Below are 139,664 nucleotides of genomic sequence, written 5' to 3' on the forward strand. Positions count from 1 at the left end.
GGTAAAAATGATCAGAGGGCCATGATTTTCTATCTAATTATTTTTTTATTACTTATTTATTATATTTATTTTGATAAGATGAGAGTTATAATTATATTATTTAAATATAATAGAAATGCACGTGAAGTAAGCCGAGCAATAAGAGGTTCGTGGAACAAAACAAACAAATACAATAGGCTTGGATAAACTGAAAACGCTGAATACAGTAAGTGAGTAGAAAATGAGAAATAATAGCTTGTCATGTGCGATAGCCAGAGAAGCAGATAAACTAACTAAAATATAATTTATTTTAAAAAAATTAAAAATTAAATTATAATCAGATAATCTATACAGACCTATTATATTAAACAGATTGGATACAGATATAGATTTTAAACTATTCCAATTCATTTGAATGTTTTAATTATTATATCAAATATGATCTGATTTATTTAATATATTTAAAATTTATTTAACATATTTATGACTTATTTAATATGATCCATTTAGTCTATTTATTTTTTTTAATATGGTTTATAGAACGAGAGAATTTGAATCCAAAATTTTGATACTCTGACCACTTTCTTAACCAATAAGGGTACAATCTCCATGCAATTTAAGTTGGTTGATAATTTTTTTTTTTTTGAAAAGTAACGAAGGAGTGGGCCTCCCACATTGTTATTATTGAAGTTTAGTTATAGATTGTACAGAGGTGCGATTTACAAAGAGTGTTGGAATAATTCAGTTGACTCCTCTGATTCACAGTTGGTCAATCAGATATTTATCGGTTATGGACGATGAACTATCAAAAACTACATCACAGAACAAGTTTCGTCTCAATTACGACAATCATCCAACTTTTAATCGGCCTGATAGGCACAGACCATCGACTATCAATCGGTTAGACCGACCAATAGTCGGCTATTCTCAACCTTCTTGGTAAACATTTCAACTATAACGACTTAACCGACTTCAAACTGATGACCATCGATATATTAGTAAATGACTATCAGCATATCAGAGTTACTGACCGATGGTCATTCGAACTTCTACAATTATTGACATACAGTCGACACATTCAGACTGCTGATATAGAGTCGATTATACCAGAAATCGTCAGCGTAAAAGCGTATAATGCACACATGATCAGTGGTGGATATACGCTCATCCCACGATCACGTAGCACCGAAATAAGTAGGATCCACGTGTTTAACTGCTACAAACGATTACCAACAACTCGTCTATAAAAAGAGATAAATGAACAACATTTGATAAGATATTCTGCGGCTGAGACTTTGCCTCTCTAAAATCTTTTATCTGCTGTTCACTACTTCCTACTAACTTAAAATCGGAGGGTCCTCGTCGGATACAATCCGATCAGTGCGGATTTTTTTTTGTAGATGTTCTTCTCCAACAACGGACGTAATAGGAGATTGACGTAATAAATTGAAGCACCAGGTAGGAGGGAATACAAAAAATCATGGCAAAAAATTAGAGCTCAAAACAAACTACACGGGATCTACAAGATAATCTTCCCATCGGAAAGACCTCCCTCCTCCACCTTTATGGTAGAGCTCAGTTCTTCGGGCCCTGTAATTACTACGGACACACAAATTACTACTTTAATGCAGCAAATGAAAGTATTGATGAAGGCGTATATAGCTTCCAACAACAGTAAACACAGCAGTGCAACAACCACTGGTGGAGGAATCGGTTGCACATTTAGTGCATCCAGACACAGCCGCTGTCTTCCGTGATGATCACTTTCTCCAGAATGACTACTGTCTCGACATTCTCATCGTGTCGAGCCATACTTTCTCGACATTCTTATCATGTCGCTCACCATTCGCGGCGATCTCCTTCTTCTCGTGTACATAGCATTAAGAAGGGGAAGAAGCCACGTGCACTTCTACTTCTCCATCCTCAAGTTCTTCAGGGGACTCTACTCCTAGATTTTTCCAACAATGGTGGCTCAATGACTATGAGCATAAATTCAAGGAGATCGCTGCCAACTCACCCAACTCCAAGTGAAAGGTTGGAAGTCCTCCAACGACCTCGACTTCCACATTGCTCAACCTCTCTCCCAGCGTATCTTGGATGAGCCAATCTGTCCCGATTCAAGATGTCGCAGATGGAACTATATGATGGCTCCACCGATCCGATTAAACTATTTGAAGAGTTACAAGGCTCTCATAATGATCCAGAGGGCAACTGACGTCTTCTTATGCATGGCTCCTGGCTACCATTTAGAAGGCTGCTCTGAGCTTGGTATTCTGGGCTCTAACCAGAGAGTATAAATTTTTTTAAACAGCTTGAACATTCGTTCGTGGCCCATTTCAACACCATCAAAATGTATCGCAAACATCAGACAATCTCTTCTCCATTAAGTAAGGTAAGACAGAGATATTGAGAGACTTCATGGCTCGCTTTAATATGGCCACACTTGAGGTCAGAGACCTCAATGAAGATATGGCCATCTCGGCCATAAAGAGAGATATGAAAGAATCCAGATTCACCTATTCTCTGAATAAAACTCTTGCTCGGATCTATGCTGAACTTTTAGAGTATGCATACAAGTAATATTCGTGCGGATGAAGGCCGCTTCCGATCGATGTCAGATAGAAGGAAAAGGTCAAAAAAGAAACAAAAAAAGATGGAGCTTCAGTCGAATCAAGTTGATCAACAACTAATAAAGGAGCTTCACCCCACCGATAGAGTCCCAGTCGAACAATTATGGTAGCAGGTATGACTCCTATACTCTTCCTTTTGCTCTTCATGTGCAAATCCTGATGGAGATCGAGGGAGAAGAATATCTTCGACATCCCCCATCAATGAAAGCATCACCGAGGAGTCACGACAAGAAGAAGTGCTATCAGTTTCATCCTAATATGGTCACGATACCAAACAATATATTCAGCTCGGGGACGAGATAGAGGTCGACGTGGCTACCTCGAGAGATTTCGATGGGACCGCGTGACGCGTGACTCAACCTCCCACCGACCGACAGTCTCAGCCATAATTTTAGAAAACGATCAACAATCAGCCAATGACGAAAGTGATCAATATGATTTTTGGATGATCGAAGGATTGGGAGGCAACTTACGAAGAAGAGTCGATAAAGAAATGACGACTTGATAATGCAATCTATTTTTTGAAAAATGATGTTCGGAGAATACAGACTCTCCATAATGATGCTGTTGTCGTCTCGACGATGATAGCAAATTATGATGTAAAAAAAAATCCTAGTTGATAATGAAAGTTCCAATGATAATCCTAGTTGATAATGGAAGTTCCAATGATGTTCTTTTTTGCTCAACTTTTTTTTGAATGCGACTACCAACTCACCAATTCAGAAGAGTCTCGATACCATTAGTCAGTTTTATTGGAGATGCAATTCCCATGGAAGAGAAAATTACCTCCCACTAACTACAGAAATAGATCCACTATAAAGTATCATTCTTTTTATATTTACGATCACGTGAGTTCCTTCAGCTTACAATACCATACTTGCATGACCAGGACTCAATGCCTTGAGAGTGGTAGTATCAATATATCATTTATTGATCTAATTTTTTGATAAAAATAGAGTTAGAGAAATGCGCAGAGATCAACAACTTGCCAGATATTGCTTTATGGTCTCTGCGAAGAACAGTCAACCTGAAGATCCTTTGTCGGTTGATAAACTAGACCAGAGAGAATGAAGAAAGAGGTGAACCAGTCGAACAATAAATTTCTATCCCATTAGAGAAGATGATCCTGAAAAGACAGTCCAAATTGAATCGTAATTATCTGATCCGAAATAAAGACAACTGGTGAACCTGCTAAGGGCAAATGCCGATATTTTTGCTTGGTCAGCAACAGATATGTTAGAGATTCCTCTGAAAGTAATAACTTACTGATTGAACATTGATCCCAAGGTTAGACCGGTAAGACAGAAGAAAAGACTTTTTGCTCTTAAAAGATAGAAGGTCATCGATAAAGAAGTTGACAAGCTCCTCGTGACTGGCTTCAATAGAGAAGTTAATTATCCAGATTGGCTCGCTAATGTAGTGATGAAAAAAAAAATCAATGAAAAATAGAGAATCTGCATCGACTACATCAATTTAAATGAAGCTTGTTCGAAGGATAATTTTTTTTTACTAAAGATCGACCAACTAGTTAATGTGACTTTAGGACATCGACTTTTGACTTTATGGATGCCTTCATAGGCTATTACCAAATTCGGATGGCATCCGAAGATGAGGAGCATACTACTTTCATAACCGACAAAGGCATCTACTATTGGTTGGATGTCTGACCAGGACACTACCTCCCAATACCTTTTCGGTACTGTACGATGCAGTAGGAAGAAAGAAGAAATAGAATAGAAAACAATCAAATACGTGGATCAGCCAAAAAAAAAGCTCGCCTCCACGGAGCATGCAAACTTCACTATGAGAAAAAATATTACAAGAGGAGATCTCACTCTCAACCCTCGTACATCCACTTTCTCCCTCACAGAAAGTTTTTCCTCGTAAAAGCTCTCTCTCTAGAAAGACCTCCCTGAACTCCTGAAGTGACTGTTGTTTGCTGTCCAGGAGCCTCCTGCTCCTTCACCTCTCAGTGTCGTATTTCTCTCTTCCTTCACGGGTGTTCTCAGGCTCTCTACGGCAAAAAATTGAGCCACCACCCCTTTTTTCCATGATCAGGGCCTTTTATACGCCTTAAACCTGGGTTAGATTAGGATTAGGAATCCTAATCAGGCTCAAACAATAGCCCAAAAGCCCCTTCAGCCATCGGATCATCACCGCAAGCCTCCCAGAGCCGTCCGATCGTGATTGGTCCACAAAATAGTACCGTGACCATACAAAATATGTGACAAATGACCACGCAGTCCACACACTCGATCGTGGACCATCTGATCCACCATGGATCAGGCAATCGGGCTGCTGACCTCGTCGTGCATGTGCGCATGGGCCGGCCTGCGCCTGCATGCCAGGGCTTGGGCCGCGCTCCCGCACCTAGGCCACACCCCGCACTAGGTCGCGCATTGGCCGTGCCTGGGTCGTGCACCACCATGCACGATCGCGCTGCCGCAGCTTCATCAGCCCACCGGCGGCGGTCCTCTGCCACTCCAGATTCCGTGCCGACTTCAAACGTGCGTATCTCTTCCGTCCGAGCTCCGTTTGGGATGATTTTGGTCTCATTAGACTCCATTTTTCATCACGGACCTCCATGTGGGCTCAATATGGACTGAATCTTAAGGTATCAAATCCTAACAATCTTCATCTCGACTCGATATTCAGTCTCCTCCTAATTCTGAGAGCTTCTGAATCTCCTCACCCCCATATCCTGGGGCAATCGCTTGCTGATCATAGATGGACAAACATGGAAGTCGAGTCAGGCCACTCGATTCCATCTTGTTGCCCAGCTATGCAACCCAAGAGGGAGGGTGAATTGGGTTTCTAAAAATTTTAAGCTTAACTTATGACTTATGAGAAATGTTTGACAAAGCTAAATAAATAGGGAGAGTAGAATTAATTCAAGGCTAATGGCTAAGAGCAAGAATGCAAGAGAATAATGAAGAGTTAAAGAAGAGCAATTAGACACACCACAAACAAAAAGATTTATAGTGGTTCGGTGCCAACCTTGCACCTACATCCACTCTCCAAGCTCCTACTTGAAAATTTCAATCCACTAATCTTGTATTCAATCCGAATACAAACGTCGGAAACTCTGACTCTAGCTATCCCAAGCTAGTCCACTTATTTTTCGGATACAAGCCAACCCTATACACTCCGATTCAAGGTTCGGATCAACCTTCCCTTGTTTTGAAACCCTTCCAAAACACAAACAATAACACAAACAAAGTATAACAATGAATAGCACAAGAAAGCTCCTTTAATGAGCGTATGAGACTTTAAATACTCTTTACTCAAGAAGAAGAAGATCCTTTTTGATTTCCTCAAGGTGGTTGGAGACTAGAATGTGCACTTGAGGAGTTGGTGAGCTTGGATCAAAGACTTCTTGAATGCTTTGAGTGAGCTTTTGCTTAGGGCTGAAAAATTTGCTGGAAATCTCTTTTTCAAAATCTCTCTTCTTGATTCTTGTTTTTTTGATTTCCACCTTTTTATCCCTTTTATAGCTTCAGGAAATAGTGAAAAACATTCTAGGCTGAAATAGAGCCGTTAGACCACAATAAATGAGCATTAAAAGCACTTAAAATGGGTTAAAAACTAGCCGTTGCGAAAAAATTCCGTCACAGAGGTCGACTCATGAGTCGACTCATGCCTGGGGGTCGACTCATGGGTCGACCTCTGTGGAAAATCATCACAGAATCGAACGGGATCCAAGGTTCTGTAAAATTGGCTTAAAACCCGCAGAGGTCGACTCATGAGTCGACTCATGCCTTGGGGGTCGACTCATGGGTCGACTCACAGGTTGTGCCAAGTCTGTGCTGGTCAGGAATTTCAGCGTGCCAGTCATCTCATGTGCCATGAGTCGACTCATGGGTCGACTCATGATTTTCAATCATGCATATCTTTCAAAATACAAATCCAAAATCAATAAAATTTTCACCATTGGATCACAAATCTTTTGTTCTATCATTTGATACTATTAAATTAGGGTTTTGGTAAAATTACAGTTTTGCCCCTGAAGAGCAATAAGTCTTTTTCAAATAAAAATCATTAGTACCCCTTCAATTGCTTTGTAATCATCAAAATCAATCTAAGGAGCAACAATCTCTCCCTTTTTGATGATGACAAAACACTTGAATAAAAGCATTTATATGAATCAATGATCATGAATTTCAAAGAAATGAAATGCATTATAGGTAGTTTGAAGATAAATAGGAATTTTACTACCAACGTATAAGTGCATTTGCTTGAAAAGAAGATTGATTCTTTTGGCATGTGATACATGTGCCCATTTGCATAAATAATTTGCCTATTGCTTAATGATTTAAAAATTTGCTCAATTGATTATGTGATTTTGGTATCAGAGTAGAAAATTTATTTTTGTTATCAGAGCAAGGCAGAATTTACCTTATGATTTCTCATTTGCTCATTTGCTTGTTTTTCAAATTTCTTAAAAATTCGCTCATTCTCATTTGATTATTTAGTTTTAGTATCAGAGCATGTTTAACAATTAAGTATATCAATGCATGTCTAAGAATTAATTTTAAAGCATGTCAAATTTTAAGATGTATCAGAGCATGTCTAATTTTAAAGCATATCAGAGCATGTCAAATTTTAAGATGTATCAAAGCATGTCTAATTTTAAAGCATATCAGAGCATGTCGAAGAAGTAATTTTAAAGGTTGCTCATTTGCTTTGTGCTTAGCAATTCACTCATTTTGTTATCAATCGTATTTTTGATATTTTAATTTCTCCCAATTCACTCATTTTATTTTTAAGTCTTTTATTCATCTCTCTTTTGATACTTTTGCTTAGCAATTCACTCATTGTATTTTTAAGTCATTTAAAAATCTTGCTTTTGATATTTTTCTATCTTGCTTTTGATATTTTTCTTTAATTTCTCCCCTTTTTGACATCATCGAACATTGTTAACTCCCCCTCTTTTTTTTGAATATATTTTCTCTTTAGTATTTCTTCAAACTTCTTATGCTAATCATTAATGTTTACTCCCCCTGAATACGGCAATCATAAAACAAAATATGCCATTGAGTACCATAGATATGAATTAGCAACAAAGAGAAGATATATAATCAAAAGATGATTGATACCATAGTTGTTTCAATACATATTCCATAATATAAAAGTCAACTAGTTAACATCATTACATGGCCCAAAAGACAGATCCTAGAAAGAACAACAGACATGACTAACAACAAGGATCTAGTAGAGCTCATGACTAGATGGATCAGAATCAGATGTATCAGAGATGGGGTGGGGAGATGATAGATCACGACCAAGAGCTCGTCCTCTACCCCGTCTGCCTCTGCCACGAGTGGAGGTGTTGGCACGAGTAGGTGGACGAGATGATCCTGAAGGCTGAGAGGCCATAGACTGGACTGCAAGAGAGAGCCTAATGGAATCAAGAACGTTCAGAGCTCTCGAAACAGACTGAAGCAGTGCAGTGAACTGTGTAGAAGCATGCTCACTAGAGCCTCTGATCTCTCTCCTCAAGAAATCAAATCCACCCTCCAATACACCTCTGAGTCTGCCAGCCTCCGCAGTTAGGTCTGTGACCTCAATAGTGCACTCCTGTGGCTGTGGATGGGCCAGAGCTAATACTTACCCCTGCAAGTCAAATACTCTCCCAGTCAGTCTCAAAATGTAATCCTCGAGCTGCTGAATCCGAACTGACTGATCTGAGATCATCTGAAATACAGTGGAGATATGGGGGATCAAGGTCTGATCAGATGCATCTAATGATGTGGATCCTGGTGCAAACGCAGAAGTGCTCCACTGACGAGAAAGCAAGGAAGCCACACGCTGAGAAATCTGCTCAATCTGATCATCAGCCAATCTGAATTCTGAGGGAGGTGCTCTGCTGTCTGGCTGCTGAACTGGTGTGTGCCTCTTGGTGGACTCTGAAGGGCCAGCCTCTGGATCTAAAATAAACTGGATGTCTGGAGATGCTGCCTGAAGTCATGGAGAGGTGATGAGGGACCTTCTTCCTCAGCTCTGTCCTCAGCTCTCTCTTTTGTACCCTTGATCCAACCACCATCAATCCTAGTGAATCCCATACGGTGCAGAGTGTGTTGGTTGATGGTGTCTGAGTGAGAGAGCCTAGCTGATGCCTCCCCCTCAAAACTGACTCCAAACCTCCTGAATACTAGTGTGAGGGCCATACCAAAATGCAGATGTGCCTTGGATCTATTCAGTGTTTCTCTCATGGCCTCAATCATTAAAGCAGGGAGGTTTAAGGGGGTTTGGGTGATCACATGAAACATTATACATATGTCTCGGCCAGAAAGGAGGTCATGTCTACCACTTCTCGGGAAGAAAAGTTTGTCACTAATTGATGTAGAATTCTCATTTCAATTGACAAGATCTTGTCTTCTAATTTATTTAGACTTCCCGAGTAGGTTCCTCCTAAAATTACATTGATCCGTTCTCCTTCACTGGGAGTTTCATGTTAGAATATCCCTCACAGGGTAAATGTAGAATCTGTCCCAAAATAATAGGATCTAAGCAGATATCAATTCCCTTAACAGTAGAAGTTACTGTTCCATTGCCATAGTGCAGATTCAGATAAAACTCTCTAACCAAGTCTACATATGTAACTTCCTTGAGAGAACAGTAAAATCCCCAACCTTGGTTTTTGATCTTTGACCCAAAGGAGAAACCTTCTTTTTCAAAGAATCTGAAGTCCACATTCTTGCCGATTTCTACCTTTCTGTCAGAGAGAGAGATTTTGCTAGGGCTAAGAGGAGACTGAGAGAGATCTGGTGCAGACGCTGAAGCCAGAATGGGAGCAGAGGAGGTCTGAGAAGCTTGCCTTTTCCTGCGGACGCCTTCTTCCAGCTCACGGACTGATTTCCTTCTTTGAGGGAGTTTCTTTTTGGGGCCATTCTCACCACAAGAGCAAGCAAGGAGACTCGGAAGATCAAATGGGTGAGGAGAAGGAGGGTTATTAGAAGATGAAAGGGATTTTGGCGGAGAGAAATCATAATTTTGAGAAGAACGGTGGAAGCTAGGCACACTCCAACCGCTTCAATCAAGGGAGAAAGATGCGAAAAGCTCCTTTCACAAGGAGTGATTTGAGGTGGAGAGGTGATGGGAGAATGATCTTGGGCTAAATCCTTGGTTTTGGAGAGAACGAAGATGAGGACGATGAGTCTTGGAGGGAGGAAGACGAGGAAGGAGGGGTCGGCTCATGAACGGGCTTTGGTTAAAAAAAAATGAACTCGTGAGATGATGGTCAAAATTTAAGTATGCCATTGGGTCGACCCTAGGGGGTCGACTCATGATTCACAAAATTTAGAAAAAATATGAATAAATTTAAAAAAATTCAAAATTTTGGGAGAAAAATTTTTTCTCAATGACAAGTTGTGAGAATGATAATCTTGAGCTTTTAGGTCCAAGAGAGATGATGAAAATTGAGCTCAAAAAAATTTTGACATCGATTCCTTGGAATTGGAGAAATATTTAGGCAAATGGATCAAGAATTCCTAGATTTCTCCTAATTTCATAGAATCTATCCTCACTAAGGGCCTTTGTAAAGATATCAGCTAATTGATTTTCAGTGCAAACATAGTTAAGAATTATATCTTTGTTTTGAACATGTTCTCTTATAAAATGATGTCTTATTTCAATATGTTTAGACCTTGAATGTTGAATTGGATTTTTAGTAAGGTTTATGGCACTTGTGTTTCACATCTTATGGGTGTTTCATTAAGTTTGATACCAAAGTCTTCGAGTTGTTGCTTAATCCACAAGATTTGAGCACAATAATTCTGGCTGTAATTATTCGGCCTTAGCCGTAGACAGTGCTATCGAATTTTGTTTCTTGCTAAACCAGGAGATTAAGTTAACTCCAAGAAATTGGCAAGTTTCACTAGTGCTTTTTCTGTCTAATCTACATCCAACAAAATCAGCATCTGAATATCCTATTAAGTCAATTAATGAGTCCTTAGAGTACCATAATCCTAGAGTTTGAGTACCATTTAAATATCTAAGGATTCTTTTAACAGCATTCAAGTGAGACTCTTTAGGATTAGATTGAAATCTAGCACACAACAAACACTAAATATGATATCAGGCCTACTTGCAGTTAAATATAATAGAGAGCCAATCATACCTCTATAATATTTTAAGTCTACACATTTACCTTCTTCATCCTTGTCAAGCTTACATGAGGGGCTCATGGGTGTGCCAATTAGTTTGGAGTTCTCCATTCCAAATCTTTTGAGTAATTCCTTGGTGTACTTGCTTTGGGTGATGGAGATTCCTTCCTTTGTTTGTTTGATTCGGAGTCCGAGGAAGAATGTAAGTTCTCCCATCATGCTCATCTCGAACTCTCCCTGCATGAGCTTAGCAAAGTCTTGACAAAGAGATTCATTAGTAGACCCAAAAATAATGTCATCAACATAAATTTGTATAACTAACATATCATTTTGATTTCTTTTAATAAAGAGGGTTGTGTCTACATTACCTCTTGAAAAACTATTATTTAGTAAAAATTTGCTTAGCCTATCATACCAAGCCCTAGGTGCTTGTTTTAATCCATATAGAGCTTTATTTAATTTAAAAACATGATTAGAAAAAGCATGATTTTCAAAACCTGGGAGTTGTTCTACATAGACTTCTTCAGCAATATATCCATTCAAAAATGCACTTTTGACATCCATTTGAAATAATTTAAATTTCATAAAGCAAGCATATGCAAGTAGAAGTCTAATGGCCTCTAATCTAGCAACAGGTGCAAAGGTCTCATCAAAATTAATTTCTTCTTCTTGATTATAACCTTTAGCAACCAATCTTGCTTTATTTCTTATTACATTTTCATGTTCATCTAATTTGTTCCTAAAGACCCATTTTGTGCCAATTATTGAATAATTTTTAGGTCTTGATACTAAAGTCCATACATTATTTCTTTCAAATTGATTAAGTTCTTCTTGCATTGTATTAATCCAATTATAATCATTTTCAGCTTCTTCAATGGTTTTTGGTTCAAGATGAGATACAAAAGCACAATGATTAAATACTTCTCTAAGTGAAGAACGAGTTTTTACCCCATGCATAGGATCACCAATAATTAGCTCCTTAGGGTAATTGTGAACATACCTCCATTCTTGGGTAGGTCATTTGTACCTTGAGGTTGTTCTTGATGTTCTTCACCTCCCTCATCCTGTTTGTCTTCATGTTCCTTATCCTCTTGAATTGTTGAATCTTTCAGAGTGATCTTCTTCATTCCTTCTATAAGAGGATCTGCATCATCAACACCTTCATTCTTCCTTGAAGGAAGATCGCTAGATTCATCAAAGACAACATGTATGGACTCCTCTACTACTAAAGTTCTTTTGTTAAAAACTCTAAAAGCTTTACTAGTGGAGGAGTTACCAAGAAAGATTGCTTCATCTGATTTTGCATCAAATTTTTTAAGTCTTTCTTTACCATTATTTAACATAAAACATCGGCAACCAAAAATATGAAAACAAGCAATATTAGGTTTTCTTTCTTTCCAAAGCTCATAGGGGGTTTTCTTTAAAATTTGTCTAATCAAAGCACGATTTAAAATGTAACATGCTGTGTTGATTGCTTCCGCCCAAAAATATCTTGGAAGGTTGCTTTCACAAAGCATGGTACGGGCCATTTCTTCTAAGGTTCTGTTTTTTCTTTCTACTATCCTATTTTGTTGGGGTGTCCTAGGAGCAGAGAAGTTATGGTCAATTTTTTTTTCATCACAAAAGTTTTTAAAGTCTTGATTTTCAAATTCAGTTCCATGATCGCTTCGAATATTTTGAATTGAAAATCCTTTCTCATTAGTGACTTTTCGATAAAATTTAGTGAAAATATGAAAAGTTCCATCTTTGTGTGCTAAAAAGAAAACCCAAGTAAAACGAGAGTAATCATCTATAATTACAAAACCATATCATTTTCCTCCTAGACTTGTGGTTCTAGTAGGTCCAAATAAGTCCATATGCAAAAGCTCTAAAGGTCTAGAGGTTGAAACAATATTTTTGGATTTAAATGAAACTCTTGTTTGTTTACCTAGTTGGCATGCATCACAAATTCTATCCTTTTCAAAATTCAGTTTTGGCAAACCAAGAACTAATTCTTTCTTAATTAATTTTGAAAGAGAATGCATGCTAATGTGTGCAAGTCTGCGATGCCAAAACCAACTAGTTTCATTAATTTTAGCATTCAAGGATACTAGGCATTGCATGTTTATTTTGGCTAAATCATTTAAATCTACCATATAAACATTACCATGTCTATGTCCAATAAATTTAATGTCATCATTAATAGGACTGGTTACAATGCAAACAGACGATTCAAAAATAACTTTATATCCTTTATCACAAAATTGACTAATGCTTAGTAAATTATGCTTTAAACTATCTACTAACAAAATATTTTCAATATATTTGGAGGGAGTGATACCAATGTTACTATACCGATGATCTTTCCTTTGTCATTGTCTCCAAAGGTGACCATCCCTCCATCCTTAGCATCAAGAGTGATGAATTGAGATTCATCACCGGTCATGTGTCTCGAGCATCCACTGTCAAGATATCATTTCCTGTTTCCTCCTTGGGATGCTAGACACACCTGCAAGCAAAAGTCAAGTTTTTGTTTTAGGTACCCAAGCTTTCTTGGGTCCTTTTTGGTTAGTCATAATGGTTCCTTTTGGAACCCATATTTTCTTTACAGTTGAGTTTGCAGACTTGTTAGAAAAGCAAGTGTATGACTTATGTCCTACTCTACCACATTTGAAGCAAGTAATATTAGAAGACTTGTTACTTAAAGAGTTTACATAAATATTTTTCAGATATTTTTGTTTCTTCAAAGGGTTATAGCCAAGTCCAGCCTTATCATACAACGCTTTTTGATTATCAAGAATCATATTAAGTTTATTTGAACTCAAGGTGAACTTTTCTACTATTGATTTTAGCTTGGCAATTTCATTCTTTAAACTTTGATTTTCTTGAAGCAGGATGGATTTTTCAATTGAAATATTTTCATTTTATTTCAATAAAGATTGATTTTTCAATTTTAGATCTTTGTTCTTCATCCCTAGTTTTTTTAATTCATCAACTAAATCATAGAAAGCTTCATGTAATTCTTCAAATATAAAGTCACTAGGAGTTTCAGAAATTACCTCATTTTCGTGTGCCATAAGGCACAGGTTGGCTTGTTCGGTTGAGTTTTCCTCTTCGGAGCTTGAGTCATCACTCGCATTCCAAGTGGCCATCATGACATTCTTCTTGTACTTCTTGGGACCTTTCTTCAGTTGTGGGCATTCGGATTTGAAGTGTCCCGGCTTCTTGCATTTGTAGCAGATAAGGGGTTGGTCTTTCTCTTTTTTTTTCTCTGTTCTCCTTTTGTGAATGGCCTCTTCCTCATCCCTTGTTTCCTTTTTCTCAAAAATTTCTTGAATCTTCGGATAATGAGTGCCATCTCTTCATCCTGTTCTTCATCTTCAGTGTCATCAGTTTCTTCATCTGGTGGAGCTGTGGATTTGAAGGCAATTGTTCTTTTCTTTTTGACTTCTTCCTCTTGATGTTGCTTCATGCTTAGCTCATGAGTCATCAATGATCCAAGAAGCTCTTCCAAAGGTAGAACGTTCAAGTCCTTAGCTTCTTGGATGGCAGTCACTTTGGCTTCCCAAGTTCTTGGTAAGGACCTGAGAATCTTTCTTACAAGCTCACTGTTAGTATAGGACTTACCAAGACTCTTTAAACCATTAATAATATCAGTAAAGCGAGTAAACATTCCAGTTATAGACTCATCATGCTCCATTTTAAACAATTCATATTTATGCACAAGCATGTTGATTTTAGACTCCTTTACTTGATTGGTTCTCTCATGGGTTACTTCTAACCTATCCCATATTTCTTTAGCAAATGAGCAAGTAGAAATACGATTAAATTCGTTAGCATCAAGAGCATAATAAAGAATATTTATTGCTTTAGCATTTAATTGGGCCATCTTCTTATCAACCTCATCCCATTCTTTCTCGGGTTTGGCTGATTCCTCACCATCTATAATTTTAGTGGGTGTGTGAGGACCGTTCACTATGATACTCCACATATCATAGTCGAGTGCTTGAATGAATATTTTCATCCGAGCTTTCCAATAGGTGTAATTAGACCCATTGAAAAGTGGAGGTCGGTTGGTGGATTGCCCCTCGGTTAGAGAAGTGCCGACATGAGTTGCCATAGATCTTTGGCTCTTTGATTGTTTAGATCAAAGAAGGGTTAGAGCACCGGGCTCTGATACCACTTGTTGCCCAGCTATGCAACCCAAGAGGGGGGGGTAAATTGGGTTTCTAAAAATTTTAAGCTTAACTTATGACTTATGAGAAGTGTTTGATAAAGCTAAATAAATAGGGAGAGTAGAATTAATTCAAGGCTAATAGCAAGAGCAAGAATGCAAGAGAATAATAAAGAGATAAAGAAGAGCAATTAGACACACACCAAACAAAAGGATTTATAGTGGTTCGGTGCCAACCTTGCACCTACATCCACTCCCCAAGCTCCTACTTGGGAATTCCAATCCACTAATCTTGTATTCAACCCGAATACAAATATCGAAAACTCCGACTCTAGCTATCCCAAGCTAGACCACTTATTTTTCGGGTACAAGCCAACCCTATACACTTCGATTCAAGGTTCGGATCAACCTTCCCTTATTTTGGAATCCTTCCAAAACAAAAACAATAACACAAACAAAGTATAACAATGAATAGCACAAGAAAGCTCCTTTAATGAGCGAATATGACTTTAAATACACTTTACTCAAAGAAAAGAAGATCCTTTTTGATTTTCTCAAGGTGGTTGGAGACTAGAATGTGCACTTGAGGAGTTGGTGAGCTTGGATCAAAGGCTTCTTGAATGCTTTGAGTGATCTTCTGCTTAGGGCTGAAAAGTTTGCTTGAAATTCCTTTTTCAAAATCTCTCTTCTTGAATGCTCTCTATTTTCTTCTTGTTGATTTCCACGTTTTTGTCCCTTTTATAGCTTTAAGAAATAGTGGAAAACATTCTAGGCTGAAAAAGAGCCGTTAGACTGCATTAAATGAGCATTAAAAGTATTTAAAACGGGTTAAAAACTAGCCGTTGCGGAAAAATCCCATCACAGGGGTCGACTCATGAGTCGACTCATGCCTGGGGGTCGACTCATGGGTCGACCTCTGTGGAAAAATATCACAGAATCGAACGGGATCCGAGGTTCTGTAAAACTGGCAAAAAGACCCGCAGAGGTCGACTCATGAGTCAACTCATGCCTTGGGGGTCGACTCATGGGTCGACTCATAGGGTGTGCCAAGTCTGTGTCGGCCAGGAATTTCAGCGTGCCAGTCATCTCATGTGCCATGAGTCGACTCATGGGTCGACTCATGATTTTCAATCATGCATATCTTTCAAAATACAAGTCCAAAATCAATAAAATTTTCACCATTGGATCACAAATTTTTTGTTCTATCATTTGATACTATCAAATCAGGGTTTTGATAAAATTATAATTTTGCCCCTAAAGAGCAATAAGACTTTTTCAAGTGAGAAATATTAGTACCCCTTCAACTGCTTTGTAATCATCAAAATCAATCTAAGAAGCAACAATTGGAGACATACCAACAGTTGTTCATAATTAAAATATCCAGTTAATTATTTACTGTTGTACATTACTATTGCCTTAGGAATGGTATACAATATCCACTATCAATGGTGAAGTGAAAAGACATGGGAAGAGAGGAGAGAATATCTATATGAAAAGATAGATATGGTCATGCTATTTTGCTGTCGATGTGACCTCTAATTCTATTTTATATAGATTTTTAAATCCATGACCCGATCCGATCCGAATTAAATCCGAATCGGACCCGCATTTCATAGATTGGGATTGGGTTATATATGGACCCGACCCGAATGATCCAATGGGTCAATAAATTCAGTCATGGACCCGACCCGACCTGACCCAATTTTTTATTGGGATGGGTATGGATCCAATATCAAGACCCGATCAAGAAATCGGATTGGGTCGGGATCACTCAAGATCCGATTCGATCTGACCCATTTGCAGGCTTAGTCGTACCTAATCGATTTTGCCAACTGTATATGAGATCGTGGCCAGCTAGGATTTAGTTGTGGAGGATGATGGCAGTCGATGGCGGGACGACCCTTGCCACTAACTTAGTAGTTTACCTTGGTGAACAATTGGAGTGAAGTAAAGGAGACCAGCAATTCTACCTCGATAAACGACTGAGGTGAAAGAAGGATAGAATAAAATAGGCTACTGTCAGTTGAGATACCAATTGTCTCGATCATGCAAGGCATCATGATTCAAACAGATCAGCAGTGTCCCACAAGAGTACAATAGAGCATAGATGGTTTAATAGAGATCAAGGTTGATCAGATCAGCAGTATCCCATAAGAGTTAAAGTAGAGATCGATACATCGATTGACAAAGTAGTTCGAAAATTTTTTATTAAAATCAAATCAGATTTAAAGCAATACGTCGAGTTTATTGATTTCATAAATCATGTAGAGAGAGAATATCAGAGGCAATTAATAATATAGAATAAGGCTAATCAAGCAATACTGCTTGACAATCCGATGGATCTAATTAAGATAATTTAATCAAATTATGGTTGAAATTATTTATAAATAGTTCAATGAAATTATAGGTGGTCAAATCTAATAGTATCCGGATAAATCTAAGGTGGAAGCTGGCATATTATTTGACAATTGCGAATTAGAATCGTTGAAAGAAATTTTTATTGAATCAATGATACAGATAGAATTATATGAAGAGTAAAAAATAGTCTAGAAAAAAAAGATTTTAGGGAGAGAAAATAGTAAGAGAAAATAAAATTTTTAGAAAAAAATAATGAGAGAAATAATTTCAAAGAGAGAAGAAGGGAGGAGAGAGAAAAAAAAAAGAGAAATTCTCTCCTCCTCCTCCTCCTCCTCCTCCTCCTCCTCTTCTTCTTCTTCTTCTTCTTCTTCTTCTTCTTCTTCTTCTTCTGGCACAGAGGACTTGCGTCCTCTTATTCCTTCTTGTTCTTTAACAGAACACGAGAACTCTTGTTCTCCGTTCCTTCATCGGACTAAGGACATCCCGCCGGCCATGGCTATGGCCGATGGTGGCTGAGGCCATGGCGACACCACCGGAGCCCCTTTCCGGCGAATGGCGACAGCGTATGGCACCGAAAACAGCGGGAAAAAAAATCAGAAAACAGGACATTCAATTTTTCAATCAAACCTGACATTTATTCGACCAAAATTCTTGATTTCAAGACTTAGAAAGATGGGAATAAGGATCAATTAGAGAATCAGTGGGTTCTTAGCTTTATTTCGATGATTGGTGATCCCGATTTCTGGCAACACAATGAACGGAAACGATGGTTTTCTGAGAGGAGAAACATGATGGGATTGATCAACTTTGAGGAACAAAGATCAGAGGTGAAGATAAGAAAATCCCGGATTTGCTTTAAATAAAGGAAGAATCGAAGTCTGAAGAGCTTTCACCGTTTGATTTCTTATGAAAATTGGAGTTGATGTAAGGAATCCAGGAGAGGGAGGGATTCTTCTTCACGGCAATTTTCCAGCTTCCAGCACGTGCTCTGCACATGCCGGCCTTTTTTCTCTTATTTTTTTCCTTTTTTTTAGCTGGTTCCTGCTTTAAGAACAGTGCCATATTTTGGATTGGGATATCATAGTATCATAAAGATACAACTCTCTTGGAGCATTTTGAAACAAATGGGAAAAGGACCTTTTAGGATGCATGACATATCTATGGATGACAGATAATAACTCGTTATGCAAGAGATTTAGTAGTTTTAGCATTGTAGCTTGCTTAGTTGTGATGGAATTTTACCCATGAAGTCATTTTGGATCATCCATTCATCTCTAATCTAATCAATTTTGCAAGATTCAATCTCTAATAGGCCTGGTCTAATATATCAAATTCAATTACTATAATTCTGATGGACGACTTCAACATACTCTAAACAATTAGCACTAAAAAATACCAACTATTCAAAAAAATCATGCCAAAAATTTTGCCTTAATTCAATTTAAATTGTTTTATTTGATCCAAATAGTACCCTATCCTCGTGATTTGAGTCAAGTCAAAGCCTTGATCCGTACACCTGATGCATTTAAAGCTCGGGTTATAGAATTTGCACCCATAGCCAATCCTTACTAGAAAATTTCTGAACCTAAACTCATTTCAAATAGGTCAATTTTTCAGCCCTACATGGTTTATTGATGCTGGCAAATACGCCATTCTAAATTCATATGACATAAGGTAACGGTGTATTTTTTTTCTCAGAGAATTGTTTCCTTGGCAATGATCCATACGGCACCACTCATCATCATATTCAACATTTAGATACATGTATCCAAAACTTGAGATGCCTTCAAAATTTGTTACCTATCCACCTGCTGATTACTAAAGAACGGTTTCTAAATAACATAACAAAAGGTTGCACCAAAATAAAAATAACATAACAAAAAGCACTTTTATGGTTGTATGTTAGATATTCGAATTATGGTGAATTATAAAGATTCATCAGCCTGGATGATTTACCGTCTATTCTCATAGAGGGATTCACTAAACTTGCAGTACCTAGCTAAATATATTAAAACCATCTGTGTATGTGCACACATGCTGCATGTGTGCACTTGTATTACTGTATACTATTTTACAGTCAACAGGTTTGAGGCTTGAATTGTGGATTTTAACCTGACTCCTTCAAAAGTAACTAAATACTTTAAGATGATAATCCACTTCATTGATCATTATCTAAAACACTAAGCTGTTTATAAATTAAAAAAAAAGGTATATTCTGAATGCTTCATAACCATGTTCCAGGTGGACACTATATAGATGCTATAAATAGTATTAACATGGTAAAATGCATGAAAGGGCCATATACACCCACATGCAAAGAAACCATGCTTCAAAAAATCCATGACGCTGGACCGTGCAAAGAAAAGGGTAAGATGCCATATATCGACCGGTGTTGAAAAAACTTTTCATTTTCACATGTAAGACAAAACATAAAATTACATATGGCAAACAGAGATTGAAAACTTACTACATTGAAGAATTTAGCATAGACGGTAAGTACAAAATAACAAGATAAAAGATAAAAAATGAGAACATTATCAGAAAAGCAAGAAATATTCTTAAAATAAATAAACGGAAACATCAATAAATCACTAAAAGATATAAAATAGAAATATCAACAGAAAAGCAAGAAAGATTCATAAATAAATCATAATAGGATGCTGTCATACCACCAAGCACTTTAAAATCATAAGTACAGTAATTATTGCTATACATGTATGGCCATTTAAATTAATAGAATGGTATTGACTTAAATACAATTAATATTGATTTGTTTAAAGTTTGAATTGGTTCGCATTGTAGCAGTTGATTCATCTCATAGAAATTCCAAGTCACCAGCCAAGTCTCGAATCCTAGGCCTCTTCTATGCAGTTATAGATTCTGACTAATTGATATAATGCTAGCTAGCCATAGAAATATAGGTTAATAGCTGAATTGTGTTTCGGTGATTTGATGAAAAAAGCGGACCATCCAAAGCATTGTAATTAAAAAAATATTAATTTAAAAGTTAATTGAGTAAGAGTGAGTCTTGGCATAATGGTAAGGTAGCTATATCGTAATCTAGGTGCGTTATATGTCCAAAATATGGGAAAAGCCGCACTGCATGTAAGAGTAAGATTAAGTATATTTAGCCCTTGCAAACTCCATAATCGTAGGAGTCTTGTACATTGAGTCATCTTTTGCAAATTTAAATAAATATAGAGCATAGATTGATGTGCAGAACTGAAATGTAACATATGTCAAAGACTTTGCACCTTTTGATATTCCATATTTATAATGCTATATGGCACTCTTTTCCTGCATAAGAAACATTTTCTGTTAAGACACTACAAAGTTTTTTCCGATATTCATGGACTAATACTCTTCTTTCCTTCACACGCTATCATGCAAGCAGATGATTGGAACAGTTTTAAAAGTTTAAAACTTTTATCAGATATACTTTCGATTATATTGAGATATATTTTCAACTAATTTAATTTTTGCTGCCATTTCAATGCGTAAAATATGAGTGTAAGAAGAGTATAGTTAACCAATTTCTATTTTTTTGAAACAAGAGGCGTTCCACTTATTGCTGTTTAAGTGTGCCATTCAAACATAAGGGTAGATTTATCCAGCATCTCGGGTTGATAATAACGAACTAGGATCATCTATTGTGCCTCTTTTGCACTATAATGAACGTGCATCTTTGGATAACTACTACAACGTACGTCTATTTCAAAAATGGACGGCTATGGCTCATATTCATGCCCAGCTTATTTGATAATGAATGTTAGCCATGTGTTTCAATGATGGATGACATGGGGGCTGATTCACAACCCTCTTTGGTGTAGAATATGCACAACAGAGAGTCTGGACTTGACAATATTTAGGATAAAGTTTGAGACTTAGATATTTATAAGGGACAATAACGTTGTCGCTTTAATCCCCTATCTATCTCTATCATGGTTTGTTGTATGACGAGTGGCCGAGCTTGGATTCTTTAATTTCTAGGATGCTCATTTTCTTCCCCATGATGTGTATTTTAAAGGTTAAATAACTTCCACCGTTCATTGTAACTTGAGGATGAAATGCTGTCCCTTCTTTTTGACTTTTAATGATGCATCGATTTTTATGAGGTACTCAAATGAGAGAGGGACATGAGTGGGAGAAATTATATTCTACATCATGTGTGCCACGTGGTGCTACAGTACGCCAATCATCGAGGATTTTTATAAGCTGACAACAACCACTAATCGATGAGTTTGAGGTCCAAAGCACTGGTGGAGACTAGGTAGAGAGTTTAAAAAAGAGCATGACATGCGGTCACACATGGAGTTTCCGTAAAAAATTTTTTTTCTTTTTTTTTTCCCTCCTTTTGATACAAGGGGAGGGGTTGACCACCTATCTATTATTAATTAGAAGAAAGCGAACAATACTAACCGCCAACCCCCATTCAGCTTGAAACATTTAAAGCTTCACAAAAATTTCTATCACCCGTCCCTCACGGCACGTAGACATGCAGGGGATTGTGCCACTAGATGGTAGCTATAAAAGGCCTCAAACTCTCTAGGTCTCAACAACCAAAAGAACTTTAAAAAACCTTAGGCCTATCTCAACTTCAGCTATGGAATCTGTGTCACCTCCAAAATTCCTCTCCTCCCTTCTTCTGTTTCTAATCCTTTCTTTTCTTCTTGTCTTGGCATCAGCTTCACTTGCATCCCAAGGAAGGGCCCTCCTCCAGTGGAAAGCCAGCCTCCAAAGCCAAGGATCACTTGAATCTTGGAACCTCGACACCAGTCCATGCAACTGGACTGGAATCACATGCAACATCACACGTCGAGGCCGACGTGTGATCAGGGAGATAAATCTATCCCAAATGGGTCTGGCAGGAACGCTGAATGCTCTCAATCTCTCCTCCCTGTCATCACTCATCAGTCTCAACCTCACATCCAACAAGCTCTATGGAAGCATCCCTCCCACCATAGCTGCTCTTTCCAAGCTCACCTCCCTTGATCTCTGCACTAATAACTTCTCCGGAATAATTCCACTACAGATCGGCTCGCTGACAAAGCTCAACTCCTTGAATCTTAGTGAAAATCAGATAAGTGGTTCCATCCCTCTTTGGCTAAGTAATATGACAAGGCTTAACTTTTTATACCTATACCAAAATAACCTTTCAGGTACCATCCCTGAGGAATTAGGAAGACTGGTGAATTTGTTGGATTTGAGAATCTCATACAATCAGCTGACGGGTTCCATCCCCACCAGTTTAGAAAGTTTAACCAAGCTTGAAATTTTGTACCTTTGTGAAAATCAGATCTCTGGATCAATTCCTCATGAAATACAGAATTTGGTAAGCTTGAGAGATTTGCAAATCTGTACTAACCTTTTAGATGGTTCAATCCCTGCTGGTATAGGAAATTTAACCAAGCTTGAAACCTTGTACCTTTTTAAAAATCAGATCTCTGGACAAATTCCTCATGAAATACAAAATCTGGTAAACTTGAGAGATTTGGAAATCAATACCAACCTTTTAGATGGTTCAATCCCTGCTGGTATAGGAAATTTAACCAAGCTTGAAACTTTGTACCTTTTTAAAAATCAGATCTCTGGACAAATTCCTCATGAAATACAAAATCTGGTAAACTTGAGAGATTTGAAAATCAATACCAACCTTTTAGATGGTTCAATCCCTGCTGGTATAGGAAATTTAACCAAGCTTAATATTATGTTCCTTTGGGATAATCATCTCTCTGGTTCCATTCCTCGTGAAACAAGAAATCTAGTGAGCTTGACAAAATTGGACATGAGCACCAACCATTTAGATGGCTCAATCCCTGCTAGTATAGGAAATTTAACCAAGCTTGAAATCTTATACCTTTTTGAAAATCAGATCTCTGAACCAATTCCTCATGAAATACAAAATCTGGTAAGCTTGAGAGATTTAGAAATCAGTAACAATCTTTTAGATGGTTCAATCCCCGCTGGTATAAAAATTTAACCAAGCTTGAAATCTTGTACCTTTTTAAAAATCAGATCTCTGGACCAATTCCTCATGAAATACAAAATCTGGTAAGCTTGAGAGATTTGGAAATCAATACCAACCTTTTAGATGGTTCAATCCCTACTGGTATAGGAAATTTAACAAAGCTTGAAATCCTGTACCTTTTTGAAAATCAGATCTCTGGACCAATTCCTCATGAAATACAAAATCTGGCAAGCTTGAGAGATTTGGAAATCTACACCAGCCTTTTAGATGGTCCAATCCCTGTTGGTCTAGGAAATTTAACCAAGCTTAACATTATGTTCCTTTGGAATAATCATCTCTCTGGTTCCATTCCTCATGAAACAGGAAATCTAGTGAGCTTGACAAAATTGGACATAAGTGCCAACCATTTCGATGGTTCAATCCCTGCTAGTATAGGAAATTTAACCAAGGTTGAACTTTTACACCTTTTTGAAAATCAGATCTCTGGACTAATTCCTAATGAAATACAAAATATGGTAAGCTTGAAAGATTTGGAAATCTATACCAACCTTTTAAGTGGTTCAATCCCTGCTGGTATAGAAAATTTAACAAAGCTTGAAATCTTGTACCTTTTTGAAAATCAGATCTCTGGATCAATTCCTCATAAAATACAAAATCTAGTAAGGTTGAGAGATTTGGAGATCAATACCAATCTTTTACATGGTCCAATCCCTGCTGGTATAGGAAATTTAACCAAGCTTAAAATCTTGCAGCTTCATGAAAATCATATCTCTGGCTCAATCCCTCCATCTTTTGGAAGCTTAACCAATCTTACTGATCTGCCCTTATTTGACAATCGACTATCTGGCTCTTTGCCTCAGGAATTTAACAATATTACAAATTTGAAACTCCTCGACTTGACAAACAATAATTTTTCTGGCCATTTACCCCATGACATATGCAAAGGAGGAGTTCTAGCTCATCTCACTTTGAACAATAACCATTTTGGAGGTCCAATTCCCAAAAGCTTGAAACACTGTACAAGCCTAAGTAGAGTCCGACTTGAGCATAACCAACTATCCGGGGATATATCTGAAAATCTTGGGTGTATCCACATTTATGGTATATAAATTTAAGCTTCAACAAATTGTTTGGTAAGCTCTCATCAAATTGGGGAGGATGTCATAATTTATCATTTTTAGGAATCTCCAACAACAAAGTTACAGGAAACATACCACCAGAACTTGGAAAGTTAACTCAACTGCAAGTACTTGATCTTCCTCAAACAATCTGTTAGGAGAGATTCCAAAGGATTTGAGCAAGTTGACTCATCTATATAACTTGACTTTGAGCAACAATCAACTTGTTGGAGAGGTATATCCAGAATTTGGAGAACTACTTAGTTTGGAGATTCTTGATCTATCAGCAAATCGACTAAAAGGAAGGGTACCAGAACAATTAGGTAACTGCACGAAACTTCGCGTGCTGAAGCTTGGAAACAATCATTTAAATGGAAGTATTCCCTTTCAAATTGGAAATCTAGTAAGCCTGGATGACTTCCTAGATCTAAGCCACAACTCATTTACTGGAGAGATACCATCACAATTTGGCAAACTAGATAAGCTACAAGATCTGAATCTATCACACAATGAGTTGACTGGTCATGTTCCACCTTCTTTGAGTTATATGATAAGCTTGTTATCTATAGACTTATCATACAATAATTAGAAGGTCCGCTGCCCAACAGCAAAATTTTCCAGAATGCTTCGTTAGAGTGGTTTATCCACAATAAGGGCTTGTGTGGTGTAGTGAAGGGTTTGCCTTCATGTGGCTCATTTACAACAAGCAAAGATGATTCAAATAAGCACCACAAACTTCTCTTGTTGATCATTGTTTCTAGTCTGGGAAGCTTATTTCTCTTATTTCTATTTGTCATATGTGCTTTGCTAATTCTGATAAGGAAGGAACATACAAGACATGCTGCAAGTATTGAAGGTGGTGAATACTCTATTTGGAACTTCAGTGGAGTCGACGCATACAAAAGCATCATCGAAGCAACTGAGGATTTTGATGACAAATACTGCATTGGCACGGGAGCATATTCGGGTGTTTACAAAGCACTGCTGCCAAGCGGTGAGTTTGTAGCTGTGAAAAAATTTCATCCATCAGGAATTGAAAACTCACCAAGCATGCAAACTTTTTGGATTGAAATACAAGCACTAACCCAGATCCGACATCGGAATATTGTGAAGCTTTATGGTTTTGGCTCCAATGCACAGAGTAAGTTTCTTATTTATGAATACATGGAGAGAGGAAGTTTGGCAAATATTCTCCGAAGTGAATGTGCCCTTGAATTGGACTGGCCTAAGAGAGTGGATGTTGTAAAACATATTGCTTATGGTCTGTCATACATGCACCATGATTGCACTCCACCATTAGTACACCGAGACATAACAAGTAATAATATTCTACTTGATTCAGAATACAAGGCTTGTATATCGGACTTTGGTATTGCAAGACTTTTAAAGCCTGATTCATCTAATTGGAGTATGCTTGCAGGCACACGAGGATATTTGGCACCAGGTATGTTGCAATTCTATATTTGTGATGTAAGAACAATGCCTTATAAATTTATTTATATTTTTTATTTTATTGTTCAAGAAATGTTAAGAGCATCTTTAGGTTTATCTCTATATTATGCGCTATGAGATAAACACATAATCTCTTCCTATGTCCATGTATTTCATCTTTCTAAAAAAGATACAAACGTATATAATCCCAGCTCTCCAAAAAAAAATAATAAAAAGGTAACATAGCAATGACCATAGTAGCTCATCAGCCATGCATTAGACACTTCATGCTCATCAAAGAAACACAATTATTTTTCTGAAAAAGATTTTTTTTTTTTTTTGCTTGTTCTTACTGGGATTAGTTAATTACATGTTATTCTCTAGGAGTCACATTCATATGATCAAGTGGATATGAAGATATGGTTATTTAACTTTTAATACTATTAAAATTTCAAAGCTATAATTTCTATTATAGTATGTAACATATGGTAAATTATTGATTATATGCTGACTTGCTTTTGTAAGGGATAGACGCAATTGAAAATGCTCTAAACTTTTTGTATTAACTCAGATATCTTATGTTGCAGTTATAAATAGACTATAGAGCTAATTAAATCGTCGAAACTAGTTCTATTTGAAGTGGTTGATGATAAAAATTTGATTTTAATTTTTTTTATTTGTTACAGAGCTTGCATATACAATGAGGGTTACTGAAAATGCGATGTATATAGTTTTGGAGTCATAACACTAGAGATTGTAATGGGCAAGCATCCGAGCGAAGTCATTTCTACTTTATCTTCTCCAATCGATAAAAACTATTCTTGAAAGATATATTAGACCCACGACTATTACCTCCTACAACTGAAGTTGCAGATGAGTTAGTTGCAGTAATAATGATAGCATTTCAATGTTTGGATAACAATCCGCATTCTCGTCCGACAATGCAAAATATATCTCAATGGCTATCTACTACAGAGGCACGGCCAAACTCCCAACCTTTGGACATGATTAAGTTATGCCACCTAATCCATGTCAAGGTACGGTGAAAATAAATATTTTGCCAAAAGTAGCCATCATTTAATATACAATTTATCTTCATTTTTTGGTTCAAGAGAGTCAGCAAACCTTAATTTCTCTTATTTATGTGTTGTACAGATAAGTGTTTTATGCAATATATTCATATCAACCAACAGATAGATTTCTTCATGCTTTTATTATTAGAAATTGTAAGGTTATCTTGATTGAGATATCGCAGAAATTAATTTGCTTATTGACTCGTCAATCTGGCACAATAAGCACCTGCCCACCACGGAGAGATATATTTGTAAGCAGGCACTCACATCAACCAAGAAAATATGAGAACTGGCATTTTTGTGTCAGGAATTTCGGAAAAAAAAAATACAGAGGACCATTTCATTTAGGTCTCTTGTTGTTTATTTTGGACTTGGGCCGGATTCTTGTTTATTCTGCTTGGATCATAATTTATTCATAGGCCGGCATTGATATGGTATCTTGGGCTTGGACATCCCATCTCCGCTTCGTCTGCGCCTTTTCCTTTCTTTTTTAGCTTTATCTTTTCTTGACCGCGATTTGTACTTCATTTTATTTATCAAGAAAATATTATAATACATTTTATTAATTTGCTTAAAAAATATAATAATATTTATAATGTAGAATTTGAAGTTTGAGATTCAACAATATAGTCACACGTGACAACCATTACTTAGAAGGTAGCATTCCCACTATATTTCTTTAATGAAACATAAAAAGAATGAAAAAAAAGCAACATAGAACGGAAGTTGTATTACTCAAGTAATTATACAAAATTTTTTATAAAAATCATAGTTAATAAAATTATAATGCATCAATATTATTATTATTATTATTTTGATAGAACAATATTAATACTCAAGTTGTATTAAAATTAAAAAGAACACTGGTAAAAACACAATCCAAATATAGGAACTTTAAAGAATTACCCTACGGCTCTACACACCTAACATGGATATAATGTCCCCAACCATAACTTGTATGTCCAAAGTTCATCTAAGCTCCTAATCAAGTGCTTAATCTAATCATATCTTTTAATATCGCCATCACGCAATCGTCAGCTCGAAATTTAAAATCTACTTTAGCTACATGCTACTCTAGCAAGAAAAAGATTTTGAAATTAAACTACCTTGCAAAAGTTCATAAAAACTTCATCAAATCCCATCAATCTTTTCAAATCCATCACCAGCCGCTAACAATCAACTGTAGAATACAAGAAAGGTTTAGAATTGCGATTTCTTTCGGGCAACGACACTAAAAAGAGATTTCTAGGATTTTGCTACAGTATTTTAAAGTTCGTTTTAATCATCCATCTGACAATAAACACGGTACTAATTTATTTATCAGCAATTAATTTTAATTTATTTATTTATTTATTTTGGGTACAATAATGTACCATGTGCTTGACTGATATGGTAAAAAACTCAAATCACAGAGAAAATCTGAAAAGCAAAATAGCTGATGTGGTCTTTTTGAAGTCGTGCCCTCTCCCCGCCTCCCCTCCCCCACTCCTCCTTCCTCCTTCCCAGTCGAGCACCACCCCTTCCCACCAAGAAGTCGGCGTGTGGCAGCAGGACAGACGAGCGGTGGAGAAGAAGGAAGAAGGGGGGAGGCATGTAGCTGCAGGAAGGCAAGCGGCGGAGGAGGAGGAGAAAGGGGGCGGCATGCGATGGCAGGCCCGAGCAGTGGAGAAGTAGGTGGAGGAGGACGAAAGGGGCGGAGGGAAGACGAGCGGTGGAGAGGTGGGCGGAGGAGGAGGAGAAGTGGTGAGCAGAGGAGGAAAAAAGGGGTGGCGGAAAGGCGAGCGACAGAGAAGTGGACGGAGGAAGAGGAGGAAGGGGGGGAGGCGGGAAGGCGAGCGGTAGAGAAGTGGGCAGAGGAAGGGGGCTGGTGCATGGTGGCAGGGAGGCAAGCAGCGGATCCGATCGGTGGAGAGGTGGGCAGAGGAGGAGGACGAGGAAGCGGGGTGGCTGCAGCGGGCCCAAGCAACGGAGAGTAGGGTAGAGGAGGAGGAGGAGGAAGGGGGTGGCGTGCGGCAACGGGGACGCCAGTGGCGAGAAGGCGGACGGTGGGAGAAGCGAAAAAGTAGGGGATAGAGGACGAAAAAAATTAAAATAATAAAATATTACTTTTAAAAAATATTAAAATATACTTTTAAAAAATAATAATATTATAATTATTATAATAAAATATTATAAAAGAGCATCCAGCGATCGCAAAGCTTTGTCTCCTTTCTCGGAGACACCCGGACTAGCCTTGGATGGGCCCACCTACACCTCTCCCTCTCTGTCCCTATTAACCAAATCACAACCATTCAATTGGTCGGTACCTTATCTTTCTCCCTGATCCGATGACGGCACTTCATTTCGTCAGATCTAAAGAACGGTTCAGATTGTTTTGATATCCACGGGTTTCCTGGCTTTCGGTAATTTTGCAGAAGGTTGTCGGGGGCCCACCACGGACTAAGGCTGTTATTTGAAGGATTGAAGAGGGAGAGGAAGAGTTGAAGAGCAGCTGCGTGTTTGGTATCGCTGATTTCTTGCATTCAACCCCGAACAACGTGAGTTCTTTATTACCCAATTATGTCATTCTTCGTTTTATGATTCCTTTTGTAATTCTTTTGACTTTCGATAGAGAAAGTTGCATGTTTTTTCTCCTTTTTATGTTTTGTGTTTCACAAGTATGTTGTTTATCTGGAATAATTGAATAAATATGCTGCTCGTTGAGATTTTTGAATCTATATTTGATGAGAATTGAGGATTCGATTATTTATTATTGGTTTAAGCCTGAAAAGTATGGGCACCGAGGGTGACACATGAGTTCTGCTTGATGTGTTGTTTCTTTGATAAATGAAGTTGCTTGCTTTATTGGTTTTGTTAATGTTTGGTTGGGGTTTTCAAGCATGGTGGTGTTTAAGAATCAGCAAGGTGCTTTCTTGAAAGAATTGAAGATTGTGAAGGACGTTAAAGATGAGCATTGTGATGACAAAGTTTTAGTTTTGCTTGTATGTGATCCTTCATGCATGGAACACCAAATAGAACTTAAAATCATTGTACTGCAATAAAATGCGTTTGTCCAAGGGCAGACTAGCCTCTACTAGACTGTCTTTGCCTGGCACTATCCATCCAAGCCATGTCAAATGCCATGTCAAATCATTTATACATCTTTTAGATATGTTTGAAGCTTTAAAATTTTGAGAAATAATAATCTTTAATATACTGAGCTCATTTTGGCTCAAATTTCATTAACACTCTAGGAAAGAATGAAAATCTTGTTCAGTCTGCATTCTCTCTTACAACTCCCCTTGACGCTTTTGCTTTCTCTCTTGATTATGTGTGTGGAAAGTCCAAGCAACACCTCAGCTTGTAACTTGCACTAAATTAGTCACATACCCAATGCATTGATCTTGAAATTTGTTAAGAATTATTCAATATATATCGTGGACCTAATTTTTATTTTGTCCAAGTTTAAATTGTGGGTGACCCCCTAAGGTAAGGAGGGACCTTAATCAATGACTCTAGTTATCAAAAACAGAGATGGGTGTTTGCTGGAGTCTGAATCAAGAATTTATAATGAAGAAAGGTGGTTTGTGACACTTCTATGAAGACATAACCCAGTGGCCACATATTGTCACTGAATTCCCCTTATTATCCATGTTCTAGTTCTTTCATGACCCCAACCAAAATAGTCTAGATTATCTCAGATGGTTGGAAAAAATTACCAATATTAAATATCATTAATCTTTTGTGTTGTTTGTTTGCAGAATGAGAATGCCTATTGAACCTGCTGAAAATATTCTGGTAGAAAGTGACAACAGTGAGGAAACACAGACTTGGGAGCAATTGATATTTGCAAAACAAGAAAGTGCAATATATTCAGTCAAAAGAAAACAGTCATTGCAAACTCGACACATGTATGGTTTTATATTCTTTCTTACAAATTTATTGGCTGGTTTGTTCATGAATATGGGCACAAATTTCTCCACATTCTTCATTGTAGGTCATTATTCAGTCCATCATGTATGCCTCTTCATATTGAGCATTTGACATATTAAATAAGTTCATGCTTTAGTTAATAGTCTTGATATGCACTTCATAAATAATATGAAAAATTACTCTAAGCTGTGATCTTTATACTCTGGTCTGCTACTTATTGACTAACAGTTCTGAACCTTGCACAAAATGGAATGGATAAATCCTTCACAATTCTTTCTTATCCATGAGCAAATTATAATCTACTCAAAACTTCCATGATATTAAAATTTTCTTCTCTTGAACTATCTTTAATTATCACAACGGTACTTGTTCAATGAATAAATAATTTTGTTTTGAGAGGAAAATGAATAATGCCTGTCTTTACAGATATATCACTGGTATATTAAATACCTTTCTAAGTTTTTTTTTTTTTTTTTTTTTTTTTGTTTTATTTTTTGAGGAAAGAGTATCTTTGTAATTGTAATCAGCTATAATCCATTTCCTTATTTTATTAAAAAAACAGTTACTTCAATTAATCTTGGAAGAATAACATTTTTAATTTTCAGGTTGCTTACATCGGGAAGCAACCAGATATATCTACACTGGTATATTAAATCCCTTTCTTTCTTTCTTTTCAGTTTTTTTTGGGGGGACAAGACTAATCTTTGTAGTTGTAATCTGCTATAATGCATTTCCTTATTTTATTGAAAAACAGTTGTTCCATTAATTTGGGAAGAGTAGCATTTTTAATTTTTAGGCTTCTTATCTCACATTGAGCAGGAGATGTGCCATATGATTTACAAGCTCATTATCATGTAAATCATGTTTTAATGTTTTCATTATCTTTCCAGATATTACGGTATGTGGAATTGATGGTGGTGAGTGTTTGATGCTGCAGGCATGCTTCGTATAAGCTTATGATGCTTCATATCCTTCAATAAATACAATTCAATGAGCTTCCAGTTTTTTTCTTTTTCTAGCTAAAGTCTTGTATATAGCTAGTCATTATCATTATTATCAGAATATTACATAATAATGTCAAATAAAGTCCTTCATGGCTGTAATTCCACACTTACATTTTGTGGAAGAAATCTTTCAGTGGGTGTAAACTTATGAAAAGTTAATTTATTAGGAACCTTGACAAATATTTTCAGATATTTTTCTCTTTTATGTTTGTCACTACATTTAGAGCTGAGAAGCTGCAAGAAGCTCGCAACTCATGGCATTCCAGATGATGGGCTTTAAAGGTTGCTATATATCTATTGTCAGTGATGGCTCCATTCATCATCTCTTCAGGTTTCATCCAATTATATGGTATGCTAAGAAGTCATCAAGCATGAATTTTTTTTTTCCTGAATGTAATTGTATCATCTAATTCAACATGAAACAGTTTATGTGGTTTCTCTAGATCATGGAGGTTTCTTCCCTGTACTTTTTTAGTCTACAAAACTGTAATGTCATTATGCCAATTTCTTCCATTATAAAACAGTATCCTTTTTTTGCATTTACAAATCCTAATGTCAGAAGGATGATAAGTTGTTGATTTTATGCAGAGCTGCTAATATATAAACCTTGAACGGAGATTCCAAATTTTCTGTATGTCCTTCCACTTTTTGACATTAGGAGCTAATTTGCTGAGAATACTGTATATGTACATTAATAATGTGTGTGTGTGTGTGTATGTATGGGTTTTAGTTCTGTCCACCATGAAGCTAGGAAGTAAAGAACCAAAAGAATCTTCCACGGCAAAAAAGGACATGAATTCATGAAATAACAGCTACTTTACCTTTCTCTTTTTGCAGGTGAAGTTGCACACGTAGGTGCAGGGTAATTTTGTAATCCTTCCATGTGCTTCTTATTTATGTAAATTCTAATAATGCCAAATACATTTTCTGCATGCATCCATGCGTAATTTGAATTTGAATTTGCAGTTATAATCTTATTTTATGACCGTTATATTTATATATTTTATCTGTCTTCTTCAAATTTTCACACTTACAGAATTTTCCATTGAAATTGCTAATGTAGAATTTGAATTTTATCAAAAGCAAACATCAAGAAGTGATTAAAGAAAATAGTTTTAATCACACTCAATGATAAGTTGCCACTTTTCCAAAAAAATGTTCTATTACATTTACATGTCTTTTTATGTATATTATTGACAAGTCACTATCTAGGTAATTTAATTTTGTATTTCATCTCCCCCCTCAATGTGAAGATTAACTTATCATTGTCCTTTATTTCCTTTTCTTTTTTCTACCCTGCCAGAATTTGAATATCTTATTTTTCTGTCAACTGCCTCCACCAATTGTTAAGCCCTGAAAATTTGTTGCATAGAACGGGAACAAAAGTGGTGGTGGGTGCAGCAACAGGAAGCATCTTGTTGCAATATGTCAAATGCTTAACCCACATAAGATACATCTGTCCAAGATGCATAAGTTTGCAGACCCATAGACACATGCTAAACAGTATAGTGTAGCTTAGAAAACTGATGATCTGTAGGTAGGTTGTCACGACAATCAATCTGCTATAGGTTTTGTCATGCTTGTAGCTATGTGTGCATTTTTTGTCTTAATAAGATGCTGAATGATATTATTTGTATCTTATTTAGCTTGGGATTAAACTTATGATGCTCTAAAGGATGGCTGGTACATGTCTTGTTAAACATAGGGTTCAATATGAACTGAAGTATGAGTACCAAACCGAGCTGGTCACTTCTGTGGTGGTTGCACTGTATCATACTGGTAAGTACCAGCACCATACACCCAGTGGTACCATACCATAATGCAGGGATGGAACCATGATGTCCCTTTTGTTGTTGGGGGAGGGGGGGGCTGGGGCGGTGAGAAGAGAGGAGGCTTGAGTGGCATTTAATTTTGTTAACCAATCCATAGTTTAGTTAGTAAAGCCCTCTCTCTCTATGAGGCCAGTCCTGTATCCAGATCACTGTGATGCTAGATATCCAATTAATAGGCATGAAACTTCCATCCTTGTTAATGCAAGGTAGTTTATTGGTAGACAATTGCTGACCATCAGATCACAGGTTGGCTGATTAGGGCATGCTGAAGCTTAAGCCACAAGATGGTGCTAGGTGGGAGCTCATTGGCATCTTGGGTAGCTGAAGATGCAAGACACTTTCTGGTTGGTGCCAGGGATAGAGAGGTCAGCAGTGGCGGAATGCAGATGCTTGGAAATGGGTCAAATGGAGTATGTAGGGCACGACCAGCATGAAAAACTCATGGCTTTGATATTACGAAATGTAAAGAGATTTGTTGGATTCTATGAGTTATTTTATTATAGCAGAGTCAAAACGGATATGCACATCATATGTGTTGCCACCAATGAATGACCAAACCACATAAAATTTATTCAACTCTGATATAAGCCAATACATAGAACATGCATATTTCATAGATTCACTATAATGGTTTTACTATTCCTTTCTTTGCTAGGAATCCTGAAGAAGTATTCATTGAAATATGTGTTTAAGCTGGTTAGTTTATAGCCATTATGTTCTCATGAATGAAAATTTACAGGATGTATAATAAATATTTGACCTTGTTTTGTTTTTGATTGTATAGGATCTTTCTTCTTCTCCAGCTCATAAGCATGATTCACTTCCTCTCATGGTGCGATAGTTAATGGATGCAAGATTTGCAGATTTGCAGTCTAAAAAATGGTAAAACATTATCTCCACAATCACAATAATGCATTTGATTTTTCCTCTTCCATCTTTATATTTGTAATTGCTGAGGTTTTGCTTTTTTATTGACAATGACAAAATAAGTATTAACAATGAGTATTGGATTTTTGAGTATTTGCAGTTGACAATAGATGTCCTATATTCTGCTCTAGAACACGAAAAGAACTATTTTTGCTTACCATATGGAAAAAGGGTATTACCAAGATGGCCTATGCATTGCTATCCTTTTTCTCAGATGACATAATCCTGAAACTTACATGTAAACCAGAAAATTTAATATTACAGGGGACAAGCCAATATCTCCTAATACATTTCAAATAGCAGAATTTTAAATAAGAAGAAACAAAGGAGGGATAACAACATCATACACACTTCCTCCAAGAGACATGCTTCATTATCTAACCAATTGACAAAATAGCCTCCTTACATGCCTGGCATTCCAGATCTAATATTGAACAACGATATGACTGTAGAAGGTATTGAAAAATTATAAAGATTGTTTGGGTCCTTATGTATCCCTTTGATAATGAACAATAAATGTGGACGACAATTATCAGTCACAGCATCCAACTGAATGACTTTTGGACAAGCTTGAACCCTAGAATAAAGATTTTCAACTTGGTTTATTTCTACAAAAAGCCTGGAGGCCCTTGACCAGATCACATGCTCTTGCCCTAATTTGTCTCTTCATACATGTGTGGTCTTGAGACCAAACTAAGGCCTAAAACAAATTGCAAATCATTAACCAAACAAAATTGGCATTAATTGCTACAAGATTGGCTGTGCTAGTAATAGAGCTTGTACTGATTGGTCAACGACACAATTTGGTATGCCCTCGTGCCGTTTGGTACCAGGCCTGAACAGATGTAGCAGAGAGGGGGAGATGGAGAAGGAAAGAGAGAGAGAAGGGAGGGAAAGAGAGGGAGAGGGAGAGAGGCCTCTAAGGCCATCGGAGGGCCGTCGAGGCCATCACCACCGCTATCGAGGTGATGATGTCCGGATCAATCGAAACAAGGGCTTCGACCCTTATTTTGTTTTTTATTTTGGTTTTATCAAGTGAAGTCGGCAATATCGTTGCCAACTTCTTTGTTCTTTTTCTTTTTTGCGATTTTCCAATGAAATCGGCAACGGTGTTGCCGACTTCACCTGATAAAATCAAAATAAAAAATGAAATAAGGGTCAAAGCTTCTATTTTGATCAATCCAGACATCCACCACCTCGACAGCAGCGGCAGTGGCCTCCGGCAACCTCTGGAGGCCGTCTCTCCCTCTCTCTCTCCTTCCCTCCCCTCCTCTCTCTCTTTTCTTCTCTTTCCTTCTACCTCCCCTGGTCCTTGCCGATGTTTCATTTCAAAGGCTAGAACCATCCCAGTCTACCACTGGTATGGTTCAGCATGACCCAAACTAGGTGCTTCAGGATGGTTATACTGACTTGCTGGCTTTTCAATTTTTTTGAATATATTGATGAGTATGGTCCTAGACAAGGATTTAAGTACCACATCATACCACTTACAATCCCTGTACTAGTGCCTTGCCAATACACGTAGTTACCTGATCTTTGCCATCCCAGCACATGGATGCATTATCATGACTTTGTATGCTACCACACTGTAGCATACAATCAAGACCATATAAGGTACCTTGAATAAGATATCTATGCTGGTACTGGTAGCTATAAACTTTGGTCCTATATTTAAAGGTACACTCGAAGTTGAGGTTCAATTAGTAGGTTTTGCAGGTATGTACTAAGAAAATCATCTGAGCCCTCTCAAGTATTTATTACCTTGAAGAAGCCATATACTTGCTTCAACACATGAGAATCACACTTGCTTATTGCATTTGGATGCATTTTCTCCAAACACGATATTCATAAACTTGCTTTTTGTAGCTCTTGGATATTCTGCCTTATCCACTAAATAGATGAGACAATCCAACCTGGTCCATTTATCAATAGATGTGGCTTTGGGAACTGTGAGATGATCGGTTGCTTCCTTTAAGATAAAATGGGCAAATCTGATTGTTTATTTACTAGAGAAGCCTTTTGCCAACTAATACGGAAAATGTGTGCTGATCTAACCCATTTATTTATTAGAAAGGTTTTTGCAGCCATTGGGATGGTCAGGTTTGTCTATTATGCAGATGAAACAGACCAATCTGGTCCATCTATGTATTTGAAGGACTTGCAGCAATTGGATGATCAAATCCGTCCATAAAAAGAGAAAGTAGCCTGATTTGGTCCATCTATCTATTACTTAAAGGTGGAAAAGGATAGATTAAACCCATATGTTTATTGGAAACTACTATAAAGCCATACTACCATTACATTTCTGGCTTGTTTATGATTTATATTTATCAAATCACCCCAAATACACATATTACTAAGACTTACGGTTACATTTATGATATTCACACACTACATGAGAGGGTCAGTTATCTGCATTCAGGATTATTGGATCTTTCAGAGAATTATTTCATTCTCTTACAGCTCGACAAGTTTTGCAAATTAAGTTCCATGCTATTGCAGTGTTAGATCATTCTTTCCAAAATCATCACAATAACTTTGGAGATGCTTCTAGATGAGCAACATATCAATGAAAACATAGAGAAGGCAGTAGTGGAAGTGTGGAACATCAAATAATAGTATTATCTGCCTACTCAGCTCTACTGTGGGCACATAGGTCTAGCACTATAGTAACAGAGAATAAAAACTGAGTGACTAATTGGCCCCCCGAAGATAGTGAAGAATGCATAGAATAGAAACATAGTGAGCAGTCAAGGAGCATTAAGACCCAAATATACATCAGTCATCTAGGAATCAATATTTAATAAAGAACCATGATTAAACATTTTCATAAGTTTACACTCATTTATATATATTTATGAAGCCATGCATTATAGTTTCAACCAAGGTTCGCCACCTTGGTATCGGACTCCATATCGGGAAATCCCACTATAATGTTAATACGCGGTATGGTATGGTACACTTGTGTAGATACGTGGTGGTTGGGCATACCGGTATGCGCCCGATACGGTATGGTGTGGAGTGTACCGGATGGTTCGGCCCAGTACAGAATTCTATTTCAACACTTAATTTTAGAAAATTGTTTCTTATGGGTTTCTGTCCTAAAATGGATTACACATCCTGATCCCACTTATTACACTATTGAACATTGTGATAACCCACAATGACTAGACTGATACTACATGAAGTACTATTTCTTGAGTTTAAGCAGCCACATTTAAACTATTGCATGAAAAAGTTGTTGCCTCCCTACCAATTTTACTGCTTGGAATTGAATACTTGGCATTGACTACATAGTGAAGGAGATTCTCTTCTAAGTGAAAAGCCCTTGATGGTTAAACACTCTAATGAGCCTAGGAACTATGCATTGCAAGGATACTTTAAAATACAAAAACTCGGTTGTAACTATAAATAATTCGAGCAAACAAATCCTCCCTAAGGTGTAGCTTGAATCTCATTGTTCATTTTAACCAATAGAAGATGTAGATCCTTTCACAACTCAAGGCCATTTTTCAGTATCTTTTTATAACAACATGAAAGCATATCCATAAAACAAATTTTGAAATGAAATGCTATATTGTGTGTTTTGATGCAAATGGCTTTTAGGCATGGGTTCCAACGTTAACATATAAATTTGATTAAATGGATAAAACTGCATTGGATATTCTCTAATAAATAAAATTGAGGTCAATATAGCCTAGATATTTGTGGTAGAACTTATGACAAATGATATTTTGTGATATTCATGCTATTTAAATCCTAGGATTTTTTTTCCCAAAAAATGGAAATTATTTTGTCATTTCAGAAATTCTTTTGCACATAAAACTGATCTTATGTTATTTAAATTCTATTTCTTGATGCAATATTAATCTTTTTATTACCTTCAGTGGCTTCTTTGGGTTGTTTTTGTCAACCATTTTCTACCTTGGTTCCTTTTGTGGGATCATTCTTATGTAGATTATGTATGCTCTGGACACATCTTGCACTATCAACATATTCTTCATCACATGGACTGCAATCTTGGTTAAAGTAATGATGATCGTATCACTACATTCTAAGGTATGCACCATGGAAAATTTTCAATGGCACTGTTTTCTATATTTCTGTAGACACGATGATGTTTTTTAATCCCTTACTTTCTTCAAGATAGTAGTTTATTTAAGAATGATTGCCATTCTTGATCCAAATTTTGTATTAATTTGAATTTTATCTATTTAATTAATCTCAATCCTGATATGAAATTCTAGGCTTCAAACCTAGGTAAGAATTTCCTCTGATGTCTTAGTAGGGATTTGATCTTGCTAATGACATAAATGCTATACAGCTAGAGAATAGTAAATAAGCACTCACAGAACTTTCCAAGCACTAGTTACATGCTTTTACAAACATTCTCTTTATCACTTCAATTATATCAACTGTGAACTGTAGTAGAGATTTTTCCTTTTACTGTTAACACCCAAAGATCAAATATGCTTTCCATTCACTTATTAGCTATATAAGAATGCTAAGTTATATAATAATTTTTATATCTCCTAAGCCATATCACTGGACTTCAATATAGGAAGGGTATTGAAAGTTGAAACAATCATATTCACATTCTTAATTAAAGGGTGGTGATAATGTCAAAGCTCATTTTGTTGTTTCGAACTACCAACTGATTCTTATGCCTTTTAGTGCAACATTAGCATTTAGTAGTGATGGGCATGAGAGTCAATATGTAGTTTATTTCTCCTAAAATAACAGAACCAGCTGAAGCATATGCAGCCTTAACTAAGTAGCAGTTATGATGCAAACCCACTACACATTTCCACACCATTCTATAGCTTGCATAGAAAGGGGAATAAATCTGTAGTTTATTTATCTAAAAATAACAGAACTAGCTGAAGCATATGCCACCTTAACTAAGTAGTGGTTATGATGCATACCCTACTACTACATATGTCCACACCATTTTATTGCTTTTGCAAAATAAGATAGGAACACTAAAGCACTTATATGCTCATAAATGTGTTAGAATACATGAATTCACACAGAAGAGCTACATAATAATTGGTTAATCAAAATGGTAGGAGTTAATGATTCAAAAATTAAGATGGGCCATCCTATTTGGAGATCACATTGTCTATCATGATCTACACCACCAAAGATGCCTAGAAACCAAAAACTATATGTTTTGGCGGCCACCAACCTATGCATCAAGTAGGTGCAGGAATGGATAAATTTCAGTTGTGCCATTGTCCTAAAATACGTGATGGGACATATAAATTGAAAATCGAAACTGTTTATTATGATCTGTGCATATTAAAACACATATAGATCTAAAGATGTTCCTATGTATATGCATGCATGCATCCATTCTAGTAATCCAATCAATAGATTTTTTGTAGTTGCAGTCAAAATAAACATAATAGAGCTTTCTTGATTTTTCAGTTTTATCCAAAATAAAAATAATAGAGCTTTCTTGAATTTCATGCATCACCTATTCGAATAAAATTTTCATGTACAAATTGAGCATAATTTACTCAATATATTCTAGGCAAAATTAAGAAACCTATCTCACCAAGATACAAGCATGACAGAAGGATACCCTAATTTTGTCTCGAATGCTAGGTTCTGGTTGGTGTAAGCTTGTGAGCATCTAACACACATTGGCATACATTGATATGAGTCAGTGAGTCAAATAAAGCATTTGTTTACCATGGACTGTAGCATGTGCCTAAGCATGTGGATGACACAGGATGACATGGCACATCATGATACTTATCATGTCAACCCATGATTAGCACCAGCATGATATGTAGACTTTAATCCTTGAAATATATTAACCAATCTAGAATTGTATGATACTCACCATTGTAGAACGAGCAAGTGGACAATGCATTGTTATCTATTTTATTTGTGTGGTGCTTGTTCGGTGCACAAAATACGATACGGGTTATGAATGTATTGAGGAGATTTTTCTAAATTCTGCTTAAAATTTACAAAATCAATTTTTTATAATTGAAAATCAGAAAACAAATAATTTAATAAGGGAGAAAATTAGCTTGTTGGAAAAGGAGCAACATGTGTGATCACTTGTCTAAAATCATATTGCCCCTTACATTCAAGGGATGCAGGAGGTCATAATGCGATGGTACAACAAGCCCTCACTGATCTCCTCTGTATGTATGTATACATGATGCAAGAGTGCAAGACAAACTCTTCAATCTATAGATGAAAGTACAATAGAGAAATTTTGGAAATTTTGCTTCCTTTTGTTGACAAAATTTTCACAAAATAAGGGTTCAAGACCTCTATTTTGATCTTTGTTTTCCATTATCTTGTGGATCTTTTATCTCAAGATGAGTGTGAGAGAGCCAAAGGGTGTGAAGACACCCCTCATGGAATCTGAATTGGGTACATGAAAGCAGACATGGCTTCATCTGTATGATGGAAACCGTCTTTTGTGGTGCACTATTTTTAGGACACAAAGAGTAGAAGCAGTTGGTTCAGTCAAACCCCCATGCTTCACTTGTGCAGCAGAATGGCTAGTCCAAGGGTGGGCATCCACCTTTGGGCTTCAGCCCAAGAACCCACACACAAACAACCAATTACAGACACAGATATATCTATATATCTGTAATTTTCTCATATTTTGAGGATTACATCTTTCTTTTGTTATGCAATTTGAAAATATATAAACCCTAGACTAGGAATTCAAGCAATTAGATTAAAAAATTGATGCAAACCTTTTGGAGGTCTCTATCCCATTGATGTGATTTACTATCCTTGCTTTTTCGCTATTTTCTTCTTTTTACTCTTTTTCCGCTGAAAATATCATAGAGAATGGGGTTCGAAGCACAACAGAATTTTTTTTTTATTCCAAAGTAGATGATTTGGAAATTGCACTGACATATAAATGGGCTATAATACTGCTGGTTATGCTTATGGTTGTGGTCATGGTTTCAGCAAAGAATGTATCGAGTTGGGACTTATATTATATGGTTGATACGAAGTAAAAAATAAATATACGATGTTTCAGTACCCCTTCTTTATGTAACAGGTTAATCAGGGCCTTTTATCTTCTGGAATCATGGTTTATACATTGTTTTCCTTTGCTGGTCTGCAATTCAAAGGTATGCTTTCCTTTTATAGACTTGGGTCACTCCCTTAATTTTGTAGTATCTTTTAAATTATTATACTATTTACCTGTCATCATCTCCTAAAGTGTCATTTTAATACTTCAGAAGACTAGAGTTCATAGAGGGTGCCTCTTAACTGTAAAAGATTATCCAAGCAATATACAATGATAAAAGTATAGCAGATGGGGCCTTCGCTGAAAGGTATGCAACATGCCATGATTTGCCATTAAAACCCTTTACTGTTATAGGACATTTTAATTTCTTTAAGATGGCATATTGTCATGTTCTAGAGGTAAATCAAGGATTTTAACTATTCAAGACGAATTTGACATTTATTGTCATTAATAATACAGTATTGATACTTGATGGTTGATGTTAATACTAGATTTTAAACTATGTAGTAACACCTTTCCAAAAGAACTCTAATCCACAAATATGATATATTCCTTCATAGTGGGACACCACCCTCTCAATCCAATGTCTGTGGGTGCTGTAGAGATTCAACGGGTAGAACTGTTGAAGAAACTTCGAACCACATAGAAGCTGTTGTCTTTAATCTAATACTGATATCATCAGAAGCCATATATAATGTATAATATTTTCTGACCTTGTTAGGAGCTTATCAGAAGTCCATACAAATAGCATGAGCTAATGTCATAATGAATTTAACAAACAAAAACAATATTATATTTGGATGGACATTTTCTTGACTGGATAGTTGGATTGAATGAAGAAGATCAATGATGCAATTGCAAAGAATTTTGAAAAGATATCAAGCTATTGGATATTGATGATAGTTTAGACCTCTAATTACATGGGATTTTTACTGAAGTTGGTTATTCTTTCTGTCTTTAACCTATGATGATTATCTAGATGCTAAAACATGTATGAAATGTCAAATACATTCCCATAAGGGGCTCTAATCCCTCATTTATAAGTACAAGCACCTGCATATTTACTCTATGAACTCAGTTATTCTTGTCAACATAAATTTTCTCATTCCATAGCACCATTTTTTATCCATTCCAGATCCTCATGTTTTTCCAAAGGACATAATAAAGGCAAGAAAAATTTTGGTAACATATCCTTCTCCATGGCTTTAATTTTTGTCGTGTACCAAAATAATAAAGGGGAAGACTTAGTTAACTCTCCAAAACTTTGAGTCGTTTCTCATTGGCTCATCCAAGCAAACCACACCAACTATATTTTTCCATTTGTCATCCAGATATAGTAAATTATGTGCTATATGTTACCAGTTACTATGTTCATGTTAGATTATATGTTTCTTATAAACAAGTCTGAGAAGTTATTCATGGAAAAGCTATGCATTTCTAAATGGTGAAAGCTCAATGTGTTGAAATATTGTAAAGTCTTATGAACTTTTTCTTTTTAATCTGAATGTTGTGCTTGTCTAGGATCATCAACACAAGACTTCTAGAATCATGATTAGTTATGTGGCTATCCTAAAAGAACTGGAGCTCTAACCTTCAGCTTGAACTTTGGATGGTTACTGTGCAGTTAGAATTGTTATTTCACTTGTCTACTTATCTATATATATATATATTCATGTGTGTCCTAGTAAGGTGGTAACAATTTGTTTTGTATAATGCAATAAAGTACTTGACAACATGACTTGCACCGTTACAGGAACCTTACACTCAGAAATGCAACATAAAAAAGATGATGGCTGAGGATGGTGACTGGACTACCATTCTGGTAAGAAGGATAGATACTTGAAAATTTATCTTTGCTTTTGTTTGATTGTATAATGAGGCTGTTGATTGCCATGGTATGTCATAGATATTGGATATTTACTCTTTAGAGATCTTGTAAGACCTTTGTTATTGCTTGCTCCCACTGCATCTTGTGATCAACTCATTGTGTAACTCCTAAGGTACATCATTTACCATATTGTCCATCCTTCGTGACGACACTCTCCATGCACTCACTAGCATCATTTTACCTTCCTGATATATAGTAAGTCTCCATCTGTGAATCCTCCTGTGTATGATCCCTGCTCCATTACAACATGCTTCCATATATCAGCTGCCCATTATTAGTATCCTTCAGAAGATAACCTTAATCACATCTTGCTTGTCCCTGTAACTGATTCTGTGGATGTTGATCAGGTTATATTCCTGGATATTTTTAAGCATTGCTAGTTTCTAACGCATCATTATCCTCCCATGGTGATTGTAACTCTTCATTTCTCTGATATACAACTACCTTAAAATAATTCCTAGCATCAGCCACCTATAATTTTTTAGCCACTCAAAACAGAAAGTTGGCATTCAATGAAACCTTAAAACAGTTGTTGCAGCGTCAATGTTCAATTGACAAGGACAGATATGAAGTTTTCTTCACAACTGCTATTTTTGATTTTCAAGAATGTGAGAAAAGAAGGAACTGTTATCTTTTTATCTAAGATTAAAAATTTGAAATCTTTTAGTAAACAAATAAAAGTTACGAGCTCTGGCTAGACTTTGAACTACTTTTGTAGAATTCACTACTCCAAAAGCATCATTGCAAGAATTTGATCCTATGATGAAAGAAGATGGCTTGATGAAGGTCAACACTACTATAGAAGGAATGTCACTTTCTAATTCTGACAGTTATTGCAACAAAATTTGAATGCAAAAATTATATACTGACTTTCAAATTGTATAGGGAATGAAACATTAAATATTCGAGAACATATTAAACAAGAGATTTGATGTATATTCCATTGTACTGGCTGCTATATCAATTTTATCTAAGAAGGAAAAATGGGAAACCAATTAGTACGTCTATAGTTTGTGTATATAAAATTATAAATAGTTAAAGAAACTGTAAAGTAAGGAACTTAGTGAGGTGCATCATTGCAGGATATTGAATCTATTTATGATTCATGCTCAATTGACCTTTCTTTTGAATCTATGCTAGTATATGATTATCTGGACAAATTTCATCATTCAGGATGACAGATGTTGTAGTTAATTAAATGTTTTGTCTTTCAACTGATGACATTCACACCAAGTATAATGCTTTTTCCATGATTCTTATCCTGTAGAGCTTTCTAATCGCTATCTGTGCAATTGTAATTGCAACTTTTTAAACTGGGATTGATCACAATCTTTTCAGGTGAATATCTGTGAAGTAAGTATCTAGACTTTAATTAATTATTTGATGGATTTTGAACAATTCACTATTCAGTTTTGTAAGGATGACATTCAATCAGAAGATGATGTCCCATACAGTTATGAGATATTCCACTTCATATTCTCAATGGGAGCAATGTATTTTGCAATGCTATTCATTAGCTGGGAGTTGGATCAACCAACTAGAAAGTAAGATATCCTCTACCGAGATGTGCTTTCAATGTATCCTATTATGTACGAGGATTGGCTTCACTTCATTTGGATTTTTGGCACCATTATCATTGTATCAGGTGGAGCATCGATGTTGGTTGGCCTAGTACATGGGTGAAAATTATCAACCAATGGTTTGCTGCCAGCATATATTGTAAGTGCTCATATATATTCTTTTATTTTTCACTTGGATTGAGTCTTAACTTGGTAAAATATTTCTTTTTTTTTACTAAATCACACTCCATTATAACACCAGATAAAAACAGTGCTTGTCAAAACTCCTATAGTTTCATCAGTGGGACTCCTATATATATAAAAAAAAAAAAAAATAAGATAAAATAAACCTGTGAGAGATTTATGTACTCAGATAGCAGCTTGTCACCTTGTAAATGGTAATGAAATAAAGAAAAAAGTTCTTGGTGATATTTTGTTAGCAGAATGTTTATTTTGTAAGGAAAACCCACATTTCTGTGAATCCATGCTGCTCCAAAGACATCAAAATTTCAGCATTTTCTTTAACCAACAGACTTTGAATTCTTTTGTTTAAAAGAATAAGAATGGGATAAGTTTTTTGTGATCCTTTAATTTTTAGAAAGACAAAGAACATAGGTCCTCCAACTATATATATGTGTGTTTCTTGGCTGCAAGTAGCAGATAACTCATTATTTTCTCATACATCTTGAATTTTTTCAAATCATATTTGAACTATCTTTAAACCACATTTTCTTACAATCCAAAAAAAAAAAAGAATTGGTATTTCTCAAAAAAATAAACATTTGATAAACCAAAATCTTTATGAAATTTCTAATTGAATCAAATTAAATAAAAGTCAGCATTGGCCTCATTGTTCTGGTACTAAAAATTGATTTCATTCTACTTGAGTGTTTGATCGGACAAATTCAGTATTTGAAGATCCATTTCATAGTGATGTTGTTCAGTGACTAAACTAACACTTCATATCTGTCACCATGCAGTGTGGAAGCTGATCTCCCCTGTTGTAATGGGGGAAAAAGCCATCGATCAGGAACAACATGTGCAGAATGTTCCAGTATCAGTATGATATCAAGATTACTCCAGAACATGTTCTGTTCTAGTGGACTTCAGTCTCAACTCAGCATTGTACATTCATAGCCATGAAATATTCCTTATTTCTCATACATGTAATTACAATTTTTCAAGCCGCATGTATTTGTTTCATATAACTAAGTTAATGTGCATAATTCAATGGTAGAAAACCTTTTTCCATGATGCTGCTATAATTCGTTCACATGCATGTAATCATTTTATGAACATCTTTTTGCCTATTCTTTTATCAAGTGATATAACAATTAGAATGTGGAAGTGAAGTTGAAGCCTTAAGAATGTTGATAGAAACATGCTTATTTCACCCTACAACAGTAGTGAGAAGCAGCAGAATCTGAATCAAGTTCATTGAGTAGGCAAACAGTGGGATTTTTGAATCCCAAGACAAGATTATGCCACAGTTTGTCGACTACTATAGAAAGCTTTGGGTGCATGATAATTAACAAGGATGAATAGGAAGATGTAATCCATGAACCCAACTAAAAGCAGCAGATTCATCTGGCCTCCTTCCACCCAATATTTACCTGTTTGTTGATCTTGGCCTGCCGACCAGATATGATGCTTTTTCTCGAGATTTCTTGGTCTCCCCCCCATGTTGTCTTGGTTCAAGTTTCTTTTCTGTACTGAACTAATCTTCTAATTTCCTTCTATTTGTTGTTTATATAGTTCTATTCTCTCCCAACGCCATCCAAGGTTTTAGAATAACAGCCTTTGTAACATTATAACTAGTATGACTGTTTTATTGCTCAAAAACTTTTATTACTGTTTATTAGTCTCCTAAAACTGTTCTTACATACTATGGTAAAAACAAGTTGCTGAGCAGTTGTTTTGTCGAATTTCATTTGACATTTTTATTTTTGATCCACAGCAGCAAGAAAAGGAACTCTTTATTTGGTGAGAAGTGTATTGATTAAATATTCTCATCATTTTCCTTCGTTACTTCTCCTTAGGTAGTTATAATAGTTGATAGTCTTCCAATCAAACCGATCTAGTGTTGAATTTGAAAAATATTGACATTTTATGTAATGTAAACAATGATTCTCAAGCTTTTTATCCAATTTAGAAATAATAGCAATATTGGCAACTTGCTTATCATACTCTGTGCATCGTCCATTCTTTTATCCAATCTCTATGGATGGAGGAATAGAATGCTGCCTTTACCATCTTCTTTCTTTTCTATCTCCTAGTTTATTCTCTTTGGCGGCAATATCCCATATAAGAGATATTATCGAACATTTTATTTTCTGATTCCCACAAATATATTTATACTCAATGATTTAATTCATCTACTTTACCTAAAGAAATAAAAAAAGAGAGATATCCTCCAAAGCATTAGTTATTGTTCTGATGGAAGTAACAATTGTTATTTTCCTAATTTAGATATTAATTGGTGTTTTCATGCTTTGCATATTGATTGGGCATTGATGGGCTGGTCTTGGGTTTGAACCATCACGGTTATTGGTGACATTCAACCGTCATCTTTTCACAATTGTGATATTTTTTAAGTCAAATGGCTACGGTTGTGGTGGTAGTTCAAAATGTTGCTTCGGCTTATGGAGACATTATGTATCCAGGACCGAGTTCTGTAATCGGTGGACTTATACGTACAAATAGGACTATCCAATAAATAAGCCATCTTGGGTAATAATGCTTGCACGCTATTTATATCTCCTAAAGACTAAATGAGTTGGTGGAACATGGATTTATTAAAAGAAATCAAACATGTAATAATCCAAAATCTCAACCAAAAAAATAGTTGGAAGGTACCATTACATTTTTGACTCAGTATAAATACTCAAGATTTATCTAGGAGACACAATACACATCAGCTGGTTTGATTAATATTCTGCTAGGTTATGGATTAAAATGTTGGCTAAAAATAAATTCATTGACAGTCGTAGGGTTTTCAAATTATTGGATGCAAATGTAATTTTCTTTTAATCTTATGGGATTTTTGTAATTTAATTTAGATATAATATTGAGCTCTTGCATTTGCTTGTCTGAGTTTACATGCTAATCTTGCTTGGGATGGATACACTTCCAATGACCAGCGAAATATGAGCCTCATCAACTTTTGGGATTCTCTTCAAAAGAAAACGAAGAAAACCAGCAGTCAATGCTCCATCACTTTAATTGAGCAGAACGGCTTTAGTGCTTCCTCCACCACCACCAATAAACAAAAGCAAAACAAAACTCATGGATCCATTTGGGTCAGCGATGTAGTAATTGACCCCAATTTTAAAACTTCCGATCCCAATCCAGGACAGATTGGATCAGGTCAATTTAGATTTTGCCGCCCCTAAACGATGATAGTTATCAAAGTCTCTGGCTGATAGAAGCTGGACAAAATGTACACTATTATCTTCCTTGAAATTTACTCTTTCACATTAAGAACATACTCTCCAAGTTGACTACGAGTGGTAGTTTTATCAAAAAAAAAAAAAAAGACTCCGAGTGGTAGCGATTGCTTACGGGTATTAGTTGGTAGACTTAAGGCACGCTGAAGTATATTTTACTTCGTTTGTTCTCCTTGCCAACCAAGGAGAGGAAATATTTTACTAATAAAAATACTTTGATTGTACCAAAAAAATAAAAAATAAAAATACTTTGATTGAAGTAAACAAATCTGGCAACTGTCAGATGTCACCATATTGGGAAATAAATGATTTATTACGATCATTGTTCTCAAGATTGTTCAGCTAATTATTTCAAATGTAAATATTTTTGATATTAATACTGAAAACAAGTTACTTATAAGTCATAATATATCTCCAAGCAAAGATAGTTTAAGAGACATGAGTTGGCAAGAAAAGCTCAACAAATGAATTTTGACGAGGTTGCAAACTTGACTTAAAAATGTCAGCTAAGCAGGCCAAGATTCCTTGTGTTCTGGTAATTATAGCCTAGAAGACTTTGAGTGAGGCTAGTCTCGCAAAAATGTAGTCCCCATTAATCTGTGACTCGGTGCAACTCATGGTGACCATTCTAAAAGAGAAGAAAACCATTGCCGATGTGGTGGTTTAAAGGGCAAGAATCTCTAAATTATTGTTGACTTCTTGGAGGAGATGCTACAACCGCTCCCTTTGATATTAAAGCCTTTAAACACACACGAGTTTCATTGTAATGGTCAAAGAAAGTATGAAAATACATCCTTTCAAATACACAGGCAAAGAGGCTTATTGTCGGGTGCATCAACTGGCTTTTTCATGGGAGCATAGATCCTCCATGGTGTGTAGATTGCATCACGAAGTGTTGTAGCATGCTCAATAGCCAACATCAAAAGATGGACAGCTATCATACAAAATAGTTACATATATCATACATGGTGCATCATTATTGATAGCCATTCCTCTCTTGATGATGGTCATCGAGCGCGATACAAATCTGCACAACAATCCGTACACCATGGAGGTCCTATATCTTTTTACGGAAGTTTGCTGCTAGTGGATGTATGGAATGGTGTTCCAAAGGCTTGCTCGAAGACATGCCAAACTTCACGTGCATGTGTGAGACTAACAATGTAGGGAGGAACAGATCTAGAAAGAGATGTAATAATCCAAGTCAAGTCTTTGAAAGCCCAAGCCTCTATAGTCAAGACTGGATTTGTGCCGACTGGAGGCTTTGCCAAGGACAGTTTAAGGAGGAAAACTCTTGAGTTTGTGAATCTTCAAGATGGGGAGAAATTGAGTTCTCTTGAGGGGATGGTGGTTGTGAGCTTGATGGAGATGAGATGGTAATGTTGCTGATAGGATTAAAAAAATGAGCTGAAGGAGAAGAGGAGAAGGAAGACACAGAAGAAGCAGTGATACATAAGAAAGAGGTGGTGGAGCTAACAGAACCCCTGATCTTGAACCCAATGTTCTAATACCATATAAAATCCAAGAAATTTGTTTGAAATCTCTTGCTTTTTGCTATTGAGCTTGCACAATCTGCTTCAGTTGATGACCAAGTTTAAATGAGAATAGCTACAACAGAAATTATTCCAGGTATAGATTTGGCAACATGTAAGAATATCCCTATATGCTATACACAACACGATAATTAGTTTGCATTTCTTAAATATTTCCTTTTAACGATTCATGCATATATGTATAAATTGTAGAACTCCCAAATAATCCTATACATCTTCATTGATTCCTCTACAAGAAAATTTCTAGAAACTAATAAAAAACATTTCATGAATTTTTTAATCATATAAAGAATATTACTAGGATGGTCAAAAGCCATCCTGGTATATGATTCTAGAGTCTGGCTCACATCCACCGACAAAGAGGAATTTGAAGGCCCCACGGTACCTGCACACAAGTGAAACTTGATGACGAGAACTGACAAAGCATGGTGGTAACCATCTCGCCATCTACTTAAGAGCAAACGAATAAAGCTAACTACCACAATGTGCAAGCACACAATATCATCAAAATGGGATTGGATTGGAACTACAAAAAGCAAGGTTGGACTCGGCGTGAGATCTTACAGACCATTAGAGTTCAGTTTCAAAAAATATCACATATATTCATCAGATAAAAATATTTATTAAAAAAAAAAAAGAGGCTTCAAAGGGGTTGTTATATGCCTCGAAAAGTTCATCGGACCAACAACTACTGGTTTGGCAATTTAAGAGTTAACAAGCCCTGCACGGCAACATATTCCACCAATCTTCTCTTGCCATGTAGCGCGATAACTATTTGCTCAAATTCCCATAACGTTACTTGGATATGAATTTGTATAGTATTTGACGTTAATCTAAGACAAAAATTATTACCCTTATGAGGCAGAAGCGCTATGGGTCAAGTCAGATCAACTAAGGCTGATAACGTCGACAAAGTGGACCCAGGTGGCAATACCTAGATCCTTGGTATTTTGTTGAGTCTCCTTAACCCAAACCTACTCATGGCCCAACTCATTGGACCTGATACGATCTGGGCTAAGCCTTACCCAACGCTACACGACTCAATCTGAACCTTTCTAGCTTGATTCAACCTATTTTTTTGTTAGTATTCTGAGGAAGAACTGGATATCCAATAATACATTCTTAAAAGGTTTCTCAAATGACCCAAATGGCTTTAGTGCACCCCCCACCATCGGGTTCAAGTTGTATTTATCATACAAAAAAATGATTGATCTTTTTTTCCCTGCATCAATATTTTAATCATATTTTATATAATTTTTAAAATGTAACATTTGTTTCATGATTTAAGCTACAATAAAAGAAAAAAAAGTTATTATTTTTTAAAATTATAAAAAGCACAAACTAATGATTAACATTGTAGAAAAAAATTAATCATTATTTCATGCAAAAGCCATCAAAAAAAAAAAAAAAACACATGATCAGGCGAAGTCAAAGCCCAATCTACTTAAAATTCCCTGCGCAGCAAACACAAATTAAGAAATCTCATCCCAAATTTCGAAACCCAGAGCAGATTAGGTGAGGTCCACTTAGTTTTGTCAACCCCAGACAATGCCAGTTGTCAAATCTCTGACACAGATAGTGGATGCTGGACAAGATGCAATCTATCAAATGACTTCTTCGAAGACCTGTCGACGTTAGGCGCCCTGAAAATTCTCTTTGCACGTCACCCCAACGATAAACACGTTCTCTAAGTTGACTCCCGGTGATAGCTACAGCTCATGGGTTTCAGTAGGTGGACTCGAAAGGACTCAAAAAACAAAACAAAAAAAAAAAAACATTTTACTTGCCTGATTTTCCTCACTTACCGAGGAGAAGAAAAATATCAAAAAAAAAATAATCTCAACTATTATGATCTGATGATTTTTCAGCTAGTTATTTTGAATATGGATATTGCTGATATTAATACTGAATATAAGTAATTTTTAAGTTGTCATGGCTAAAGGTGGAGAGAATTTTTAAGAGATAAACGAGTTGGTAAGAATCATGGTGAAGTACGAAAACAAAATTTGATTGGACTGCAAGCTTGAGTTAAAAAATTTCATTAAACTAGATCAAGATTACTTCCAACCTGGCAAATTATAGTGTGAAGATTTTTGTGACCCTAGCCAGTCCTGTAACTTGTTGATGCGGTGGTTCGGCAAACCAAATTTTTAAATGATACAAACTCTTCCTTTGACCTTGAAGCCCTTAAGTTACATGAAAATTTGTTTTGATGATCTAAGACGCAAAGACAATTCCACTGTTAAATCCAACACAACTTCAAAGGAACACGTAACTAGTTTAGGTATTAAAAGAATTAATGAAACTATTTACATATTTTAAGATTGTAGTATGCATGCACGTGCAGATGCATTTTATATGTAGGGAAAAATTGAAATTAATCATGTCAAAAGTTGAAATGGTTCTAGAGAGAGAGAAGATTTGGAATGAAATTAGGTCAACCAGAGATAGACAAAAACAGATTGTTAAGCAATAGTTTTCTTAATAAAATTTTATTTCCAAATAAAACTACTCATATTTGTACATATCATTAAATAGTTTTATAAGAAGTAATTAATATATTATTCAGGCACATATTTGATTGGACCAAAAATGTCCTTGCCACTCAGATATAAATTACATAATAAAATTTAGAATTTTTGATATATTTCTAATTTTTAACATAGTATAAATTATATAAATATCTCTTCTTTTTCAATTTTTTTTAAATTTTATTTTGTTTACCATCTATCTTTACACCTAATGTTTAGATAAATATGTGCTTGACCACTTGTACTATAATAATAACCCCACTCACGACAGGAAGATAATACGCAATACCATAGAATTTGCAACATGTCAAACTTAGAGTGCTTCAACACGGGTTGTGAATTGTGATTACGTGTTCTTGACTTGACGTCACTTTATTTATCTTTTTTTTTTTCCTAAAGTAGTGACGTTACACCTACCTACTAATTTTCCAGCCACTATCCATTTGTCGTGAAAGTGACAAGCAGTATCAAAACTTGGTTAACAAAAGCGTGCCGCGTCGGAGGATCACCGAAAGCATTGTGGGTGGCGAGGTATGATAAAAAACTATTATCTAATTATAATAAACACATTTATCTTAAATTATCAAGCTGCATAGAAGTATTATAGAACCTTAGTTTATGTATATTGGTGCTAATATGTCACTCACTTCCCCACCGTGCAACAAACTAAGACCATGAACCGTACAGCCCTCAGGATGACAATGTACTCTGATACCAAATCCGGCATGATCTTAATAAGATAGGTTTTTTTTTTTTTTTTTTTTTTTTTTTTTGACTCACAGGGAATCCAAGACAGTGCAAATAATGATATGATCCACCTCAAACTCGAATTGTGTGTATCATCCCATGCTAAATTTGTACTGATATAACAGAAAAATAGATAGGAGAAAAAATAGAAGAGAGAAAAAGAAGAAGAGATGATGAAAAAAAGAGAGAGAAAATCAGTGGAGACTGACATAGCATGGTCCGATACAGTAGAGAGGGCAAAGAAAAAAGCATATGGAAGAGAAGATGTGAGAAAGAGAGATAGAAAGGCAAAGGATAGTAGATGAATGATGGAGACCGGTGAAGGGCCATGATGGATAGAGAGGGGCTTCGCTCTTTAATTATTCTATTTTATCTGAAAGAAGAGTTTTAGAAAAAAAAAAAATTATTACGAAAAATTTAAATGAAATTGACAATTTTTTTTGCCAACTTCATATAATTTTTTCAACATTAATTTTTTTTATAAAAATTATATAAAATTGATAAAATAGTTATCAATTTTATTTTAATTTTTTAAAATAAAATAATTTTTTTTTCCACCTCAAGTTTAATTTTGAAATAAAAAAATTAGAGGACAAAACCTCTTCGAGCCTCTTTCGACCGTCCATAGCCTTCTATCAGTCATCTATCATTCTCTTATTTTTTTAATTTTTTTTAATTTTTATATATTGAGATTATCTTAATTCATCATCAGTATGATTTGGTATGTTCTACGTTGAATGATTCCGGTTAATTTTTGCACCGAACCTATCCAAACTGCATCGAAAGAATTTTTTTTTTATTAAAACAAAATGTTATCAGGATTGTATCTTACATAAATTTTAAAATATTTTAATTTTTTTTATTTTATCTAGTCATTGTTGATCTCATAATGACTATTCCGCCGTCGAAACGGCGCACGTCTAAAGGTACAACATAGAACCCAGCATTTGAACTGCTGCCCCGCCCCACCACCCTCGTACTCGTGCGGAAAGGTGACGTCGTGGATGGCACCTAAAGTGGAAGCCGTCGCATCGGACATGTCACCGTATCGAAACGCAGACGTGGATCACACCAAAAGTCTAATCCGCTGTATCGGACATGTCGCCGTAGTCTGTATCCGAACGCGGACCCACCATTCTCCCGGCATTGATTTGCAGGGAAAGAGATTTTTTTTTTTTCCTGATAAAATTTGGAAAGAGGTGGTTTCTGTGGAAGCTTTCCTCAACTTTGCCGTTCTATAGGTTACCATGGCCCAACTTCTGCCATCTTTCATTCGATTGTTGTTTAATCCTTGATATAAAATAACGGTTATCATAATATTACAACCGCGGCATGTGATGTGGACTTAAGTAACAATTATTGTGCTGATTATTATGTCACCAGTGATTTGATTTTTTTCAAGTTTTATTTGATTATAGATTTTCTTGAACCAAAATTTTCATATAAATTCAAAAAAAAAAAAACAAGATTTCATGATATAGGATAAAATAAAGTTATTATGCTATCATTATCATGTTATCACTATTTTTTTTTTTTAATCATGATCATTAGAAAACTATTATCACACTTCGAATCTATCACCTAAATCGATCACACAACATAGCCACATAAATCCTAGAGTATCCTCGTAGAGATCATACAAAATCTATAAAAAATATAAAATCTTCAATAATATTAGAATTTATTTAGAATAATTAATCCAAATAATAACTAAATAGCTTTATTGTAGAGAAATAAATTTACTCAATTACAATTATTCAAATCTCCATCTATATCAAAAATTGAACTAATTAATGAATTAATAATTCTGGTACTCAAACTTCACACCCAATCCGATGAATGTTACACATTTTGTGACTCTAAGAGGAAGAAATAATTAGAGGTATGGGCTTTACAGCCTAGTAAAAATCCCATCATACTTACATAAATATGATAATATAATTCAAAATAATAAGTATGCAATATCAAAAAAAAATTATGTTACAAAATCTTATGTCAAGCATCCAATATAATTCAATAATTATATAAATATATATCCTAAATTATATATTATCACAAATCCAGCATGAATATCACTAGTGTGTTCATATGATTTATCATTCACATTTTGTTAACATATTCTAAACCAATATTTATCTTTCAGTTTTGCATTAATTATAGTCATACTTCGACCTACAACTAGCAAAGCATAAACCATGTTTCGATCCGTGGTGACAAATCATAATATCCATGCTTCAGTGCGTAGTGGTAAACTAAGATATCCATGCTTCGATCTATGATGATAAATCAGAATATCCATAATTCAGTCTGCTATGGTAAATCAGGATATTATGCTTCGGCTCATGACTGACAATCCAAAATGTCACAATTCAGCCCGTGACCAACAATCCACATAATGACTCATCCAAATCCTCTTATACAAATCAATAAACTATTCAATAATTTATTACATTTCTTGTCTAATTTTAAAATATCAAATATAATATTTTCAATAATAAAAAATGTTAACATGTGATATATATATATATATATATATATATATATATATATATATATATATATATATATATATATATATATACCATAAAAAAATTCATATATTCAATGTAAATTTAGAAATCATCATGTATAGTCCAATAATATATGTACAGGTGATCATGTAAAGAGATCTTTATTTCTATCGGTTTCAAACTCAACTATAGCAATCGATCAACTCCTCAGTTTACAAACTCAAAAATAAGGTATTCTGCTCTACACCTTCTTATGTAGACAGTTGCACTTTACATAATCATAGTCAAACATAAAAATCATATACAATAAATGATAGAGAAATTATGGAAAAATATCCGAATATTATGGATCTAGGATCCGTCTTAGAGTCAATCAATTGATCTAGATTTACCTAAATATCTAGATCCTCCACTAATCTATAAGATCTTTAAAGAGAGAAAGAAAAAAATATTAGAGAGAGAAAGAGGCAGAAGAGAGAGGAAAGAGAAAAAGAGAAGAAATTATCTTTTTTCATTTTATTTTTTTTTCTCTTTTTTCTCGTTTTCTTCTCCTTTTTTCATGAAAATAGGGGAAGGAAAACATCTTTAGCCGACCACTTCCCATGACAGTAACCCACGATGGCAACATGCCCCAATGGCTCCAACCCTCAGAAATTTATGCACAGAGGCAACTGACTCGGTGAAAAAATAAAAGAAAGAAATAGAAGAAAATGAAATCTCGGACTGACCACCTTTCATGGTGGTAGCCTACGATGATAGCAGCCCGAATAGCTCCGACCTTCGATGATCTGATCGTGGCCATGTCTCGTTATGGTAGTCATTCCAATAGAAGAGAAATGAAAACAATAATAGGAGAAGGCTTTGTTCATGAAAATTCGATAATATGCCTGTATCAAATAAGATGACGATGATGATATTAGACCCACAAAAAGAAAGGAAAAAAAGATTTAGAACCATACCTCATCTTCGATAAGGTATTTAGTTCTCTTTTTCGATGAAAATGAAAGAGCCTCATCGGAAATACTCGATAGAAAAATCAAAGAAATCCTCCACATTTCATCAGTGATTTGATTAGGGGTTAGGGTCAACACTTAAAGGAAGAAAGGGAGGCCTTTTAGAGTTGAGGTTTAGGGCTCCAGCAAGACCTCAGATTCGATTTCCAATGAAAATCAGGAAAAAAAGATAGATTCCCATCGGGAATCCCCCTCATGTAAAAAAAACTGTGGTTGATGGGCCGGGTCCTTATAGCTATTACGATGGCCAAAATATATATATATATATATATTTTATTGAACAAAAAAATAAAAATTTTGTTTCTATTAAATTGATAAATAAAAATTTTGGACATTAATTGATAGCATGCTTTTTTTTATACCACACATATTACCGAGCAATGAACAGCGTGCAGTGGACTAGGTGGCATCTTGCATCACAGGTCATTCTGGTGGCAAAATTTGGATAGATATTTCAACTTTAGGGCATTTTATTTTGTGATTCTGTTAAATGTATTCATACTAGATTTATGTGAGTTGTCCAGATTATTTTAAAAAAAATGGAGGTGAGTCTATTAGTTAGGCATACCTTAGTCAATGTTGTTGAATCATTGTTTTAATCTTAATTATATCCAATAACTTGTCATCAACCCTTTTAGTAAATGAGATAAGCTTATAAGCATGTATGTCCTACACCGTTAATTTGCAAAACCAAAGCCCGGTCTGTGTGTAAGGAATGAGTATGTTTGTTAGTAGTAATCTATCTCCATCTCATATCAAGATATAACTCATCCAGCGATGATGTAGATTTTAGGTCCCACGCTTTTTGTTGATCGAGCCTTGTCCTGTTAGCTTACAAAATTGCATCATGTACTAGAGGTGTAATGCAACAACTTTGGGCATTGTCCTTTTCTAGTAAGGAGCTTTGAATATTATTCAAGGCGAAATAGCTGAGCTCTACCAACTGTATCGGGAAAAGCACCAGTGGGCCTTAGTCTACAAATCAACAGCCACACAAGATGGCATCCAAATTACAGTTGAATCACTCCTCTCTGTTAGGTATATTAGGAGTTGGATTTTAGAATAGGAATGAAAATGAATGTCTCCAAATCTAACTATTTGATTGGAATTTCATTTTTATTCCAATTCAAAAGAAGAATTAGAATACCCCTGTCCATACTCTTCCTTAGTATTTGAATTTTATTTCAATTTTGATTTTTGATTTCAATCATGAACCAAAAATATCGAAGGGTTTGACCATTTCCATTCACATTCCGATCCACTTTAATTGCAATTCATGTAAATCAAACATATCCTAAGTGTTTTTGGTCAACAATATATGTTAGGTATTAAAAGATATCTGTTATCACAAAAGTATGTGAAGAAAGTAGGACTAGTGGAGGTTTAGTGGATCGGAGGTATCTATAGCTCTATATCATCAAATAAAATATATAAGGATAATCCATTCAAGAATCGAAGCAGTATATTAAAATATATCCCTCTGTATCAATTTAGGCTTGAGACGTATCAGTTACAATAGTTTTTCAATTTCAATTAACTTAGTTACAAACCATTGGACATTAGCCAACAAAATACGTCATTTTAAATCTTACATTGCCACCCATAATTGTATAATTAATCCATGAATCTATTTATTTTTATTTTCAAAGATTATAGATCATGTTTTTCAAAGATCGGAGTCATGATAATCGAGAAGAGAGTTCTCATGCAGCTAGCTCATATGATTATGCACCAGACACACCATGCGATAAATTTTAATACTTTAGCTATTCTCTTTTATGTTATTTTATCTTTTATTATCTAATATAACATTCTTTATGATGTCTTGATACTCTCAAATTTGAATAATGTGAGATCACTAGTGACCCCACACTCACACGGAGCAGCATCCGGCTCTCAGAGTCAGCAACGTGGTAGAGGATCCACCTGACTTGTGGTACCTCTGACTCGATCGAAGGATAAAGAGCTTGTCCACATTCAAAACCGCTCATAAGTTCTATATCTTTATTGAATAAGTTTAAAATTTAGCCATTTTAGATACTAACATTTATTATTTAAAATCAATTTTGCAGCATATTTACAGAGCCTGGAGTGCCTCATGTGGTTACCGGGATCATTCGATGATTGATGTCGGGGCTGGTGAATGAGTTCTCTAATTGGCCATCAGAGGCTCGTGATGCAGCTTGAGAGGTATTTATGATAAGTCAAAAATATTTAATTTTTAAATTCACAGTAGATTTGTATGCTATTTATTAATACACGATTGCTTCTATTTGGAGGACTACTATCGATTCGAGACTTCTCAAGATGAGGAGGGTGACCGTCGGACCTTCGAGAAGGTGGCCACGTAGAGATTTCGAGATGGGCTGTATTTCGGCAGTCCACCATAGAGCACTTCAGTTTCAAGTCACCATCGGACTGAAAGTCTTACACAGATCATTGAATATGGACAGACATATAGGAGGCCCTCTGCGATCAGTGGAGTATTGAGAAGTACTCTGACAGGCGGTAGAGGGTATGATAGAATCGATCCACCCAACAGCATCTGATCAAGCACACTAGCGGCTTCGTTGGCACACATATTATGACTAACAGATTGATAAAAATTTCATACTTAAATTAATTTCATATTGAATTGATCATACATATATTTTAATTAATTTAATTTTATTACTTATTTATTGTAGATACGGTAGCTGGATCATGTATTAGGGCAGCTACAGAAATGGGAGGCCATACACTAGTCTAGGAGGACTGGTGATTATTTAGATCTTAGATCTCGACAGATCACAGTAACAAACTTAAAACATATTATTTATTAAGTTTTTATATGTACTGATATGTATGCACTAGAATTTCTAAACTGTATAGACAGATTATATAGAGTATCTCATATCGTGGCACAGTGAGGACTCATCCTGTCAGCCCCTTCTTGATCTCAAGGGATGGCTCAAGACCACCAGAGGAGTGAGTAGGAGCTGGGTCATAAGATTTGACCATAGCTTCGACCCCCCAATAGCTTGATAGTCTTCGACATCCTCCTCTCAAGCCTTGATGATCCAAACGTGGGGTGATGCACATGTGGAAGAGATTGTATGGAGCTTTGGAGCTAACGATCTCAGAGCTTCCGAGACGTCATCTGTGATATAGTTATTGAGATTCTTCAGGATCCGCATCTGCGCGATCAGCTGAACTCATTGTCACAACCATCTTAATAGGTAAGTTTAGCTATAATTTTTTTTACTTATTTTAAATTTTTATATTTAGAAGCTTCACATTTTAGGCTTGAGTCCGAGAAGGAGACTTAGGGGGTAAAAATTTTATCTAACCATCCAATCGATGGACCTAAAGTGTCTATAGCTCCGTATCATCGAATGAAATGTATAGGAATAATCTGTTCAAAAATCAAAATAGTATATCGAAATATATATCTCCATATCAATATATACGCTTTCATATCAAAACTTATTAATATTATTTTATTTTTCTTCATTACAGAATGCTAGAACATTCAGCTCTCCTCCACCAGCTACTAGAGAGGATGTACGGGAGTAGGAGGAGGATAAGGAGGACAATGAGGAGGATCTCACATGATTTATTTTGGATATGTATATAATTTTGACACTTGTAAAGCAGTATAAATTTATAAAATTATAAAATTTATATTTTTAATATAATATAATTAATTTTATATTTATAATTATAATAAATAATTATTATTTTATTTATAATAATTTTAAAAAATATTATTGCTTGTTACTGTTATTAAAATAGGTTCTAAAATATTTAATTATAATTTTTTAAAAAAATAAAAAATTATTAGCGATGACTCTAGCGACGTAAATACTATCGCTAATATTTTTTAAAATTTTTATTAAAAACATAAAAATATGTTAGCAACGGAATTAGTGACGATGGTTGCCGTCGCTAATAATTTTTAAAATTTAATAAATAAAATAATTTAAATTATTAGTGACAGCTTTGTTGTCACTAATATCATCGCTAATTATACTTATTAGCAATGGAATTTTTTTTTGTCACTAATAATGATAATTAGTGATGATGTTATTTTCGATGAAATTTTAGCAATGGAAGTCCGTCACTAATAGTAATAGCAATGGTAACTCCGCTATTAATGATGGTAGTTAGCCATCGCTAATAATTTATTTTTTTATAGTGATTGGATATTATGATTTTGATTTTGCTGGTTGTATAAATGATATAAAATCTATTTTTTGTTATATTTTTTAGATGGCTGGAAGGGATGTTTCTTAGAAAAGTACAAACCAAACTCTTGTTGCATCTTTGGTTATGTAGGCAAAGTTTGTGATATATTATAGAGCTGCAACCTATGCTATTTGATCACGAAACTTCATATTAGGAGTTATGATTATTGATTTCATCTTAAAACCACTTAAGATTTATTATGATAATAGTGTAGTAACATTCTTTTCAAAGAATAATAAAAAATTTCATCGTCTCTATCCATATAGAAACTATTGCTTACACTATGTGCACCACGTGGCCATACATGCAGCCAATCACAGCCATTGATTCCTGTGGTGGAGCACCGAGATATGTATTTGACGAATAAGGCCTATAGAAACCATCGACTGTAATTGGTTATGTACATAGCCAAATGTTGCATATAATGTAGATAATAATTTCTCACTAAAATGGGTCAAATTAATTATACCCTACACCTCATGCACCATACGGCTGTGCACCATGCCAACCACCTCGTCTCGTTTCCACAGGCTCCATTCATCCTGTGCACATCTTGGTAATAGGCCTGTGGGGGGAGACGACGTGACTGGTGTGGTGCATGGCCATTCTGGGGCAAGCGGTGTAGGATATGATTTCTCCTGATTGGGTGGTAACATCCAGCATGTGCTCATATCAAAGTCCGACCATTTTAATGTCGAAGAATGTATTTCTGCCACGTATACGATGTTGTTTACCTCATATGTTCATTGTTGAATTCTGCTTGCGAACTGGGCAATTCTATTAAAATTACCATCAATACTCTTAATAAACTTAGCTTGATAATTTATGAAAGAATAATATAATGGGAGCTCACAAAAGCTGGTTGGACGTTGCTGTACGTAGCTCCTCTCAGAAAAATAATGGTGACTCTCAAGCTTTGTGATGAGGTTTGAGATGAGAAGTGCGACTTGTTTCTTTATTTAGTTGATGGGAGACTTTGGATTGTTTTTATATTTTGTAAGAGTTGGATTTTTGTATAGGTCGTTATGGTTGGCTCTATGTTATTATAGGTGGTGTTGATGGTAGTATGATCGTGTTATATTCCGGGGGCATGACAATTTTATAGTAATTGTGTTTCCCACAGAGACATATACCCGCAAGCAGGCACTCATATTTACCAAGAAGATACGAGAATTGGCATGTTTGCTGGCAGATCACAGCCCACTTCAGCCTGCAATCAAACCGGTCCAATTGGTGATCAAATTGGTCAAGTGTTGTCCCGGCCTAAGAAGCTTGTTTTTTGGGTCCAATTTAAATTGCAATTGTACTGGTCTTAGCCTGATTGGAGCAGATTTCATTCAGATTGGACCGATAGTGATTGTGTGGTTTCTTGGGCTTGGACATTCCATCTCTCCCCTTTTGTCTCCTCTCTTTGTCTTCGCTTTTCCTTTCTTTTTTTGCTTTCCCATTTCTTGGCTGCAATTTATATTTTTATTTTATTTATCAATAAAATATTATAATAGATTTCATTAATTTGCTCAAAAAATATAATTATATTTGTAATATAAAATTTGAAGTTTGAGATTCAAATTGTTGTGGGAGTTATCCCACCTTACCTCATCATATAGCCGATCTCAACTTAAGGCCGAGGTCAGCACAAAATCGATCTAAATTAGAGGTTGAGGTCATAAGAAAGCCAATTGGAGGCTGAGTTCATATAAAACCGATCTGTACCAGAGGTTGAGCTCATAAAAAAGTCGATCTGAATTGAAGACTGAGTTCATATAAAGCCAACCTGAACCAGAGTCTGAGCTCATAAAAAAATCGATCTGAATTAGAGGCTGAGTTCATATAAAGCCTACCTAAATTGAAAGCTGAAAGCTGATCTAAAATGGAGACTGAATACTGATCTAACTCATTTCAGTTCATATAAACACTGACCTGATATGCCTAAATTGACTTCTGGTAAAGTATTATGATCAACTTATATAAATACCAATCTGACTCATTTCAGCTCATATAAACACCGACCTGAGCTGTCTGAATTGACTTCTGATGAAATATTATAATCAGCTCATATAAATATCGATCTGACTCATTTCATCTTATATAAATACTGATCTGAAGCAAAGTATTCCATATATCTGATGTAATATCTGATCCTAATATACAAGCCCACCAAGATTAGGTCCACCAAGCCCACAAAAAAAAAAGGAACGAAGACTCCCAACAAGAGTCTTCTTCTTCCCTATGCCCGATTAGGAGAGAGTCTCCTAGGGCAAATAAGAACCCTAGGAAGAGCCCTATAAAACCTCTCCTTCCTCCTCCATGGCCAGTCACGACGAGCACCAATTTCTTCCTCTTCTTTCTCTCGAATTCTCCCGTTGAAGTTGCTGACGTCTTCTTTGTGTTTGCCTCAAATCCTCGCTGGAGACATCACCGAAGTCGGAGGTAAGCCTCGGCCCTCCTTCCTCTCTTCCTCTCCTTCCCATGACATCACGCACCCTCGCCGGCCGTCAGGTTCGTTGGAAATCACATAAAAATAAAAATTTTGAATGAGCCTTCTCCCTTCCTTTTTCGGCCACCAGCGCCGCCACCCATGATGTCGTACCCATGGGCCATGACCCCCACCGCTCTACCTATCTTCCTCGAAGGTCATGGCCGTCGGTGATCGGCCAATGATCGGAGAAAATTCAAAAAAAGGGGGTGGTCCCCTATTTTTTCGATTCTTTCTAATTTTTCATTGGCCGAACCTCGTCGCTGACCATCTCTGACTCTACCACCATCGATCGCTGCTGTCAGACCACTGGCCGTGCCGCCGCATCCCACTGAACCATGAGCAAACCTCCCTTTGGTCCTCTCCTGTTCGACCAAAGCAGAGGAAAGAAAGAAGAAAAAAAGAATAGAATAAAAAGAAAAAGAAGAAAAAGAAAAAGAAAAAAGGAAAAAAGAGAGAGAATTTTCTCTCTCCTCTTTCTCCCTCTCTCTCTTAAAGAACCTTAGGATTTTCTCTCTCTTTTTTTCTCTCTAAAATTTCTCTCTCCTCCTTTCTCTCTCTAAGAAAGACCTATAGATCTTATATCGGGCCATCTTTTTCTCTTTTAAGGATCTATGTTGATCTCAGCGAGATGACTCCAAATCGATTTAGTGCCTGGATGGTCTATCAGACTGGTCACTCAGTCAACTATTTTTTATTATTTAATTGAATATATGAAATAAAAATTGATCATGATTTAATATTTTAAATAGGGTTATCTGATTCATTTAAGAAAGACTAAAGATTTAGGACGATCAAGATAAGTGGATCTTATACTTCTTATTTATTTTTAAATAATCATATTTTTTATATAAAAAATTATTGTTAATGAAATCATATTTTTTATAAAATAAAAATTAATATATGTGATATAAAAAAGTATATTTTATTATGAGCATTGATTCCATAAATGCATTTTATGAAAAAGCATGATTATGAGGCATAAATTTTATTATTTATATATATATATATATGTATGCTTTAAAAAAAAGATATAAAGATTTTAAAAGCTCTCAGATAGCTATGAATGAATCTCTTCAGAAAGATCGACATTCGGAGTTAGCATCCACACGAAATATGATCTCGTCAATGGATATAAAGTTGACATACGAAATAAGAACTCTGTCGATTAAGAAATATCGCCCGATCATGGGTATAATAGTGATCTAAGCATAAATATCTATGAGTAATATTTTGAAACATGATATGAATGTATGACAAAAATGATTTATGATTCATGATTATGAAAAATACATGATTTATGCATGCATGATTGGTTTATGACTTGTTTTATTATATATTCTATAAAATATTTATTTTTATAATATCTGTTACTTTCTAATATTGCATTATCATGAAAAATAAAACTTATGCTTGATCCGATAAGAAAGCATAGATTCTATTTACTGAGCTAGTGTAACTCATATTCTTTTTATTTTTTTTCATCTAGAGGAATAAGGTTAGGACCGGTGAAAAAAATCCAGGCTTGGAGATCTGCAAAGCAAGCTTGAAAATTTTATAGTGAAAGTTTAGTTTATTTTATGATTATAGATTTGTATTTGTTACAAATCTTGAGACTTGGGTTGATATTTGCTTTTAGATTTAAATGCTCTGAACTAGTTTTAGTTTAATTAAATATTTAAATTAAATTTTATTATTATTTTTATTTATGATGCATTTGTTATTATATTTAAGAAGATGAATGTTGGCTTCATGTCATCATGGACTGTATCCCTTGATAGTATGGCCGTGTTATATCCCAGATTTGGGGCATAATATTTTATGGTATCAGAGCTATAGGTTTGATCATAGATAGAACTTAAAATCTAGCAGTGGATAGTTAGGTCACGAATAGTTAGATTTTGACTTGATGGAATAAAGAAGGATAAATTTTATTAACTATACCACTGCCCTATTATAGAAATGGAATAATATTAAATTTTGGAAAGAAAATGATGAGCGACAGGGAGGACGAAACTTTGGCAAACATGGCTGTCAGGACAAGAGGAGCAAGAATGACGTCATGGGGAGTTACCAACCAATTGATTGAGTGGGGCTCCTAATGCACCGATCACTCAAGCAGACATTACTGGTGTATGCCAGGTGGTGGCCCAGCTTATCCAGTAATAGCAGACACAAGTTGCTCCTCAACTTACAGCATCTATGGAGTTATATTATGAGAGATTCAGAAGGCTCAATCCACCACTATTTGAAGGCAGACCTAATCTTTTGATTGCAGAGACATAGATTCAAGAGATGGAGAAGATGTTCAATGCCTTATAGTATCCCAAGAACATGAATGTTAGATTAGCCGTGCTTATGTTAAAAAAAAATGCTGAGTTTTGGTGGACCGCAATAAAAGCGGCCTATGGGAATAATGATGACCAGCTGGCTTGGGAGGAGCTCAAAGGGATATTTTATGATCAATACTTCCCTGAGATAATGAGATTGGTAACAAAAAATGAGTTCCTGACTTTGAAGCAAAAGGATGACATGACAGTACTAGAATATGTCAACAAATTTAACAAGCTAGACCGCTTCTGCCCCCAATTTATGGATCAGTTTGAAAGGAGCAAAGCCAATAGATTTGAACAAGATTTAAGATATGAAATTCAGTCTCATCTGTCTTCTCATATTTTCAATGATTACAAGGACGTGCTAGAACGAGCTTTGAAGGTGGAGTCAGAAATAAAAAGATTAGATTTGGAAAGAGGAGATAGAAAGAGATCAAGACCAGCAGAAAATTTAAAAGATCAGCAGAAAAATCTCAAAAATAGTAACTTTAATAAGAAGAAAGAATCTACATCTTATTCATACTATGGCAAAAATCATAGCGGACCTTGTCTTAAGAAGATAGGAGCATGCTTCTCATGTGGCAAGAAAGGACATATGGCTCGTGATTGCCCAAATAAGAAAAAAGATGACTCCAAACCTACTAGACCAGCTGATCAAAAATAGAAAGAAAATGCACGAGTGTTCGCTTTAACCCAATAGGAGGCCAACGCAAATGATCAAGTGGTGATAGGTACTATCCCAATCAATTTCATAAGTGCTCGTGTGCTATTTGATTCTGATTTTTCTCATTCTTTTATATCTCTCAAGTTTGCTACTTCTTTGAATTGTATGCCTGATGAATTGATTAAGTCATTATATGTTAGCATGCCTCTTAAGAACATCACTGTTGCTAATATTATTTTTAAGAATTATAAAATCCAAATAGGAAAAAAAGCATTAGCAGCAGATCTGATTCAATTAAATATGCATGATTTTGACATTATTCTTGGGATGAACTGTTATCCTCGTACCATGTCCATATGATTGTTTTAGAAAAAGAGTGGTATTTCAAATTTTGAGTGAGCCGTAGTTCTTCTTTTAAGGTGAAGCTCATAATACGAAACCCAAATAGTTTAAGCCTTCTTCAAGTATCATCTCAGTTATGAATGCAAAGAAGGCTTTAAGGAAAGGATGCAAGATATTTTTGGCCTATGTAGTGGATGCCAGAAGGAGAAAATAGAGTTGGATGACATTCTAATTGTCAAGAAAGTTTTTGATGTTTTTTTTCAGATGAGCTACCTAGGCTGCCTTCAAATCGTGAGGTTGAGTTTAAAATTGACATCACACCGAAGATCAGACCTATATCAAAATCTCCTTATCGGATGGCTCTTATGGAATTACGTGAATTAAAGGTTCCACTATAAGAACTTTTGGATAAGAAGTTTGTCCAGCCAAATACATCACCATGGAGAGCTCCTGTGTTATTTGTGAAAATGAAAGATGGGAGCATGCAATTATGCATTGACTATCAGGAGTTGAACAAAGTAATTATGAAGAATAAATATCCTCTTCCTCGAATAGATGACTTATTTGATCAACTACAAGATACATAAGTTTTCTCCAAAATTGATCTACGATTAGGATATTATCAACTAAGAATTAGAGATGAAGATGTGTCTAAGACTGCATTCAAAACCAGGTATGGCCATTATAAATTTTTAGTAATGCCTTTTGGACTAATCAATGCATCAGTTGCTTTTATGGATATGATGAATTGGATTTTCAAGCTATATCTATATCAATTCGTTGTTGTTTTTATTGATAATATTCTAATTTATCCTAAAAGTAAAGAGAAACAAAAAAGACATTTGAGAATTGTGCTACAAACCTTGAGGGAAGAGAAGCTCTTCACCAAGCTCGGTAAGTATGAGTTCTAGTTGGACAGTGTCATTTTTCTCGACCATATAATATCTAAGGAAGAAATCTCAGTCGACCCAAAGAAGATAGAAGCCATGGTGAATTAGTCTCGTCTGACTAATATGACAAAAGTTAGAAGCTTCTTAGGCTTGATTGGTTATTATAGAAGATTTGTCGAGAGGTTTTCTCAAATTGTAATTTCTCTAACCCGCTTAATCCAGAAACAAGTAAAATTTGAGTGGAGCAGTAAATGTGAGCAGAGTTTTTAGAATTTGAAGCAACGATTGATATCTATCTCAGTTCTTACTTTACCTTCTAGTAATAGAGGATTTGTCATTTATAGCGATGCTTCCAAGAAGGGGTTAGGCTGTGTATTGATACAGAATGATAAGGTGGTAGCCTATGCTTCTCGATAACTGAAATCCTATGAGCAAAACTATCTGACACATAATTTGAATTGGAGTTGGCAGCTATAGTATTTGCCTTGAAGATTTGGTGACATTATTTATATGGAGAATCATGTGAAATTTTTGCCGACCATAAGAGCTTAAAGTACTTATTTACTCAAAAAGAGTTGAATATAAGGTAAAAAATGAGGCTTGAACTATTGAAGGACTATGATCTAAATATTAAATATCATCCTAGAAAAGTTAATGTGGTGGCAGATGCACTTAATAGGAAATCCACAGCAAATGTGACAGCCTTGTTTTCTACTTAGCGACAAATTCTTAAGGATCTTGAAGATTTGCAAATTGAAGTAATCAGTACTGATGTTAAGAATGTGTTACCCAATTTAATGGTACAACAAGCAATGATTGAATGGATAAAAGCAGCCCAACAGAATGATATTTGTTCGTGTCAGTTCAAAAAGGACATGGAGAAAGGGTTGTGACCTAAGCTTAGAATTCATTCAGGTGGTACTCTATATTTTGGAAATAGATTATGTATACCTAGAGATCCCAAACTAAAGAAGAAAATTTTTGAGGAAGCTCATAAATCTTGCTTCTCTATTCATCCTGACAGTATAAAGATGTACAGAGATTTAAAATAATATTTTTGATGAAACGAAATGAAGCCGAAGATAGCTCAATTTGTATCTCGATATTTAGTATGCCAGCAAGTGAAGGTTGAACATCAAAGATCAACTGGTTTGCTAAAATCATTAAAGATACCAAAATAAAAATGTGAGCATATTATGATGGATTTCATCATAGGGCTTCCAAGGATAGCAAGGAAGAATGATGCAATGTGGGTGATTGTTGATCGGCTTACTAAATCAGCCTAACTTTTATCCTTTCGAGTTGGTACTCTACTTGATAAGTTAGCACGGACATATATTGATAGAATAGTGTGTCTGCATGGTGTTCCATAAGTATTGTGTCTGATCAAGATCCATGATTCGTATCCAGATTTTGAAAAAATTTGTAAGATGATATGGAGACTGAATTGAGGCTTAGTACTGCTTTCCATCCTCAGACCGATGGCTAATCTAAAAGGATATCCAAACTCTTAAGGATATGTTGAGAGCTTATGCTTTTGATTTTGGAGGACATTGGGATGATCACGTGACTCTAATAAAATTTGCTTATAATAATATTTTTCATTCTAGTATCAAGATGTCACCCTATGAAGCCTTATATGGAAGAAAATGTAGATCTCCTTTGCATTGGGATGACATTGGTGAAAATAAATTATTGGGTCCTGAGTCAATTCAAGCTGCTAGAGAAAAAATTCATCTGATCAAGGAAAGACTCAAGGTAGCACAAGATAGATAGAAGAGTTGGGCTGATAGAAAGAGGAGAGAATTGAAATTTCAAGTCAACGATTATGTTTTCTTAAAAGTATCACCTATGAAGGGTGTCATGAGATTTGGGAGGCATGGCAAGCAAAGTCTACGTTATATTAGACCTTTTGAAGTTTTGAGCAGAGTAGGAGATGTTGCTTACAAACTAGCTTTACCATTAAAATTATCCAAAGTGCATAATGTCTTTCATTTTTCACTACTGAGGAAGTTTGTACCTGATCTGAATAATGTGGTAAAGTATGAGCCATTACAAGTTCATGAAGGCTTATCCTATGAAGAGTTTTTCCTCCAAATTATTGATCGAAAAGAGCAAGTCCTAAGGCGGTGCATAATTCCATATGTGAAGATCTATTAGAGCAATCATGAAGAGAGAGAGGTTACTTGGGAGCTTGAAGATGATATGAAGTCAAGATATCCTCACTTATTTGATAATGAAGGTATGCTAAGTTTCAAGGATAAAACTTTTTTTAAGAAGGATAGAATGTAATACCCGATCCTCATATACAAGCCCACCAAGATTAGGTCCACCAAGCCCACAAAAAAAAAGAAATGAAGACTCCCAACGGGAGTTTTGTTCTTCCCCATGCTTGATTAGGAGAGGGTCTCCTAAGGCAAATAAGAATCTTAGGAAGAGCCCTATAAAATCTCTCCTTCCTCCTCCATAATCGGCCACAATGAGTATTAATTTTTCTTCCTCTTCCTTCTCTCAGATTCTCCCATTGAAGCCATCGATGTCCTTTTTGTGTTTGCCTCAAATCCTCATCGAAAACCTCATCAGAGTCGGAGGTAAGCCTTGGCCCTCCTTCCTTTCTTCTTTCCCCTCCTTCCCATGGCATCGCACACCCTCGTCGGCCGTCGAGTTCATCGAAAAACTCATAAAAATAAAAGCTCTATTTTTTTATATTTTGAACGAGCTTTCTCCCTTCCTTTTTTGGCCACTAGCACCACTGTCCATGGTGCCACACCCATGGGCTATGACCCCCACCTCTCTACCTATCTTCTTCGAAAGTCATGGCTATCGGTGATCGACCAATGATCGAAGAAAATTCAAAGAAAGGGGGTGATCCCTTATTTTTCTGATTCCTTCTGATTTCTCGCCAACTGAACCTCGCCGTCGGCCATCTCTAGCTCCACCACCATCAGTCACCACTATCGAACCATCGATCATGCCACCGCACCCAATCGGACCATGGGCAAGCCTCCCTTTGGTTCTCTCGTGTTCAACCAAAGAAGAGGAAAGAAAGAAGAAAAGAAGAAGAGAAGAAAAAAAAAAGAAGAAAAAAAAAAAAAAAGAGAGAGAATTTTCTCTCTCCTCTCTCTCTCTTAAAGTCTCGCTAAGATTTTTCTCTCTTTTTCTCTCTAAAATTTCTCTCCTCCTTTTTCTCTCTAAGAAAGACCTATAGATCTTGTATCGAACCATCTTTTTCTCTTTTAGGGATCCATGTTGATCTGAGTGAGATGATTCTGAATCGATTTAGTGCCTAGGTGGTCTATCAGACTGGTCACTCAGTCAACCATTTTTTTATTAATTAATTGAATATATGGAATGAAAATTGATCATGATTTAATATGTTAAATAGTTTGATTCATTTAAAAAAGACTAAAGATTTAGGACGATCAAGATAAGTAGATCTTACACTCTTTATTTATTTTTAAAAAATTATATTTTTTATATAAAAAATTATTATTGATAAAATTATATTTTTCATAAAATAAAGATCAGCATATGTGATATGAAAAAAGTATATTTTATTATGAGCATTGATTCCATGAATGTGTTTTATGAAAATAACATGATTATGAGATATGAATTTTATTATTTTTCGATCTATGTATATGTATGTTTTAAGAAAAAGATATAAGAATTTTAAAGGTTCTCAGATAGCTATGAACGAATTTCTTCGAAAAGATCGACATCCGAAGCTAGCATCCACACAAAATATGGCTCACCAATAGGTGTAAAGTTGGCATACAAAATAAAATCTCTGTCGATTAAGAAATATGGCCCTGTCATGGGTATAATAGTGATCTTAGCATGAATATCTATGAGCAATATTTTGAAACATGATACGAATATATGACAAGAATGATTTATGATTCATGATTGTGAAATATACATGATTTATGCATGTATGATTGGTTTATGACTTCTTTTATTATATGTTCTATGAAATGCTTATTTTTGTAATATTTGTTACTTCCTAATATTACTTATCATGAAAAATAAAACTTATGCTTGATCTGATGAGGAAGCATAGATTCTACTTACTGAGCTAGTGTAGCTCATATTTTTTTTATTTTTTTTTTGTACAAAAGAATAAGATTAGGATCGACGAAGAAAATCCAAGCTTGGGGTTCTACGAAGTAAGCTTGAAAATTTTATAGTAAAAATTTAGTTTATTTTATAATCATGAATTTGTAGTTATTACGAATCTTGAGACTTGGATTGATATTTGCTTTTGGATTTAGATGCTCTGAACCAGTTTTGATTTAATTAAATATTTGAATTAAATTTTTTTATTACTTTTATTTATGATGCATCTGTTATTATATTTAAAAAGATGAATGTTAGCTTCGTGTTATCATGGGCTGTATCCCTTGATAGTATGACCATGTTATGTCTCGAATTTAGAGCGTGACATCTGGGACGTCCGGTCTCATATGATACTTGATCTCACATCGATCTTTTATTGAGGTGAGCTATTACATTAGCAGTAGCAATCATCTGCGAGAGGCTACCATAATCTCTCCAACTAAGCCACAGCTGGCCACGATCTCACATACAATTATGTTACAACTCATCCCTAGCTGGCACATACAGCTAAATATGACCTCATTTTCAGCTAATACATACAGCTATGCTCTAGTTCACTTACAGCTGGTCTCCAACAGCCTAACAAACTCCTCCAACGGCCTAACAAATGTCTCATCAGTCTCTCTATAAATAGAGGGTCAGGGGATCCTCCAGGTAGGTTCTGACTCCCAAGTTCCAAACTCAAACTAAAGAGGAACTATGTCACTGGGACTCTAGCTTCTATAAAGTCACAAACTCTCTAGTTCCATATTAATCTTCTTGCTTTCTATTCCGCTATTTTCACCTTCTGTTCTCGAGGCTCAAACTGACTTAAACATCGAAGGATCAAAAATCAAAAGATCTTCATTAATTTTTGACTTATTTTGTAGGTTCCTTCGAAGGAGATCAAGATCGGATCGCTATGGCCACTCCAACATGACTTTTTTGGATCTCTTCATTTGAGATTTTGAGCCTAGTAGTAATAGATTGGTGCTAGAGGAAGGGCCCTCATCCAAAAATTTTATGAAAAAATGATGAATCAGAGAGCATAAAATAATTCTATGCCTTCACCATTTTTTCTTGAAAGTATGCAAGAAGTAGCTTCACTTTCACTTTAATGTGTTACAGAGTATCAACTAGAGACGTGGGACGGAAGACTTCTGAACCACGCCAACCACCACGCATATGCTCTAGATCACTTGGATTTGATGGGAGGCATTAATGTCTCCCCCCTCTTCTCATCCCATGCCCCATGAGTGTTATGATGACTCTGAAGAAGCCTCCTTGTGATTTGGTCACTTTATACCCTTTTAAATATGGAGGCAACTATGAACAAAGTGACATCATGCCAACTTTCTTTGATTGTTAATTAATGACATTAATTGAGGTGCCCCCCATGTATTATGTGGTGACAACACCCATCAATTTAGAAAACTAAAGGATCAGGCTCGGTGCTCGAGAACATTATGGGGGGCAAAAATATCCTTTCTGACTTCCTTTTTTTTCAAGGCCCTCAAATAGAACTCATGACCTCTAGGTAATAAACTCTCAAATCCCATCTATTATTCTAGTCTTTTCTTATAGGTCAACAGGTTCTTGAGCACGTAAGCCAAAAAAAGAGATAAAAAAAGGAGGAGAAAAAAAAAAGAAAAAGAACCAAAAAGAAAAAAAAAAAGAAAAGATGAAAGGTCGGAGGGCAGAGGAGAGTCGGTCCCCTCCGCCCAAAGCCTCCTATGTCCATGGGCCTCCCAGCATCAAAGCACCACCCAACCGACGGCCTCATAGCGTCCATAGGCCTCCCAGCATCAAAATGCCATCTGATCGGCAAGATCCCGACATCCTTAAGCTTTCTGATGTCAAAGCGATGTCCGATCGGCAAGATCTCGGCATCTCTGAGCTTTTCGATGTCAAAGCACCGTCTGATCGACAAGTTCCCCAGTATTTTTGTATGCCTTCCAGAATCAAAACCGATGGATCGACAGTCATCCAAGTTTGCCACACGCATGCATGCCCAACTCCAAACACCCTAAGAGCCAAGATCGGCCTTCACCGGCGTCTATGGTGTTACCGCACACCTCCCAGAGCCAAGATTGGCCTTCATCGGCATCTATGGCATTTCTGCATACCTCCCAGAGTGGAGATCGATGAATCGATCATCATCAGAACCTCCAGTGCGCACACATCCTAGATCGATATTTTACCGGCCTCAAAACCCCCTCAAACTGATAGTAGCCAGATCTGCTACATGCCTATGCCTCCCGATGAGAAAAAAAATTCAGATTGGTAATTTATCGATGTCAACTCCCTTTGCCTATCACCGGGTCTGCTGCACTCCCTCGAGCCTTATGGTGCTAACCTTCGTTGGGTCAGTAATTTCTCGGTGTCAAAATCCATCCAGCGCTTCATGCGCTCCCATGCATCTCTTCCCGCCAGGCTGAGCCTCCTTCATATATGCATGCCTCCCTTTGTCAGACCTCGTCGGACTGACCGCATTCGCTTGCTCTCGGTGTCAAACACCATCAGGTTAGTGCTTTATCGAACTACCTCGTGCCTCCCGAAGCTAAGACTGACAGCCCGATCCTCACCAAATTCTCCCACACTCTTGTGTGCCTCTCAACGTCAAACCTTGCCAGACTGAGATGATAAGGAGACCTTTGGGCATCTCCAAAGCCCAGAAGTGATGAAGGCCCTATTTCAACAAACCTCCTTCAAGCATGTCGTCCCTCCTCCTAAAGCTTACATGTAAATCTAACCTCAGACAAATCCAAGGTGACCTACAAGATCATCCTATTCATGCTCTGCTATCGATATTATTAATCCGAGATCATTGATTATTGACCCCATGCCACTTGCGCGCTGAGGTGGCCTACAAGCATCTCCAAAGTCCAAGTCAAAATTGATCAAAAAAAAGGAAAAAAAGAGGGGAGAAAGCCTGATCTCTAGCCAAAATTAAAATGATCCAAAGCACAGATCAATCCTGAGCTGGACAACAAGGAATTAAGTAGAACTCATGAGTTTTCCAACAAAAACTCTAGATAAAAAATTGTTAAGCTACCATCTGCTAATCTCTCTCTTTTCTTTCTTACAAAATCAAAAGAGAAAAATAAGGCCAAGCCAAAATTAAAATCACGATCGGATAGGAGTCAAAATCAAGCCAACATAAAGCAAAAGCAAATCCAAATTAAGGCAAAACTTAAGCCCTAGCTAAGGCAAAGAATAAGGAGTCAACAAAATCCAAAGGCTCTCAAACAAAATGCATAACCTCCATGGTAATAGACTCTCAAGCCCTATCTATTATTTTACTCCTTTCTTGCAGGACAACGGGTTCTTGAGCATATCAGCTGAAACAAAAGTGTATCAAGCTCAAAGATAAGGAGAATATTAAATAGAGACTCATCAAGAAGCCTAGCTAATCACAAAGTCGATCTCATTAGAAGGATAAAGGCTGAGCCCATGAAAGAGCCGATCTCAACAGAGGCTCATCAAAAGGTGAGACACCCAATCTCTAGATAACATCTCCTCAATAAAAATTCAATCTTCGGATTGGTAGAGCCTCAAGAGGCATAGAGATAAGATCTCCTCAAAATCCAATCCTCAGGATTGGTAGAGCTCCGAGAGGCATAGAGATAAGATCTTCTCAAAATTCAATCCTCAAGATTGATAGAGCTCCGAGAGGTATAGAGATAAGATCTCTTTAAAATTCAATCCTCAGGATTGATAGAGCTCTAAGAGGCATAAATGGAGATAAGATCTTTCAAATATCGACCTCAGGATCGAAATTATCTTAAATTCTATCAAATACCGATCTGAAGGTTGAGGCTATCTTTCAGTTCTACAAATACTGATTTGAAAGTCGAGGTTATTTTTTAGTTCTATTAGATATTGATCTGAGGATCAAGATTATCTTTTAGTTTTATAAAATATCAATCTGAAGGTCGAGATTATCTTTCAATTCTATAAAAATATCAATCTGAAGGTTAAGACTATCTTTTAGTTCTGTAAAATAACAATCTGAAGATCGAGGTTATCTTTCAGATCTACAAAATATCGATCTGAAGGTCGAGATTATCTTTTAATTTTATCAAATATCGATCTAAAAGTCGAGATTATTTTTTGGTTCTATCAAATACTAATCTAAGGATCGAGATTATCATTTAGTTCTATAAAATATCGATCTAAAATAAAAGATTATCTTTCAATTCTAAAAAAATACTAACTTGAAAGTTGAGGCTATCTTTCAGTTCTATAAAATACCAACTTAAAGGTCAAGATTATCTTTCAGTTTCATAAAATATTGATCTGAAGGTCGAAGTTATCTTTCAATTCTATCAAATACCGATCTGAAGGTCAAGGTTATCTTTCAGTTCTATAAAATACCGATCTTGAGATTGAGGTTATCTTTCAGTTCTATAAAATATCAATCTAGAGGTCGAGATTATCTTTTAGTTCTATCAAATACCGACCTGTAGGTTGAGGATATCTTGAATTTCTATCAGATATCGACCTCAAAGTTAAGGTTATATTTTAGCTCATATAAAAACCAACCTCACGATCAAGGTTATTTTTTCAGCTCTATAAAATATCGATCTCAAGATCGAGGTTATACCAACCTCAAGATTGATGTTATCCTGTAAAATATCGATCTCTTCGTACTTGAAATTTTGAAAGTATTATCAATCAAAAATACTCTGATGAGCTTATTCTTGCATATTATTTTTTGATCTATGAAAATCTAATCTTTAGATTGATAGAGCCCTGAAGGACACAAATGGAGATAAGATCTCTCCAAATCCAATCTTCAAATTAATAGAGCTCCGAGAGCTACAAATGGAGATAAGATCTCTCAAATATCGATCTACGAATCGATATTATCTTTCATCTCATATAAATACTGACCTTAAGATCGAAGTTATTTTAATATTCTATCAAATACAGATCTCTAAATCAAAGTTATTTTGAAATTTTATTGTTGATCTCCAGATCAAAGTCATCTTGAAATTCTAATATCGATCTCCGAATCGAAGTTATTTTGAAATTCTATTAAATATCAATCTCCAGATCGAGGATATCTTCTGTTCTACTCAAGGTTACGAGCATTTTACTTGAAAAATCAAATGGTACAAATTTATCACATCAAACAAGCTAAGAACTTATTTTTTAGACTACTTCTTTCATTTAAAACAACTTCTTCGGACTCAAAAGTGGGGGGCAAGCATTGCGGAGGTTATCCCACCTCACTTTATCATAGAGCCGACCTCAACTTAAGGTCGAGGTCACCATAAAACTGACCTAAACCAGAGGTTGAGTTCATAAGAAAGTCGATCTGAATTGGAAGCTGAGTTCATATAAAATCGACCTGTATCGGAAGCTGAGTTCATATAAAGCTGATCTGTACCAAAAGTTGAGCTCATAAGAAAGCCGACCTGAATTGGAGGCTGAGTTCATATAAAGTCGATCTTAATCAAAGACTGAGCTCATAAGAAAATAGACCTAAATTAGGGGTTGAGTACATATAAAGCCGATCTGAATTGGAAGCTGAAAGCCGATTTGAATTGGAGGCTGAATACTGATCTAACTCATTTCAGCTCATATAAACACCGATCTGATCTGCCTAAATTGATTTTTTGATGAAGTATTATGATCAGCTCATATAAATACCAATCTGACTCATTTCAGTTCATATAAGCACCGACTTGAGCTATCTGAATTGACTTTTGATCAAATATTATGATCAGCTCATATAAATACCGATCTGACTCATTTCAGCTCATATACATACTGACCTGAAGCAAAGTATTCCATATATTCGAGACGTCTAATCTCATATGATACTTGATCTCACTTCGATCTTTTACCGAGGTGAGCCATTATATTAGTGGTAGTAATCATTCTACGAGAGCCCGCCATAATCTCTACAACTAAGCCATAGCTGGCCACGATCTCACATACGACCATGCTACAACTCATCCCTAGCTGGCACCTACAGCTAAGTATGACTTCATTTCTAACTAATACATACAGCTATATTCTAGCTCACTTACAGCTAGTCTCTAACGGCCTAACAAACTCTTTAACGACCTCATCAATCCTTTTATAAATAGAGGACCAGGGGATCCTTCAGGTAGGTTCTGACTCCTAAGTTCCAAGCTTAAACTAGATGGAGACTCTGCCGCTGGGACTCTAGACTCACAAAGTGATAAACTCTCTAGCTTCACATAAATCCTCTTGCTCTTTATTCTACTTTTTCCATCTCCCATTTTCGAGGCTCAAATTGACTCAAGCATCGGAGGGTCAAAGATCGAAGGATCCCCATCGGTTTTTGACTTCTTTTGTAAGTTCCTTCGAAGGAGATCAAGATCGGATCACTACGGCCACTCCAGCATGACTTTTTCGGATCTCTCCACTCGAGATTTTGAGCCTAGCAGCAACACAAATATACCGTCACATGTGACTACAGTGATGAAAATGCATTGATATTTGCTTACAAATTAATGGTTAAATAATTTTTTGAAGAAAAAAGTCCATGGGATATTTATGAAGACTTATTTCCGCACCACATATGACTTCCATGTAGAAGTTGGGTTCCATTTAGATCCATTAATTTAATTGCTGTAAGATGAAGTAGATGGATCTCTTTATACATACCTGAAGCAGGACTGAGTATCTTCCATTTTGATACAACAGATAGTATCTTCCATTGCCGTCCATGACCAACCACTAAATTGGCTTCTGAATTCTTTCTTGGAAAGTTAAGTACCCAACAAGGTCAAGCCACCATCGCAGTCAAAAGTCTGTGATATTTATGCAGACTTTTTCCCACGCCACACATGACTTCCGTGTAGAAGTTGGGTTCCTTTAAGATCCACGAATTTAATTTGTGTAAGATGAAGCAGATGGATCTTTTTGTATTTGGACAGATAGCATCTTCCATTTTGACATAACAGCCACTACCGTCCGGGACCAGCCACTAAATTGGCCTCTGAATTCCATCTTGGATGGTTATGAGTACCCAACAAGGTCAAGCCACCAATGCAAGCAAAAGTCCATGAGAATTCATGAAGGCTTCTTTCCGCACATATGACTTGTTCGTGCTTGTCTAGTAGTCCAAGACGACATACCAAAACTAGTCTTAAGTATGTTGAGAATTTAGAATTTGTTTATTTATTATTGTTTAAGCATGAAAAAAATGGATCCTGATAGCGAAATACGGAACAAAAATCATATGGGGTGTGCACTATAGAAGAAAATATAGAACGGACTTCTGATTTTACCATAGTTCCTCTAATACTCATGTTAAAGAAGAAATCTAAAAATAAAAAACTTCTGTTAATGGAGTCATCAATCTTGTCATTAAAAACAGGACGGATGGAGAGGGGGCCCTGTGGGCCATGGCACCCCAAACATAAAAAATTTAATATAAAATATAAATATTTAGATATGTTAATGATAAATATAAAGACATATTCATTATGTAGCCTTCTCCAAGCTTATAAAAAAAATATATAATTTTTTAATGAAATACTATGTAATATTTTTTGTAAGTGAAAAAAAAGTCAAAAATAATTAATAATCATAATAAATATAAAATTTATTCAGTGGTCCACACTTACAAGAAGTCTTTTTCTTTTTCTCTCTATCTTTCTTTTCTATTCTCACTACAAGAAATTGGGGCTTTGCCAATGCAAAGGTTGCCTACACAATTTTGCATGGGCCACATGAATTAGCTAGGTAAGATCAAAGCATTGGTAAATTCCCACAATTAGCTACACTTAAAATAAAAATATTGGAAAATAGAATTATTGATGTAACTATAGTGTCGGCATTTAAAAAAGAGCATTGGTAATAGGTTGTCTAAATTTTTTTTTAAGAACCCCTTTACTGGCACTAAATTTGCATCGATAAATACTAAAATTAGCGATGCTTAGTAATTTCATAGGAATTACTTCAATTCCCCATGCTAAATTTATGTGGGTAAAGCTACTATGCAACACAAAAGCATTGTTAAAATTCCAACAACTAGCTATGCTTATTGAAAACGTGGGAAAACAAAATTGTCAATGCAAAATTAGTGTCAGAATTTAAAAAAAAAGTATCAATAATAGGTTTGTATAAAATTTTTTTCAAGAATCCATTTATCCAAGCTAAATTTGCATAAGTAAATATATAATTGCCGATGTTTCGAAATTGCGTAGGTAATTATTTGAATTACCGATGCAATTTTAGCATTGGTAAATATTTTTTAATTTTTTTGGCCGCCTCTTTCCCTCCTCCATTTCTAGCATTGGTAAATGGTTTGTAACTTTTTTGACCACCTCTTTCCCTCGCTTGTGCTCTTGATCTCTTTCTCTCCTCCATTCCCTCGGTTTTTGACATCGGTGCCTCTCGCGCTCTCTCTTCCCCTTCATTTCTCTCTCTCTCTCTCGTGCTCTCCCTTGGTTCTCTCATTCCCGCCCCCTGCTCTCTCACTCCATCTCTAGTCAGTAGCCGCTATCACCATCCCCACCACCGTCGCCGTCGATGTCTGTGCTCCCCCTCTTCTCTGCTCCGCTTCCACACTATGCGCCTAGCTCATCTATCAGAAAAATAATGGTGACTCGCAAGCTTTTTGATGTAGTTTGAGATAGGAAGCGTGGCTATACTTGAATCTTTAATAATATTCCTGGCCATATCAAAGAGCTTTTGATTTTTTTTTTTTTTTTTATGTAGTTTGAGATGGGAAGCATGGTTGTATTTGAACCTTTAATAATATTCCTGTCTATTTCAAAGAACTTTTGATCTTGACATAACCCGGACTCATTCAAGTTTACGATAACAAATGGGATGATACGCATTTAAAATAATCTTATGGGTGATACCATTGGACTAAGTCAAACTTTCTTGTTCCTAGATACACTGATACCATTGGACTAAGTCAAGCTTTCTTGTCCCTAGATGCGCAGATAGATACGTGGGTTATCTCTTTAAAAATGGAGCTATACCTCGTTCTGGGACGGGCAAAGGATAATTAAGGTTGGGTCTACGTTGAAAAAAAATGATAAGTTTGGGTCAAATAAAGGCAACAATATACAAAAACTTGAGCTATATCCAACCTCATTTGAGATCAGGTCAGGATTTCTTGAACCATACCCATCCAAAGTCATTTTGGATCATCCATTCATCTCTAATCTAATCAATTTTGCAAGATTCAATCTCTAATAGGCCCGGTCTAATATATCAAATTCAATTCCTATAATTCGTATTGACTACTTCAAAATAATCTAAACAACTAGCACTAAAAAAATATTAACTATTCAAAAAAATCATGCCAAAAATTTTTCCTTAACTCGATTTAAATTGTTTAATGTGATCCAAATAGAACCCTACACTCATGATTTGAGTCAAGTCAAAGCCTTGATCCACACCTGATGCATTTAAAGTTCAGGTTATAGAATTTAACCCATAGCCAATCCTTACTAGAAAATTTCTGAACCTAAACTCATTTCAAATAGGTCAATTTTTCGGCCCCTACATGGTTTATTGATGCCGGCAAATACGCCATACTAAATTCATATGACAAAGGTAACGGTGTATTTTTTTCTCAGAGAATTGGTTCCTTGGCAATGATCCATACGGGGCCACTCATCATCATATTCAACATTTAGATACATGTATACAAAACTTGAGATGTCTTCAAAATTTGTTAACTATCCACCTGCTGATTACTAAAAGAACGGTTTCTGAATAACATAACAAAAGGTTGCACCAAAATAAAAATAACATAACAAAAAGCACTTTTATGGTTGTATGTTAGATATTCGAATTATGGTGAATTATAAAGATTCATCAGCCTGGATGACTTAAATAACATGACAAAAAAGCACTTTTATATATGGTTGCATGTTAGATATTCGAATTATAAAGATTCATCAGCCTGGATGACTTACCGTCTATTCTCATAGAGGGATTCACTAAAGTAGCAGTACCAAGCTAAATATATTAAAACCATCTGTGTATGTGTACACATGCTGCTTGTGTGCACTTGTATTACTGTATACTATTTTACGGTCAACAGGTTTGAGGCTTGAATTGTGGCCTTTAACCTGACTCCTTCAAAAGTAACTAAATACTTCAAGATGATAATCCACTTCATTGATCATTATCTAAAACATTAAGCTGTTTATAAAAAAAAATTTTAAAAAAAAGATATATTCTGAATGCTTCATAACCATGTTTCAGGTGGACACTACATAGATGCTATAAATATTATTAACATGGTAAAATGCATGAAAGGGCAACATACACCCACATGCAAAGAAACAATGCTTCAAAAAATCCATGACACTGGACCATGCAAAGAAAAGGGTAAGATGCTATATATTGATCGATGTTGAAAAAACTTTTCATTTTCACATGTGAGACAAAATATAAAATTATATATGGCATACAAAGATTGAAAACTTACCACATTGGAGAGTTTAGCATAGACGATAAGTACAAAATAACAAGATAAAACATAAAAAATGAGAACATCATCAGAAAAGCAAGAAATATTCTTAAATAAATAAATGGAAACATCAATAAATCACTAAAAGATAAAAAATAGAAATATCAGCAGAAAAGCTAGAAAGATTCATAAATAAATCATAGTAGGATGCCGTCATACCACCAAGCATTTTAAAATCATAAGTACAGTAATTATTGCTATACATGTATGGCCATTTAAATTAATAGAATAGAATTGACTTAAATACAATCAATATTAATTTCTTTAAAATTTGAATTGGTTGACTTTGTAGCGGTTGATTTATCATATAAATTCCAAGTCACCAGCCAACTCTCGAATCCTAGGCCTCTTCTATGCAGTTATAGATTCCAACTAATTGAGCTAATGCTAGCTAGCTATAGAAATATAGGTTAATAGCTGAATTGTGTTTCGGTAATTTGATGAAAAAAGTGTTCCATCCAAAGCATTGTAACTAAAAAAAATATTAATTTAAATTTAATTGAGTAAGAGTGAGTCTTGGCACAATGGTAAGGGAGCTATATCGTAATCTAGGTGTGTTATATGTCCGAAATATAGAAAAAGCCGCTCTGCATTAGCCCTCGCACATCCTGTAATGGTACGAGTCTTGTACACGGAGTCATCTTTTTTAAATTTAAATAAATATAGTGCATAGGTTGATGTGCAGAATTGAAATGTAATATATGTCAAAAACTGTGCACCTTTTGATATTCTATATTTATAATGCTGCATGGCACTCTTTTTCTGCATCAGAAACATTTTCTGTTAGACACTACAAAGTTTTTTCCGATATTCATAGATCCTAATACTCTTTTTTCCTTCACACGCTGTCATGCAAGCTGATGATTGGAAGCAGTTTTCAAAGTTTAAAACTTATATCAGATATAATTTCAATTATATCAAGAAATATTTTCAAGTCATTTAAGTTTTGCTGCCATTTCAATGTGTAAAATATGAGTGCAAGTAGAGTATAATTAACCTATTTCTATTTTTTGAAACAAGAAGCGTTCCACTTATTTCTATTTGAGTGTGCCATTCAAACATAAGGGTAGATTTATCCAGCATCTCGGGTTGATAATAACGAGCTAGGATCATCCATTGTGCCTCTTTTGCACTATAGTGAACATGCATCCTAATTGGATAGCTGCTACATCGTACATTTAAAAAATGGATGGCTATAGCTCATCTTCTTGCCAATCTTATGGCACCAAACTTTATTTTTGAAATGAATGATAGCCATGTTTTTCTATGATGGATGACATAGGGGCCGATTCACAACCCTCTTTGGTGTAGAATATGCACAACAGAGAGTCTGGACTCAACAATATTTAGGATATAGTTTGAGACGTAAGATATTTATAAGGGATAATAACGATGTCGCTTTAATCCCCTATCTATCTCCATCATGGTTTGTTGGATGACGAGTGGCCGAGCTTGGATTCTTTAATTTCTAGGATGCTCTTTTTCTTCCCCATGATGTGTGTTTTAAAGGTTAAATAACTCCCACCGTTCACTGTAACTTAAGAATGAGATGCTGCCCCTTCTTTTTGACTTTTAATGACGCATCGATTTTTATGGGATACTCAAATGGGAGAGGGACTTGAGTGGGAGAAACTATATTCTACACCATGTGCACCCCGTGATGGTACATACGCCAATCGTCGAGGATTTTTATAAGCTGACAACAACCACGAAGGGGTGAGTTTGAGGTCCAAAGCACTGGTGGAGACTAGGTGGAGAGTTTAAAAAAGAGCATGACATGCAGTCACCCATGGAGTTTCCGTAAAGTTTTTTTTTTTTTTCCCCTCCTTTTGATATAAGGGGCGGGGTTGACCATCTATCTATTATTAATTAGAAGAAAGCCAACAATACTAACCGCCAACCCCGATTCAGCTTGAAACATTCAAAGCATCACAAAAATTTTCATCACCTATCTTTCGAGAACCGATCTTCTACGGTACTTAAAAATATCATAAAATTGTGTATGCTTCGAAGACATCCATCAAAAGATAGATGGCCACACGTGCTTATACACATGCGTTAAAATATTAAAAAAGAGGAATAGATAAACTCTAAAGATATTGAATAGTTTAAATAAATATCACATAATCGTTTCTTTTTTAATAGATGTCCTAATATATATACAGCACCTTACGATACTTTTTGAATACCATAGAGGATCCTGTTCCTCATCCCTCACGGCAACCAAGGGAAAAACAACCATTACTTAGAAGGCAGCACTCCCACCATATTTCTTTAATGAAAAAAAAAAGAAAAAAAAGGCAATGTAGAAAAAATATTGTATTACTTCAGTAATTATACAAATTCTACTGGACTTATCTTTGCCTTGGCACCATGCATCCAAGCCATGTCAAATCATTTATACATCACTTAGATATTTTTAGAGTTTTAAAATTTTGAGAAAAAAATAACCTTTAATAGACTGAGCTCATTTTGGCTCAAATCTACTCTTGGAAAGAATGAAATCTTGCTCAATCTGCATTCTCTCTCACACCTCCCCTGGAGGCTCTTGCTTTCTCTCTTGATTGCGTGTGTGCAAAGTCCAAGCAGCAACACAGCTTGTCAGTTACACTAAATTAGTCGCCATACCCACTGCATTGAACTTGAAATTTGTTAAGAATTATTCAATATATCATGGACCTAATTTATTTTTGTCCGGTTGTAAATTGTGGGTGACCCACTAAGGAAAATGAGGGCCCTTAATCAATGACTCGAGTAATCAAAAACAGGGGCCGGGGGTTTGGTGAAGTATGAATCAAGAATATGCAAAGAAAAAAGGTGGTTTGTGCCACTTCTATGAAGGCATAACCCACTAACCCAGTGGTCACGTATTGTCACTGAATTTACCTTGCATCCATGTTCTAGTTCTTTCATGACCCCAACCAAAATAGTCTAGATCATCTCAAATAATCGGAAAAAATTTTGAATATTAAATATCATTAATCTTTTGTGTTGTTTGTTTGCAGAACGAGAAAGCCTGTTGAAGCTGTTGAAAATATTCTGGTAGAAGGTGACAGGAGTGAGGAGCTGAGAAGCTGCAAGAAGCTCGCACCGCATGGCATTCTGATGTGGGACTTTAAAGTTTGCTAGGTATTTATTGTCTGTGATGGCTCCATTCATCATCCCTTCAGGTTTCATCCAATTATATGGTGTGCTAAGAAATCGAGTGTGACATTTATTTTACTTAATGTAATGTTATTGTCTAATTTAACATGAAACGGTTCATGTACTTTCTTTAGATCATGGAGGTTTTCTTCGTGTACTTAATTAATCTACAAAACTGTATTATCATTATGTCAAATTCTTCCATGATAAAACAGTGCATCTTTTCCTTTTTTTTTTTTTTTTTGCATCACGAATCATAATGTCAGAAGGATGCTAAGTTGTTGAATTTTATGCAGAGCTGCTAATACATAAACCCCTAACTAAGATTTCAAATTTTCTGTTATGTCCTTCCAGCTCTTGATATTAGGAAGCTAATTTACTGGGAATACAGTGCGTGTACATTAATAAGATGTGTGTGTGCATAGTTTTTAGTTCCCTGTCCACCATGATGAAGCTAGAAGAAAAACCAAAGAACCAAAAGCTGTTGGATTCCGGTGGTACAGCGAAAGGCTTAGGTGATTAAAAATTTTTATTCAAAACATCCAGCACGTCGAAATCCTAGCGCCCAGGATCCCTTGATAATATCAATCAAAGCATAAATTAAATAAGTAAGATTAGAAGAATACCTATAATACTTATTCCAATTTTTACTAGGAATCCAAGTATTCGTCCTCCAATGGTGATCCACATAGGAATCGATCCAAGGATAGTGCTCCTTCTTGAACTTTGCTTTAAAAGTTCTAACCCTTAAAACTCGAATAGCTTCGCACCGGTCAAGTTTCTTCAAGAACCTAACTTCACTCTTTTGAAGACTCTCGTCTGAACTTCTAAACCACTCCTTCAATCGAGCTAAACTCTTTAATTCGATTAAACATATAAGTCAAGATTAATATTTAGCAACGTATCATGATTATCCAGAAGATGTAAAATTTGATGAAAATACTAAATATATCTTTCAGTGGTAAGTTATCGTACAATTCAATCTTTCGATCATCCTGCATCCCGAATAAGTTCATGAGTATGAAATCATGTCACACTCAAATATATATTCTTATCGATTCTCCATCAATCAGTGATGGCTTTAATGTTGAAGTATTAAAAATTTTTTCTAATCTTCATCCTGCTTTGGCCAAAGACTTTCTGAGTCATCTAACGATGAGAATGCATAGGATGACATCTCTTCTTACTAAGAGTGATCAATTTCTTGTTGATCGACTCACAACCTCTATAGACACTCTTCGATATCCAAAATATTTTGTACATATCCTTAATGTCATACCTAGGTATGAATCAAAATATAGATTCATGTGCATAAAATTTTATGGTGGCTCAAGTTTAAGGATCATTAGCACAACTCTCACTTAAAGAACTATCTTTTGACATGCAAGTAAGGCTCCATAAGATGTTCTCTGTCAGTGAGTCAATTCAATAAACTGATTCCCTAATGAGCATCCATATTCTTGTATCAGTGTCCTACACAAGTAGCTTATGAAATCAGCCATCCTCTCCATTGACTATACATAGAATGTGTCAGTCTTTTTGGAATATTGATCTCTGACTTAATGTTCCTATGATCAAGATTATTTTAGATTAAAATTTTAGGATTTTAGTTTCATAGGCATAAACTCTTCATGGTCCTAAAATCATTACCCTAATCTATGAGGTTCATCATAATCATAAACACAATAAAATACAGCTATAATGATGAATCAATGCCTTGTTTATTTCATAAATATCATTACATGAGTTGAAAAATTACAAAAAAAAAATTTATTGCATCACTCATACGATTGGCTTATAGGGTGCTATTCTTTTAATCTCCCACTTGTACTAAAGCCAATCACTTTTATATCTCAATCCCTTATAATCGAGATGGCGATCAAATAGCTGCTGTGGTATAACCTTAGTGAATGGGTCAGCTATATTATTCTTAGTATCAACTTATTCTATTACAATATCTTATCTCTCAGCAAAATCTCGAACAAGGTAGAAGCATCCGAGAATGTGCTTGGGCTTATGATAAGACTTAAGTTTTTTGGCTTAAGCAAGAGGCCCAGTATTATCATAATAAAATTGGCACCGATCATTCTATCTCAAGAATCACATCCAATTTTGTGATAAATTTTTTTATCCAAACAGCTTACTTGGCGGCTTCACTAATAGCAATGTATTCTGACTCTATAGTTGAGTCAGCTATAGTCTACTGTTTAGAATTTTTCCAACTCACTGCTCCTTCATTCAGGATAAATACATATCTTGAAATAGACTTGTTATCATCTGAATCAGATTGAAAACTAGAATCTGTATACCCTTCTAGTTTCAACTATGTTCCTCCATATATAAAAAAGCATTTTTAGTCCTTCTCAAATACTTAAAAATATTTTTCATAGCTTTTTAATGACCTCTTGTACATCAACCTGAAATCTGCTAGCTATGCCTAAAGCATAAGCTACATCAAGCCTGATATATAGCACGATGTACATAACTGATCCCACAGCCGAAGCATAAAAGATTTCACTCATTCTCTTTCTCTCCTCAGGTGTCTTGGGATACATTTTTTTGGAGAGATGTATGCCATGACTTATAGGCAAGTAACTTCTTTTACTTGCCTCCATGTTGAACCTTTTCAATATAAGATCTATGTACTGAGATTGGAATAAATCAAGCATTCTCTTAGATCTATCTTTATAGATCTTTATATCCAGTATATAGGATGCTTTACCTAAGTCTTTCATAGAAAATCTATTTAATAGCCAAGTCTTGACCGATTGCAATATTGAGACATCATTCTCAAAAAGTAGTATGTCATCGACACAGAATCAAGAAGATAATAGTACTCTCCTTGTCTTCTTATATGCACACATGGTTCATCCTTATTTTTGATAAAGTTAAACTTTTTGACGGTCATATCAAAATAGATATTCCAACTCCTTGAAGCTTGTTTCAATCTATAGATTAATTTTTTTCAGCTTGCATACTTGATTTACTCTCCTACTTGAGATAAATCTCTTTGGCTAAGTCATATAGACCTCTTCCTCAAGATTATCATTGAGGAAAGTGATATTGACATCCATCTGTCAGATCACATAAATATAGTATGCAACTATAGCAAGCACACTACAAAAAATTAAGATATTAACGATAGTCATTAGTGACAATATTTTTGCTATCTCTATTAGTGGGTATTAGCGATGGCATTACTGACGGTAAATTTTCCATCGATAATAACCTTTTTATCAATGGCTATTAGCGATGGCAAAAAATTTGCCACTAATAAATATTTTTATCAACAATCAATCATGATAAAAAAATAAGTCATCATAAAAAATTATTTATTAAACTTATTACCAATGGTTGGAAGAGTATTAGAGATGGCGATTATCGTTGCTAATAACCATTAGCGACGATAGGATGAGTATTACCGACGGCACTTACCGTCACTAACAATCTCAGCAAAATATAATTTTTTTTTATTTTTTTTGAATATGATATAATTTTAAAATTTAAATTTTATCTTTCACCGTTCATTATCTAAATAATTATCATTAGAGTATGTCATAAAAGATTGCATCGATTCGATAGCTTTAGCTATGTGGATCAATAAAATTTAATTTCGATGGCCACAAACAATCACATGATGATCTGATAGATAGAGACTATCGATGGATCTAAAAATTTATAATAATAATTTTGATGATATTTGTAGCATACTATCAAAATTTTACTTCAATCGGACATCATTATCATGGTCCATTTAGTACGGAATGATTTAGATCGTTAAATAAAAAATGAATGATCAAAAGACCAAATAGTGTCCGATTATAAGATATTTTTTTAAAAAATGATCTTTGTTACTACTTTGATCATTTATATGATGGTGATCATATAATTCAAACTATATGTATATGAACGATTCAAAATTATATGTCTCTTTATACTCATTCTTAAAGCTCTTAAGTAATTATATTTGTGCTTTTATAAGTTTGCTTAATATAGATGATTCATATATGTACGATTTGAATTTTATGATCATCACCGTATAAATGATTAAAATAATAGCAAAGATCATTTATATAAAAAAATATCTTAGTCAGATATCATTTGGCCTTTTGATCACTCATTTTTTATTTAACGATCAAAATTATTTTATACTAAATTAATCATGATAATGATGTCTGATTGAAGTAAAATTTTGATAGTATATTATAAATATCATCAAAATTATCATTGTAAATTTTTAGATCCATTGATAGTTTCTATCTATCAGATCCTTATGCGATCATTCGTGATCGTCGAAATCGAATATCATTGATCGACATAGCTAGAACTATCGAATCGGGGTGATCTTTTGTGACAGTACTCTAACGATAATTATTTAAATAACAAATGGTGAAGATGAGCTTTAAATATCAAAATTATACTATATTTAGAGAAAAATTAAAAAAAATTATATTCTACTGAGATTATTAGCGACAGTAGATGCCATCGCAAATAATTTAAATTTATAAATTTTTTTATTTTTTAGAGATGGCATCGATCGTCTCTAATAATAGCCATCGCTAATAATATTAGCGACGAAGTCATGACCATTAGCGATGGCGTTCGCCATCCCTAAAAGTTTAAAATTTAAAATTTATTTTTGATCTATAATTATAATTAAATTAATTTATTATCAATGGCTATTAGCAATGATATTTTTGCCATCACTAATAATTTTAAAAAAATATATTTAAAAAATTATAAAAAAATATTTTTTTGATAAAAGTATTAACAACGGCATTCTGTTTTTAGCGATAAAAATGGCCATTGCTAATGCCTTTGTCGATAGTATTAGCAATGGCCATTTTACTGTCACTAATAGTCCACCCCAAAACCACCCCGTCGGAGAAAAAAATTTTTTGCTCGTACTTGTTCCCATCCCTTTCCCATGATACCCTCTCGCCGGCGCACAAACCAACCCCAAACCAACCCCCTCCCCCCGCAACCCCCCTTTCCTCCCTCCCTGCTCCATCCCTCTAGCATCCCGTGGCCCCGAGCCCAGCCCTCCAATGCCCAAACCAACCCTAAACACCCCCTCCCTCCCATACCCCCCTTTCCTCCCTCCCCGCCCCATCCCTCCAACGTTCCGTGATCCCGAGCCCATTCCTCCGATGCCCAAACCAACCCCAAAACCACCCCTGATCCACCCTCACCCCCCTTTCCTCCCTCTCCGCCCCATCCCTCTGATGCCCAAACCAACCCTAAACCCCTATCCCCCCCACCCCCCTTTCCTCCCTCTCCATCCCATCCCTCCAACGTCCCGCAACCCCGAGCCCATCCCTTTGGTATCCCGTGGCCTCGAGCTCGTGCTTCGACTATGCCCGCGGCCGCCCCGACCCCACCGACCCTAACCTCACAGCCCCTTTCCTGCCGCCCCCAGCCTGTCGGCTGACCCTGCGACCCCATCCCTGTGCCCTCATCTCCACAGCCGCATCCTCAAGCTGACGTCTCATTCCCTAACGGTCTCCTTGCTGTTATGAGTATTAGCGACGGTATTAGCAACGGCTAATACCATCACTAAAAATTAATTATTTATTTAAATTATGTTAATTAAGTCTAACTAGATATTAAAAACTAATTAATTAAATATTAATTTAATTAATTAATTAGATATTTAATTGATTAATTAATTAGAAGCATGGGACTTGGGTCTTGACATTAGAGTGCTCAGATCGAGGGAAGGTATCAGACAGCATTGCAAACATGAGGTTGGGGTGTGCCCTATGCGCTCAAGCCTTGACCCCAGCTGGTGTCCAAGACATCCAGCCCCCATGCACCCTATGTACTCAGGCCGAGGAAAGATGTGGGTCAGCATTGCAAACACGGAGCTAGGGCATGCCCTACATGCTCGGAGCCTCGAGTCCCAACTGGCGTCTAAGGCATCTAGCCCTCGTGCTTCTTGCACGCTAAGATTGATGGTGTTAATTTTTAAAAAATTTTACATTGCATGAAAACATAAACCCATCTTTTGATTAATGTATATATTCTATTGTATCCGTATATTTATATACTTTTGTATGGATGAAAGAATTATGTACACTGGTTAATTGATTGTCCACTATGAACAGTTTAGAAAATGCTAGTAATTCTATAGGTCATTAAAGTAATTAAATGGTATACTCAAGGTTTGAAAGAAATTTTGAATAATATTTTTTTTTAGTTCTTTTCACATATCTACAGTCATATGGGGAAAATTAAGAAAAAATACTGCTGAAATTTTTTTTGACCCCTATTACATATCGTTTGATTACCGTAATTGATCTATAGATTTAATATATTTTCTAAATGTGATAGGACCTTCTATACCTATTGGTTGATGATAGAATGTATTTACTATATAAGTCATTTTGAAAGATAAAATAATTACTTAGCAGTTGCCTTATATTTATATATATGCAAAATTCTTAGATCGATAGTGTGCCATGGACGGTAGTTGGATGAATCATCGAGTAGTCGATGAGGTGATTTCTACTGAATATAGAGAGGATGTAGAGTACTTCTGTGATTTTTGGGAATACAATACTCTTACATCAACTACAATTACTATCCATTTGTATAAGAGTGGATTTATGTCCAACTACAAGCATTCGTACCTATATAGGGAGATGTGAGAGACGGTTGCAAGGGTTAGAAGCGAGTAGGATAGGGACACAGATAGAATGATAAACATGATTATGGATGCGATTGATCCTGAATTTAACTGGGATGTAGAGAACGATCCACAAACTGGCAGTGGCGATTCTACCATATGTTGAAAGATGCTAATGAACCAATATGGTTGGAATGTAAAACACATACTATATTATCAGCTGTGTCAGAGTTATTGAATTTGAAGGTCGAGTTTAATATGACAGTCAATTGTTATGATAGAATGGTAGTAATAATAAAGAAGATGCTACCCAAGGATGAGAAGCTTATTGGGAGCTTCTATACTTCAAAGAAAATGATGAAAGGGTTAGGTATGAGATATGAGAAGATAGATGCATACTATAATGATTACATACTTTTCTATAAGGAGAACCAACTGAAGAGCTTGTGTGACGTATGCGGTGAAAGTTGATTTAAGCCGAGACAAGAGGGTAAAAATCAGAAGGGAATACTATGTAAGATTCTTCGATACCTTCCGCTCACTCCTAGGCTTCGGAGGCTGTACTTATCTAAGAATACTATTGGACAGATGAGATGGCATAAAGAAGGGATTCGCGAGCACTCCGGTATGATGAGTCATCCATCGGACAGTGAGGCATGAAAGCAATTTGATGCTTGCCATCCTTTATTTACTCAGAAACTATGCAATATCTGACTAGGTCTATCTACAGATGGCTTTACACCGTTTAGTCATGCAGCGGCCCCTTATTCATGTTGGTCAGTATTTATTACTCCATACAATCTTTCACTTGGGATGTGTATGAATGAACATAATGTCTTTCTTACATTAGTCATTCTTGGATCACGACATCTTGGTAGAAGTATTGATGTATATCTAAGGTCTCTCGTTAATGAGCTAAAATTCTTATAGTCTGATGGCATACGTATTTTTGATGTATCAAAGAAGTAGAATTTTGTAATGAAGGCTGCATTGATGTGGACCATTAGCGATTTTTCTACTTATAAGATGCTATCAGGATGGAGGACTCATGGAAAGCTTGCATGTCTCTATTGCATGGAGAATATAAAATTATTTTAACTTGAGCATGATCGTAAGCCCTGCTAGTTTGATTGTCATCGTCAATTTCTCTCTGAGCATTATCTTTTTTGAAAGTAGAGGGATAGTTTAGGAGGAATAAGATAGAGAAGGATCATACACCCCCACTCCTCAGTGGTATGGAAGTGTTTCAAAGGGTATTCCAACTGGATGAAGTCCAGTTTGTTAATTATGCTATTTGACAAGCAGAAGCCTCGAGGGTTCGGTAGGACTCATAACTGGGTAAAGTGAAGCATCTTCTGAGAATTACTATACTGGTCCACCAATTTGATCCATCATAATCTTACTATCATGCATATTGAGAAGAATGTATTCAATAATATTTTCTACACTATTATGGATGTCAAGGGCAAGATGAAGGACAATCTCAAAGCTCGAGCAAATATGAAGGACATATGCAAACATCCTCAGTTAAAGCTAGTTGAGGTATCACTTAAAAAATTTTTGAAGTCGAAAGCACCTTATACCTTAACTTATAAACATTTGAATGAAGATAACTGAAATATGTAAAAGAAAACAAACAAAAGTGTCATATATGAAGTGAATGGAGCATGGATGAAAGGAAAATGAAGATAAAAAAATAAAACAACTTAATGTCTTGTGAAAGAGCCAATTACGAAAGCTCATGGAATATTTTCTCTAAATCCTTCGAAAGAACTACCCCAAAAAAGATTGCTAATAATTTTCTTTAGTCACTTCCAACTCTTAACCAAGACTTCAATCTCTAGCACTTAACTAACGACCTTACACTCCAATATTTCCCTTCACCATAAAAGCTCATGGAATTCATGGGACAAAGAGAGCATGTGCCACCGAAACACACCACCAACAAGAAAGGATTAAAAAAGAGAAGCCTAGCATGGATTTAAGCTTCTTCCTACAACAGGATCCTCCACAGCATGAGTAGAGGACCCCTTAGTGATCACGCATTCTGAGAGAAGGTGAGAAGAGAGATCTTACTATATATGCTTCTCTCCTTTTAGATCTGAGATTGCAAAGCCACGAGCAGAGAAGAGAGAAAACAGGGAGGGGCAGGGGGAGAATGGGGAGGTAGGGGGAGAACAGGATTGGGCCGATGGTGTAGGGGCCATAGGGTCAGGGCCGTGGGTTGGGGGTGGCAAGGCAGGGGCTGCAGGATTAGGCCGGTGGGTCGGGGCGGCGAGGTCGGGGCCGACAGGGTCGAGGTAGCCGCCGGCATGGCCAAAGCATGGGCTCAGGGCTGTGGGATGTCAAAGCGCAGGGAGGGAGGAACCATCGGGAAGGAGGCATCTGAGAGGGGGGCAATCACTGGGAAGGAGGCATCGACGAGGGGTGGAAAAGCAATATAGGCTTGGGGCCGTGAGACACCAAAATGCAGGGAGGAGGAAACCACCGGGAAGGAGGCACCGAGGAGGGGGAAACCATCGAGAAGGAGGCATCGGCAAGGGGGGGAAAGTCGGGAAGGAGGAGCTGCTGGTGAGGGGGGAATCACGGGAAGGGGGCGAATGAGGTGCGAAATTTTTTTTTCTCTCCTATAGGCCAAGGGGTATTTTTGGTGGACTATTAGCGACGACAATGATAGCCATCACTAATGCCATCGGTAAATCATATTATTGGTATTTGTGACGATAATCTTTTATCGCTAAAAACTAATCGCCGTCGCTAATACTGTTATCAAAAAAAAAATTCATAATTTTTTAAATAAATTTTTTTTCAAAATTATTAACGATAGTAAATCTTTTCATCACCAATAGCAGTTGATAATTAATTAATTTAACTATAATTATAACCAAAAAATATTTTAAAATTTTAAATTTATTAGCGACGACTTTTGTCATTGCTAATAGTCATTATTGAGTCACTAATAGTATTAGCAACAGCTAATTTTTTGGATCATTTTTTTGATAGTTAAAGACTATTATAACGATGGCTTGATTTTTGATCGCTAATACCGTCGCTAATACTACAAATTCTCATAGTGATCTCACCTTAACTCTTCACTATCACTCTAAATAGTCATTATTGACTTTTCTTCATCTCCTTGAAGGATTTTTTTAATAAAGGATGGTTCATCTTGAAGTACCCCGACTTCTTGTATTGAAAATAGATGAGTGTCTCCTTATCTTTGTCTTTCTCTTTTTTTGCTTGGCTCATCCTTGGAGAATGGCCTTTTTTTGAAGTTCGACCTCTTCTTTTTTATAAAGCATCTGAATTTTCTTGTTATTAGGGTCAATTCCTCATCTTCATCTCATTCTTTTGAGTCCTCACTCTCCTCTTCTTCTTTGACTGTTGACTTAAGAGCTATCATCTTTTTCTTTTTGGTCTCATCTTTCATATTTTTCTTCATGGTTAACTCATGAGTCACAAGAGAGCTAAGTAGTTCTTCAAGGGGCAAGGTGTTGAGATCTCATGCTTCTTATATGGCTATTACCTAATTGCCTCCTATATCCAAGAAAAAGACTCAAGAATTTTGCTCACAAACTCATTGTTAGTATAAGATTTACTAAACTTTTAAGAAGATTAATTATGATATTAGTGAAACGAGTAAATATTTCAGTTATGATTTCATTAGATTCCATTTTGAATAACTCACTCTTATGTACTAATATATCAATTCTGAATTTCTTCACTTAATTGATACCTTCATGGGTAACCTCAAGCATATCCCATATTTCTTTAATAGAAACATAGATGAAAATCTGGTTAAATTCATTAGTATCAAGTGAAGAATAAAGCACATTCATGGCTTTAGCATTCAGCTAAGCCATTTTCTTGTTAATGTCATCTCAATCTTTTTCTAATTTCGAAATAACATTCCATCTATAGTGACAGTGGGTGTGCGTGGCCCATTGATTATAACAATCTAAAGATCATAATCAAGAACTTGAATAAATATATGTATGCATACTTTTCAATACGTATAAGAACCATTAAATGAAGATGATCAGTTTATGGACTGCCTTTCAGCAAGAGAACACTTAATTAGATTACCATCTGATCTTTTTCTCTAGATCATAAGACAAGCAAGTGAAAAAGTGTCTGCTCTGATACCACTTATTGCTAAGAGATACAACTCAAGAGGAAGAGTGAATTAGATTTTCAAAAAATTTTTCTAACTTAAAATAGATATATACACTACTTAATTGAATTAAGTATGCATGCAGTGGAAACCATGAATGTATAAGTAAAAATATAATGCAATAAAGCAAGTAAATGGAAGGCAAATCTACACACACACAAACAACAAAATTTATAACAGTTTGATGTCAGGTACAATACCTACATCCACTCTCCAAGCAATATCTTTGAAAATTTTACTATAATCACTAAGATTACAGCAAGATTATTTTCTAGATTCATAATTTTAATCCAGTTAGTTTTGTGGGCTTACCAATCAAAATCTTTTTTCAAGTCACTTCTAAGCTTGAACAAATCTAAGTTTAAACTTGGATGAGCTTAACCCCCAAGTTTCAATCTCAATTGAAACTTATTCTACACAGAAATTTGAATACAAAAAACTTTGCGCAAACTTAAGCTACTTAATAAGCAAGTGGTGTGTCAATGAAGCACAATTTGAGGAGTTAGGAAGCCCTTGCAATAAATGCTCTCTTCTTCATCTTGAGAAGCACTTGAATGTACAAGAAGCAAATGGTTGGAGTTGCAAATTGCTTCTTGATTGCTCACTTAATGCACAATAGAAATTTTTGGAGTTTTCAAATGATCTCTATTTTTTCCTTTGATTCTCTTTTATTCTCTTATTTTAATAATGGCTTAGGCACCTATGAATCCTTATCAATTTCACTAAAAATGGGTTTGTGACCATTGAAACTTGAAAAATAGCCATTTGAGAAATTTTGGATAACTCTACAGCTTTTGAAAAACTAGCCATTGGTGCTGTCAGCTGCAATAGAGACAACTCGAGTAAATCTGGAGTTAACTTGAGCCTTCCTGGAGTCGACTCGAGGTCTTTAGGGGTCGACTCTAAGACTATGCGTAGAAAACTACCTCTCTATTTTTCTTGAGAGAGCCGACTCAAGGCTTGTGGGAGTCGACTCAAGATCTATACCGGTGCTACTCTACATATCAAAATCAACTCTAGGACTTTTTGAGTCGACTCAAGATCTGTGCCAAATTTTAAAATTGAGCTAGAGTTGACTCTACTCCTTCAAGAGTCGACTCGAGGCCATCATCACTTGAAATTTACATGGCTTAATCTTTTTAATCTATCTTCTTTGAATCTTTAAGATAGAAGTCTTGAGCACCTTTGAAATATGGTTTTAGTTTTCTAAAATCTCTCCTCAAACACTTAAAAATCTCATTAGTATCAATCATATATTCAAATATTTTGTTATTTATCAAAATCATCAAAATCAAATCTAGGGTCAACAATAGACTAATACACCTTTTTCTTTAACATGCTAACATGGAAGCAAGTGATTGGAAGGCAGTTTTCAAAGTTTAGAATTTATATCAGATATATTTTTAATTAATTTAATTTTTGCTGCAGTATCAAGGTGTAAAACATGAGTGTAAGTAAAATATAATTAACCCATTTTTGTTTCTTTGAAACATGAGACTTCCCCATGTTTTCATTCAAGTATGCAATTGAAGCTACAAAACATAAGGGTAAACCAATCCAGCGTCCGGGACATAATGAACTAGAATCATCTGTGGTGCCTCTTGTTTGCACTTTACAGAATGTGCATCTTTGGATAGCTGCTACATCGCCAATCTTGAAAATGAAGGGCTATGGCTTGTCCCCCCATCCATCTTGTTTGGCACCAATGATAGCTATGTATTTTCCAGGTGGATGATATAGTGGATATCGAATGAGTCAGCCTTTTGCAGTGCAAAATATGCACAATAGAGGATCTAGACTCAACAAAATTAGAAAACAGTTTGAGACTGTAAGTATTTGTAAGGAGCAGTAACGAGGTTGCCTTAATCCTCTATTTATCTCTATCATGGTGTGATGTAAGACGAGTGACCGAGCTTGGATTCTTTAATTTCGACACTCTGTTTCTTTACCACAATGTGTGTTTTAAAGGTTAAATAACTCCCAAAAAAAAGGTTAAATAACTCCCATCGTTCATTTTATTCAAGGATCAAATGCTATCCTTTCTTTTTGGCTTTGAGTGATGCATCTATTTCTGTAGGTACTCAAACAAGATGGGGACTGGAGCGGCAGAAATTAAATTCCACACCACGTGCACCACGTAGTGTAGAAATTTATAAGCTGACAGCAACCACTGAAGGATAAGTTTGAAGCCTGGAGCACTAGAGGACGGTAGGGGCCCAACTCCAAAGAGGTATGACTAAAGATCTTTTGTTGAAGAAGAAATAGAGAATCGCAGAATGATGGCAACATAGTGCCCAATAAAAACAAGGCAAACAAGATGGCCCCACTGATATTGATTACATGTCAGTTACCCATTGGTTGAAATGGCTGTTTTGGTGAAAAGAGCATGACACGTTCGCAATGTCTAGTCCGATTCAGTAGGATCTGGATAAACTCAATTTCCTCTGGCCCCCGTTTTGCTTGAAACATTCAAAGCATGACGAAAATTCCAATCACCCGTCCCACATGGTAGACATGAAACTAGATATGGTGGCTATAAAAGGCCCCGAACTCTCTCTTAACAACCACAAGAACCTTAAAAACCTCTTGGGCCTATCTGAACTTCAGCTATGGAACCTATGACATCTCGAAAATCCCTCTCCACCCTTCTTCTATTTCTAATCCTTTCATTTCTTCTTGCTTTGGCATCAGCTTCACTGGCATCTCAAGGGAGGGCCCTCCTCCAGTGGAAAGCCAGCCTCCGAAGTCAAGGATCACTTGAATCTTGGAACCTCGACACCAGTCCGTGCAACTGGACTGGAATTACATGCAATATCACACATCGAGGCCGACGTGTGATCACGGAGATCAATCTAGCCCAAATGGATCTTGCAGGAATGCTAAATGCTCTCAACTTCTCTCCTCTATCATCACTCAAATTTCTCAACCTCGCATTCAACAATCTCAATGGAAGTATCCCTCCCACCATAGCTGCTCTTTCCAAGCTCACCTCTCTTGATCTCCACGCTAACAACTTCACAGGGATAATTCCACCACAGATCGGCTCTCTGACAAAGCTCAACTCCTTGAATCTTAGTGAGAATCAGATAAGTGGTTCCATCCCTCCTTGGCTAAGTAATATGACAAGGCTTAACTTTTTATACCTATACCAAAATCTTCTTTCAGGTACTATCCCTCAGGAATTAGAAAGACTGGTGAATTTGTTGGATTTGAGAATCTCGTACAATCAGCTAACAGGTTCCATCCCCGCCAGCTTAGGAAGTTTAACCAAGCTTGAAATTTTGTACCTTTATGAAAATCAGATCTCTGGATCAATTCCTCATGAAATACAAAATTTGGTGAGCTTGAGAGATTTGCAAATCTATACTAACTTTTTAGATGGTTCAATCCCTGCTAGCATAGGAAATTTAACCAAGCTTAACATTTTGAACCTTTGGGATAATAATCTCTCTGGCTCCATTCCTCCTGAAATAGGAAATCTTGTAGAGTTAACTGAGCTGTCACTCTCAACAAACAATTTAATAGGTTCAATCCCCACCAGCTTAGGAAATTTAACCAAGCTTAAGACTTTGTACCTTTGGGATAATCATCTCTCTGGCTCCATTCCTCCTGAAATAGGTAATCTAGTGAAGCTAACCAACCTATTACTCTCAAACAATGGTTTAACAGGTTCCATCCCCACTACCTTAGGAAATTTAACTAAGCTTGACATTATGTTACTTTGGGATAATCATCTCTCTGATTCCATTCCTCATGAAATAGAAAATCTAGTGAGCTTGACAAAATTGGACATGAGTATCAACCATTTAGATGGTTCAATCCCTGCTAGTATAGAAAATTTAACCAAACTTGAACTTTTACACCTTTGTGGTAATCAGATCTCTGGACCAATTCCTCATGAATTAGGAAATCTCAGGAAGCTTAATAGTTTATTACTACAGGTTAACCAAATCTCTGGCTCAATCCCTCCATCTTTTGGAAGCTTAACCAGCCTTACTGTTTTGCACTTATTTGACAATCAACTATCTGGCTCTTTGCCTCAGGAATTTAACAATATTACAAATTTGGAAAGCCTCCAATTGATGAACAATAATTTTTCTGGCCATTTACCCCATGACATATGCAAAGGAGGAGTTTTATATTATCTTGTTTTGAGCAACAACCATTTTGAAGGTCCGATTCCCAAAAGCTTGAAAAACTGTACAAGCCTCGGTACAGTCCGACTTCAACAGAACCAACTATCTGGAGATATATCTGAAAATCTTGGAGTGTATCCACATTTGTGGTATATTGATTTAAGCTTCAACAAACTGTCTGGTATGCTCTCATCAAATTGGGGAGAATGTCATAATTTGTCGCTCTTAAGAATCTCAAGCAACAATGTTACAGGAATCATACCACCAGAACTCGGAAAGTTAACTCAACTATGTGTGCTTGACCTTTCCTCGAACCATCTATCAGGAGAGATTCCAAAGAATTTGAGCAAGTTATCTAATTTATTTAACTTGAGTTTGAGCAACAACCAACTTGTTGGAGAGATATATCCAGAATTTGGAGAACTATCTGACTTGGAAACTCTTGATCTATCAGCAAACAGACTAAGAGGAAGGGTACCAGAACAATTAGGTAATTGCATCAAACTTCGCTTGCTGAAGCTTGGAAACAATCATTTAAATGGAAGCATTCCTTTTCAAATTGGAAATCTAGTATATCTGGATGACTTGCTAGATCTAAGCCACAACTCATTTACTGGAGAGATACCGTCACAATTTGGCAAACTGGATAGGCTACAAGTTCTGAATCTATCACACAATGACATGACTGGCCATGTTCCATCTTCTTTGCGTTATATGATAAGCTTGTCATCTATAGACTTATCATACAATGAATTAGACGGTCCACTTCCCAATAGCAGAATTTTTCAGAATGCTCCAGTAGAGTGGTTCAGCCACAATAAGGGCTTGTGTGGTGCAATTAAAGGTTTACCTTCATGTGGCTTATATACAACAAGCAAAGATGATTCAAATAAGCACCACAAACTTTTGTTGTTAACTATCGTTTCTTCTTTGGGAACCTTATTTCTCTTAATTCTATTTGTCGTATTTGCTTTGCTAATTCCAAGAAGGAAGAAATATGCAAGACATGATGCAAATATTGAAGAAGGTGGATTCTCAATTTGGAACTTCAATGGAGAAGACGCATACAATGACATCATTCAAGCAACAGAGGATTTTGATGACAAGTACAACATTGGCATGGGAGCATATTCTAGTGTTTACAAAGCACTGCTGCCAAGCGGCAAGTTGGTGGCTGTGAAAAAATTTCATCCACTAGAAATTGAAAACTCACCAAGCAAGCAAACTTTTTGGAGCGAGGTACAAGCATTAACTCACATCCAACACCGAAATATTGTGAAGCTCTATGGTTTTTGCTCCAATGCTCAAAATAAGTTTCTTATTTATGAATATATGGAGAGAGGAAGTTTGGCAAATATTCTTCAAGGGAAAGATGCCATTGAATTTGATTGGTTTAAGAGAGTGGATGTTGTAAAACATATTGCTTATGCTTTGTCATACATGCACCATGATTGCACTCCACCATTAGTACATCGAGACATAACAAGTAATAATATTCTACTTGACTCAGAATACAAAGCTTGTATTTCAGATTTTGGTATTGTTAGACCTCTAAACCCTGATTCATCTAATTGGAGTATGATTGCGGGCACACGAGGATATTTGGCACCAGGTATGTTGCCATTCCATTTTTATAATGTTAGAACAATGATCTTACAAATTTGTTTCTTATTTTTTATTATATTACTCAAGATATGCATAGCTACACCGTAGTAGCTTATCAATCATGAATTAGACACTGCCATGCTCATCAAAGAAACACAATTTTTATCCTCAAAAAGAGTTATTGTTTCTTTCTTGTTCATATAGCGATTAGCTAATTACATATTATATGTTATCCATGACATTCACGTGACCAAGTACATATGAAGATATGTTTGTTTAACTCTTAATACTATTAAATTTTCAAAGCTATAATTTGTATGATACTATGTAATACATACTAAACTATTGATTATATGCTAGCTTGCTTTTGTGAGGGACAGACACAGTTGAGAATGCTCCCAACTTTTTATATTAAATCAGATACGTTATGTCACAGTTATAAGTGGACTATAGACCCAATTAAGTAGATGAAACTAGCTCTGTTAAAAGTGGTTGACAATTAAAATTTGCTTATATATTTTTCCTTTATCTATTGCAGAGCTTGCATATACAATGAAGGTTACTGAGAAATGTGATATATATAGTTTTGGAGTGATAGTACTTGAGATTGTAATGGGAAAGCATCCAGGAAAATTCATCTACACTTTATCTTCTTCAGTACGTGAAAACATATTTCTAAAAGATATGTTAGATCTGCGACTATCACCTCCTGCAACTCAAATTGCAAATGAGTTAGTTGAAATAGTTATGATAGCATTTCGATGTTTGGATAACAATCCGTATTCTCGTCCGACAATGCAAAATGTATCTCAACAGTTATCTATGATCAAGGCACAACTAAACTCCCAACATCTGGACACAATTAAGTTGTGTCACCTAATCCATGTCAAGGTATGATAAAAAATAAATATTTTATCAAAACTAGCCATCATGTAGTATGCAATTTATCTTCCTTTTTTTTGGGTTCAAGAGAGTGAGCAAAACTTGATTTCTCTTGTTTACATGTTGTACAGATAAGTTCTTTATATGGTAGATTAATATCAACCAACAGATTGATCCCTTCATGCTCTTATTATTGAACATTGCAAAGTTATCTTGATTGAGATGTCACACCAATTAGTTTATACTCAAGTATTTTATTGATCCAGTCAGTCTGGCATAACAAGCACCTGCCAACCGTAGGAATGTTATTTCCCACAGAGAGAAATACTTGTAAGCAGGCACTCACATTTACCAAGAAAATATGAGAACCAGCATGTTTGTGTCAAAACAGTCGGCCATTTAGGTTGGGCTAGTTGTTGTCTCGGTCTAATAAGCTTTATTTTTGGCTCTGTTTAAATTGGAATTGTACGGAACTTCAGCGAGATTTTTGTTTATTGTGCTTGGATCAGATTTTATTCATTAGGCCGGTGTTGGATTGTATGGTTTCTTGGGTTTGGATAGCCCATCTCCCCACTTCGTCTCCCCTCTCTATGTTCTCGTTTTGCTTTCTCATTTCTTGCCTACGATTTGTACTTCATTTTATTAATCAATAAAACAATATAATAGGTTTCATTAATTTACATGACTACGGCGATAGAGATGTGTTGATATTTGCTAATAAATTAAGAGTTAAATAATTTTTTGAAGAAAAAAGAGTTGAACAATTTGAGCTTGAAAATCTGCTGAAAAGGAAAAATTGAACTAGCAAAACTAAATAAAATTCTGGGCTCAGATTGATAACATACTGGTTAATTAAACAAACAAGTCAAGTTTGGACACACGTGCGCATGCGCACACGCATGCATGCGTGCATACATACATATATAAACTAATTTAAGAAGTTTACTACGCCTGACTCACTTATTTTCTTTATCCCAACCATCCAAATTAGTGCTTGACCAAGGAAAAGACAATCATCACTTAGAAGATGGCGCTCCCTTTATATTTCTTCAGTGAAAAATAGAAGAGAAAAAAAATCAATGCAGAAAGAATGTTGTATTACACAAGTAATTATATAAAATCTTTTGTAGACGTCATAGTTACTGAAATTATGATGCACCAATATTAATACGTAAGTTGTATTAAAATTAAAAATAATACTAGTAAAAATTAACACAATACAAATATAGCAACTTTACAGGATTATCGTAGGGCTCTGTACACCTAATATTGATATAATGTCCCCTACCGTAACTTGTATGTCCAAGTTCATCTAAGCCCCTAATCAAGTGCTTAATCTAATAACATCTTTTAATGTCGCCCTCAGGCAATCCTCATCTCGGTATTTAAAATTTTCTTTAGCCACATCCTACTCTAACAAGAAAAAGGTTTTGAAATTAAACTACCTTGCATGCAGACATTGACAAACACTTTACCAAACCCCATCAACCTTTTCAAGTCCATCTCCCGTGCCATCACCAGCCACCAACAATCGACACAAAAAGAAGGGATTAGCATTGAGGTTTCTTTCGGGCAACGACGCTAAAAAAATTCCAAGCGATCGGCCCGATGGTCACTGATGTCTCGTTTTAGAACACACCCGTCACTGATGTCTCGTTTTAGAACACACCCGGACTAGTCTTGGGTGGGCCCACCTACATCTCTCCCTGTCTGTCCCTACTAACCAAATCACAACCGTTCAATTGGTTGGTCCCTCTTTCTCTCTGATCCGATGGCTGACACTTCAGGTCCGTCGGATCTCAAGAACGGTTCAGATTGTTTAAATATCCAGTGGGTTTCTTCATTCTTGGTGTTTAGGCAATTTCGTCAAAGGATGTTGGGCCCACCACGGACGATGTGAGTTCTTTATTACCCAATTCTGTCATTCTTCTTTTTATGATTCCTTTTGTTTTTCAACTGAGAAAGTTACATGTTTTTTTCTTCTTTTTCATGTTTTGTGTTGTACAAGTATGTTGTTTTTTCTGGAATAATTGAATAAATATGCTGCTCCTTGGGATTTTTGAATCTATGTTTGATGAGAATTGAGGATTCGATTATCTATTATTATTGGTTTAAGCCTGAAAAGTATGGGCACTGAAGGTGTAACATGAGTTCTGCTTGATGTGTTGTTTTTGCTTTGGGACTAGCCTCTACTAGACTAGCCTTTGCTTTGGGACTGTCCATCCAAGCCATGTCAAATGCCATGTCAAATCACTTGTACATCTTTTAGATATTTTTAAAGCTTTAAAATTTTGAGAAATAATAATCTTTAATATACTGAGCTCATTATGGCTCCCCTTGATGCTTTTGCTTTCTCTCTTGATTATGTGTGTGGAAAGTCCAAGCAACAACACCTCAGCTGTCACTTGCACTAAATTAGTCACCATACCCATTGCATTGATCTTGAAATTTGTAAAGAATTATTCAATATATCGTGGACCTAATTTTTATTTTGTCCAAGTTTAAATTGTGGGTGACCCCTGAGGTAAGGAGGGACCTTAATCAATGGCTCTAGTTATCAAAAACAGATATGGGTGTTAGCTGGAGTCCGAATCAAGAAAATATAATGAAGAAAGGTGGTTTGTGACACTTCTATGAAGACATAACCCGGTGGCCACATATTGTCGCTGAATTTCCCTGATTATCCATGTTCTAGTTCTTTCATGACCCCAACCAAAATAGTCTAGATTATCTCAGATGGCTGGAAAAAATTACCAATATTAAATATCATCAATCTTTTGTGTTGTTTGTTTGCAGAATGAGAACGCCTGTTGAAAATATTCTCGTAGAAGGCGACAACGGTAAGGAAACACAGAGTTGGGAGCAATCGATATTTGCAAGACAAGAAAGTGCAATATATTCAGTCAAAAGAAAACAATCATTGCAAGCTCGATACGTATATGGTTTTATATTCTTTCTAACAAACTTATTGGCTTGGTTTGTTCGTGACTATGGGCACAAATTTCTCCATATTCTTCATTGTAGGTCATTTTTCAGTCCATCATGTATGACTCTTCATATTGAGCATTTGACAACATATTAAATAAGTTCATGCTTTAGTTAATAGTCTTGATATGCACTTCATAACTAATATGAAAATTATTCTAAGCTGTGATCTTTATACTCAGATCTGCTACTTATTGACTAGCAGTTCCAAACTTTGCATAAAATGGAATGGATAAATCCTTTACAATTCTTTCCTATCCATAACCAAATTATAATTTACTTAAAACTTCCATGATATTAAAATTTTCTTCTCTTGAACTATCTTTAATTATCATTACAGTACTAGTTCAATGAATAAATAATATTGTTTTGAGAGGAAAATGAATAATGCCTGTCTTTACAGATATATCATTGGTATGTTAAAAACCTTTCTAAGCTTCTTTTTTTTTTTTTTTGTTTTTGAGAAAAGAGTATCTTTGTAATTGTAATCTGCTATAATCCATTTCCTTATTTTATTAAAAAACAGTTTATTCAATTAATCTTGGAAGAATAACATTTTTAATTTTTAGTTTGCTTATCTCACATTTTTAGTTCTTTTCTTTTTTTTTTTTTTACTAGCATTTTTAATTTTTAGGCTTCGTATCTTACGTTGAGCAGGAGATGTGCTGTATGATTTACAGGCTTATTATCATGTAAATCATATTTTAATGTTTTCATTATCTTTCCAGATATCAGTATGTGGAATTGATGGTGGTGAGTGTTTTGATGCTGCAGGCATGCTTCGTATAAGCTTGTGATGCTTCATATCCTTGAATAAATACAATCCAGTTTTTTCTTTTTTTTCTAGCTAAATTCTTGTATATAGCTAGTCATTATCATTATTATCAGAATATTACATAATAATTTCAAATAAAGTCCTTCATGGCTGTAATTCACCCATACATTTTGTGGAAGAAATCTTTCAGTGGGCATTAACTTCTGAAAAGTTAATTTATTAGGAACCTTGACAAATATTTTCAGATATTTTTCTTTTTTTATGTTTGTCACTACATTTAGAGCTGCGAAGCTACAAGAAGCTCGTAACTCATGGCATTCTAGATCATGGAGGTTTTTTTCTCTGTACTCTTTTAGTCTATAAAACTGTATTATCGTTTTGCCAATTTCTTCCATTATGAAACAGTGTCCTTTTTTTTTTTTTTGCATCACAAATCCTAATGTCAGAAGGATGCCAAGTTGTTGAATTTTATGCAGAGCTGCTAATATATAAACCTTGAACTAAGATTTCAAATTTTCTGTATGTCCTTCCACTTTTTGACATTAGGAGCTAATTTGCTGAGAACAATGTATATGTACATTAATAAGATGTGTGTGTATGGGTTTTAGTTCTCTGTCCACCATGAAGCTAGGAAATAAAGAACCAAAAGAATCTTCCATGGCAAAAAAGGACATGAAATAACAGCTACTTCACCTTTTTCTTTTTGCCGGTGAAGTTGCACACGTTGGTGCAGGGTAATTTTGTAATCCTTCCACGCGCTTCTTATTTATGTAAATTCTAATAATTCCAGATGTATTTTCTGCATGCATCCATGCGTAATTTGAATTTGAAATTGAAGTTACAATCTTATTTTATGACAGTTATATTTATATATTTTATGTGTCTTCTTCAAATTTTCATGCTTAACAGAATTTTCCATTGAAATTGCTAATGTAGAATTTGAATTTTATCAAAAGCAAACATCAATAAGCGATTTAAGAAAATAGTTTTAATCGCAATCAATAATAAGTTGCCACTTTTCCGAAAAATATTCTATTAGAGTTACATGTCTTTTATGTATATTATTGATTGACAAGTCACAATTTAGATAATTTAATTTTGTGTCTCGTCTGCCCCCTCAATGTGAAGATTAACTTATCGTTGTCCTTTATTTCCTTTCTTTTTTCTATCCTACCAGAATTTGAATATCTTAATTTTCTATCAACTGCCTCCACCAATATTTGTTTAGCCCTTAAAATTTGTTGCATGGAACGGGAACAAAAGTGGTGGTGGGTGAAGGAACAGGAAGCATCTTGTTGCAATATGTCAAATGCTTAACCCACGTAAGGTACATCTGTCCAACATGCATAAGTTTGCAAGCCCATAGACACATGCTTAGAAAATGATGAGCTGTAGGTAGGTTGTCACGACAATCAATCTCCAATAGGTTTTGTCATGCTGGTGGCTATGTCTCCATTTTTGTCTTAATAAGACGCTGAATGATATTATTTTTATCTTATTTAGTGTAAAAAAAAAGCCTGAGAGATTCAGAAAAAGGAGGAGAAATATGATACCACTTGTCACGGGGTGAGTGTTTTCTTACCCAAACACCCGTGCGGCGCCCCAGCATGCCACACACCAAGGCCAGCCCTCTCGAGTTCTTTCCTCGGACATACCAATAAGCATGCAGCAGTCAGCCACATAGCCAAGCTTGCACCTCTATGCCCTTGCCTGGCAACACTGTTGTACTGAATACAGATGACACCCTCAAGTGCCCATAAGCAACCCGACCCCTCGAATCAACTGCAATGCTCATGCGCACCTCCGTGCCATAACATCGACTCTTTCCAAGAGTGCTCCGCAGCTCAACACCTTTGTGTCAACTCTAAGGCTTTGCCCCTCAAGCCAAGCACTGCTCATCCCAGATGTCTTGATCCTCAACATACCCTCGTGCCAAGACATAACCACTGTGTCATTGATCTGCAACCCACTAAGCTGCCCTTCAGTACTACACACATCAAATCCACATAGCACGATCATGCAACGCCACCACTATGCATGAGGCCCGGGCAAACCCATCTTTGATGCAGCCCAGCTAAACTACCAAGCTGACATGACCTGCAGCTCCCCCAAGCTACAGATGATCGTACACATTCGAGTCCTCTGGGGTCTGACTATCCAAGCTTCCCCCACAAACTCTTGTGCCACGATCCCGGTCTTGCATCCTTGATATGCCTTTCCATCCCTGGTCATATCGCTTTACAATATTCATGGCCTGCTCGCCCATCACTGTGCATTACCATGATCCTGGGGATACATTACCGCACCACCCAATATCTTAGGACCACAGCCTACTCACACATTGAGCACTGCCACCATATCGGCATCCAAGTCTGCCCCATCAAGTAAATATCTTCGACCGGATGATAAATGCATCAAGCTGTCCTCCCCTCGATATGACCCTCTTGGCCATCCATGATCCTTGGCCCAGCTCCAAGGCACATATTCCGACCGATATACCATAAGCCTTCTTTGTTCTCCACGACCGACCGGTTCCCGTGGATCCCTGTGAGACATCACCTTGCGATGCTCACAAGACTTGCCTGTTTGGGTAGGCCACACCCTTGCCCGACTAGCCCTCTATCACCTCTTCGCTCCACTACAGAGATCAAGAACGCATAGAGTAGTCTAGACAAACCCCTCAAGGATAAAACCTCGAGATATCCCCTTCCCACACAATGTGGCCAGCTCATCTAACCAACATTGCCCCGAATACCTCCACATGAGATCATTCGGGCGTGGCACCACCATTGCCCACACAACTGTGCCACGGCGGACCCGTCTCCTACGGGTCTGGGGGAGTCGGGTACGCGACCAAAGCTCCGCGCCCCTCCTCAAACCAAGAGGAATCCTTGAGTATCCACATATATCATGGCGGACCACCACCATTCTAAATATCACGCGTCCCGAGCCCCCCCGATATCATGCCACGGCCATGCCGCTCCTTGGCGAACCATTGCTCCCTCACTACCCCAGCAAGGCATCCCCCTAAATCTCACCCTGGGGGTTCCAAATGATCGAGTAGCATTGCAAATTTTTGCCAAGCCAAATCCTTCGCAGCATCGTGCCACGCCCATGCCGGCACCCCCTGCGACATGCCTGGGGATAAGTCCCTGACAATTCTCCCCCACTCAAGCTGTCGACATCCTCGTTGACGTCCAAGCTATTACTTGACCATTAGTCACCACAGCCAAATTTCCCCTGCAGTAACTAAAAATATGGTTCCTCAAGTCAGAGACCCACGGTCTTGATGTCCTTGATCCTTTCTCCACCACTGAGAATCCATCATCCACACCACACTGACTCCTCCACAGAACCAAACTGCTACAAAATCCAGCACCAACCTCTGCTTTTGTCCTCCTTCAATGGTCTTTTAACCTTCAATTACATGACATTCCTCGGACTCTTCCAAGGCTTAACTCTCGATTGCCCCAATCTAAGAGCGGCCACTGCATTCTCTAAGCTTGCTGCAGTCCTCTGACCATCAACATAACTGAAAATTTTGTGGCACTCCTCGAACTCTTCCGACGCTTTACTCTCGACCTTCTCAATCTAAGAGCTGTCATTGCCTCCATCAATGCAAAGATCCATTGTCAGAAACACAAAATATCACTCCTTGAACTCTGTCCAAGGCTTACCTCCTACCCACCAGTCTCGAAGTGGCCCGTCACATGAGTCCCCTCTGGCAACTCACCTCCAAATGCCTGGTCTTGCAATATACCCACCTTGCAGTCTTGTGGTTATTCCGACCTTTTTCATTCAACACCGAGACTTCGGACCCTACCACACTGCACTGATGCCAAGTACTCACAAGTTACCTCCATAATTCTGCGTTGTCCCATACCAACACAGATCTATGGCTGCTTCCAAGCGGGATCCTGATATCCGATCAAAGCCACTTTCCACTTTGCTCAAGTGCCTAGACCATCCAGTCTTCACTCTGAGCACCAGTTGTCTGTCTCTACAGAACCATTTGTCCATGCTGTTTCCTGCGATCCCCAACTCGACTGCTTTTGTGTCTTGACTCTGAGTCTGTAATGCCAATGCAAGGCTACCCCTCTGGCCTGCCTCACTCTTACGACTCCAGTGCATCGACACCCATTTGCCTCGACATTAGGGCCTTGTAACGCCTCACAGCATGACCACCACATGGCCAACCTAGCCAACATTAAACAACCTTCGTGCCTTATCTCCTACACCCTGACATCACATGCCTGTGTAGCAAGAAGACACCTTCAGCCAAATATCTGCCTCTAGTACTTCGGCTTACCAACGCCTTCACCTTGAGAGCAGTTCCATTAAGCCAAATATCTGCCTCTAGTACCTCGGCTTACCAACGCCTTCACCCTGAGAGCAATTTTACTAAGCCAAATATCTGCCTCTAGTACATCAGCTTACCAACGCCTTCACCCTAAGAGTAGTTCCATTAAGTTCAATTGATATCTCATACCATTCAAGTGCTTCAGCTTCACAATCATCCACACAAGAGATGGCTCTTTCCAATGTTCCCCATATCTTGTGCAACTGAGTCCCATGACTTTCCAAGTTCTCATCTCAGCTTGCACTTTTAAAAATGAGTGCTACATCATTCCCTGCACTATAGATAACCCAAGTACCTCAGTCTATTTGTCCAGCTCTGCCTCTTTGGAGATTCTAGTCCCTCGAGATGCTCTGCCTTGCAACTTTTGCATGCAGCCCAAGTGCTTTAACATTCATGAGCACTCTTCACCCTGAATTCCTTTCTTCAGTCACGAACTGGTAGACCTTCACATTCACAGGCCTCCATCCACTAGTGCCATTGATGAGCAACCCTTTTTCATTCAGCACTGAGCACATTGTCCTGCAACATGCTTCCCCACTCTGAGTCGTTGACACCCACAACAAACTCAGACATCTAGTTCCTCTAAACTTAGACTTCAAATTCACATCGCTTTGGATACCCCCGTATCTGCAACCAAAACATGCAACTTGATACCACACGTATCAGAAGCTAACACCAAGCATAATGTCGACCATCGACTTAGCCAACCTGGCTCTGATACCACTTGTCATTGTAAAAAGATATTCTAGACAATGTACATTCCTAATATTCTGTATATTCCTGATATATAGGCAATGTACATTCCTAATAGTCTCCCTCAAGTTGGCGCATAGAGATTTCGAATGCCCAACTTGCATAGAATCTCTTGAAAATGATCACAGCCGAGAGCTTTGGTAAAGATATCTGCAAGCTGACAATGTGTAGGAACATATCGTGTAGCAATGTCTTGAGATTGTAGTCGCTCTCTGACAAAATGACAATCAATTTCTATGTGTTTGGTCCGCTCATGGAACACAGGATTTGCAGCAATGTGTAAAGCTGCTTGATTATCGCAATAAAGGAACATGGGACCATGATGTGAAACACTGAGGTCGGATAAGAGGGCTCGAAGCCATAGTAATTCACTGATAGTGTGTGCCATAGCCCGATATTCGGCCTCTGCAGAGGAACGAGACACTGTTGTCTGCTTCTTAGCACGCCAAGAAATCGAAGCATCTCCTAAGGAAACATAGAAATCTGTAGTAGAGCGCCTTGTCATGGGACATCCTGCCTAGTCTGCATCACAATAGGCATATAACTGAAAGGTGTTGACACTTGGAAAAAATATGCCTTGACCTGGAGACCCTTTCAAATATCGTAAAATACGGAAGGCTGCGTCTAAGTGTGGTTGCCGAGGAGATTGCATAAACTGTGTCAGAATATGAACCGAGTATGCAATATCAGGCCTAGTGATAGTCAAATAAATGAGTCGTCCCAGCAATCGACGATATGGACCTGGATCATCAAGTAGTTTTCCATCATCCGCCGTGAGCTTGAGATGTTGCTGCATAGGAAATTTTGTGGGCTTGGTCCCAATCATTCCGGTCTCATGGAGAATGTCAAGAGTATATTTTCGTTGTGATACAAATATACCCGAAGGTGATCGTGCCACTTCTAATCCAAGAAAATATTTTAAGTTGCCCAGGTCTTTAATGTGAAACTTGTCTTGCAAATATTGTTTCAGTGCCTGACATTTCGAAGGGTTATTCCCTGTAATAATCATATCATCCACATAAATAAGAATGGCAATGAAAGAGTCCTCATCTTGTTTGGTGAACAGAGAGTGATCGGCTTTAGATTGAGTACAACCATATTGGAGCAAAGAGTGGGAGAACTTTTCAAACCACTGTCTTGATGCTTGCTTGAGTCCATAAAGAGACTTACGCAACCGACAAACACGTGTGTCACTTGGTTTTAAAAATCCTGACGGAGGTGTCATGTATACTTCTTCATGAAGATCACCATGAAGGAAAGCATTATTGAGGTCCAACTGATGTAACTGCCAATGTTTAGCGGAAGCAACAGCTAAGAGACACCGTACTGTAGTCAATTTAGCCACCAGAGCAAAAGACTCAGTATAGTCAAGGCCTTCTATTTGTGTGTATCCCTTTGCCACTAACCGAGCCTTGTATCGCTCAATAGAACCATCAGCCTTGTATTTAATTTTGTATACCCATCTCGATCCAATAAGTTTCTTCCCGAGTGGTAGATGCTCCAAAGTCCAAGTGCCATTTTGCTGGAGAGCAGTGAGCTCAGCCCCCATTGCTTCTCGCCACTTAGGATCCTTAATGGCTTGAGAAAAGGTTTTAGGTTCTTTATGAGAGGTAATAGCTGAAATAAAAGCTCGACGGGAAGCATTAAGCTTAGAATAAGTAAGGTAGCAAGAAATAGGATAAGGCTTACCTGAGGTCACTGAATTGGCGGATGTGTCCGGGGGTCTCCCCACTCCTGGGGCATCGACAATGTAGTCCTGTAATCGAACGGGTTGCTTCCTATCTCTGACGGGCCGCGAATTAGGTCCAATGGTCTTAGAAGGTGAAGCCTGCTCAGGAGAGATAGTGTCGATTGCATCAAGAGTCTTGTTCAAACTTGACATTTGGTTCGAACTTGACATTTGGTTCGAATCAATGGAATTGGTTTGTGTTTGATCTGACTCATGAGAAAGAATAGGGTTTGAAATCTATCCTTGGGTCTGACCCAAATTAGGTACATGAGGTAAATTATTGGTTGCCAAAGGAAATCCTACATCATAATCAGTCTGATTTGATTGTGAAAAAGAAGGTATAATAGAAAAAGAAGGTAATGTTTGAGAATAAGGAAACATCTTCTCATGAAAGATAACATCTCGTGAAGTAAATATTTCATGAGTTTCAAGGTTATATACACGATAGCCCTTTTGACCAAGAGGGTATCCAACGAACACACAAGCACGAGAACGAGGTTGAAATTTATCACTGGACGTCTCATGCACATAACAAAGGCTACCAAAAACTCTCAGATGATCATAGGTGGGTGGTTTATGAAATAAGAGTTCGTAGGGACTCTTGCCATTCAATTTTGGTGTAGGTGTCAAGTTAATTAAATAGGCGGCAGTCAAAACACATTCTCCCCAAAATGACACAGGCAAGTTGGCTTGAAATCTTAGAGCACGGGCAACATTTAATAGATGTCGATGTTTACGCTCAACCACCCCATTTTGTTCTGGTGTCCCAACACAAGAAGTTTGTGATATAATCCCATGTTCTAGAAGATGTGATTTCAATGGTCTGGCTACAAACTCTTGAGCGTTATCACTACGTATGTGTTTAATGTTGGCATCAAAATGATTTTTGACCATAGCATGAAAATTAACAAAGCATTGGTATGCCTCGGATTTTCTTTGTAATAGATAAACCCAAGTAGCCCTTGTGCAATCATCAACAATAGTGAGAAAGAAATGAGCTCCTGTGTGTGATGGGGTGCGATATGCTCCCCATATATCAATATGAACTAAATTAAATGGTGAAGCAGATTTATTAATGCTCAAGGAAAAAGGCTTTCTTGTCTGTTTTGCACAATAGCAAATGTCACAACAATTATTTATGGAATCAAAAGAAGTATTTGAAAGAAAAGGAACAAGTTTCAAATGCTTGTAAGAGCAATGTCCTAACCGAGCATGCCAGAGATTAATCGAAACATTGACTTTATTTGTCCGTGCAGGACGTATTGCCAAGCCTTTGAAGTAGTAAAGACCATCCCGGAGTTCACCCAATCCAATCAGCTTCCTCGTGGCAAGGTCCTGTAGAGTACAAAATGTGGGAAAGAAGAGAACAGCACAATTAAGTTCTCGAGCAAGTTTGCTTACTGAAACAAGATTGCAAGTAAAATTAGGAGCATATAAAGTACGATGCAAGGTAATATCATTGGTCAAAGTAATATCACCATATGAATGTACAGGCATATTGACTCCATTAGGTAAAGTAACTGGGAGTGCATTGTCAAGAGGTTCAATATCATGAAGAAAGGACTTACAAAAGGTTAAATGTTCGGAAGCACCACTATCAAGGATCCAAGAATGATGAAAAGAATCAAGAGAGGCCTTACCAACAAAATTTACGGCACTTTGAGTCTTATCTTGTCCAAGAAAGGAAATAAGTTGCTGATATTGTGTAGGAGAAAGATCCGATATTGGAGAGATTCTGTCTGTATTCAATGGTGTAGTAGCATTCACGGCAACCCCTCCTTGGTGCTGACTACCGGTCTCGGCTCCATTGCCTCTACCCTTAACTCGATCTTTGGATTGCCATCCAGGTGGGTACCCGATTAGCTCGAAGCATCTATCACGGGTATGTCCTGTCTTCTTGCAGTAGTCGCATCGAAAATATTTTTTATTCCTTTCCTTGGAGCCGATCTCTTTATTCGCCCTTTCTGTCATGGGCTTAACAGCGAGAGCTGCGGCTTCAGGTTGAGAAGTTCGAACAGCGACGACTTCCTTCTGCTTTTCACCTCGAATCAATAAGGCATATGCCTTATTAACTGTTGGTAATGGCTCCATGGACAGCAACTGATCTCGCAACGTGTCGTAGGAGTCCTTGAGACCAAAAAGAAACTGATGTAGTCTCTCTTCTTCTTTCTCAACTTGGATCTCTCTAGTGGCTCCACATGAACAAGTCGGCACCTTGGAATAAGCCGTAAGTTCCTCCCACAAGCCACGAAGATGGGCATAATAAGTGGCAATAGTCATATCATTGCCTTGCCTGAAACTCCAGATTTGAGTCTTTAACTCATGAATGCGAGGAGCATTACCTTGAGAGTATCTTTCCTCAAGATCAACCCAAATATCTCGAGCACTTTCAAAAAAAGAGATGCTATCATAGATTTCTGGTACAACAGAGTTGTAGATCCATGACATCACCATTGAATTGCACGTATCCCAGAGAAAATGATCCCGCGATCCATCTATAGGTCGTGCAAGTGTCCCATCAACGAACCGAATTTTTCGTTTGGCTCGAAGAGCAGTGATAATGGCCCTTCGCCATGCAGGATAGTTCGGTCCCTTGAGTAGAGATGTCACAAGGGCATTCCCAGGATTCTCTGAAGGTGAGATGAAATAGGGAGATGCCGGATCATGCGCAGCATTTAAGGTCGATGACGAACCATCCACCATAGATTCGATTGTGGTGCTCTGATCGATTTGATCGGACATGTTGATGAGGACAAGATGTAGCAACTATTTGCCTCCAGCTACGTGCAAGAGGACGCTTCAGCAACAACCTGCTGTAAGCGCTTAATCGAGGAAAAGACTTGGATCAATGGCGACCCCGCTCTGATACCATGTAAAAGAAAAGCCTGAGAGATTCAGAAAAAGGAGGAGAAATATAAAAAAATAGAGAAGATATCTTTTTCTTGTATTTCACTATGATATGTACATCCATATATAGAGATGAAGAAAAGAGAAACAGGCAGGAAATTGGAGAGATCACGGTATCAATCACGTGACCTTCCTAATTCAAAAACATGCCATAGTAATTATAAAATATTCTAGATTTAGCTTGGGATTAAACTTATGATGCTCTAAATGATAGCTGGCACATGTCTTGCTAAATATGGGGTCAATATGAACAAAAGTACCAAAGAAAAATATAAACAAAAGTACCAAACCGAGCTGGTCTGTGGTGGTTGCACTGTATTATACCATACACCCAGTGGTACCGTACCATAACGCAGGGAAGGAATTTTTTGTGCACCGCCCATGGTGATTGATTCACGCATGGAGTCGGGATGCGATGCATGGAAAAAAAAAAATCGCTGGCCCGATGCAGGAATCAATCACCACGGACAGTGCGCGTGGTTCTGCACCACCTGCAATGCACAAAGAATTTCGCTAACGCAGGGATGGAACCATGATGTCCCTTTTGTTGTAGTGGGGAGCGGGGAAGGCTTGAGCAGCATTTAATTTGTTAACCAATCCATAGTTTAGTTGGTAATGATTTGTCTCATATAATGCACTAAATACTTGACAACATGACTTGCACCATTGCAGTAAACCTCACTCAGAAATGCAACACAAAAAAGATGATGGCTGAGAACGGTGACCGGACTACCATACCGACAAGAAGGATAGATACCACCTCTTTGCAGGATATTGAATCTAGTTATGATTCATATTCAATCGACCTTTCTTTTGAATCTATGCTAGTATGTGATTATCTGGACAAATTTCATCATTTAGGATGACAGATGTTGTTGTTAATTAAATGTTTTTTCTTTCAACTGTTGAAATTCACACCGAGTATAATGCTTTTTCCAAGGTTCTTATCCTGTAGAGCTTTCTAACTGCTATCTGTGCAATTGTAATGGCAACTTTTTCAATGGGGATTGATACACAATCTTGTCAGGTGAATATCTGTGAAGTATCTTAAGTTTAATTAATTATTTGATGGATGTTTAACAATTCGCTATTCAGTTTTGTAAGGATGACATTCAGTCAGAAGATGAAATCCCATATAGTTATGAGATATTCCACTTCATATTCTCGATGGGAGTAATGTATTTTGCAATGCTATTCATCAGCTGGGAATTGGATCAAACCAACTAGAAAGTAAGATATCCTTCACTATGATGTGCTTTCAATGTATCGTATTATGTATGAGGATTGGTTTCACTTCATTTGGATTTTTGGCACCATTATCATTGTATCAGATGGAGCATCGATGTTGGTTGGGCTAGTACATCTGTGAAAATTATCAACGAACTGTTTGCTGCCAGCATATATCGTAAGTGCTCATATATATTCCTTCATTTTTTTCACTTGGATTGAATCTTATCTTCGTAGAGGTTTTTTTTTTTTTTTTCACTAAATCACACTCCATTATAACACCAGATAAAAACAGTGCTTGTCAAAACTCCTATAGTTTCATCAGTGGGACCCCTATATAAAAGAAAAAAAAAAAGATAAAATAAATCTGTGATTGATTTTTGTACTCAGATAGCAGCTTGTCACCTTGTAAATGGTAATGAAATAAAGAAAAAGGTTCTTGGTGATATCTTGTTAGCAGAATGTTTATCTTGTAAGGAGAACCTACATTTCTGTGAATCCATGCTGCTCCAAAGCACATCAAAATTTCAGCATTTTCTTTGACTGTCAAACTTTGAATTCTTTTGTTTAAAAGAATAAGAATGGGATTAGTTTTTTGTGATCCTTTAATTTTTAGAAAGACAAAGAACATAGGTCCATCAACTATATATATATGTGTGTGTGTGTGTGTGTGTGTTGGCTGCAAACAGCAGATAACTCATTATTTTCTCATACATCTTGAATTTTTTCAATCAAATTTGAACTCTCTTTAAACCACATTTTCTTACAATCCCAAAAAAAAAAAAAAAAAAAGCATTGGTATTTCTCAAAAAAATAAACATTGGATAAACCAAAATCTTTATGAAATTTCTAATCGAATCAAATTAAATAAAAGTCAGCATTGGCCTCATTGATTTAGTACTAAAAATTGATTTCATTCTTCTTGCGTGTTTGATCGGACAAATTCAGAATTTGAAGTTCCATTTCATACTGATGTTGTTCGGTAACTAAACCGACACTTCATTTCTGTCACCATGCAGTGTGGAAACTGTTCTCCCCTGTTGTAATGAGGGAAAAAGCCATCAATCAAGAACAACATGTGCAGATTGTTCAAGCATCAGTATGGTATCAAGATTACTCCAGAACATGTTCTGTTCTAGTGGACTTCAGTCTCAACTCAGCATTGTACATTCATAGCCATGAAATATTCCTTATTTCTCTTTTTGAGGAATAGGGGAGCTAAAAGGCCACCCGACTTTTATTAAAGTGTGAATATGTAAGGAGTGGTATTTATGGGAGAAAAAGAGGCAAAAGAAAGCTACAGTTCGTGATTTAACAGTCTGAAAATTAAAAAAAAAATGAAACTGCCAATTCTCTCTTTCACTTCCTGAACTCCTCCCAACACATAGTTCATCAATCATCCCAAGATACCCAAAGGTCTCAGGCGCAGGCATAATGCCTTGTGCCCTTCCGAAGTTTTCTCAGAATACAAATATAGAGTTTAAAGGAGAGAAGATTTTTGTAAGACCGAAGAAGCAGAGCACTTTTATTTCTGAAAAACTCTCCTGTTCCTTTCCATCCATACATTCCAACATAGTGCAATAGCCAATTGATCCAAGCTCGGAGCCATGATTTGCCCACAAACTTTCTTTTCCAAGATGTCCAAAGCTTTGGGAATGAAGAAGTCCGCCTCTTTAATGAAGACAATCCATCAAGATCAATCATAGACCATGCACAAACGAGCATCTCAAGAAGACATGTGGAACATTTTCCTCATTGCCACCACAAAGGCAGCAGCCTTTATTAATGAACAAACCTTTCTTGCTCAATAACTCCTTTGTATGTAACTTGTTTTTCAAGATGAGCCAAAGAAAGACTTTGACCTTTTCAGATACTGCCGATCGACAGATAATATTAAAATATTTCTTATTTCTCATACATATAATTACAATTTTTCAAGCCTCGTGTATTTGTTTCATATAACAAAGTTAATGTACATAATTGAATAGAAGAAAACCTTTTTCCATGATGCTGCTATGATTCCTTCACATGCATGTAATTTATAACTTGGCATTGTGTTTTTTCATAAATTGAATAGAAGAAAAACCCATCAGTTAAAATCCATGATGCTGCTATGATCATTATCAGATGACCCATCATTATCAGATGACCCATCACATGATGCCAACTGTTTCATATAACAAAGTTAATTTATAACTTATATCCATATCCATTTGAAACAAATACATGCACTAATTTTAATTTCGTTTAATATCTATGTTCATTTTGTATATATTGACAAATACGAATACAAATATAGATATATCAGTACCCAATCCCTATCTAATCCATGTTTAGCATTAGATGATGAGATGATTCATGTGGAATCAGTGGCTAAAAACATATATATAAAGCACTCCAAACGGGGGAGGAGGACACCCGGCGGTCTCCTCCTCCACCGTCCCACGCTGCTTTGTCCCATCTTGTTTATTTCAAGCCCCCTCTAAATAATAACTACTCGAATTCGCCTTTGAACTAGAGGGAGAACTATATTAAAACATGCCGTCCGTGATTTGCAGAGATGTCCCATGATCAAGTGAACCCACAAGTGCATGGAATTGTGTACGTACCCTACATTTCATGCTGCATGCTTGAGCATGGATCATCCTGCAAAGCATGGACAACCATGATCTTAAGCAGGCTCTCCCCGATTCCAAGGCGAACTGAAGAGGATCCAAGCTTATTTTAGCACAACCTGGCTCCCTAGCCTTTCTCTAATATTCCATTCCTCCCTTTTATTTTATATAAATGCATTATTCCAAATCACATTCTCACCGTAAAAAAGTCAATGCCGTGGATTTGGTTCCCTCCAACTTTAGGTTTGACTTGCCTTTAGGGCCCCTTGTAGGCATTAATAAATCAAGTTAAGAAGTATTTAACCAAGTTGTTAGATGGTGACGCCCTCTCAAAAAAAAATTCTAAGAAATCAAAAGAAATTGAAAATTTGGGTAAGGATCACACCCACCATGACAGAAATCTTTTTCTTTTTGTGAAGTGTAATAGCAGTTTGTGAAGTGTATGTATATATCGGAGGAAAAAAAAAAGATACTTGATAAACTGCTATGACACTTCACAAAAAGAAAATGAAATCTCTCTCTCTACCCTTACCTCACCAATACACACAATAGAGCATCCAAGTCAGATAATTATGTTGTGCAAGATGAATAATTTTTAGAAGATAAAATTTGAAAAGATGATGATTATATCTAGGATAGTTGAATATGAACTCTAAATTCATCCATTATCTATTGTTTGCTTGCCTCAATCACTATTATTACCTGTTTACCTCTTTATATGATGGTGGTGTGGAGAAGGAAAAGCAAAGATGGAGGGTCCTTATAAATTGCAATATATATACATACATACGGACATACATATATACATACATACATATATATATATATATAATACACACACACACACACACACACACACACACACACATATATATATATATATATATATATATATATATACATATATATTAATGTTACATGCTTCCAATGCTTTCTAAAGAAAAGAATTATTTTCTGAAGATAAATATTGCCATTATTGGGTGGGATCTAATCAGCTGAGAGGCTATCATACTTTATATGCACATAATTAATTTGCATAAACTAGTTTTAATTTAACAGCTTTGCATAAAATAATGATGTTTAAGTGCACCCTTAATGGTGATTGCAGGAAGTTTGTTGAACATATTGACTGTTTTACATCCGCAAATTGTTGTGCTTGCGAAAAGTGCACCAATATTACACTTCAGTAACAAAATGCTTGATGTTTAACTTGGTTCAATAAAATCTTGCCAAATATATTGACTAGAAGAGAATCCTCTATGCATTTTGCAAGACAACCTTGATTTACTTGATCACAAAAATACTAAAAAGTGTAGATGACCTTAAGATTTCATTGAAGTAAATAATTGATTCTAGATGAGTCGGTAATAATAAGAGATGGGACATGAGTTAGAAAATATAGGAACATCACAAAAGATGTTGACTAATAAAGAGAACATTTAACTACCTAGCATTTTATGCTCAAAGATCTAAAGCCTATGGATGGCACTGACTGGACTGATTGGTGGATCATTAGCACTACAATTAACTTCTTCACTATCATGATATAATTTATTTTTTTTAAAAAAAATTAAAACTAGGATTTTCAATATATAGCACCATTTGTTGTTGTTGTTGTTTTCTTTTTTTTCTCAGATATTGCTCATCAAAGAAAGATCTATTATCAAGTGCCTCTAATCAAATCCTTATTAAAATAATGCATGAGGGGATATTACTACCGAGCGAAATAGGCCATAATTTTAAGCAAAGGCTATTGGCACCCATTTTCATGCATTCAAAATTATTTAAGCTATATATTGGAATGTGATTAATATAGTTCATAGGAATTGGTGCAATAAATTGGGGTCGTTGAAATGCTAATGTGCTAAGCCATCAATATATGGAACCATGGAGCTTTTCATGTGCACTAACGAGCACTGCAAAGCATTCACGAAAAAACTATACTCAAAACACAAACAACATTGTATATAGGGGTTTTCTCAATGATACTGTATAGGACCTTCTCAACCCAAAGATCAAACTTAGAAACAAGAGAGAAACCAATTAATTATGAGTGGTCCGAATGACTTTATATGTATTTAACATACCTCATGAAGATGGAGAATACGAATCCTTAAGAATATAACAAATAATATAGAGGTGAATATTTAAAAAATATAAGATCACACATAATTTGTCTTTCTAGATAAAAAGACAGTGATATAGTTTAAGTTTGATCCACCAAGTATGTATTTAATCTCATCAAGAGATGCCATAGGCACCAATATTTAATATTGTTACTGTATATCATTTCTAGATAAGGACTTTATATGAATGCTAAAGTCATCATACAAGGACTCCTTGAGCGTTCTTTTTTCAAATGAAAAGAAAAAAGAGAAAATATAGAGTTGTTTGAGCTTTTATTGTCCCTGTCTCACAGGTTTTAGTGTCTTTGTTATTTTCATGATTCTGTTAGCACGAAAATCCATTTAAATTTTATTTAGTTTGCTTAATTATACTATTGTCGAGTACAGGCACCAAATTAACCAATAATCCCTTTCCCACTCAACTTGGCTTGAACAAAAAATTAAAAAAAAAAATCTTTATTTCATGGGGAATAGAAAAGGAAGAACAACAAAAAAAGAGGAAAGGGAGGCTGAATCCAAATATAAGTATTGTTGCTGTAAGGCTCAGGATCAGGAAACGGGATAGATCTGGTGAAGCAGAAATGGAAGCAGACTGTGATCGGATCCAAATCGTCCTTCGGGAACCTGCAAAAGAAGTCAAAAAACTGGGTGGAGATCCTCCAATTCTTGATCCTCTGATGCCTAAGTTAGTTTGAACCTTGAGAGCAGAGGAGGAAAAGAATAGAAGAGCGAGAGAGATCCAGTGGGACTGGAGAGGGACTGCATAGAAACTGGAATTCTGACAAAGTCTCCTACTGGTAGAGTCTCCCTTAGTCTCAAAAAAAGTGGACTTATGGATGGAGGATCCCTGGCTCTCTATTTATAGAGGGGTTGAGAAAGTCGTTCCATAGTTTATTAGGCCATTAGAGGAGCTTGTTAAGCCATTAAAGAGCCATCTGTAAATAAACTGACGTACAACTGGGTATATGAGCTGAAAGTAGGATCGTACCTAAGGCTGCAAATGGATCGAGTTGATCCGTGATCCGACCCGATCCGATCTGGTTAGACCCAACCCGAATCTATTTAAAAGACCCATGGAGTTGGGTCGGGTTCAAAAATTAGACCCGTTCATCTTTCCGGGTCAGATCTGGATTTTCTGAATTTGGACCCGACCCGACCCGACCCGTGGAGACTTTTGGGTTAATTTGGATCTCAAGATATATGATCCGACTCGACCCGATCCGAATCGGATCCAAATATATGACCCGAACTCAGTTAGAATGACTCATCCAAATAAGAATTTGGGCTTAGACCAAAAGAGTGACTCATCCAAATTCTTTCTTAAATCTTTTACTAAAATCTTTAATACTATCATACTATCACAAGATCATTAATGCACAGCACAAGAAATGTCATTCTTACAGCTAATCTCGAAACTTTTCTAAAAGTCCTTCCACAAACACAAAGTAAACTGGTGTTGCCCAGCTATGCAACCCAAGAGGGAGGGTGAATTGGGTTTCTAAAAATTTTAAGCTTAACTTATGACTTATGAGAAGTGTTTGACAAAGCTAAATAAATAGGGAGAGTAGAATTAATTCAAGGCTAATAGCAAGAGCAAGAATGCAAGAGAATAATGAAGAGATAAAGAAGAGCAATTAGACACACACCAAACAAAAGGATTTATAGTGGTTCGGTGCCAACCTTGCACCTACATCCACTCTCCAAGCTCCTACTTGAGAATTTCAATCCACTAATCTTGTATTCAACCCGAATACAAACATCGAAAACTCCGACTCTAGCTATCCCAAGCTAGACCACTTATTTTTCGGGTACAAACCAACCCTATACACTCCGATTCAAGGTTCGGATCAACCTTCCCTTGTTTTGGAATCCTTCCAAAACAAAAACAATAACACAAACAAAGTATAACAATGAATAGCACAAGAAAGCTCCTTTAATGAGCGAATATGACTTTAAATACAATTTACTCAAAGAGAAGAAGACCCTTTTTGATTTCCTCAAGGTGGTTGGAGACTAGAATGTGCACTTGAGGAGTTGGTGAGCTTGGATCAAAGGCTTCTTGAATGCTTTGAGTGATCTTCTGCTTAGGGCTGAAAAGTTTGCTTGAAATCTCTTTTTCAAAATCTCTCTTCTTGAATGCTCTCTATTTTCTTCTTGTTGATTTCCACGTTTTTGTCCCTTTTATAGCTTTAAGAAATAGTGGAAAACATTCTAGGCTGAAAAAGAGCCGTTAGACTGCATTAAATGAGCATTAAAAGTATTTAAAATGGGTTAAAAACTAGCCGTTGCGGAAAAATCCCGTCACAGGGGTCGACTCATGAGTCGACTCATGCCTGGGGGTCGACTCATGGGTCGACCTCTATGGAAAAACATCACAGAATCGAACGGGATCCGAGGTTCTGTAAAACTGGCAAAAAGACCCGCAGAGGTCGACTCATGCCTTGGGGGTCGACTCATGGGTCGACTCACAGGGTGTGCCAAGTCTATGCCGATCAGGAATTTCAGCGTGCCAGTCATCTCATGTGCCATGAGTCGACTCATGGGTCGACTCATGATTTTCAATCATGCATATCTTTCAAAATATAAGTCCAAAATCAATAAAATTTTCACCATTGAATCACAAATTTTTTGTTCTATCATTTGATACTATCAAATCAAGATTTTGATAAAATTACAATTTTGCCCCTGAAGAGCAATAAGACTTTTTCAAGTGAGAAATATTAGTACCCCTTCAACTGCTTTGTAATCATCAAAATCAATCTAAGGAGCAATAATCTCCTCCTTTTTGATGATGACAAAACATTTGAACAAAAGCATTTATATGAATCAATGATCATGAATTTCAAAGGGATGAAATGCATTACAGGTAGTTTGAAGATAAATAGAAAATTTACTACCAACTTATAAGTGCATTTGCATGAAAAAAAGATTGATTCTTTTGGCATGTGATACATGTGCCCATTTGCATAAATAATTTGCCTATTGCTTGATGATTTAAAAATTTGCTCATTTGATTATGTGATTTTGGTATCAGAGTAGAAAATTTATTTTTGTCATCAGAGCAAAGCAGAATTTACATTAGGATTTGAAAATTGCGTGTGTGAAAATATCTCATTTGCTCATTTGCTTGTTTTTCAAATTTCTTAGCATCTTGAAAATTCGCTCATTCTCATTTGATTATTTAGATTTAGTATCAAAGCATGCTTAACAATTAAGTATATCAATGCATGTCTAAGAATTAATTTTAAAGCATGTCAAAGCATGTCAAATTTTAAGATGTATCAGAGCATGTCTAATTTTAAAGCATGTCAGAGCATATCTTAGAAGTAATTTTAAAGGTTGCTCAATTGCTTTGTGCTTAGCAATTCACTCATTTTGTTATCAATCATATTTTTGATATTTTAATTTCTCCTAATTCACTCATTTTATTTTTAAGTCTTTTATTTATCTTTCTTTTGATACTTTTGCTTAGCAATTCACTCATTGTATTTTTAAGTCATTTAATAATCTTGCTTTTGATATTTTTCTTTAATTTCTCCTCCTTTTTGACATCATCAAACATTGTTAACTCCCCCTCTTTTTTTGAATACATTTTCTCTTTAGTGTTTCTTCAAACTTCTTGTGCTAATCATTAATGTTTACTCTCCCTGAATACAGCAATCATAAAACAAAATATGCCATTGAGTACCATAGATATGAATTAGCAAGAAAGAGAAGATATATAATCAAAAGATGATTGATACCATTACAAAGAGTAGATATATAATTAAAAGATGATTGATACCATAGTTGTTTCAATACATATTCCATAATATAAAAGTCAACCAGTTAATATCATTACATGGCCCAAAAGATAGATCCTAGAAAGAACAATAGACAAGGCTAGCTACAAGGATCTAGTGGAGCTCATGACTAGATGGATCAGAATCAGATGTATCAGAGATGGGGTGGGGAGATGATGGATCACGACCAAGGACTCGTCCTCTACCCCGTCTGCCTCTGCCACGAGTGGAGGTGCTGGCACGAGTAGGTGGGCGAGATGATCCTGAAGGTTGAGAGGCCATAGACTGGACTGCAAGAGAGAGCCTGATGGAATCAAGAACGTTCAGAGCTCTCGAAACAGACTGAAGCAGTGCAGTGAACTGTGTAGAAGCATGCTCACTTGAGCCTCTGATCTCTCTCCTCAAGAAATCAAAACCACCCTCCAAAACACCTCTAGTCTGCCAGCCTCCGCAGTTAGGTCTGTGACCTCAATAGTGCACTCCTGTGGCTGAGGATGGGCCAAAGCTAAGACTTGCCCCTGTAAGTCAAGTACTCTCCCAGTCAGTCTCAAAATGTAATCCTCGAGCTGCTGAATCCGAACTGACTGATCTGTGATCATCTGAAATACAGTGGAGATATGGAGGATCAAGGTCTGATCAGATGCATCTAATAATGTGGATCCCGGTGCAAACGCAGAAGTGCTCCACTGACGAGAAAGCAAGGAAGCCACACACTAAGAAATCTGCTCAATCTGATCATCAGCCAATCTGAACTCTGAGGGAGGTGCTCTGCTGTCTGGCTGCTGAACTGGTGTGTGCCTCCTGATGGACTCTGAAGGGCCAGCCTCTGGATCTGAAACAAACTGGATATCTGGAGATGCTGCCCTGAAGTCATGGAGAGGTGATGAGGGACCTTCTTCCTCAGCTCTGTCCTCAATTCTGTCCTCAGCTCTCTCCTCAGCTCTTTCTTCTGTACCCTTGATCCAACCACCATCAATCCTAGTGAATCCCATGCAGTGCAGAGTGTGTTGGTTGATGGTGTCAGTGTGAGAAAGCCTAGCAGATGCCTCCCCCTCAAAACTGACTCCAAACCTCCTGAAAACCAGTGTGAGGGCCATACCAAAAGGCAGATGTGCCTTGGATCTATTCAGTGTTTTTCTCATGGACTCAATCATTAAAGCAGGGAGGTTTAAGGGGGTTTGGGTGATCACATGAAACATTATACATATGTCTCGGCCAGAAAGGAGGTCATGTCTACCACTTCTCGGGAAGAAAAGCTTTGTCACTAATTGATGTAGAATTCTCATTTCAATTGACAAGATTTTGGCTTCTAATTTATTTAGACTTCCCGAGTAAGTTCCTCCTAAAATTACATTGATCCCTTCTTCCTTCACTGGGAGTTCCATGTTAGAATATCCCTCACAGGGCAAATATAGAATCTCTCCCAAAATAATAGGATCTAAGCAGATATCAATTCCCTTAACAGTAGAAGTTACTGTTCCATTGCCATAGTGCAGATTTAGATAAAACTCTCTAACCAAGTCTACATATGTAACTTCCTTGAGAGAACAGTAAAATCCCCAACCTTGGTTTTTTATCTTTGACCCAAAGGAGAAACCTTCTTTTTCAAAGAATCTAAAGTCCACATTCTTGTCGGTTTCTACCTTTCTGTCAGAGAGAGAAATTTTGCTAGGGCTAAGAGGAGACTGAGAGGGACCTGGTGCAGACGCTGAAGCCGGAATGGGAGCAAAGGAGGTTGAGAAGCTTGCCTTTTCCTGCGGATGCCTTCTTCCAGCTCACGGACTGATTTTCTTCTTTGAGGGAGTTTCATCTTTGGGGCCATTCTCACCACAAGAGCAAGCAAGGAGACTCGGAAGATCAAATGGGTGAGGAGAAGGAGGGTTATTAGAAGATGGAAAGGGATTTCGGCAGAGAGAAATCACGATTTTGAGAAGAACGGTGGAAGCTAAGGCACGCTCCAACCGCTTCAGTCAAGGGAGAAAGATGCGAAAAGCTCCTTTCCCAAGGGGTGATTTGAGGTGGAGAGGTGATGGGAGAATGATCTTGGGCTAAATCCTTGGTTTTGGAGAGAACGAAGATGAGGACGACGAGTCTTGGAGGGAGGAAGACGAAGAAGAAGGAGGGGTCGGCTCATGAACTGGCTTTAAGTTAAAAAGGAATGAACCCATGGGAAGTTGGCCAAGAATTTCAAGTATGCCATTGGGTCGACCCTAGGGGGTCGACTCATGATTCACAAAATTTCAGGAAAAATATGAATAAATTCCAAAAAAATTTAAAATTTTGGGAGAAAAATTTTTCTCAATGACAAGTTGTGAGAATGATAATCTTGAGCTTTTAGGTCCAAGAGAGATGATGAAAATTGAGCTCAAAAAATTTTGATATCGATTCCTTGGAATTGGAGAAATATTTAGGCAAATGGATCAAGAATTCCTAGATTTCTCCTAATTTCACAGAATCTATCCTCACTAAGGGCCTTTGTAAAGATATCAGCTAATTGATTTTCAGTGCAAATATAGTTAAGAATTATATCTTTATTTTGAACATGTTCTCTTATAAAATGATGTCTTATTTCAATATGTTTAGACCTTGAATGTTGAATTGGATTTTTAGTAAGGTTTATGGCACTTGTGTTGTCACATCTTATGGGTGTTTCATTAAGTTTGATACCAAAGTCTTCGAGTTGTTGCTTAATCCACAAGATTTGAGCACAATAACTTCTGGCTGTAATATATTCGGCCTAGCCGTAGACAGTGCTACCGAATTTTGTTTCTTGCTAAACCAGGAGATTAAGTTAACTCCAAGAAATTGGCAAGTTTCACTAGTGCTTTTTCTGTCTAATCTACATCCACAAAATCAGCATCTGAATATCCTATTAAGTCAATTAATGAGTCCTTAGAGTACCATAATCCTAGAGTTTGAGTACCATTTAAATATCTAAGGATTCTTTTAACAGCATTCAAGTGAGACTCTTTAGGATTAGATTGAAATCTAGCACACAAACAAACACTAAATATGATATCAGGCCTACTTGCAGTTAAATATAATAGAGAGCCAATCATACCTCTATAATATTTTAAGTCTACACATTTACCTTCTTCATCCTTGTCAAGCTTACATGAGGGGCTCATGGGTGTGCCAATTAGTTTGGAGTTCTCCATTCCAAATCTTTTGAGTAATTCCTTGGTGTACTTGCTTTGGGTGATGGAGATTCCTTCCTTTGTTTGTTTGATTCGGAGTCCGAGGAAGAAGTAAGTTCTCCCATCATGCTCATCTCGAACTCTCCCTGCATGAGCTTAGCAAAGTCTTGACAAAGAGATTCATTAGTAGACCCAAAAATAATGTCATCAACATAAATTTGTATAACTAACATATCATTTTGATTTCTTTTAATAAAGAGGGTTGTGTCTACATTACCTCTTGAAAAACTATTATTTAGTAAAAATTTGCTTAGCCTATCATACCAAGCCCTAGGTGCTTGTTTTAATCCATATAGAGCTTTATTTAATTTAAAAACATGATTAGAAAAGCATGATTTTCAAAACCTGGGAGTTGTTCTACATAGACTTCTTCAGCAATATATCCATTCAAAAATGCACTTTTGACATCCATTTGAAATAATTTAAATTTCATAAAGCAAGCATATGCAAGTAGAAGTCTAATGGCCTCTAATCTAGCAACAGGTGCAAAGGTCTCATCAAAATTAATTTCTTCTTCTTGATTATAACCTTTAGCAACCAATCTTGCTTTATTTCTTATTACATTTTCATGTTCATCTAATTTGTTCCTAAAGACCCATTTTGTGCCAATTATTGAATAATTTTTAGGTCTTGATACTAAAGTCCATACATTATTTCTTTCAAATTGATTAAGTTCTCTTGCATTGTATTAATCCAATTATAATCATTTTCAGCTTCTTCAATGGTTTTTGGTTCAAGATGAGATACAAAAGCACAATGATTAAATACTTCTCTAAGTGAAGAACGAGTTTTTACCCCATGCATAGGATCACCAATAATTAGCTCCTTAGGGTAATTGTGAACATACCTCCATTCTTGGGTAGGTCATTTGTACCTTGAGGTTGTTCTTGATGTTCTTCACCTCCCTCATCCTGTTTGTCTTCATGTTCCTTATCCTCTTGAATTGTTGAATCTTTCAGAGTGATCTCTTCATTCCTTCTATAAGAGGATCTGCATCATCAACACCTTCATTCTTCCTTGAAGGAAGATCGTAGATTCATCAAAGACAACATGTATGGACTCCTCTACTACTAAAGTTCTTTTGTTAAAAACTCTAAAAGCTTTACTAGTGGAGGAGTTACCAAGAAAGATTGCTTCATCTGATTTTGCATCAAATTTTTAAGTCTTTCTTTACCATTATTTAACAAAAACATCGGCAACCAAAAATATGAAAAAAGCAATATTAGGTTTTCTTTCTTTCCAAAGCTCATAGGGGGTTTTCTTTAAAATTTGTCTAATCAAAGCACGATTTAAAATGTAACATGCTGTGTTGATTGCTTCCGCCCAAAAATATCTTGGAAGGTTGCTTTCACAAAGCATGGTACGGGCCATTTCTTCTAAGGTTCTGTTTTTCTTTCTACTATCCTATTTTGTTGGGGTGTCCTAGGAGCAGAGAAGTTATGGTCAATTTTTTTCATCACAAAAGTTTTAAAGTCTTGATTTTCAAATTCAGTTCCATGATCGCTTCGAATATTTTGAATTGAAAATCCTTTCTCATTAGTGACTTTTCGATAAAATTTAGTGAAAATATGAAAAGTTCATCTTTGTGTGCTAAAAAGAAAACCCAAGTAAAACGAGAGTAATCATCTATAATTACAAAACCATATCATTTTCCTCCTAGACTTGTGGTTCTAGTAGGTCCAAATAAGTCCATATGCAAAAGCTCTAAAGGTCTAGAGGTTGAAACAATATTTTTGGATTTAAATGAAACTCTTGTTTGTTTACCTAGTTGGCATGCATCACAAATCTATCCTTTTCAAAATTCAGTTTTGGCAAACCAAGAACTAATTCTTTCTTAATTAATTTTGAAAGAGAATGCATGCTAATGTGTGCAAGTCTGCGATGCCAAAGCCAACTAGTCTCATTAATTTTAGCATTCAAGGATACTAGGCATTGCATGTTTATTTTGGCTAAATCATTTAAATCTACCATATAAACATTACCATGTCTATGTCCAATAAATTTAATGTCATCATTAATAGGACTAGTTACAATGCAAACAGACGATTCAAAAATAACTTTATATCCTTTATCACAAAATTGACTAATGCTTAGTAAATTATGCTTTAAACTATCTACTAACAAAATATTTTCAATTATTTGGAGGGAGTGATACCAATGTTACCTATACCGATGATCTTTCCTTTGCCATTGTCTCCAAAGGTGACCATCCCTCCATCCTTAGCATCAAGAGTGATGAATTGGATTCATCACCAGTCATGTGTCTCGAGCATCCACTGTCAAGATACATTTCCTGTTTCCTCCTTGGGATGCTAGACACACCTGCAAGCAAAAGTCAAGTTTTTGTTTTAGGTACCCAAGCTTTCTTGGGTCCTTTTTGGTTAGTCATAATGGTTCCTTTTGGAACCCATATTTTCTTTACAGTTGAGTTTGCAGACTTGTTAGAGAAGCAAGTGTATGACTTATGTCCTACTCTACCACATTTGAAGCAAGTAATATTAGAAGACTTGTTACTTAAAGAGTTTACATAAATATTTTTCAGATATTTTTGTTTCTTCAAGGGTTATAGCCAAGTCCAGCCTTATCATACACGCTTTTTGATTATCAAGAATCATATTAAGTTTATTTGAACTCAAGGTGAACTTTTCTACTATTGTTTTAGCTTGGCAATTTCATTCTTTAAACTTTGATTTTCTTGAAGCAGGATGGATTTTTCAATTGAAATATTTTCATTTTTTTCAATAAAGATTGATTTTTAATTTTAGATCTTTGTTCTTCATCCCTAGTTTCTTTAATTCATCAACTAAATCATAGAAAGCTTCATGTAATTCTTCAAATGTAAAGTCACTAGGAGTTTCAGAAATTACCTCATTTTCGTGTGCCATAAGGCACAGGTTGGCTTGTTCGGTTGAGTTTTCCTCTCGGAGCTTGAGTCATCACTCGCATCCAAGTGGCCATCATGCCTTCTTCTTGTACTTCTTGGGACCTTTCTTCAGTTGTGGGCATTCGGATTTGAAGTGTCCCGGCTTCTTGCATTCGTAGCAGATAAGGGGTTGGTCTTTCTCTTTTTTTTGCTCTGTTCTCCTTTTGTGAATGGCCTCTTCCTCATCCCTTGTTTCTTTTTCTCAAAATTTCTTGAATCTTCGGTAATGAGTGCCATCTCTTCATCTGTTCTTCATCTTCAGTGTCATCAGTTTCTTCATCTGGTGGAGCTGTGGATTTGAAGGCAATTGTTCTTTTCTTTTTGACTTCTTCCTCTTGATGTTGCTTCATGCTTAGCTCATGAGTCATCAATGATCCAAGAAGCTCTTCCAAGGTAGAACGTTCAAGTCCTTAGCTTCTTGGATGGCAGTCACTTTGGCTTCCAAGTTCTTGGTAAGGACCTGAGAATCTTTCTTACAAGCTCACTGTTAGTATAGGACTTACCAAGACTCTTTAAACCATTAATAATATCAGTAAAGCAGTAAACATTCCAGTTATGGACTCATCATGCTCCATTTTAAACAATTCATATTTATGCACAAGCATGTTGATTTAGACTCCTTTACTTGATTGGTTCCCTCATGGGTTACTTCTAACCTATCCATATTTCTTTAGCAGATGAGCAAGTAGAAATACGATTAAATTCGTTAGCATCAAGAGCACAATAAAGAACATTCATTGCTTTAGCATTTAATTGGGCCATCTTCTTATCAACCTCATCCCATTCTTTCTCGGATTTGGCTGATTCTCACCATCTATAATTTTAGTGGGTGTGTGAGGACCGTTCACTATGATACTCCACATATCATAGTCAGTGCTTGAATGAATATTTTCATCCGAGCTTTCCAATAGGTGTAATTAGACCCATTGAAAAGTGGAGGTCGGTTGGTGGATTGCCCCTCGGCTAGAGAAGTGCCGACATGAGTTGCCATAGATCTTTGGCTCTTTGATTGTTTAGATCAAAGAAGGGCTAGAGCACCGGGCTCTGATACCACTTGTTGCCCAGCTATGCAACCAAGAGGGGGGTGAATTGGGTTTCTAAAATTTTAAGCTTAACTTATGACTTATGAGAAGTGTTTGACAAAGCTAAATAAATAGGGAGAGTAGAATTAATTCAAGGCTTAATAGCAAGAGCAAGAATGCAAAGAGAATAATGAAGAGATAAGAAGAGCAATTAGACACACACCAAACAAAAGGATTTATATGGTTCGGTGCAACCTTGCACCTACATCCACTCTCCAAGCTCCTACTTGAGAATTTCAATCCACTAATCTTGTATTCAACCCGAATACAAATCGGAAACTCCGACTCTAGCTATCCCAAGCTAGTCCACTTATTTTTGGGTACAAGCCAACCCAATACACTCCGATTCTAGGTTCGGATCAACCTTCCTTGTTTTGGAACCCTTCCAAAAAAAAACAATCACTCAAACAGTATAACAATAATAGCACAAATAAGTACAAAGAAAGCTCCTTTAATGAGCGAATATGAACTTTAAATACACTTTACTCAAGAGAAGAAGACCCTTTTTGGATTTCCTCAAGGTGGTTGGAGACTTGAATGTGCACTTGAGGAGTTGGTGAGCTTGGATTAAAGGCTTCTTGAAAGCTTTGAATGAGCTCTTGCTTAGGGCTGAAAAGTTTGCTTGAAATCTCTTTTTCAAAATCTCTCTCTTGAATCTCTTTCTTATTCTTCTTGATTCACCTTTTTGTCCCTTTTATAGCTTTAAGAAATAGTGAAAATCATTCTAGACTGAAAAAGAGCCGTTAGACTATTAAATGAGCATTAAAAGTATTTAAAATGGGTTAAAAACTAGCCGTTGTGAAAAATCCATCACAGGGGTCGACTCATGAGTCGACTCATGCCTGGGGGTCGACTCATGGGTCGACCTCTGTGGAAAATCATCACAGAAAAAATGGTTCTGTATGGCAAAAACGCAGAGGTCGACTCATGAGTCGACTCATGCCTTGGGGGTCGACTCATGGGTCGACTCACAGGTTGTGCCAAGTCCAAAAAATCGCGTGCCACAGCTCATGTGCCATGAGTCGACTCATGGGTCGACTCATGATTTTCAATCATGCATATCTTTCAAAATACAAGTCCAAAATCAATAAAATTTTCACATTGGATCACAAATCTTTTGTTCTATCATTTGATACTATCAAATCAGTTTTGGTAAAATTATAATTTTGCCCCTGAAGAGCAAAATCTTTTTCAAGTGAAAATATTAGTACCCTTCAACTGCTTTGTAATCATCAAAATCAATCTAAGGAGCAACAATGCTACTGGCTTAGGTTTGGACCTATGAGATCATACACATTAGAGTTCATGATCTGATTGGATGGTTGATCAACGATTAAGAATCATTCTAGGGTTAAACAATCAATACGATTGACATTTAACCTAGTACAAATGTTGCAGTGGATCGATTAGCAATTTGATTGCTAATTGACTTAATTTGATTAGGCCAATGGGCTGAGATTAAGTCTAATTAAATATAATTTAATTAGATTTAGTTTGAGCTTGATTGGATCAAGTCCAATTGGTTTATTGGATAAGCCAAGTGCAAAGAAAAACTAATCCTAGTTCAATTAGGATTTGGGTCAACCTAATTTCTAATTTGATTAAAAAATTAAAATAGATTTAAATCTAATTTAATCTGATTAAATTAGGTTCTTAATTGGGTTAAAATTTATTTTAATTGAGTTATCTAATTTTGTTTGATTTGATGTGAGAAACCAAATTAAAACAAGTCATAAATAGAATCCTAGTAAGACTAGGATTCTACCTTGCGCCACATAAGCCCCCCATGCCCTCTCTCTTATTCCATGCCAATTTCCTCTATTTTGTGTGATAAAAATCCTTTCCTAGGTCTTCACCATGCCCAAAAAGGTTCCTCTCTTCTTTCTTACGTGGAAGATGGTTATGGATCAAATCAAAGTAGGAATAAGTTTGGATTTCAAATTCTATGAGATAGAGTTTTAGAAGTCCAAAACTCTTTCCTTTTTGCACCGATTTTATCCAGATTTTTTTTAAGATTTTTGTGGCTTTTATGGAACTTGATAGGCACCCTTTGCTTTTGGTCTATGCATAAAAAGAAAGAGGGGGTGCCCAAGAGTTGGGCACCCTTATCTTGCCATGTTTGGATAAACCTTGACTAGGTATTTGACCTAGACAAAGACTCTATCATATCTCTCTATATAAATAAATTTTTTTATAAAAGTTTTGTAAAAAATAGATCAAAGAGAGACCTTTGGGGTATTTAAAAATTAGAGAGAAAGAAGGTTAGGGCGTGGAGATATATAGACAAAAGATAGGGTGTCTAGAGAGAGCAAAAGAGAAGAAGAAGAGGGTCTTCTTCTAGGATTGTTGGTTCATCTCTTCCCTTCCTCCATCATGAGTTTTTAAGAGCATCTCAGATCTGAAAACTCCTCCTCCTACTTTTCATCTTTGAAAGAGTCCAAATCAAGAAGAAGGAGGCACCTGATCAACCATCGAAGAAGGATCAGCGCAATACTAGCATATTGTGCTGATTTTTTGGAGCAAGACTTCTGATCGAGATTCGTGGGCTCGTGTGGATGACTCCTAGAGGTCGGAGGCATGTGTGGCTCACAATATCATCCTCAAGCCCAGATCAGTAAGGTTAGAACATCTAACTTGCAAGATAGTAGATCTGATCTATTATTTATTACATATATTAGATGTAGCATAGAAACATGTTGATATGATCAACATGTAGTTCATTCTCTACATATTTTAATTTTTGATTTAATATCATATAATAATCATATATAAGATCTTAGATCTAGAGATTATCTAATTTTATAAAATAAATTTTGATTTATTTTAATCTTCCGCTACATAATCTTAAAACGTTTCAAGATCTAACCCTGAAATCCTAGATCCGATTTCTTCAGAGATAAATATTCTGGTTGAGTCATATAGACTTCTTTCTTAAGATTTTCATTGAGAAAGGTAGTCTTGACATCCATTTGTCAGATCTCATAGTCATGATATACAGTAATAGCAAGTATTATCTGAATAGACTTGAGCATGGCTACCAATGAAAAGATTTTCTTCATAATCAACTTCTTATTTTTGTCTAAAATCTTTTGTCACCAGTATGGCCTTATAGGTCTCTATCTGGCCATCTACTCCAATCTTCCTTTTGAAGACCCATTTGCAACCTATTGGGGTCACACCCTCAGGTGCATCAATCAAAGTTCAAACTTGGTTGATATACATGGAGTCCATTTCGAATTTTATAGCATTAAGCCATTTGTTAGAGTCACTATTTATGACAGCTTCTGAATAGGTCATGAGATCATCATTCTCAATGACGTAGGATGTGTTATCATTCTTAATGACAAACCCATACCTGAGTGGTACATTACGCACTCTATATGATTTTAGAGAGGAGGTGTGTGAAGTGGCTATGCCTCAACAATGGGCACATCTAGTTGAGAATCAGTTTGTGAATCCTAGATGGATTATAGGTTTAAACTTTCTCAAGTTCAACAGACCTCCCACTGCCCCCTTCTTAGATAAACTCTTTTTTCAAGAAAATGGCATGCCTACTAAAGAATACCTTTTGTTGAGTAGGATGGTAGAAGTAGTATCCTATACTCTCCTTGGATAATCCACAAATCTGTATTTTTCTGATCTAGCACTCAACTTATGTCCACCAATATTTTTCACATAAGTCAGGCAATCCCAAATCTTAAGATGTTTAAGACTGGATCTTTTCCTTTTCATATCTCATATGGAGTGCTAGAAATAAATTTGAAAGGTATTTGTTTAAAACATATGCTGCAGCCTCGAGAGCATATCTCCAAAAGGAGATTGAAAGATCCATAAAATACATCATGAACCGCACCATATCTAATAAGGTGCGATTCTTTCTTTCCATAATTTCATTTTTATAGAGTGTAAGGAGGTGTCTACTGAGAGAGTATACCATTTTATTTTAAATAATCAAGGAACTCACTAGTCAAATATTCTCTTCTTTGATCAGATCGAAGAGCTTTGTTCTTTTATCAGTTTGTTTCTTAACCATTCTTTGATATTCTTTAAACTTGTCAAAGGCTTCAGATTTGTATTTCATTAAATACACATATCCAAATCTAGACATATCATCAGTGCATGTGATGAAGTAAGAGTATCCATCTCTAGTTTGAATCGATATTAGACTACAAATATCAGTATGTACATGGTCCAAAATGTCTCTCGCCCTTTCTCCATGTCCAGTAAATGAGTCTTGATCATTTTACCCATGAGACAATTCATAAGTTTCATATGATTCAAAATCATAAAGATCAAAGAATTTATCTTTGTATAACTTGTTAATTCTTGACTCATTGATATGACCAAGTCAATAGTGCTAGAGGTATGTGATATTCACATCCTCTCTCTTTCTTTTCTTCATATTATCAACATGAAGTATATTATCATTAAGTGATAGGAATAAAAGATTATTATCAATATAAGTATTTTTCATAAAATTTATTAGAAAAATATATAGAACAACCATTGTTCTTTGTTTTTATTTCAAAGTCTTGTTCTAATAATAAGGGTACAAAATAATATTTCTAACGATATTAGGAATATAATAACAGACCTTCAGTTTCAAAACTTTGTCTGAAGGTAACTTAAAATCTTGGTTTCCATGGCTTCAGCCTAAATGGACTCTCTACTAGCACCGAACAACTCGAAGTTATCTTAATTCAGACTCTTTATTTCCTGTAGACCTACAACGATTTATAAAGGTGTGAGCCATAGACGGTATCCAATACCCAAAAATCTAAGATTGAAGTACTTAATAATAAGTTAGTTTGTATCATATACAAATATTTAGCAATATTTGCCTGTTTCACAGTTGCAAGGTATTCCTTGTAATTCCTCTTCCAGGCCCTCCTTGCCACAGTGATAGTAAGTGCCTTTGGCAGAGACCTTCTTCACCTTCTCCTTAGAGATGCCAGCCTTAGGGTTCAACTTTTTCTTGGAATCCTTCTTGCTTTTCTTCTTGTTGATCATATCGACCAGAAGAACTAGAGTCTTTTCACTTTTGAAATGGTTCTCTGCTGTTTTCAGCATATTCAGTAGCTCAAGCAGCTGATGTTCAGTTTGTTCATATAGTAGTTTATGACAAACTAAGAGAAGGAGTCGGGAAGAGACTGCAGGATCAAATTCTGACTAAATTCACCATCCATGGCAAAATCCAATTATCCTAGATGAATGATCAAATCAATCATCTTTAGGATGAGTTTGCACAGACATGCCTTCAATCATGCGGGCATGGAATAACTGCTTTAGATATCTCATATCTAGCAGTTTAACTTTTATTCCCCATATAACTCCTTAAGATTAAGGAGTATAGAGGGAACATCCATGTCCTCATGCTATCTCTGAAGCTTATTGCTTATCAAGGCAAGTATGATGCATTTGATAGTCACACTGTCATCCTTCCACATTTTTATATGTGGCCCTTTCCTCCTCGAAAGCATCTTTCTGATCAAATCGAGTGCAGGTGTATCCATACGTAGGAGACTTTCTCTGAGTGAGAATAATTCTTAGATTTCTTAACCAGTCCATATATTTTGATCCGATCAATTTGTTTGCATCTAGCATGCTTCTAAGTGATAGTAAGGATGTCCATATGTGCAGTTAATCTATAATAATAAGAATATGATATAGCAGACAACTCATGATGACATTCATAACTAGATATAAGATTTTTATCTAATTATATATTTTACTATTTTAACAAATTTCATATCCCTCAAGTATGAAAAATAAAAAATATTCTTATGTTTCTTAGTGGGGTTGAGATCTTTATTCCTTACAACACCTTGTGGATAGCATAACAAGCATTTATGAGTTCAAGAGTAGGTACTCTTTACTAATTGTACCTCATATAATTTTTAATATTTTTCTCTCTTACCTCTAGATCACTCATAGTCTTGCGGATAGCATAATAACTATAGTATTCTAGTTAAGTTATCCTTCAATCTCATATGGTCATACTTAAACAATGCTGCCTTGTGGATAGCACAATAAAATAACACTATTCAAAATATACCATAAGCATCAAAAATGTACTTAATCAACATCATATCAATTTCTATAGTAAGCCTTATGGATAGCACAACAAACCCATTAAAGATCTTGACATACTCTATTGCCAAGTTTGAAGGAAGGCCATGTAGTGTCTACATCACTAATCAATCTAAGTCCGAAATTCAATAAGATTAAATTGGCCAAGTCAGTAAGTGGGAGCCTCCCCATAGCTTTCTTAGACACCAACAAAGTTAACCAGACCAGCATATGGACCTAATTAGAAAAACTATCTTTTATACTTTCCTAGACACCATTGATCAAATGAATTTGATATTT

At 36.3% G+C, this 139,664-nt stretch overlaps 3 protein-coding genes and 1 pseudogene across 19 annotated transcripts; all 4 read left to right on the forward strand.

The window, feature by feature from the left end:
* Window positions 1-21,773: 21,773 nt before the first annotated feature.
* LOC105036076 (uncharacterized) lies at window positions 21,774-106,979 on the forward strand. The gene is given in 8 exon segments (XM_073246195.1): window positions 21,774-23,194; window positions 23,197-24,276; window positions 24,279-24,446; window positions 24,449-24,892; window positions 24,895-25,629; window positions 25,732-25,755; window positions 102,491-102,843; window positions 106,548-106,979. Coding segments are annotated over 8 exon segments (4,239 nt in total). The 5' UTR covers window positions 21,774-21,828; the 3' UTR covers window positions 106,617-106,979.
* LOC105036249 (uncharacterized) lies at window positions 29,281-46,203 on the forward strand. 15 transcript variants are annotated; one of them, XM_073246203.1, is made up of 10 exons: window positions 31,921-32,080; window positions 33,437-33,510; window positions 34,219-34,259; window positions 34,348-34,445; window positions 38,448-38,549; window positions 41,533-41,605; window positions 41,717-43,327; window positions 44,804-44,937; window positions 45,039-45,112; window positions 45,933-46,203. In XM_073246203.1, exons 7-10 carry the CDS (start codon window positions 43,292-43,294, stop codon window positions 46,016-46,018), a joined length of 330 nt encoding a protein of 109 aa, XP_073102304.1. In that variant the 5' UTR covers window positions 31,921-32,080; window positions 33,437-33,510; window positions 34,219-34,259; window positions 34,348-34,445; window positions 38,448-38,549; window positions 41,533-41,605; window positions 41,717-43,291; the 3' UTR covers window positions 46,019-46,203. The 15 variants fall into 15 exon arrangements, with proteins under 15 accessions (XP_073102314.1, XP_073102304.1, XP_073102307.1 ...); XM_073246206.1 differs by lacking the exons at window positions 33,437-33,510; window positions 34,219-34,259 and adding an exon at window positions 32,569-32,629 and having other exon boundaries at window positions 38,378-38,549; XM_073246204.1 differs by lacking the exons at window positions 33,437-33,510; window positions 34,219-34,259 and adding an exon at window positions 32,569-32,629.
* Window positions 98,769-106,979, forward strand: LOC140850854 (uncharacterized). Of its 3 annotated transcripts, XR_012135543.1 has the most exons (3): window positions 98,769-101,586; window positions 101,879-101,959; window positions 105,631-106,979. XR_012135543.1 is itself a non-coding variant. In XM_073246196.1 (2 exons), the coding sequence occupies exons 1-2, from the start codon at window positions 98,821-98,823 to the stop codon at window positions 105,633-105,635; spliced, it is 3,144 nt and encodes a 1,047-aa protein (XP_073102297.1). In that variant the 5' UTR covers window positions 98,769-98,820; the 3' UTR covers window positions 105,636-106,979. The 3 variants fall into 3 exon arrangements, 2 of the variants coding, with proteins under 2 accessions (XP_073102297.1, XP_073102298.1); XM_073246196.1 differs by having other exon boundaries at window positions 98,769-101,959; XM_073246197.1 differs by lacking the exon at window positions 105,631-106,979 and having other exon boundaries at window positions 101,879-102,007.
* A 9,197-nt stretch (window positions 106,980-116,176) lies between these two features.
* On the forward strand, window positions 116,177-118,885 carry LOC114913393 (uncharacterized; annotated as a pseudogene).
* Window positions 118,886-139,664: the final 20,779 nt, after the last annotated feature.

The sequence above is a fragment of the Elaeis guineensis genome, chromosome 11, assembly GCF_000442705.2.
Source record: "Elaeis guineensis isolate ETL-2024a chromosome 11, EG11, whole genome shotgun sequence".
NCBI lineage: Eukaryota > Viridiplantae > Streptophyta > Magnoliopsida > Arecales > Arecaceae > Elaeis > Elaeis guineensis.

Coding starts and splice junctions, on each gene's coding strand:
- LOC105036249 (XM_073246213.1), top strand. CDS start 43,292: ATGATGGCTGAGGATGGTGACTGGACTACCATTCTG. Junction 44,938..45,038: donor TTGGATCAACCAACTAGAAA/GTAAGATATCCT, acceptor TCATTGTATCAG/GTGGAGCATCGATGTTGGTT. Junction 45,113..45,932: donor GTTTGCTGCCAGCATATATT/GTAAGTGCTCAT, acceptor GTCACCATGCAG/TGTGGAAGCTGATCTCCCCT.
- LOC140850854 (XM_073246196.1), top strand. CDS start 98,821: ATGGAACCTATGACATCTCGAAAATCCCTCTCCACCCTTCTTCTATTT.